Here is a 137,956-nt window from a genome sequence, read left to right as displayed (position 1 = left end):
CAAACTCACTCGGTTGTTGCGCAACCTTTCCATCCAATCTCCCGTTTCTTCCAAATGAACTTCAAAATAGTCTTATTCATCCAGTGCTGTGTTTTTTTTTTTTTTTTATGGGGGACATACTCTCAGGCGGTTTTTGATTTTTTTTTTTTTTTGTAATGGCTTCAAACAAGGACGAGAGTGAAGGTGGCATTTGTTTGCGCCTTCTTGTTCAATGTCTCACGTTGGCCTTATTAAAAATAGCAAATGCAAGGAATTCTGCGCACTGTCCTATGTCGCCAACCAATTAGTTTCCATACCACCATCGATCAGCACTTTCTAAAAATAACTTTCTAGGTGCGTTGTTGTCACGTTGCCGTTTTATTCCCTCGCGGCGTACCTCGCAAAGGTACTTATTGCCTCGGCTGCCGTTGCGTTTACTCATTGAGATTCAGATCTGCGCTTGGCTCGACTTGTAATTAAAAGTAGATCAAGATGAACAAGGTGGTTGGATATGATTAAACTGGGCTCTTGCCTTTCAGACACATACGCCATTTAGTTTCGGCACGCAAAACGTAGCCTGATATTGCTCCAATGGCTAAGCGGCCCACGAGAACCACCTTGAAAAATTCAATTTTTAATGATGTGCTGGACAATAATATGAAATAAACCTTGGGAACAATTTGAACTGCTTAGCAGCATCAAATATCAGAAGTGAAACTTTATAAAAAAAAAATTTAATTAACTTGATACTCCGCATGTCAATTTGTCGGCTTAATCAAAAGAGGACGCGGGGCGAAAACTTTCCGCAAGGTTTGCAATCAACCTTGGCTGCCAGCTTTTCAATTAAACGTGAAGAAAAGTTAGAATGCCGCCGCAGAACGGCGTCGGCCTTGGTTGTTGCTTGACAACCTGGAGATGTTTTCTCTTTTGTTCTAATTGTTTGGCGCACCCTATTCACCGGTGTAGCGCCGGCCAAGGGCGCCTATTGAATTCTGCTGACGAAACAAGATTTTTTTTATTTCTACATCCAGTCATATAAGAGACTTCATTTTTTTTTAACACTCATTTCGCAATGGATCATTCATTCAAAGAAAAAAAAAAGCTGCGGAAATCCAAATTTGTTTTCACTTTTTCAGCATTTCGGTTCATTTGAATTTGTTTGAACACAAATGGTGGAGCAACACACGTAGATAGACCGATAATATAAGAACACTTAAACATATATTCTTTATCCTCTGCAAAGAAGGCACAGCCTTTCTTTGGAAAGAGTGGAATCAATTGAACTCAAGGCATCACCAACATTGTGAAAAATGCTTTACTGCCCTACAAGTGAGACAAGTCAATCTGCCGGTTGCTCTTGGTGATGAACCTCTTGCAAGTACGCTATCGAAGAATGAAGATCTTTTGTACTCCGTCGCTCCTTGGAGGTGGAATCGCCTCTCTCGTTTGCTTGAAAAACATCTTTGAGGTGGCGGGCGGGTTGGTGGGTGGGCGGGTTTGTTTCCATTGCCTGCTCTTGACTCGCCCCTCGTGGTTTTGTTGCCTTGTTGTTTGAGCTCCCCTTTGTACGTCAAATCACTTTTAACTCGTCTCTACTGACTTCACAAGCGAGGCGCGCATGCTCCCCCTTCCAGCAAGAGTTGCAAGAACACATCATAAGTGACAGCAAATGGACCCACTGGCATCCAGTGTGGTAAACAAGTCACTTTTAGCTCTTTTTCCACGCCGCCGTAACATACCTTGTTGTCGAACGTCTCGCCATCTTTCAGCCTGAAACATTGCTCCCATAACGGGATCGGTCATAAAAATGACTCGGTGTGTCGTCACTCGTTTTTGATGTCTTAATAAAACGGCAATGGCGCCTTGACATAAAAGCAGCAGAATTACATCTGAATTTAAAACAACAGATGGTTAGCCTAATGCTAACGTGTCATGGAAAATGCTTTTGACATGGTACAAAGCAATAAAATTCGGTTTCAAGTCATCCAAGAAGCACAAAAACGACAACAAGGGAAACAGAATGCGTATCGTTTTTATTTGGAGCCAGTGACGTAGCTTCACGTCCGCAGTCTTAACATTTTTCATATCACCTTGTAAAAATGTCACAAAGTCATATGTAGTTATGAAAAAGAGTCAAGAAAAATACTTGAGGCCGATTTGCAATTCAAACAGAATCCTTACGCATCATTGCTATCCGGCGGAACCCCGTTGAGAGGCTTCGAAGCGAGCAGCCATTTTGAATCGCTATCATAAAGGAAGAGAAATTCAATTGTAATACGACCACCGTTGTATTCATATTGTTTTATTTTCTGTTGTTCTCACGTCACGCTATAGCCTCGAGGAGACGCACTGGGAATTTGCGGCATGCTTCTGCTTTTCTCCGTCCCCTCGCTCATTTTTTCACGTATGTTTTATTAACGCTTTGCCGTTATTTGTTTCGGTCTCCCGTCTTGTAACCCCCGGCACGCTACACCTCATACACAACAAGCCGTACATGCCAGGACACACGAGGGCACGTGCTAGCTGTGACGAAAGAAACAAGGCGGATCGTTATTATTAATCCCGTACCGGAAATTACACCTTGACTTTTTATTTCAATATTATTATGGGAGAGCGAGCACGCACGGGCTAGTGCGAGCCTTTTCGAAGTTTCTGTTTATGCTAAGCGGTGGTGATATTTGCATCAGGTTTGAATTCCCAGCCATGCCTTGAGGCGTTTAAAATGGAAGCCAAGCTGGCGACGGTGAGAGAGCAGAGGTCAGGTGGGCTCAGATGGAGATAGATATTCACAGGTTGAGCCTCCGAGGGATGAGTCACACACGCATGGAGCCGGCTATCCCCGAGGGGCCTCCGACGCCGCCGGCCACCGCTTCATTACCCAAGCTCCTTACCTGCTTTTTTTTTTTTCTTTTTCTTTTAAGCTCGCCGTCTTTAAACCCGCCGCCAGTTTGAAGTGTTATAAATAGATATGTCCGGTAGAGGTGGAGGTGGCTGGCTGAGAACACAGAGATAATACAGTGGGAAGGAGAACGGAAAGAAGAATCTATTTGCGTACCGGGAAATGAAAGAAAGTGGGCGAGGCGGTCCGAGGCTGCATTTGCATTTGAGTTGGTGTGCGGCTATAAATATGTATTGTATTCAAAATGATTGTTTTATTCAAATTGGGGGGGGTTTACATACAAAACATCTGTCAAGAGATTTGCTTCGGGGAGACTCCAAATGAATAAAAGTACGTAGACGCTGGCAGTTGGAAGGATAAACAACTAAGAAACCTTATTCCCCCCCCCCCCTTATTAAATTTACATTTCATGTTCCAAACTTCAATCCATTTTGTGAGCTGAACCGATTCCAGCTGACTTTAAAAATCTTTTTTATCCCTGCGACGCGTGGCAGAAAACTATTTTTAACCGCCGTCCTCATGGGGATGTATAGCACGCAAGATGTGAAAAAGTGACACTAATAATTTCTTGACCTTTGAGTGCCCTTGCACTCACTCACTCACTCTCTCGTTCTCTCTCTTTTTTTCCCTTTTCTCTCTCTTTTTCTTTCTTTCTCTCTCGCTCTCTCTGTCTCTTTCTCTTTTTCCCGTCTCTGTACATATCTTTTACCTTTTAAATTGTTTAAAACAACAGACGACCTACAAAAACGATGAACTTGACCATTGCTGGACTTCCGCCGTACAGCGCCGATATGCAAATGAGCTCAGTTATATAAAAGTAGCATTGTTTTTCTGCCGCCAAATCCGGATGATGGGAAGGAAGATTCCCACACCCTCTGACCACGCTGGCGTTGATGCTATTTATAGCTTCCGTGTGTGGGCAAATGTGTTCTTTTTTTTTTTTTTTTTTTTCCCCCACACGGGCACATTTGTAGATGCTTTGATGAAATATTACCAGAGTTGGATAGCCCGTCCCAGCGGACCCCGACCGGAGATGTTGAATTATTCCGTGTGTGAGGTTTGCTCAACGACGTGGTGAAAAAGTTAAAAAACTCCGTTTTACACAATCCTCCATAAACGAGCCAAAGTGTGAGGCTGTGATGGTAGTTTACTTTTGGTAGTTGAATAAATAGCCAGTTTTGCAATGATGCAATACTGTAGTGGAAGAAGCAGCCACCATAAAAGCATCATCAAACTCTCGTGCGCAGTTCCTGAAACAGAAAAAAAAAAAAAATCCATCTCCCCCGCCAAGAATGTTCCCACAGCAACCTTATGATATTCAGCAGCCGGGGAGAATATAAGATTCATTTCGGCATTGGCATCCGCTGCATATTAATAGAAAGGAACATAACTGCGAGGCCACTGGCTTAAAAGGAACTCCTGACGCCTTCTTTTTTTTTTTTCTTTTTTCCAGTTGCACAGGAAGGACAAAAGGTGCTCATATAGAACGAAGAGAATAAAAGGACTGATTCCTTTCTGTGAAATTTCACCACTAAGTGATTATCAAATCGAAGCAGGGTGTCCCTTTCGGGGTAAAGTTTAGTTGAACGTGAAATGCTAAGCCTGGCAATAATCCAAATAATGTCAAGGAAAGCCAACAGTGACATAAAAGTAGCGAGAGGAGGAAAGAAGTTTTCCGGAAGGCCTGCCAAGCGGACTGCCGCGACTTGTTCTCATGTCAAAGCTCGTTTCTCAACTCAACTTCAACGCTTCAAACCTGATTTGAAAACCGAACTTTTGTCTCAATTTGCAACCCTGGCTCAAAGCGTTATTGTCACGTTAATTCTTTGCGGCGCTCGCCGCGCTGACGCTTTGAGCTCCATCTTTTGTTTGACAAGATGGCCTCCGGCTAAACAGGAAGTGAGACGCTCGTCGCAAATCTCACGTCGTTTTGCATCAATAGCCGTCGGCTGAGAAGCAAGCGCTCGTCTAATTGTCATTGATCGTCCCGCCTTGAAGAAATAACCTCCCTTGGCAAGTCTCAGTCAAAGAGCGGCGCCGACGCTCATCTCGCCGGGAGTTAGTTCATATGTCGCTCGTTTCAACTTTTTAATGGCGTTAATTCCCAAAGTCAATAACAACTTGCAGAGCCGCCGTCGCATTACTCTCCATTAACTCACCTGGTCGACAGACTGAGCGCCGATATTAGGTTTGTCGCCCTAACGTCATTCCGGCTACCTTGAGGGGATGCCAAATGGGAACCCGGGTGTCAGGAGGCATCAGCGAGAAAATGCATCAAAGCCACGGCGGAATTGTTGCCGTTCAATCGCTTCCTTTGTTCGCACACAGGTGTCGTCGAGGCGTGGGCGAGCGGGCGGGCGGCCCTTTGTTGTCAGCTGTCGCCGTCATTCTTTCCCGGCCGGCTCGTAATTGCGCTGCGGCCGGCTACGAGCTACAGGTAGGGCCTCGACCGTGACCTGCCTCCAAGGATGGACTTCTGAAAATAACTCAGCGATCATGGCAGCCGCGGGTCCGTGATTGAAACGTTGAACCGCCATTCATCACGGCTGATACGTCCCAGAATATATAGCCGCTATCGGTGAAAATCTAAAATTGATTTCTTAGTCCGTGAAAGCAAGATTAATCAGAAAACCATGGTGTGACTAGTGCTGACATCTCTTTTTTTAATTTTGTGGGTTTAATTCCCTTCCAAAGATCTCCACGTCTCCTAGGGCATATTGAAGTAAGCATCTCGGCCAGCGCCGATTTTCATCTCACTTCCTCGACAGAGTTTGTCATCCCAAATAAATCCACGAGCTGGCGCGGGTGCTTGCGCGGGTGCTTGCGCGGGTGCTGGCGCGGATGCTGGCGCGGATGCTGGCGCGGATGCTGGCGCGGATGCTGGCGCGGATGCTGGCGCGGATGCTGGCGCGGATGCCGGTGCATCCACTCCCCCTCCCTCCCTCCCCTCCCGAGATGAAAATGGTCATTATCCGCTACGCAGCGCCTGGGATCCAGACTTTGGTGGTCACCCCATGAGACGGCGCTCTGATGCAAATAACATCAAATTGGCTTCTCATATCGAGACACTGGCACAGTTTGACTTGAATGGAAAAAATTCTTTTGATTTAGGCAAAAAAAGGACGGCCGGAAAAATGACTTGACCGCTGGCCTGACGCATACCGCCACGCTACATTCGCATTTTATGCTTACATGCTCACCATCCGCACATTCGAAGTCCTTTCTAAATACAGATGACAAAGCGGATGTTAATAAGCCATCGCCGTGGTAACGCATATGTCACCGCTATCTTTTGACAGCTGGAGAGATTACCGGGAGGATTTCATTCAGGTAAATATTAGCATGCGGGGTAGAAATGGCAGTTGCCCAGTGACAAACACTCGATTGTCTCTCATGTTAGACTCGAGAATTAACAGCAGATCATATTCGTCTTGTTTTGACAGCACTCACTGGCGATGCTCTTCCTTCGCTGTGTTCCGTGTGAAAGGCACAAGCGGATACATTGCAGATATGTCCCAACGTTGACAAATTTGCTAGCTTGCCTTGTGAAAGAGACATTTATCTTAATCAATTTGGGGTACTATTCCTCGACATCGAAGCAATGACACTACCTTTGCTGGGCTCTGTGTGAAAGAAACAGGTAGATAGAGCGCAACTCTTCAGTTGGCAACAGTTACAGGATATCTGTGTGAAATATCTCAATGATTTTTTCCCCCTCTGGCATTACTTTGACGTCTGGGTTTTGTGTAAAAAAAAAAAAAAAAAAAAATGCAGGTTGATACATTCAGAATTTTCTTTGGTGTTATTATTCCTCTACATTCCAGCTATACTCCGCCGTTGCTGATCTCTGTATAAAATGCACAGCCCTGTTATATTCTGTTTCTTTTCTCATGGCTCTGACCATTTTTATGGATCTTGGCATTAAATTTTCTTAACTTCAAGCAACTTTAGACAGCTTAGCCAATTTAGTTGGCTCTCTAAATGCTAGAAAATATCTAGCCATTATTATTCATAGACATAGTAGTGTTCAAGAAAAAAAATCTGCCCCTTTTGTCTAAGTCAGATATACGTGCCGGGGTTCATATATCATTAAAGACGAATTGCAGTGCACACGCTTGTCACTCCCACACGCTGCAGTAAAGCACAAACAGACGCGCTAAAAATAGCTTTTCCTCCTGCAGGTATTTTTTCCTGTACACCTTTTATACCGCTGGATTTGTGTCAGAAGAAAAGGCAATTAAGGGAAAGTTTGGCAGGCGGTACAAAAAAAGTGCTTGTGTGTGTGTGTGTGTGTGTGTGTGTGTGTGTGTGTGTGTGTGTGTGTGTGTGTGTGTGTGTGTGTGTGTGTGTGTGTGTGTGTGTGTGCGTGCGTGTGCGTGTGCGCGTGCGCGTGCGCGTGTGCGTGTGTGTGTGTGTTTGCGTGTGTGAGAAAAGCATCAGGAAAGTTAACTCAAAGAAAACGTTTATGAAAGCAAGTTTCACACAGACAAAGTAGGAGATCCGAGGTGAAACACTAAGTGATGTCGTGCGCAACCTGAAAATTTAATTTTTTGGGGGGATGAAGATATTCATCTGCATCAAGACTTCATCATGTGAATTATTTCTCAGTAATATCATATAAAATGGCTTCATCGTTAGTCCCTTTCACACAAAGATCCAGCGAAATTGACGCAGAGCTGCCAAAACCCTTTGAAATTTTGCAGAAGCATCCAGAATGTTAACTCCTACGGCACGTTTTGAAAAGCAAGTTTCACACAGAGAGGGAAACCTAAAGTAATGAGCTCCTATTGCCTTTTCGTTTATGAAATATGACATAATTGCAGCTGTGAGGAGAAATGTCATTAGACGCCGCTCCCGCCGATATGGTTACCGTGCTTTTCTTTTACTAAAAATGAGAAAAGGCCCAAATTCGATTGCGGCTGCCATTGAGTTGTTGTGATAGTATTACCGCAGACAAATGTCGGGTATTAAGATGGGGGAGAATATGAAGAGGGGAAAAAAATGAAGGAAAATCTAATTATGGGAGAAGGAGATGACCTATCATAATAATGGCGCTTTCTATACATGGCGCTTTAAGGCGAAATCCATAGCATGTTAAAGATGCGATATTGCAAACATAATTCTGCCTGTGAAAATCATCAAAATAATTTTTTTACAAGGTACCATGTGGAGAATGAGACCTGGGAGATTTTATTAAGCTTCCTCTGGCAGATTTAGATGTGCTAGCGTGGAGCAAAGGCGGCAGGGATTAGTCGCCCAATAGTAAGACAACAAACAAGCAAAACTTTGCATTGTGAAAAGTCTCAACTCGAGTAATCCATTATAATTCCTCAGGCGCTTAAGGTCAGCCCTGCCTTGATGTTTTTACGTGTATGAATAATACCATAAATGGATGCGATCATCTTCTTGTTAGCACTGCTAAAAGTAAGCTTCAAAAAGACAAATGGATGGATAACGAATGAGCTTCATTATCAAGGGATGATTTTTCAGAAGCTCAGGCGGTGGAGTGAGTGGGAGGGGGAGGGGGGGGGTTGATTCATGGGAGTGATAGAAATTGTCCATATTTTAACAGCAACACCCCAGTGTGCTTCCAAAAAAAAAAAATGGCCGTAAGGAAGCAACCAGGGCGTTTCTATCAATGTCACCTGAAAGCTTGGCTGAGCTAATAACCATAAATGCAAAGATTCACTTTCATCTGCAAAAACAGGATTTGTTGATCAGTGAGTCATCATTCTGCAATCCTGCCTCCCCTCCTTGTGCGGGACCACCTTCTCATCTAATTGTTTTGTAACTCGGGGACTGCGCTGGGGATGACTCATAAGTCAGTGTTGGAAAAGGAAAAACATTTTCCCCCATGCCCCAGACACGCACTTTCATCATTAAATGTTATCATGTTCTCGCATGATATAAACATTCACATATAGGCCACTTCTTACAGCGTGTGCCGTTCTCATAAACAAAACATGTGCTAATCAGATAAATTTGGGTCTGGCTAGCTTCCTAGCTGTCTCTCTCTCTTTCATATATCTCTCAATCTCTATCTACTATACCTCTCTCGATACCGTTGTATGAATGTATATATAAACATAGATATATAATAAAATGAAACAACAGCTCAGCTTAAATAGTAACTGCTAATGCTAAGAGTAGTGCCATGTAGCACTTTGAGATTCCTCCGAATGTAAAGAGCGTTACAAATATAATTTATTATTATTATTAAAAAATTAAAATTAATTAATTATTGAAAATTCATGTATTCATTCATTCATCCAAACTGTTTATTGACTTGAACGGTCTCAAATTTTAAGGGCAAAATATGACCATTTAGGGGCAGTCGAGAGCCAGAAATGTATAGTAAATATTGAATGGTATTCCGAGCCATTGGTAATCCGTATTTGTCAGATGTTTTCTTCATTTGGGATTTTTTAAAGCGCATCTACCCTGCAGTTATTGTCCATCTGAGTTAATGCGCAAGCGTCTTCATACAACTTTAAACTGTTTCCTGGCAGAGATGCATTTGTCAAGTTATAAAGCTGTCGCCAAGGTGAAATTGGCCCCTTAGCTCTTTTGGAAACTTGATGACAAAATGCTCCACGCAAGGGAGTAGTCTGGCTAAGGTTGTATATATTCACCAACCAAAAAAAAAAAAAATAGCCTTGTATAAAAAATAAAATAAAATCTCCATTACACATCACTACAAGTGAGAAAGATTTCTTCTGAGAAGCGTCAACATTTGACACTTTTTTTTTCGGCCATCGTGCTAAATCCAAAAACCCACGGGACACAGAGAGATGTGTCATCTCCAAAAAGGCCACAAAGTCATTTGAGGACATCTCAAATGCCAGAAAACAAATCTCAGCTAAATTCTTATTATGTGCAGGTCTCGGAAGCTAATTAACAGCACTAAGCCTTTTAATGAAGAATAACACACTTTTCTCTTACGATGACCTTTAGATTTAATGATAGCCGATACCAACGTGCAATACTTTTCCAGACGACATATCTTGACCCGACCTGCAATGTTTTTCTGCAAACTTTTGAATGTCACCCCGCTCCCAACGAGTTGTGTTTATATACCAGAAGGAAAATAGGGCATGCTAGGGTTACAGTTTCCATCCATTTTTTATACCACTTGTCCTCATTAGGACAAAATAGCATCGCGCTCACCTGAAAGCAAGTTTGTTCACTCCTGATTTAATGAATAACAAAAGCATTCTTACCCTGCACTATTATATGATATTTGTATTACCCGCCCCTCTCACGATTTGGCTAACATTAGCATGCGAGTGACGACATGGCACTCCATCTTCGACAAGCATTCGATTAATTTGATGAAGGTTTTTGCAAGTTTACAATTACAAACGCTCTCGCTAGACATTTATGAAATAACTCGTTCCTTACTGCCAGTGATGCATGAAATAACTTTTACAGCGTTATACCATTCAGGCTTTTATTCGCGACACTCACAGCGTCACCTTTGTGGGGAAGCACTTATCTCTTTCTGGACATCTCATTATGCAAAGGCGTCTCTTTAGCTCCAGAGTGCTTCTTTCATCAGCGTGTGGGCCGGTGGCGGCTGCTTGTTAGCTGAGCCACTCGTTAGTCTTTGCCGTTAACTCATCCCACGTTGAGTTTGCGGCAAGCCTCTGGGAAAAGGAAAATGAATGCTAACGTCTCAGCCGCTATTTGGGTCATAAGGATAAGTTGGTATCTGATGTTGACACACACACACAAAAAAAATAGGAATCTCTTGAATACATTAAAACCAATATAGTCATCAAATTGGATTAAATCCGGCCTGCCTTCCTTCAAATGTGGATGTTCAGGTGCCATGGCTCCTCCCTCCCCCCGCCGCTCGGGTGACAAATGCCAAGGCGCTCACCTGCGTCCTCAAGAGTAGATTCATCTTGCTTACAAGACTGCAGCGCATGACAGGTCAGATTGAGAAAAATGTCTGTTAGCAAGATGGGCGTGATTGCGCCTCCCCCGTCTTACCTTCTAATCCACCACCGTGCAGCACCACCATGCTCAATCGCCTGTGGGCTTGTTCTGCTCATCCACAAGTGTGTAGGATGATGATTTATAGCAACCCCCCCTACTGGCTCGGTGAGATATGTGGGTATTTGTGAGCCTAATTGCACAAGGGGCAATTTGTGTGCAAGGTGAAGCTCGATCATGTGTGCGTGCAGGCTCGGCGCCTCATCAAATTAATCGGAATGAAACGAGTTTATATTACGGGTTACCGTCAAGGCGAATGTAATGAATGGTTGAAACACGGAGGCCTTTTCCGATTGTTTGTCAATCTGTTTTCAAGATACGCCGTCATCCATCACAGCCGTTTGAACCGAGATGGAGCTTCAGGAGCTTTGATCCGCTTGTCTTGGAATAAATGCGCACATGCAAGACAGCTGCAGAACTCGGTGCTCGTGAGCGCCGTCAGACAAATCTCTTCCATCCTTGGTCTCCGTTTATGAATCATGTAAGATGTTCATAGCTTCTTACATGAAACAAGGCTACTGGTCGCAAGCAGCTTAAAATATCTTTGATATGGACATAAGATGTTAAAATTTTAAATGATTGTTCCAGAGTGGTGGAGCTCGAGTGGAAGCCACAGGGGCACTGCCCCCACCCTGGAAATACGCCAGACCAAATAATTGACTTTTTTTTTTCTGGGATTTTTTTTCCACCCATCCTCAGAAGGCAGAACTTAATGAGCATTTTGTCATTTTCTTTTTGCGGACCCTCCAAGGTATTTCGTTTTATTGCCCTATTACCTGGTCGTCAATACGCAAACGTATCTGTGGATGTATTTTGAAACTGAGAAGCGTGAAGTGAAGTGTGATTCCTCCAGTCATTTATGCTGGTTGCTATTCCGCCATGGTGGCTCATCTGCATCCAGTTGGCATTTAACAGCTTGACAACAATTTGGGATTTCTGTACATTGACAACATTCAGCCTCTCAATTTCGTTTGGATGGATGTCTGCTCAAATTCCCATTAGCCTCCATGCTAATTCCTGTGTTGACCGAAAATGCTAAGGCCTGCAGAGACATCGTACTAATATGCTAAATAGCGTAGCCTTTCCTCTCATGGCTAGTTAGGTGGCAATATATTATTGAATGTATTTGGTTTTTTTTCACATCTGGTACTTATTAGCGGGTATGACGTATAATAATATATTTCAATGTTGGTCACGAATTATGGACTTTGCGAAAAACTGCTTTACCTGTTTACTGAGATGAACTCCAACAAAGTTTACTGCCTTCAAACACACAAGGAATTTTTGAAATCCAACTTTTAAAGACCCATTTTTTCCTTCCTTTTCTGAGTTTATATTTGTCCTATAAGTCCTCAGAAAAGTCAATAGTAAGCAAAGTAAAAAAACGAAAACCCAGTCTGGCTTATAAATAAAGCATGACGAGGTCTTTTGTGTTCACTTTGTAGCCGCCTCCCGTTCTTTTGTGGCAGGGAGCTCTCGGCGTGTAGGAGGACGACGCTCGCCTGTAAAACAAAAAGTCTTTGGGATGGACTGAATCGGCATGAAGCGCACTGCCTGTGACCTTTTTGTGTCGACCGCGTCGATACGGTCTAGCTGCTGTTTCCCAGGCTCGTCCCGTGTGACACATGCTGACAAACGGCGCGTGGGGCGGCATTAAGTAGCAGCCATTGATTTGATATGTTGTGAGAAGGGTAGATAGGAGAGAAGGTGCTTTGGGGATGGATGGAGGGAGGAAGGTCGGGGTTCCATCTATTTTATTTATCACCCTGGTTAGCAATGTTGCTAACGGCATTTTCCTTATGTACGCAAGCTTTGAAAACTTTCGAGGTGTTGGATGTCAAATATGAAGGGCTCAAATGATTCATTATATCCATTATATGGTTTCAAACAAACGAATCATGTTTATACTCTATTGTGAAACTCATTAGCATATTGTGTTGTTTTTTTGCCAGAGGCAACGATGCCACTTTGGAGACGTGAATGCACTATTTCAGTGTTTGTCCTTTTTGTTACACTTCTTTGAGGGAGTATTGTGAGAATATATCCCAGTGGGTCATCCACATGATTTCATCGAGGCACCTAAAGTGTCCATACATAGGCTCCGCCCACCCAGGGCATAAACTGACATTCCTGCCCTGTGCAAACGTGATGACAGGATATGTTTGGCGGCAACAAAAAAGAAAAGCAATTTGCCAGCCAACAAGTGTGGGCTGACACCTCACCTCAAAGTGTCTCATCTGTGCGAGTAAGGCGGGTAATCAACGAAGGTTTTCCCGTGGGTGACCCGCTTCCTCGTTTCCACACGGCACGCGCATGAGCCAGCCGAACAGACTCTCGGGAGACCGGCAGGAAAACGCATGACAGCTTTTCAACACGGCCATTGTGACTCATTACCGCTAAGTACCCTTCACCTGTGATCCGGGTGCCCGCCGTCCGTTTTGAACGGCGAGGTTCTTTCGGCACCATTCAGCGAGGAGGTGGCCGCCTAATTTGCTATCAGGTGGTGTGAAGCAAGCGCGAGATTGACGTCTTAGTGGCCAATGTGTTAAAGCGCCGTTTCGGGGGGCCAGTAAATCCCCTTTCCCTAATATGACAGGGAGGGTACTTGGAGCGGGAAATCAACTTTTGGAACACATGATGCTGTTCAATACAGCAAGGGAGCACCGATATTTCTTGCCCTGACAGACATATTCTTTATCCTCTGAAACAAGCGTCTGAAGAAGCTGCCATGTCTATATCTGGCTTGTTGACACAAGGATAACTTGTTTATAGCGGAGAGCAATATTGAAGCAAAACACCGGCAGCAGGACGGGAGGAGGGGGATGATAGTGGAGTGTGGTGACAACCATCAGATAAATACAAGAGACCATTTTGTGACGATGCGGCGAGACAGCGCCACCGATCTGTCTTCATTTTATAGGTTGTCTCGAGCGGTAATTGCGTCTCGGAGGAAAGGCCTCAGCTTGGGCTGGAGAAGAGTTCCCAAAGCTGTTGGAGGCGGGCAGGCACAACAAAAAAGGCCAGAGGGCTTTTCTAGCAACAAGTAATCAGGCTGCACTCCTCACAAAACAACACAAAGTCGGACTGTATTTTTAGGCGCCTCTCCTGCACTCACTAGAAAGGGAAAGGGAGGAGTTGCTAATTTTGACCTGGAAGCAAATTGACCTGTGTTCACACCCACAACGTCGCAAACGATCGTTTCTCCTTGTGCACTATGAAAATACGAAAAAAGCACATAGTTAGACCAATATAGTCTAACTATATTGACTTAAGCTAGACTTAAGCTTGACACAAAAATAGGCTCGTTAGTTAAATTGGGTTTCAAAAGTTCAGTATTTATTTATTTATATATTTATTTATTTATTTATTTATTTATTTATTTATTTATTTATTTATTTATTTATTCGTTTATTTATTGTGGCTAAAACCAGATCGGATGCTGCTGCTCATTTTTTTAAATTAAATCATCATTTTGAAATCTTTTTTAACATACTTGGCAGACTTTTTGATCATTCAAATTGATCAAGGTTGTAAGCTACACTTGTCTCTGTGGTATGTGAATTCCGCAATACATTTATTATTGCTTTACAGCGTCTTGAATGAAATGGTGATCTCGGGTTCACTCTGCCAATATTCTGTTAATTGGGTGCTTGTCAACACAGGTCACCTTAACTATTCAGGTGTGTGTGGTGGCACTTTGCTCATCACCCCCCGTCTGGCAGGAGCAGATGGCAGGAAATCTCCGTAGTAGTGTCCCCTAGCTTTTTACTCGTATACAAAAATATACATCATGAAGTAAAAGGTTTTATATATGCGTAAAGAAAAATGCTAATGTTTGCTACAGCAAAGCCTTTTATTCCATTTTTATTTATTTTGACCTTTTTGCCGGAGATCATGTGTTGCTGGGGCCTTATGTATTTTTCATCAGCACCAGCGTCTCCTTGATTCATCGCACCGTAACCCCCTCCGGCATCAAACGCTTGACATTATCATAGTTCTGAGGGTGCCGGGGGGCATTACAAATTCATGCGGCCTATTGACTTTGCCCACTCCTCCCTTCAAAAAAAAAAAAAAAAAAAAAAGGATCATCTGCAGATGGAAAAGTCACAGAGTTCACCTGTGATGGAACGCTAATGAGATGGCGACAAGTTTGGAATCTTTGTAGGTGACAATAATGCCGATGTTTTGCCCCTGTACGTAATCATTACCTGCAGGAAAGAAAAGGCTGGACCTCCAAGTCCAATTAGTGCGTGTCACTTTTTCCATTTGAAGCCCCGTTTTCAACTCTTACTAATTGCTTTATTGAAGTGTCAGGCGATGGAAACGTTATGCTTTTATATATATATATATATATATATATAACTTTGACTTGCATGCACTTTGTGGCAGCAGTGAACTCAACTTACTTCATGTTAAGTTGCAGTTTGGCAAATCGAGGACTTTTTCTCATACAAGAGCCTTGTCGCTACTCCCAGATTAAGTTTACGGTCAAATTAAACTGAAAAAAAAGACAATTGCACGTTACGTGTAAATCCGTCTATTTAGCTTAATGCTAACACACAATGCAAAACGTCATTGACATGCTTGCGGTTTTAGACGCAAAGGACATTTGAACACAAACAGTGGCGCAACACATGGAGACAGATGATATAACAATGTTGACAGTATTTTTTTACATTTATTTTTTAAATTCTACTTCTATATTCTTTCCCCAGCAGTGCGAGTAAACGCACTTGGTCACGAAACAAATTAAATGCTACGGCAGACCCTTGAGTCAGCGAATTACAAAGTAATCAATACATTGTTTTCCGTTATTTAGGCAGTATGAAGGCTGCTTGATTACGTGAGTGCTTTGGAAATGAATTGTAGCATTCTGTTTGGAAGTCCATATTAGGAGTTGGGTAAATCACTTCAGAGGAACAACAACAACTCATAAGCACCCGACTGTGATTTTGCATTTTCACGCCGCATAATCTTTTGGCACACTTCCTTAAAGTCGCCACGACTTATTGACCTTCCCAAATTTACATTTGATTTCCCATTTAGATCGGTTCTCAAGACAGAAATCCCCCCGCATTTACATTTCAGACACACAAACATTGATTGTTTTCTGATTTAAGTAGGAGCATTTTAATTTATGACCCCCCCCTCGCCATCATCCTCTCAATCATCCATTACAAGGCCTGGCTTGTTACCCTTTGCCATCCGTATCGATTTTGGATCAAAGGACCCGACCCCTTTAATCAATATTGCTACTTGCTATCCATACCCGGTTTAGTTTGAAAGGTTAGCTCCCGTTTTGGGAGGGGATCGATTTACCTAGTTCTGGCTGTTTTAATATTTCACCAGCAACATATTCCCAGGAAATGAGTCTTTTTTTTTATATATATATATATATATATTCCTAATGGCCCACTTAAAGGTTATGGCTCTAGCATGGGGACACTCTGGCATTGTAATCAGCGCACGAGCTTGCTGTCTAATGAATACCAGCGTGATGTCGCTGGATGAAGAAGTTCGTCGATGTTTCCATTCAAAAAGTCTTTTGTCACAAGTAGCCATTTAAGCACTTAGCGGGCGGCTGCCTGATCTTGTTCGTGCGTGTCCACCTGCAAGCGCGCTCATAGCGGGGGATGCAGGCGTGCCGAGATGGCGAGGGAAGAAGGCAACCCAGGTTGGAGCCGTCATGCCTGCTCCAGCACCTCCGGCTTGGAGGAGCGTGAGAGAGGCCGGCGAGAGGCCCGTGGGGGCCCACAGATGGAGCCTGCGGACTGGCAAGGAGGAAGCAGGAAAAGCCCGGTCAAGCATTTCAGATGACTCACACGCCCTCGGCATCTCGTACGCCGACTACTCGTCCTCCGCTGACGCTCGGCCTTGACACGCTGCTCGCGGGCTTATTGACACGCGTGACATCAAGACACGGAAATCGTTAGCTACTCTCACCGTCTTCTTGGAGTCGCTCCTGAGATTCTGCCGTGGCGCGTTCCGATTATAACGGCTAATTGTGGGATGAATTCATCTTTGTGATTGATTGTCTTGCATCACTGCGTTTTCTGATGGAATTTGTTGCGAGGTGTCACATTTAAAAAAAAAAAAAAAGAACTGTCAGCTTGGTGTCAAAATTTTATTCTAGTCTGGCATGTTTGCGTCTCCCTCGGTGCTTACCCACTTATCTGATAATTTGCTAATAGAAAGTAAAAACTAATTCTGTAAGTTACTGATGCATCTTTTCCCGACCATGATGCTAAAATCAATATTCATATCTCCTGCTTGTTTCCAAAACACCGCAGTGTTCTTTTCTCACTCCCTTGGTCGTTATAAATCCCTGCTTTGTGCAATAACTCACACCCACCTACACTGTGTATTTATATTCTTCTCACTCTGTCACATAGCGCACCAACAATACAGACTTGATTCTCCGAAAAACACACACGAGCAGGAATCATTCTGAAATTAATCTCATTCCGACAATGAAGTGCTTGCGCATGGAAGTCGGATTCCATTTGCTCACTTGTTTTTTTTAGTGAAGGCGCCCGTTTATGATATATGTTTAAAAATGTAATTAGCATCATAAACAACTCTTCTGATGGAGGCTACATTTGTTCTTTGCACTAAGTTCTTGCCCACGAATGCATTAATATTTCACGATGTAGTCTTTTAAATACTCACAATCCTCACTTAAGTGGAAACAAATCCATCTTAAAGCCTCGCATGTTACGAAATATGGAAATTGAATTAAAAAAAAATGTTGGAGCCTAGTGGGTGAGTAAAAGCCAACTTGTGACACAAAGACCTCCATCTTGACTTGTTCCATTTTATGTGGCCATTGTGTGCGAGGAAAGTGAGGAAACATCACATTCTTTATAGACACCTCATGCATATTTTAGCACCTGGCATAAATAGGGGCGCAACTTAAATAATTGACAAAGCATTTGCTGAAAATGTATAAATAGACGTGCGTGTTCAGCGCGCCGGCCAGATGCCTTGCGCCCAAATCCATTTAGAGAGCTTTTTCCTTAGCTGGGCCCACTTAGAAATATGACGTAACACAGATTTATTATTACGGGTTAAAAGCATTTGTGCTTTAAATATATATATATATTTTTGCTAACACTTGCTTTTTTTTTTTATTTAAAATAAAAATGATATAATGGAAAATAATTTAATTTGGATTAAAAATCTGACATGATACAACCTGGCCTGTTTATTGCTGTCGAAACACCAATATCACCCTTCTCATTCATACAACAATAACAATAATAAAACAAACTCAATACATGTAATAGAAAATTCATTTAACTTTTATAAAATCGTTCATTTGTATTTAATTCATTATTATTTTAATCTTTAACTATCCCGGTAATGCAATTGACAATAGATTCTCATTTGCAATATCAACCTATTAGCAGACAGCAAAGGATATAGTTCCACTTCCAATCCCTTAGACCTTTGTCCGTTGGGGCACCGCTGAGGATTTGACAGTCAGTTTTCTCCATTCCTCTCTGTTCTCCGCTGTTCTCAATAACTCGTATGTTTTTAGGCCTGTCCAATCCTTTATGTTGTCCTCCCATCTCTTTTTCTGTCTCCTTCTCTTTCTGCCTCCGTTCACTGTGCCTTGCAGGATCTCCTTGGCAAGTCCTGTTGATCTTGTGACATGGCCGTACCGTTCCAGTTTCCGCCTTTTGACTGTCGTTAGTAGGTCGACGTATGGTCCGATTGCACTCTTTACACGTGATTTTACCTCTTCGTTTGTGATGTGGTCTTTGTAAGATATTCCAAAGAGTCTTCTGTAGCATCGCATTTCCAGTGCCTTGATTCGCTTTTCAGTGTCTCCTGTTAGGGTCCAGGATTCACAAGCATATAGAAAGATTGAGATTACTAGGGAGCGCATTAGTCTGATCTTCGAGCTGGTAGAGATATTTTTGTTGTTCCAGATGGTCTTCAGCTTGGTCATTGCATTTGTAGTTTGGGCAATCCTGGCAAGTATTTCGGGTTTAGATCCTTCATCTGAGACCACAGCACCTAGGTATTTAAAGTTGACTACCTCTAGGGTCTGGTTGTTAATCTTGATGTCTCCGGTGAATCCGTTGGGGTTGTTGGTCATTAGTTTTGTTTTTTCTGCACTTATCTCCATGCCATAGTCTGTGGCTGTCTCTTCTAATCGGTGGATCAGGTCGACTAGTTCTTGTTCGTCGCCGGCAAGACCATCAATATCATCCGCAAAGCGGAGATTGGTGATCTTTCTGCCTCCAATGCTTACTGAGCCTTCATGTTGTTCAAGGGCCTCTGACATTATTCTTTCAAGAAAGATGTTGAAGAGCATGGGGGATAGCAAGCAACCTTGAGGCACTCCTATTGTTGTCCTAAACCACTCTCCTATGTTGTTTTGTAGCTGTCTTGTATAAGTTCTCAATGACTGCAATTATATTCTCATTGATGTTATAGAGTTTCATGGTTGCCCAAAGCGCTTCATGCCACACGCGGTCGAATGCCTTCTTAAAGTCGATGAATACGTGGTAGAGATCCTGTTGGTGTTGCTGGTACTTTTCGCACAGTATCCGAAGATTGAATGTTTGTTCTGTGGTGCTGCGACCTGGTCTGAATCCAGCCTGTTCTTCTGCTATTATCTTTTCGGCTTGGGGCATTAGTCTTCTTAATATAACTTTTAGCATTACCTTACTGGGATGGCTGATGAGGCTGATAGTGCGGTAGTTTAGGATATAGTTACATATTTACAAGTTGATTTACAATGGTAATAGTTCGAAGAATGTCAGTCTGAATGGTTGGCAGCCCTGCACTAGACCATTCTCAGGCTCTGTTGAATATATTGTATGTTCACAGCAATGTTAGATAATATTTTATTACGTAAGGCAGATTTTCTCAGCGGCATCTGCTCCTGATGGTACGTATGTCCATACTTTATTCGAACAGCTGCAACTAGGATTTAGTCATGAATGTTTTCCTAAGATTGGAACACAGGTATATTTCTTCTTTCTTGGGAAAACAAAATTGTTGCAAGCTGCGATATACTGCAGTTACTCTCAAATTGTACTGAGCTCCCTCTAGTGATACATAAAGGAATTGTCTGCATACATTCGTTGTATTTAACTTAAATTCAATCATTTTGCATTTCATCTATTAACGTGTTTAGATTTTTTCATATAAATAATTCAACCATTTAAGTACCGTATTTTCCGGACTATAAGTCGCTCCGGAGTATAAGTCGCACCAGCCATAAAATGCCCCAAAAAGTGAAAAAAACATATATAAGTCGCTCCGGAGTATAAGTCGCATTTTGGGGGGCAATTTATTCGACAAAATCCCACACCAAAAACAGTCATGAACGAGCAACAACAGGCTAAACAATAGCAACAACAGGCTAAACGATAGGTATGCTAACGTGACAAACACAAACAAAGAGCTGAGAACGGGCCAAATAATAATAAATAATAATAAATATAAGAGGAGCAAAAATAGAGCAAGTGTACATACAGCAGACAGTGGACTTGGATATGGTGCTTTAAAGTGTTAATTGCTTTATTTGATGTTTTCTCTATTTTTTATGTTTTGAATATGTTCATGATAAAGATATAAAAGCATGTGAAGTGATCAACTATACTAAAAATAACATGGGAAGTGGTCAACTATACTTGTAAGTAAGTGATGTCTTAATGCTCAAGTAAAAATTTGTGAAATAAAACATATATAAGTCGCTCCTGAATATAAGTCGCCCCCCCCCACCCAAACTATGAAAAAAAGCGCAACTTATAGTCCGGAAATTACGGTATATTTTCCATAACAATGCTTGTAACTCAAAAGAGGATGAACTCAAAATACTCAACATCAAATCATCTTGTCCCATTGAAATGAATGGAAATGCAAATAATCCATCGCAGCCTTCCCCAAAAACGTTTGAATGCTTTAATGCAAAATGGCCGCCAGTGGCGCTACATTGGTAGCGCCGCTGTTTTGTCAAAACTGCATATGCATTCTTGGTGAACTTTAGAATCATGCTCGTGCGTGTAAAGTAAGTGTTGCACCATTGGTCAGGTGACTGCAGTTGGGAGGGGTTCCTTGGACAGGGAAAGCAAAAAGGCTTTAGGTGAGCACAGCTCATGCACGTAAAGCAATGCACGTCAGCACTGGCGCTTTTTCATTCTGGTAACAGCTGGAGCTGTCGTGCCTTTCTTCATCTTCCTTTTCCTCTTTGAGACTGCTCACGTCACACGTACGCAAGAGCAAACCCAAGCAGAGGACGTTTGGATGCTGCTGATGTGAAACAAGGAGAGAGACACCAGTTTTACTTTATTCCTCTGATCTTTTTGAATCTTTCTCAAATACTACACTTTTTACTATTTTATTGATATTGAAATATATTGGGTGGAAACCTTTTTTTTTTTTTTTGCGCCTCGTGTGATATTTTGCTTTTTCCTGCATCATCCTAATATCCCAGTGGCAGTTTAGTAACATGAAAGGGACAAAATATTACAAAAACGACATGTTGCCTCTTCCAATAAAAGAAGAAGAAATAATATTGTATTTATCTGCTGCAGCCTGCAGCGGGTGTGCGCGGTGACGCGGTCCTTCCCAGTCTGTGCCAGCTGTTCATGTCAAGTCGCTCTGTCAGACAGGCAACCCCGCACTGCTGCATTATTCATGCCTTGCCATGGAGATAGAGTGTTGGGGAGGCGAGGGGAGGGGAGGAGGAGAGGAAGTCCCAAGCAGCACTTTGACATGCAAAGATGCCAGGCTGCGGTGATGCGGGTTTAAGACTTGCAGTGCCGCCTCCATCTGCTCTCTCGTCTGAGAATTACACGCGATATTTTTCCTTATTTCATGTTTGTGTACAGTATGGAATTCTCCTCTTCGGCCTTGACTCTAAAGCCACGGAAGCTCATCCATCAGCGTCAGTACTTTAAATACGCTTCACACAAACTCATACGGGCCTCAAGACGCCCGAAAGGCTTTGTCCGACTAATTGACCTGCTCCGGTGGCAATATGTCCACATGCAGTGGTAGTTAATGACATCGTCTCAAGACAGCCCTCACGCAAAAATGTCACTCTGATGACTCTTTTGCGATGGACTGAGAACAATGGAAATCTAATACTACAGATGTGCCCAGTGGCGGAGATAGAAAGAGAGGGGGGGGGTGTCTGTGGGGGCACTGCCTCACCCTCTCTGAGGTATGCTTGGATCACGCAGGTGCCAGACCAGATCATTTTGAGTATTTTCTATTTTTTCTGAAAATGTTTCCACATCTCCCATTTTCTGAAGAATTTTTGGGGGTTGTAAGAATTGAAATATATTTGGCCCCTCAAGGAAAAAAAAAAATCCTAGCTCTGCCAGTGCTAATCCCCAAATTTGTCCCTGCTCCACTTTTGTCATTGGAATGCAATAAAAAAAAAAAAAAAAAAAAAAAGGTAACGAGGCCAAAGCGAGTAATCTATATGTAGCCTGACTGGATGGTAGCAAACGGGCATGTGAAGGAATGAGAGCTGCTGTTTGCAAGGTGACGCCGCCGCCGCCGCTGCCGCTCAGGTTTGTCAGGGTGTTGACTCAGTATGATTGAGTCGGAGATGTGAGCGCGCTCCGCCGCCGCTTCTCCATTTGTCACCATCCCGAGCTACGAGATTGGCCGGGCGCAGACCGCCCGTGTTCGTCCGCGCTGCGCCGTAAGCCGCCTCTTAGCATGCGCCGACATGCCTGGCGGCCGCCGAGACCTGACCATCTGCTGAGAACTAATCCATTGAGCCTTTCAGCGTGCGCCAGTGGCGCGCAAGCAGTTAGACCCCGTCGAGTGCAGGCCCTCCAAGCTCGGAAATCAATTGTTGGAAAGTGATACGCCGTGCAAATGGTCAAACGGCGGCCCCGCGTTTCAGCCACTGTCGTGTCCAACAGGCGCGCCTCCTTTCGATTGGAGCCTTCGAATACCTTGGCGGCAATTATTCCATTTTCCTCTTCCCAATAGTTACGTTTCATTCTTTTTGTCACCGATTTGAGTTTCTCCATCAACCCCCCCTGCTTTCGACCGACCTTAGATTGTAACAGCGCCTTTGGCATTCGTCGAGCCAATTGCCGCCATCTTACCGACAATCTTGCCGTGATCAAGGAAAGCCAAACATGATATATACGTAAATGTGAGCAAGCGCATGCAGACTGTCGAGGAATGAGAAGGGGGGTGGGGGGGATATAAAGTGATATAAAATGATTTATGAAAGAGGCTCAGCAGAGAGCGGGGCAATGAAAATGCCATCCTCCTGAAAATCTAATAAGCTTCCTGTGTGTGTGCGTACGAGAGAGAGAGAGAGAGAGAGAGAGAGAGAGAAAGAGAGAGAGAGAGACGTTGACATGTACAGCAAGCCTTTTCATGGAGCATTCATGTATTAAACAGACGCCCCCACCCCTCCGACCCCTCCTCCTCCTCAAATATTCATGGCCAGAGATTTACTCATTAATCTTTCATTGTCTCCTATCTGGCTCTTTTGCATACATCAGGCGTTACTGGTAACACTCACCTCGCATTTCTTTGCTCGTTTGCGACGGCCGACTTGTTGACTTAGCCGCGGGCGCCGTTGCGGTGACCGCGAGCTCCGTTAAAGTGCTTCCAAAGAGCTTTTTCAGTGCACTTTGTGCGGGATGGCATTAGCCAATGTTGATAGTGGCAAGCGAAGAAAGGCAAATGCATCAGGGTGACTTTGGAAACTAAATTTCCTTTGTTCTCTCTTTTCGAGAGGCTAATGTAGCAGTCGATTCTGTTCTTGTCAAACGAATCAAACAGATGGACTCGAATGCACCGCAAAAGTTACAGAGGGTCCAACTCGCCAGCTGAGAGTTCTTTCCAGCTAATGGGAATACGAAAATACAGGAAGCGAATGCAAATAAGAGGAAGCATTCAAATGCATTCATGCCGGCTCTCGCTTTTGTTTTGTTTAATAGTTTTCGTGCCGAAGCGTTTGATCAGGCCCGAGAGGAAGGCCCGCATTTGCATGGCTGTCGTACGTTCCCATTACACTTCGACGCGGCGCTCATGATACAACCGCAGTGCCGCATACAAAAACGACAATTAGCGCAAAGTTTTCTCCCAAATGAGCCTTGAGTGTGTTATTAGCTGAGCTTACTTGCTGACTCGGTCAAACATGCTGATTCCCTCTTAACAGACATGTTTGATGACGACTTTCCAACTTAAATTGTACCTACTAAGCCCAAACTATTATTTCATAGAATGTTCAATTTAAATATATCGGCAATTACCATTTACAGCTGCGTTCCGATTCATCGTGCTACTCCTCCTGTTGTGCTCAACTTCGCCATCAGGGGGCGGTATTGCCGTTCAAGTTGTATGACGCTCCTCGATCTCTTTTCATTAGTAAAATGTGTTTTCTTACCAATATTAATCACAGTTTTTTGCCCAAAAAAATCAACATTGGGAAGTCAGCTTAGTTTCTGCCCTTTGTTTGCCCCCTGGATAAACGTAAAACCAGGCCGGTGACGCTTCCCCGGAAAGCTTCAGCGGGATCAACATGCCGACATCACAGACCTTTCCCCCACCTTTGGATTTCGTGTGAAAATGCCAAAGGTGTGTGTATCCTCCACTTTGCTTTCCCATCAGGTCCACACGAGCCCAACTCACAACCTGATATTTGTTTCCCAACTGATACTATTCCGAGTAACGATCAAATATCTTTAGCTTCTCGACGTTGCGATGCACCGCCGCTATGTTCCTAAGCTCCTCGAGTGTGAAAAGTACAAAGTTGCAGAGGTCGGCGATTTTTCTTTTGCCTTTGCATAGCCGCCTCCGCCGTGATTAAGGCTGTGCTGTGATCCCAACGATTAGCTGGCAACACTATAGGAAACCCAACGCTGGGAGATAATGTGTAGGAAGTCGCTCGGGTGGGCAGGGGCTCATACATCGACCCGTTCCCTTTGGCTCCTCGTTAATAATATTCAGCGGCGTAACGCCCACATGTTTGGACAATGTGCAGACAGGAAGTGTATGAACAAGCGCCCAGGCGAGGCATCAAAAACACACTGTGGATTATAATTATAAACATCACACAGCAAGCATCCGATTAGCAAAGACCAGATCAAATAAAGCAAATCCTGCTCTTAAGATGTTAAAATGAAGTCAACGTTTGCCCTTTTTTTAATGAGTCTTCTTAAAGATGATCATGGTAGAGCCGACCTCGTCATTCTCTGACTCAATGATAACAAAGCAATGAATCACTCTTGTTAGTTTTTTAGTGATTGCCTTTGCGTAGCCTTTTGGCGCTTTACTAACACCTGATGAACAAGCGATGCCATTGGTCAGCAGCTCCGGTTCTTGGGTTCAGGAGTCAGGTTTAAAATTAGCGGTCGGGAGTCAACGTTAGAAGTTCTAGTCGGGCTAAATGTTTAGAATTCGGATACCCGTGATGCATTCGGGGTGATCGTCACCCGTGACCCCGCAGGATAAACACTTGAAGAAAATGGATGGTTGGTCCGTTGTTCTTCCAGCTCACTGACTCATGTGACAGTGAATCAGCGCCGAATCATGCTGTTCCCACCGCTCATCCGGCTTCGAAGGGGTATACGCGCCGCCCATCTGTTGTTATTTGAACACCCACTGGCATCGTCGTGCATCCATTACGGTGATTCGCAATTTAGTGCTGCCAAAGCTCTAATACCCCCGCTTAAATGTTTGCTTTTGCCATTCCCGGGAACAGGTCGGCGTCCCTCTGGGGGGAACTGATCTAATTGGTGTGAAACACAAGTCGAGGTAATGGAACATGTGACTTTGACCTAGCTTGACGAGTGTTCCCGGCGGAGAAACCGCACCGAAGCACAATTGACACGCACCCTAATGAGCCCCTCCTCCTACAACAACCGCCTCTGACAAACAAAGAAGGGCCTGGAAAGAGAGTCTCAAAGTTGGACCCTGAAATAGAGGATAGATTGTAAGGCCACTTTGAGCCCAAGACTTGAAATGACTTGACTAATAGAGTCGTCAGCACGGAACAGATGCGCACATGAAGCGTCTTCATTATTGTGCATAACGAGGCAACAGACAGAGACTTACCTGCTCATGAAAAGCAAGTGATGTCAAAATAAAATTACAAGCCAATCATACAGATCATTTCGGATCTTCCGGAAAAAGAAATTTAGTGATGAAAGTCAAATTTACAAACCTTAGACGACAGAATTTAAGATGTTGCTTGATTGAAGATTTTGAAGTTGTGAGAACGAACAACGGAACCAATGGCTTTGTAAAAGTAGACTTTTAAATCTTTCCTTCTGGAGTTGGGAATAGTTTATGTTGTTGTCACAATCTGTTGCCATTAACATCGACAGAACGTTATTCGGAAATAATTTTCAATTGCTAATTTAGGACGCTGGGAAACCTCGAATTTATGACGCTAACATTGACCAGTGTTAGCGTTTATTGGCTAGCAGCTAAGCTAATAGGCTGTGGACTACTTTTCAAAGGAAGTTTAATAAGTGAAAATGACTCTGCACACTCTTGCTGAAAACCTGACACGGAATAGCAATAAAAGTCGGAATGAAATAATAGTTTGAGGAATGTAATTTGCATCCATTCCAAGTTGATAATATCCTAGTAAGGCAAATAAAGCGCCGCATTACTTCGGAGTTACCAAAGCATGATGAGTGTATGTGCCATCAAGTGAACATTTGCTGTTTTATATTTAGCATTTGTCCCTCTGTTGACTTTGTGCTGGTGCGCCTCCAAGCGCAATGGCCAATCTGCTGTGCATCAATATTGTGGCATCTTCTTTCCTCTTTGCTTGTTTAAAATCTTGCTGACAGAAAACAATCTAAAAAGGGACAATCACAACGGCCGGGTGATTTTATTTTCGTCCTTCCATCCTGTTTGAGGGAATTATACAAAAGACCATTCGTAAATGGAATGTGAATTTCTATTATTTTACTCGGGCATGAGATTGGCTCCTGAGACATTATTTCCGACAAAGCGAGAAAGTCAATAATAGGTGCTGCGGCTCCTTCCAAAAAACACAGGAAAGAAAAAACATTTTCTCTTGTGGCCATTTTACAACTTGTGTTTACTAGATGTCCTTGCCAATTTTAAATGCTGATGCAGACACCCGCGATGCTGTATTCATAAATTAGACACCTTTTAGTCAGCAGTTTGACTATTTGTGACAAGAAAGTGAGCACATGAAACTTATTGTGACCACCCGGTGACATCCCTTGTGTGTGAGTCTGTTTTTCCATCCCAGTCTTGTCTTTGTCTGATCTTCCTTTTCCCCCAAAGTTGCGTTAGCGCTCTTAGATGATGTCCTCCGTTGACAAAAAGCATCTGTTTGTTCCTAGCACACGTTTGAACCTAAAGTTGTGCGTGCGTGCGTGCGTTGTTTTGACACTCTTGTCACGCACGCTTTACTGGGCCGTGGCTTTTTTTTTTTTTTTTTCACGTGGAGTTGCGGCTGTGCGGGAATAGAATGCATCATCAGGTTTGACAATATCACGCCGTCCCCGAAGACAGCGAGCATCCGACGTGCGCTATCGTTGTCGTCTGATGACTTTTAATTAGGACTGAAAGAAGGTTTAATCATTACAACAGGTTGAGTCATATTTGTTTTTGGAAATAAACTTTCTATCGTAGAGGAAACCGCTGAATATAGTTTGGAAAATAAGGTGAATGTTGTGTCGTCCCCGTCCCCCCCCCCCCCCCCCCCCCGCCATCAAAATGTCCTCATTTCCAGCTTGGTTTTAGACTAATGATGTCATGAAGGAGCCAGCAGCCAACAGATGCGATTCACAGCAGTTTAACCTCTCTGTCCTGTCGCAAATAAATCGCCGTATCTGATCAATGCTACACTTTCATCCATCAGCGTGAACACTCCCATGCACGGTCATTAGAGCCATTTCCTGTGTGGCTATTAGCGCCAGCTGACCAAAGACTGGAAATGCTTTAATAAAATCACTTTGCTGCCTGCCTGCCTTGCCTGCCTGCTCACTTGTTTTCGCCGTCTCCGCATGTGGCCCGGCGATACCGAGGTACACATGTAACGCCTTCCTTCTGTGTGATTCATCTGTGTGACTAACTTCTGGAACACATCAAGAGAACTGGGCTATGAGGGGCATGGTCTGATGCCTAATTTTAGATGAAAAGGGGAGCAAGGCATGAGGTGGGGGCGGGGGAACCCCCGAACGCACTTCACCAATGACGACTATCGGCAGCTCTGTTTTTTCTCCATCTTTGGCTGCCTCCTGTGAGGATGTGTTTGCCGAGCCACTAGGGAGAGGCTATACCGGGCTCTGATCTTTCCCCGCCGACTGATGGTACGGCAGCGTCGCGGGAGGCTCGGCTGTTCCCGCTGCAACGTTAGTGACAAATGTACTCTTTGATAAGGACCGCGGCGCTAAAGCGGCAACATCTGGAAGCAGATGCCTGCAACACGTGAAAGGCTCTCTCGGTGGGAGTAGAGTACTTTAATGGGTGCTCCCCCCAAAAAACTGTTTAGGGTTCAGTGGAAGACTGGTTTGAGTACTGATGCTAACTCAGAAACAATATTTGGGGCGACCTGTGAAGACAGAACAAAAGAGGTAGAGTTAGCAAAAGTGTTGTCGTAGTTACTTGAGTTTGAAAGTTACTTAACTAATGACTTGATTTCAAAATGACATCAGGCTACTTGATTTATTTCTAACATAAACGAAAGCCAAATTTTGCTACGCTCACAAGTTGAATCGACTTAGCAGTTAGCAACATTAGCAGTCCACCGATTGCTTGCCTTCAGTGGCACATTGCCACCAATGACACATCGCCCTTGAGTCCCTTTTTTTTTTTTTTAAATCCGTGGAGATCATTTTCGTACTCAAAGCCCACTCAGCGTACCGCTCCGACTTTGGCCGCAATTCCCCGGAAAAATCCTCATATTGATCAACCCGGATAAAACGGAGAAATCGAAACGTCCCGATAAGCATAGATAACATGCTTTTAATAAACCTCCAATTCCCAAATCAATCCGAATTAAAGTATTTGATTACCAGTTTCCTAGCAACGCAAAGACCACGGCCATCTGTTGCTTGTCCAGGCAGACGAAGCGGCACTGGCGTAGTCAGCGGGGAGGAATTCCACCACATTTTCAATCTTTCAAGCTCTGCTTTTTACTTACACCAGGCAAAAAATTGATGGAATTTGTGTCTACAAAGCAAGCCCACTAAAAATGTTTCCCAGAGTGCATTCTCTTCAATAATTCACCGTTGGACCCAAGGAAAAAAAAATTGAATATTCATACAGACAAATGTCCCACTCTATTCCAGCCGGGCCCTGGGAGGGAAGCCGGGAAGATACTCGTCGGGCAAGTCGGCCACGGATACGCGCGGTATCCGAGCGCGGCGACGACACCTGTGGGAAGGCCGGCGAGCGGCTCGTTTATCAATACTGCATGCCCGCAGCGACCGATGATATAGTGCTGCCTTACAAGCCAAATGACGATTCCACATGAGGAAAAACACACTCACCATACAAGTTATGGATTGACCTTCACCTTCCTCCGTGATGACATCACGATTGAGCTGAGTCAAAACGCGCTTCTATTAAGGAATCATTTGAAGGGCTTCTTTTTTTTCTAGAAACGTGTTTGTCGACACGCTCCGACGGCAGCCTCGATGAAGCAAAAGACTTTTAATAAACCCTAAAAAAGATTGGCGGCCAAAGCCAGGAAGCTTTCAGTTTTATTACAATAATTGTCCGCCCCAGGAATATCGGTCTGACGATTGAATTTAAGACGAGCAAACTCCAGCGAATTTCATTTTATGGCAAGATTCATTAAAAATGTGTTCACACACACACAAAGGCTTCCTGGCCAGTCTTTCATTTATATTTCATCGACTTCACTTTTCATCATGCCATAAATCCTCTTGGCTAGTAACAAAGTGCCGCGTTTAAGTATTTAGCCTCATTTGCCCTCGACATTTTCTTAACAACAGTGTAAAATGGCAGGAGGGCCCATAAAGACAGAAAACAGCACGTTTGTTGCCATCAATCAAGCATGTCAATTAATGCGACAGTAGACACCGTTCACCCAATTTCATATTGATCTGCCAAACTGGGGATGAGGGCGTTTGTTTGTTGAACCCTTTTTCATTTCAAGTCCTTAAAATGATCAATTTATTGTCGGCCATGTGGTTCAGATTGGATAAATTTCCCGAGCACTGCTCGGACTTTGTCCAAATACGGGCCTTGAAAAAAATTGCCCACACAATGGCTGCTTGAAACCAAAATGGCATCGTTCTTGTTCAATTTTCTTGAGATTTTTAAAAGCCATGGTTGATCTGTAGGGAGATTTTTGTTTTTCCCCCAAAAAAATATTTTTCATGGAAAATCCTCGCAATGATCAAACCATGTTCCTCTCAAATTTTATTCACCACCCGTGTAGGACAATTCAGGCAGATTAAGTTAGTCTTACTTCAAACCAAATTTATTTTCAACATCAAGCATGTCAGCCTCTAAAAATGTCTGCAAAACCTCCCAATTGCAAATCAGTATTCATATTTTTACACCATACAGCTTGCTCATGTTTCATAACTCCACGCACTGCTTTGAAGTGTGAACTCGAGGTACACCTTCGCTTAATACTTTTTTTTCGGGGGGGGGGGGGGGGGGGGGGGCGATTAGGCAAGGCAAGATGTTCTTGAAATTCTAACTCCTCCTCCGAGTCTCGTCTTCTTTCCTCAAAGGCAAAGTGAGACGCCCAAGCCAAGTGTTTAGCTGTGCACTGCAGCACCATGTGTGTGCGTGTGTGTGTGTGTGTGTGTGTGTGTGTGTGTGTGTGTGTGTGTGTGTGTGTGTGTATATATAGACCTCGTACGCATTACTGTTTTGCTATAATTAGCAGCGAGACTTGCACAGGCCTCTCTTTTAATGAGCTACGCGACATGAATAAAAACAGTGAAATGCACCTGGTTTCAATCTCTCTCTCTCTCTCTCTCTCTCTCTCTCTCTCTCTCTCTCTCTCTCTCTCTCTCTCTCTCTCTCTCTCTCTTTCTCTCTCTCCCCCTCTCTCTCTCTCTCAAAATGATCATCAAACATCAACGTTCAGTTCAATCTTATTCTATATGACTTTTTTCGCATCTCCCTCTACCAGATTGCCTAGTTCGAATCAATCAAAGTCGAATGAGCCCTAGAAATAGCCCAATTTTCTTTAAAATGGCTGACTTCCTGTTCAATATCAAGTTGTTGAATCTTTTTCCTGCATCCTGCCAGACATGTCCACCCAGTCCAAACTGGTGTCATGAGGCTTTTTTTTTTTTTTTTTTGTCTCTCCAACTTTTCTGGGAGCTGTACTGACATACATTTAGCATAACTGTGTTCTCGGCTATACTGCATGAACTTCCTCCAGCAGCACTTGCTTGTTTGCATTGTCTTTTGTCTTTTTTCCCCTTCCACTCTATTGCTCCCCCAAGCCCACCGCTTGCATCATCTCGCCGGTCGGTATTAAAGGGGCAAAGCGACCCCCTTTGGAATCCCTCAATGGGCGTTATTAGTAGTCTGTGGGGAAATAAAGTGACCCATCTGTGGAGGTGCTGATGACGGGGGGTGCGTCCTGGGAGGGATTAACTACTGACACATGGAGCCTGTACTAAGTAGATGTTGGAAAGGCGCCATCTATGCATACAGGATAGGTGCAAGGTTTTTTTTCATCACACACACACACCATATAGTGGCTTCTTTGCATCTTTATTAAATTTGTAGTGGGGCCACATCTGGTGACTGACACCCTCAGAACAAAAGCCGGAGGGAGGAGGGTGGGCGTCGGTGGGCTTGAAACACGGCTCGGAGTATTAATGTGCGTGTGCACGCGTCGAGCATCTGTCACCGTCTAATTGGAGGGTGTCAGGTGCGGGCGCGCGGGGGCCGCAATCCGTCCACCCACCACATGAATCGACAAGACATCTTTATTTATTATCACGCCGACGACCCCGAGGTTTGTGGAACCGTACCGGGTCTGGCGGTGGACTGTTTTGAGTGCACATGCGGCGAGTTCAAGCCAAAGCAATGGTAGCAGTTCCGTTCTGCTGTCAGTCAGGTTTGTGCTCACTCGTGCAAACCTTTACAAAAATCCGCCAGCCCAGTTCGCACGGCCCGTTGACAAACAGCCGACGAAGGGAAGCCTCAGGTTCCTTCCACAGCAGCGAGGTAACAAGGACAAGCGAGGCCGATTAATGAGGCCAACTAAGTGGCTTGGCAGAGCAATACAACTCACCCTTCTCACTCAATCTGGCGTGCCTAAATTACACTTGAATGACTAGATATAGTGTCGGGCTGGAAATAGATCGCCCGTGATGAGAAGCGAGACAAGATAATGTAACGTCACTCAGCGCAAATCGGGTCTCGTTGGCTTCCTGGTCCGCAAATAGAATTCTGCCAACGGAGGAAGATGTTCCGACCAAGGATCGATACACTCTCGCTCGTCCTTGCAGCGTTTGCAGCATTTCCTTGATCGGGTACGCGCCAGGTTAGCGTGGACGACCTAAACTTTCGTCCTGCTCTACTGTCACAATTCAGCAATCAAGTATCCAAACAAATTTCTCAATGATCTTTTTCTGGGTGTTGAATAGACGCTTAAAAGCACAAAGTGGCCGCCTCCCTTCACAATGGAAATTGAATAGTATCCATTATTGTTCACAAACAGGCATTAAAGACTTTGTAGCGCTTAGCAAAAAAAAAAATAGCAGCGACATTCCCTCACATTTTGACTACGCCGACGCTGTTCCAAGCAAATGGCTTAATCAATGAATAAGTAAATAGTGTGCAGCATCTGTCTGTTAAACACATTTGATTCAACCTCCTGCCAGCACGCCTGAGTCAATCTTTCTCCGTATGGCGGCAAACATGCCGGCAAGCTGCTGTCACTCACCGACCGGGCGCCGGCTCCAAATGGACCCGTGATGAATATTCTGTGTCTGCCCAGAGACGTTTTGAGTGGCAGCCGCTGCTCGCTATGTGTCCGATCAAGGGAAAAGACCAACAAGGCAGATTTGGCTGGGGAGAAGAATTCAAATGAATGGGAGAAATTATGGAATCGGCATGCGCTGCAAGGTGTGAGGATTCATCATGAGTCTGAGTGCAAAGCCATGGCACTGTTAAAATTGCATTTTTTATCATAAGGCCAATACTTCAAACACATCATCAAGTTTCACCATTGGCATGTCCCAGTAGACCCACAAAAAAAAAGCCTCGCCCGAAAAGACACAGCAAGTCTGCTGTTTGGCTTCGAATCAGTTCTTTTGCTCATTTTCAGTGATCCTTCAAAGACAAACAAGTCTACTAAATCAAGTCCACAAGATTAGAGCCAATTTTTCATCAGAACATAACTTTTTTAGTGAGAGGTTTATTTGGACGATACCCAGAAATCAAAGGCATAAGAAAACATGCCTGAAAAGGCACATCAAGTCTGCTGTTTGCTTTCAGAGCATTTCTAGAGGTCCTTCGGAGACGGTCTGAAGATTTATCTAGCAAGCGTGAAACAAAAATGTATGATGCTCAATGATGCATCAGATGGAGCTGAGCACAACTTCAAAATTTGATGGCTCACCGCAAAACACAACAGACAGTAAGTCAGCTCCATAAACTCTGCCAGATTTACTTGGGAACATGAAATTTGATAAACAATCCACCAAAAACTAACGTGGTTGTTTTGTCCATATGCAAGGTGTCTACAAAAAATCCGTAAATAGACCACCAAATGTTAAACAGGTCTACTAGACAGATGGGTAGCGCTAACTTGCTAAACAGTTTGTTGCAAAATTTCCTAACTTTCTAATAAAACACAAAATTTGAATAAGTCAACTCCATCGCCAGTTTCGCCGATCTTGACCAAACAACAAATCCCGTTCCAAAGAGCCCCCTACAGGCAGAAATGCACAAATACAATAACAATTTCCAAATGGAGATCTTATTATAGGCGATGTGATGTGAAAACGTGACAATTAATCATCCAACTTTTTCCGTTCGACCCTAAATCCATCATGTTTCCGAGACGTTGCGTAACACGCATATGCAATCCAGCTGTCGAAATATTAAGTGATGGATAAGAGATGCCACTAATTACAAATCACGCCTCCCAAGCATTACGAACCATCTGTCTGATTTAAAACATCGACACGAGTTCTTCAAATCCAAAAACAGCTTTATTAAGTCCCTTTTTTTCCCTGTGTATTTTTGTGTCTCTTTGGTCTCTTGGTGCAGAAAATAGCTTTTTGCCGGAACTTTGATTTTAGTTTGCGTCAATCAAAAAAAAAGTTTGACATATTTGTTGAGTTAAGATGAGCAGGAAGGCAAAGAAATGGAAAAAGTGACTTTAATGACACGGGAAAGGAGATAGACAGCAAATAAGTATAAAAATACCACTTGATTGTGAGTGACTCGATCTTTCTCACTCATGTGGAGCCTGTGAAAACATCGCACTTAAGGTCATTTAAATATATTGCAGAGGATAATTTAATTAGCGCTGTTAAAACACACAATCCAGCCTGTTGACAGATTTTTCTCTTTGCGTTAGTCACTGGAGTGATGCATGCTTTGTTTTTGTCCGCGCCATCTTTTTGCTGCAGAACAGCGTTGTCGTCGTTTTCGTGTGCCAGTATGATGATGTCAAACCTCTAAAAAAATAATAATAATAAAATAAAATCCAATAGCAGCAGGGCCGAAATGAAGTGACAAGAATGTTTGCAATCTTTTTTTGAAACTTTTTGACAGCTCATGGCTGGCAAAAATAATCCAGTTTGTAAGATCTCTTTTACTTCCAAAGTATTCCATTCCACTTATTGTTTGTTTTGTCACGGGAAATCCTTTTCATATCTCCTGAGGAGCCTTCCCATTATACTCATTAAAAAAAAAAGCATCCCCCCCCCCCTCGTCCTGATCTTACACGTCGGCTCCAATTTGAGTCATCACACCCGTCGTGATGAGCATCTCTCACTCTTTTTCTTAATTAACACTCCTCCCATTCAGGAAAGTCTGTGTGATCTGTAAAAAGTAAAGCATGCGGTGGGAAAGGGGGGGAAGGGCTAAAAATAGATGAAATAGAAATAGATTCATATTCGCACCCTGATTTTTGTGTTAGATTATTCAGTGTTTGCACAGTGAATCCTCAATGAGTTCACACCTAAGGTTGATCCACTAGACAGCTATTTGTCCAATCCCAGAAAAAGTATTATCGTGTTTATTTGGGTTGGGGCGGGGGGGGGGGGGGGGTCAACAAGTCACCCACAGCTCCCATTTTTTGAGGAGGAGGCACTTTAGGAAAAGTAGGATGATGTAAGATGAAGTCATCCTGATCCCGAGGGACTTTTTTTGCTAAAGAGCACTTAGCGACATAGCAACACAGGCTAACAACAGACTAGGCTACCGTGTTTCTTTCTGACGTGTTTTTTTTTTTTTTTTTTTTTTAAGATGAGATGAGAGGGCAGCACAAGGTCAAATATTTTTTTTCCTCATATTTGTGTCAGATATTTGTATAGTTCCACTATTTCAGTCTGATATTTATGTAATGTATAGTCTAATATAACATATACGATATATCCGTATATTTTTTATGATATATTTTTGGTCATATTTTGAGCAAGTTTCTTTTATATGCATTGATGAACACATTGAGTCAAAGTAAGAACTTTGTCTTGATTTGTTTTGACAGTTTGCAACCATTTGGAAAATGTGCAAGTTCCTGCGATGTAAAACCAGCAAAACACGGCTGGTCATGTTATTTTTTTTGTGTCCCCAGCCCACCCATGCCACCCCCCCTTGGAGCGAGCACTGGTCCGTGTCTACAAAAGCTTGGCACGTCTCCCTCCACTGCATCTCCCAGTGGGACCACACGCTGTCTCCTGCTTAATGAAACATGTGACACCACCAGCCAGTATATGGGACTTCGGGGAGGCAGGCACCCATCCCATCCCATCCCATCCTCTGCCCCCTTCTAAGAACTCCAGCGGCCCCATTCATTACCTAAAGCATGACCCCCCCTTTCCCCAGTTCATTCATTAGAGTACAATTGAGGAGAAGCAGGGCCAGACGGAAAAGAAAAACACTATTGTATGAATGAAGTCATTAAAATGTTGTTAAAACATACTAAGATAACAAGAGATTATTCATGTTATCTCCTGAGAAAAACATTTCATTTTGCAAAAATTGTTAGTAACTTTGGATCCAACGGGCACACATAACTTTAAGCGATATATATTTTTTTTTTGTCATGGGGAAAAAGGTTATAATCTTTATATATATATATATATATATATATATATATATGTATGTATGTATGTATGTATATATATATATATATATATATATATATATATATATATATATATATATATATATATATGTATGTATGTATGTATGTATGTATGTATGTATGTATGTATGTATGTATGTATGTATGTATGTATATATATATATATATATATATATATATATATATATATATATATATATATATATATATATATATATATTATATATATATATATATTTTTTTTTTTTTTTTTTTTGTCTAGCCAAAGCAGAAAAATAAAACTCATAAAAGAGACTAAATGATCATCTTTGGTTTTGAATCTTTAAATGAAGTCACTTTTTTGCACTTCATGCTAGAATGTGACGACATAGTATTTAAATTTTGGATGATGTTCTACCTCCCGTGTGATTAAGACGTACCCAAACTGGCAAAAACCTCCTCCCCTCCTCCAAAATGCTGACGACCACTTGCGAGACGGCTCGGCCGGTGTTGGCAGAAACGAGGAGGAGCAGGGCAAGTAGGGTATTGATTTGGGCGCCAAACGGGCATCACTTAAAGATTGGCTCAGGGTGGATGAGTGTTTCAATCTCAACTTTGTGTGTAAACCACTGACATGACGTTATTAAGTTTGCATGTTTACTCACTGAAAGTATTTTTGATTTGTTTGTGGGGTTGTTTTTTTCCCCCCACTGCCTTCACAAACCCAATGTGCTGGCATAAACAGACACGGTCCTTTCTGTCAAGTCGAAAAAATTTGTTGCGTGTAAACACCCCCTTTACGATGAATAAAGGATGCCGATGGTCCCATACATCAGACGGCAAGCACAAACCTTGACAAGCGACAATCTGTCACTCTCTCGCACTTCCTCGGGGGGGGGGAGAAACAAAGATGTCCGTGTGTGAGCTAATTCATTTTTCTCCCGATATCTTTCAACCACTCTCTCTCCTCCTGCAGCCGCCGCTGCCGCAGAAGAACCTCCCCCCATAGCACCCCCCGCTGAGGTTAAAGGTAGCACTCTAAAAGCAAGCACGTTTCACTTTCTTCTTTTTGGTGTGTGGAAACATGTCGACACGTGTGTATAGCCTACATAAGCGTGTCCCCTTTGTGTGCTGCGTTGCCATGCAACATGTCTCTGATTGGGTTAGTTGAGCTCTGCTGCTCCACACACACACACACACACACACGGATCAGATCACAAACACGTTGCCACACCCTTTCTCCTCTCCCACAGGACTCGGCTGCACTGCCAAGGCCGAGGAGGGAGGGAGGGGGAGGAGGGAGGGAGGGGGGCGTCTTTGAGTTGCTTGCTCGGGTGCATTCGAGGCGCATTCGAGGATTCCTTTTGAATGACTGAGGCGCCAAAGCCAATCTTTTGTTTCCATTGGCTTTTCAGTATATATTTTATTTTCTGTGATGTGACGTGTGTGTGTGCAAAAGTTTTGGCTTACAATTCACAGATTAGACATGGATTAGATGTTGTTTACAAAAATTTATTCATACAAATCTTACAACACTTTCATTGACATTGAGCAAACGGAAACGCCCCCCCCCCCCCTCACCCCCACCCCACCCCCCAAAAGCGAAGGACTCCTGTGCGTGGTCAACACATTGTTTTCTATTTACGAATAAATTCAACATTGAAGTAAGGCGTTTGGCGCTTTCAGAAAGATAACATCAGGCATTTTGTCACGCAACCACATCATTTCCCCCTTTTTGCTTTTCACTTCTAAATAGTGATGCACATAAAAATGATAATAGAGTAGGGCTTTTTTCTGATTCAATATAGAGCAAAAAAATAAATAACAACACTTTATCATCAACAATAACAAACACTGGTATTTGTGTACAACACTCACAAACGCGGAAACACCCCAAAATCATGCACACACGCACATATAATACACACACACGCACATTGCCCGCTCCATCGACATATACATTCTATTTTTTAAGAAATACTTATATATACATATATATATATATATTTATATTTATATTTGAACTCAATGAATCATTGGTCATGCTTGGGGAAAAAAACAGGAACGGCTAATTCTACGACGCTTGGGCTAAGACCAAGTGATCAAAACAGGAAAACTTTCAATGTAAGCTAATGGACTTGCAGCATTGTAGGGCCACTGAAATTGCCATCTATCATTTGTGGCGATTTTGTATCTATTTTTTTCTTCATTTTTTTTAAAAACATATTTCATTTGAACCTTTTTTTTTTTTCACATCAAAGCGAGGCACCAGAAGCTGTCTGCAACTCTGTCTAACAAATGCTCTCCACGCACTCAAAAACAATCACACCATATAAAGACTGTCAGGTGAAGCCAAATTTGGGAGCGGGCCGAAAGTTCTCAAGCAAATTTGCATCGTCATAAAGAAACGTACGATGGGAAAGATGCCTCCGATGGAGCCCGTTCAACAAATAGGGGTGCGCAAAGGTGGGTCATCTGCTTCAGATTGTTCTCATCTCTTCATTTGATTCCCAAGTTGTGGTGTGGCCCTCACTGGGGATGCGCAAATGTCCGTTAGGGGTGCGCCGAGTGAACATTGACATGCGGAAAAACTCTTTATGGTGCGAGAACCTTGCTCTCCCATTTCAAACTTATTTGGTGTCACACCATCTAAGGATTTTTAGCCTGCCCAAAATCATGTTTATGTTTGAAAATGAAAAAAGTTGGTGCACCCCTTCTTCCCATTCCCGAACACGTGGCCAAATGGGAAAAAGTTGGCCGTGCATGATTTCAAATCATAGAAGATAAATGGTACTTTGGGTATTCCAATTTTAGGAAAGTGGGAGGTACGCCAACATTCTGTTACGTAACAACCGCGAATTATCTCCTGATCTCGGGGATTCCCCACCTCTGCTTTTTTTTTATTCATGCAAACATGTTTTTTTTCTCTTCTTTCTTATTTAACAGCTTCTGAATACCTTTTCCTTGCCCAAATTCCCACACGAAATTCCCGCAAAGCCAAAAATGTTGGTGCACCCCACCCCGACCCAATCAAAACACCTCAACTGATCAAAACAAATGAATGACTGATGACCTTTTTGTATTTTGTGAGCTAATCCCGCCTAGCGCGTCACATAATATGAATGTGACCCGACACTTCTCTTTCAATCTTGCGCACCCCCATCCATCCTGCTACCAAGGAATCCCTGCTATCTACACACACAACACACACCTTTAGCCAACCATACAACAGCATGCAGACTGCAAGCAGTTTTCCACAAAATGATTACAAAGTAAATGCAGATTTCACACTCCTGTTTGCCCCAATCAGAAACAACGCAACCCAAGCGCACCTTTGACAGACACACACACACACACACACACACACACACACACACACACACACACGGATTTTCCACGCAACATGTGCAAGTGTGAGCAGCATTGAGGCATCCTTGCAATAACAACAACAAAATAATAAGAATAATGGAGTGTTTAACGCGGGCACACACACACACAGACACACACACACACACACACTTATGTATATAGATATGTAGCATGCTCACCGCTTCTTTGGGCCTGTATTTGTCCAAAAAACGAACAACACTTAAAAAAATAGCTTACAAAAATAAGTATAACATTCAATACTTTGATTGTCTTTTTTATCTATTTATTTTTCTGCATATATATATTTATATATATGTATAGATGACCCTTTTTTTTTAGATTTTTTTTTTTCCTTGTTCAAGCGCATGAAGGTGCACAATTATGATCTTTTTTCTCTCTTTTTTCTCTCAAACATCTTTAAACATGAAAATAAACAGATATTGGTCCATGGACTGTGCAGTTTAACCCTCCTGCTACAAATGCTAGCATTTTCCTGGGTCAATTTGACCCAGAGTATATTAAATCATCCAATATTTTCAAACAGGAAAAAAATAATCCTAATGAGGAGTGTTTATAGCTCGTTGTTAACTCCGATTTGCAAATATGCGGATTATGTGGTATTCTTTCACTTTTAAATGGGTCAGTTTGACCCGGGTCGTGTTAATTTATTTGTATAGTATTTGTATCTGATTATGAACACAACAAGCAATTTCATGTTTTGTGAGTTCCCTCATTTTAAAATGAGTCCATTTAAATGTTGCAAATGTTTAAAATAAAATCAAGAAAATATTATTTTTCACTCTTAAAGGGGTCATTTTGACCCAGGGCATAAGTGTGTAATCGTTCAAAAGAGTTACCAAAAAAAATCACTCCGTTTTTTGTATTTTATTATTAACTATGTAAACTTTGACTTAAAATCGAGCCAATTTAATCGCAACATAACAGGAGGGTTAATCATCAAGTACCTTTTTTTCCTCATAGCAAAAAAAATGAGGGGGGAAAAACGATATTATTAATAAAATATTCATTTTAATGGCTTAACGTCATACATAAATACATCATGTTGAAAGAGAACACATAGAGGCGCAATCCACTGGTTTGCTCAGCTATATGTGGATGATGGGCTGTGTGTGCGTGTGTGCGGGTTGGGGGGGAGGGGGGGGTGTCATACATATATACTGTATACACGCACAAGGTGTGTGTGGGTGGGTTTGGCGGGGGCTGCACTACAAATAGGCCAGCCGGCGTCCTTTAGTGCGCACTCTCTGTCTGTACCTTCGTCCCAGGACGGCTGCCAGGTACTTTTGCACAGCCATCTGCTTCCTGTAGCGGCTGTAGCTGTCGGTGAAGATGCCGTCCGAATGTCTCTTGGAGAGTGGCTCGCTATCGTCCTCCATACTGTTATCCTCACTGCTGAACGAAATTAATCATCATTTAAATTTTTTTTTAAGAATTCAGGAATAAAATTAAGCGTCATTTTTTCTGGGGGGGGCGGGGCGTTAATAATTCATCCCTGGGCCTTATCAATAATTCATTTACAGGCCGATTTGCTATACTGACGCTTTTATTCGAGTCGGGGGGGGGGGGGGGGGAATCAATTTATGGATTAATCGCATGGATATTTCGCTCCCCTTCGAGACGTTACAAAATAAAAACAATAACAATGAAAACGATGGGATTTTTTTTTTTTTAAATTACAATAAAAAAAAATAATGATAACGAGACAAGACAAGGTGGATGCAGCAAGCCCTTACCCTGCGCGCATTGTCATCAGAGAATGCAGATAATGCCGCGTGGTTAACTGACCCAGGATCTCCCTCAAGGCTCTATCTAATTCCTCCTCAGCATGCCTTTCTGCTCTAAGATGCCAAAACACACATACATCATCAGTGGAGGGCAAAATTAAAATAAATGAAAAAAAGAAATAAATGAAAATAAAGATGCTCGCACTCAGACAAACAGAAAATGACCAAAATGCGCACCGCGGGGTGGCAAAAAGACACAAATTATGCGTGAAGGGATTCACAGAATTTTTTCTAAGATAATGATCATATTAATGATAATACTGTAAATACCTCTTTTCGGTAGGATAGTAGACCGTATAGCCGCCGCCGTCGTCGTTTAAGGACGCCGCGCTGCGTAACGCGAGGTGGTCGCCGTCGAAGCCCAGCTCGCCCAAGGAATTGCCGTCATCGTCGAAAGCGTCGTTGCCCAGCCTGCAAACGAAAAAAAAAAAATAAAAAAAATTAGCGCATTCCCTCTGGAAATTTTCACAAAAGCAATAATAAAATGCAATTAGAACATTTTCTCTCCTCAAGTTAAATTTGAACTATAATAGAAATGCGTCTTTCATAGATGCCTTTATTATTTTTTCGTTTTTATTCACGTTTTTATTCGTTTCTCGCGTAAAAGCCGTCTTTCCATGTTCATGTATTATTTAGAAATCACGATAAAAACGGCCAACGGTGAATAAAAAATATACTATTGATCAAATTCAACCAATAAATAAAAACCACACCCATAAAAAAAAATGCAACAGGAAAGGAGGGATGTAAAACAAGGACAAATCTTTCAGCTTTTCCTATTCGCTTCCTCGTGGTGACGCATCCTCCTCTTCCTCCTCCTCTACCTCCTCCTCCCGAGGGCTATCCATGGCACTCTCATTTTTAATAAGGTTGGGTGGGGGTGGGGGGGTTGGGGGCTTCACAGAAGGGGTCTCACTGGACAGATACCGCCACGCAAATTTCCACACGTATATTCTGTCTCCTTCCACTATTTTGCAAAGCTTTTGTTTTGATTCCTCGCGCGTAATTACGCACGCCCATGCAAGCGCACTTTTATGTTAAATCCACCCGCGGTGCACACTTTAACAAATGCATTTTATTGGCGAGCATATTTAGGATATGCAAAGATAAAAGACCTACCTGATTTTGGGGTAAGTTAGTCCAAGGGGTGTGCAGAAGACGCTATAGTGCATTAAGATTCCATAGATGAGCAAGATTAAAGTGGCTTTGCTCGAGCTGGCCATGCTGTAATGTGACACAAAAGGTGGTTTTGATGTTAGTACAGTTTTTGCTCGCGGGGTGAACAAACTTTGACTTTATTGTGGAGGATCCAGATAAATGGAGGGGGCGGGGGGGGGGTCTTACCTCCAAGCCGGGAAGCGGAGGCTGCTGCTGGGATGCGATCCGGGCGCGGTTTGCCTGGTGCGGTGCACTTGTCTCCTGCTTCGTATGATGTCCCCCCTCTCTCGCACTTCTTTCTTTCTCCAGATAATACAAAAAAACGCCCAATGAAGCGTTCTGCTGTGCAAAAATGTAATGTTCCCCCCTTTAAAAAAAACAAAAGCGATAGCAGCAGCTCCTCTACGTATTTCCTCGAAACTTTTTTTGTTGTCCCGATCGCCTTGGATTTTATCTTTAAGTACCCCCTCCCTTCTGCTCTTCCTCCGTCCCTCCCTCCCTCCCTCCCTCCACCGCTCCTCATCCTCCCTCCCTCCAATAAGTCACGTTAAGGATGCTATGGACGTCATCAAGCCTTCCTCCTGCAGGAATATAATGGTTCAGTTCTTTCCTCGTGCATTGCATTCGTCACACGCATTTCCACCCACCCTGCAAACGCAACCTCGGTCGAGAAGTTTTCCTGCAAACTTTTGTGCTTTATTTATTAAGTATTGGCATTAGTGTTAAAGCACGAGGTGTCCCGAGAGCCAAAGTTTCTCAAGTGTTTTTTCCCCCCAAGATAGCTTGCGTGATATAAAGGAATATTTGTGCTTTCAGCTTTTTATTACTGCAGGAATGCCGGATGAAATCATCTCTATAGTTCTAACACCTTTCCATTTTCCATTCTTGATGAGTATTTCAGATGTATGTTTTTTAGCACACCTTGACATATTTAGTTTTATTATTTTAACGTTTGTATTTTAATTTTATTTTTCTAATTCATTTTTAAATTGGATTTTATATATTTTTAGCAGATTACTCTATTTAATTTCAGTTGTTAAATTGATTTTTAAGAGAATTGATCTACGATACCAAACTCAATTTTTTTTCATTCGTTGGGTACATTTTACGCAGTTTTTAAATTAATTCTTGTATTTTAATCTGTTTCTCTTTAATAATTCTTCATTTGTATCATGCTGAGTTGTTTTTAATCAAAATTTTATAATTTGCACTTTTTTTATAGCTTAAACTCATCCACCGTAATATGATACTGCCTCACGTCATTATCACCACCGTCATCATCATGATCATCTTCACCAGTAAGTCCAATTAAGTATTTTATCTCGGTTGGCGAGAAGTTCATCCTCCTAATTTTGTGTGGGACTAAAAGCCCTGTGCCACTAAATAATCATCATTTCCCATGAGACTCATTTCTCTTCGGTTTCTTGGAATTTAAAACTCACATCCGAATAATACTAATAATGGCCCTGCACTGATGTGGATGAGGCCCGAGGTGCGTGGGTGTCGGGGAACGAGTGATGAAAGGGGGGGCTTGATCGCGGGAGGGGGCTCAGACGTTCACCCATTCGTCCGCCCTGTAATCGGATTGGAGCGGGTGTTTGACGCAAGGTGCTTTTTGAAAGAAACGCTCACTCAAGTTCTGTGAATCATCCGAATGGAGCCATTGGCGCGTCAGATACAACACAAATCGCCTTAGAAAGGCCATTACGCAAGACTAATCATTTACCCAAATGAGTCGAAGTGTACTTGAATTAGAAGTTTCATTGTTATTATGGGCTCCAAGAAATATATTATATAGGAATCCAACTACTGTACTCTGCGGAGCAAGTACGTTATCATTTTCAGTCTGACGCAACGTGACGAAGGAAGACCCCCCCCCCCCCCCCCAAAAAAAAAAAAAAAAAAACACCCCCACCCAATTTGGCTCCGGGTTGCGTTGAGAAGTCGCCACGCACACGCACAACTCTTACAAATATACGAAGTCGAGGAATGAGGACACGGCGCCATCATCAGGACAAGCAGGGGATAGATGGATAGATGGACAGACTCCGAATCCAATGCCAGGTCATGAAATTAATTCAAGATAAATATTTTATATAATATTTGACATGACTTATAATAAATATTTTAGGTAGAAGTAAAACAAACATGATAATTTTGGTGGTCGCACAAGTATGCATACCCTCAAGTGTGGTCAGAACCCATCATGCTTAACGCCTTTGACAATTTATACTGCCTCTGATTAACCACAAATTATAATATTATTCTATGTTGTATGTAAATTGCTTTGTTGCAGCTGTTGTGAAATACTCTATAAATACTTTTCTGTTGTACTAAGGGCCACTGTTGTTTTATTTTAGGATGGTTAAATCAATAAAGAGTTATTATTTTTATTTTTATTATTTTTTTTTTTTTTTTGCATTTTAGGTTAGCGCAGTACGTACATACTATATTTTTGCACAAGACGCACGCTTTTAAAATCCGTAGAGGGCGCCAGATGCTTGGAAATTGAGTATTCGGGCAAGACACCACCCGCCTAAAAAGAAAGAGAAAGGGGCCGCTCTGTGTTCACATTGACTAAGTCAAGTTTTAAATTATTTAATTTTGATACACATTGGGATGCTTGTATTTATCGTATTTCCACTTAAAATTAACTACTTTAGCGTCCACACGTCGGCCATATTTGGCGCAAGGGAGAGTCGATAATGAGACGTTCAAGTTTATCAGTGCTGAGTGGGGGACTGCATTAACAAAATGTAAGATGATGTTTTTTATGGTGTAAAACGTTATTTTATGTACGATAAAGTAAAGTAAGTAGCAGGACAGTGTCTCTTTGACGACGTGTGCGGTCATTTTTGTTTTAGATTGAGGATGAGCTGAATCTCAACACCCGAATGTACGAGTTTGAAAGTGAGTACCCGAACGCCTCGTGATTCCCTCTCTGGCCCTGGTGGCTACTAGCCGGGCTATTGTCGTGCTGGGACAACTCATTGAACCTCGGTCATTTTAAAAGACAATATCACCGGCTTTTCTCGCCTTTTTCGTAAAGTAATCGACCGAAAGTGACGTTTTCCCCGTCCCTTTTAGAAGGACTACCTGAGGGGTCCTTACAAACGACTTGGAGCTGCTGGCGGAGGAGTTAGTACTCAGCATGGGATGTACAACTCAGATTTAATTGTACGTCTCCTCTCATTTGGAGTGTGAAAATAACAAAAAGAAGGACAACAAGACGCATGTAGCTGGAGTACGACGCTGCTTAGGTCGCTTGGAAAGAGGTAAGATACAAGCCCTGGGGGAGCGAAATCTTTGGGAGTGTGGGGCGAGCGAGGCCTGATAGTTTTTTTGTGTTACCCGACAGTCGACACACACAAAAGTTGGGGATTGTGTGTTTGTGGGTTCACACTAGTACTGGTTCTTCTTTTGTCCTCCTTTCATTCTCTAAACCTGATTAGGACAAAGTAATACTTGAAACTGTTCCAGTGTAGTTACTAAACTTCCAAAAGTGATGTTTGAAATGACACTACCAAAAGTTTACTGAAGGCCTTCCTTCAACTGTTGCAAGGCTTTTCCCTGCCCTCTCATAATAAACTTAACCCATTATGTACAGTCGTTTCATTGCATGCAAAGTATGTTTACTGGACTGTATCGCCCACTCTTTTCTGTGTTTGGACACTCCAGTCCCACGTTAATCTTCCTCCATGTTAATCCCTCTGTGTGTGTACTGTACAGTCCCACTTGGCTGGACTGCCATGTTGTACACACTGCAATCCACAGGACTAGCAGGTGCCACTGACCCGGCCGGTGTTGTGTACTTTCAACAGGATGCGTGAAGGATCCAGATCAAACAAACATTACGGTGCTGTGGTTCAATGGATTTAAAAAACTGGATTTACACTGCAGGTCCAAGTGCCCAATTCTGATCTGTCCATTTAGTTCAATGCACTTTTGAAATGACACATATCGGAAAGAGCTATGCTGACCTTCCATGTGATTAAATTCACTAAATGATTAACTCCAAAAATGAATGACTAACCCCCCCCCCAACAGACGTTCCATCCCAAAGGGGCAACAAGGGGGTGCTTTGCTTCATTTACAGCGTGAAGATGCCTCTGCAGGTGGCCTCGGTGATGTGAAAGGAAGTCCCCTCAGCTTGCTTCCCCCCCCCCCCCCCCCCCCAAACCCTTAAAGTAACCACCACCAGTGGCAGCAACTTCCTGCGTGATAGGCAGGCAAAGAGAAGACGCCTCAGAGCGCGTGCCAGGTCGCTTCAGTGATGCTCTTCTTGTCGTCCCGCTCGTGTCATCCCCTCGAGGATGTCATCTTCAATTTCAGACAGCGCTGGTTTATCCTCTGATGAAGAATGACTGCTGACCTCGTCTCATTTTACTCAGGGGGGGGGGTCCAAAAATCACAGTCCTTAGTTTTAAGGCCATTCAGTTTAAATTTAGTAGAGTAAGTAGACAATACTGCTAACTATTTTAGCCTTATGATTAATTTAACCATTGGCTAAACCGCACAAGCAATGTGAATTGCATTGTTCAAAGGTCGACTGGCTGCTCCCAGTTTCCCCGACAGGCATCTTATCTGATTGGTTGTAGGAGCAAAGTGTTAAGGCTGCAGATGAAACGAGTCGTCGAGCAACAACACATATTTTTGCTATGCGAGACGGTAGGGCTGTCACAAAGTATACGCGAGACTGTAAATCCAGAAGAAATTACACAAACTACTGTTTCTTACATACACATTCGTCACTAAGAACTTTTAAGTCTTCCAAAATGTGCTCGCTTGGTGACTTAGAATGGAAACACGCTGATCTCATGTTTTCCCGTGGCCGCTAAATCCAAACCTACCCTCAGGAAGCGGCAGCGTGTCTCTAATCTGACACAGCATTGCGGTCAATCTGCCGAACATCCAGTCACGTGACCTCGGACAAGCGACATTTGTTTGGAACGCATGCTTATATGATTACCTATGCGTGGTCATGGTTACTTCACTGCTCCTCAAGTCCATCTCGTGGAGTTGTACTTTGGTGGGACTTAGAAAGTCTCAAATTTGATCAAAGTGGTCTTATATTTAACTGCCTTGAGCCAGCAGATAGTCTGTTTGAAGAAGGAAGCTTAAATATGTCAAACAGATGTGCAAGACTCTATAGTCTGTCCGCAGAAGCACCCATTGTTTTTTTTTCCCCCTCCTTTCTTTCTTTAGTGAAAAATCCACATACCTACGTATAATTGACCCACTTTGAAATGCTTTGGGATTTTCTTTTTTTAACCTCCTAAATATATTTAGCAAACACGTATGACAACGTAAATAACTAAATAACTAATTAAAATGGAACCTCCTGCCTCACAGTTGGGTAGATGTGACTAAAAGAAGTTATTTTGTTTGGAATTTGCAAAACAAAACAAAAAAAGAACAGGCATTTTGAAGTTTGCCACCAGCGTATTTAATCAGGTGCTTCTTGACATCTGGAATGTGTCGGCAAACTTCTTTGCTACTTCTGTGGCTTCCAATCTTGCGTTCCCGAGGGTCCAGATTTCATCTAGTCTGAAATCCCAAGACTGATTCCATCATTGGGACAGTCAGCAACAAATGTGGAAGCATGTTTTCATGGGTCGTTCAGCCGGCTGCAACATCGCGACCAATCTCATTATCTTCAAGCTCAAGCTATGATGAAGTCGATTTTTTTGAAGAGGAGGCTGTCTGCACTATGCCACACTTGACTCTTTAATACTCGTGGGAAGATTACCTCATTTGCTGGGAATCCTTGAAGTTCAGATAAGACAAATGCCAGGGTCTCCAATATCAATGAGGAAGGGGGGGGGGGCGCCATGCTTTTATTTTTCTGCTTGTCTTTAAATCGGTGAAACGGCCACAGGCTGTAAGGATCTTCTTTCCTGCTCGGGTGGCTGCGCAGCTTTTTGTTTGGGATGTCACGGGAGGTTGTTGGTGGCCTGCGGCGACCCGCTTTTTGTTTTTTTACTCTATGTGGACCTCACTCTGCTTTGTATGACATTTTCGACTGGCTACAGTAGATTGACATGGGTGGGCTTTCCTTTATCATAATTGAATGTTGTAAAATATTTTAATTCTTCTGCAGACATTCTAAGTGAATCCCTTCCCTCGTGTGCCCTTCAGGCTTGACGATGGGTTGTGTCCGGAGCAAAGAGGACAAAGGCCCGGAGCTGAAGTACCGGCCAGATAACGCCAACAATGCTCCGGTCAACGCCCACCTGGGCCACTACGGTCCCGAGCCCTCGCTGATGGGCCAGTCGCCGGCGGCAAAGACGCTCAACAACAGCTACAACAGCCATGCCTCCGCACTCACCCCATTTGGCGGCGCGTCGTCCGCTATGACGCCCTTCGGCGGCGCCTCGACGTCCTTCACGTCGGCGGCTGTGAGCAGTCCCTTCCCGGGTGTCGTCACAGGTTGGTTTACGCAAAAATGGAAATTGGAAATTTCACTCCAGCGCGGAGCGAGTTAAAAGGCATCCACTGCGTATAAATAGCCGACCGACCAGGGTCATAACCGCCCAATGCAGATGCAAAAATAAATACACGACATGGGAAGCGATGCGGCCCCCAAAGAAAACGCTCCGTCCACGCAACGTTGCTTTTTATAGTCTTTGTCGTTGAACTTTGATAGGATCTTCCGGCAGTGTGAACGATAAACACGCACACACTGCTCACTGGCTCTCAAGGAAGATAATGTGAGCTGAGGGACTGCCGCCCATCTAACCCTGCCCGCTCAATTTCCTCTCAAAGATATATCTGAGTGGCGTTGTCGCTTCACATTATCGTTTGTCTGACACTCTGGTTATATTATTACAACAATCACAAAGATCATGTGATTTGACGTGGTAACGAACCATCACAGCTCACCTGGTTTCTGGGTCACGTGACTTTGGCACTGTGATATCAGCGATCGACAGCAAGTGGCAAATGGCCGCCCCGAGGTCGATTTTTGCTGCTTAAGTCATAATCCACAAGCGCAATATTATTCAGAATACGGTGTTTAAAGTAGTGCTAGTTCTTCGAGCATATTCTTGTCGAGAATTTACCCTTTAATGAAAACTAACAATGTTGAGAATCACACTCATCCCTTGCTCTCCATCTTGTCTTCAGGCGGCGTCACATTCTTCGTGGCGCTGTACGACTACGAAGCCAGAACGTCAGACGATTTGTCGTTCAAAAAAGGCGATCGCTTCCAAATTATCAACAACACGTGAGTGCTGTCACTATTTTTTTTATTTTTTTTTTTAGTAATCCGGACATGCTGCCTGTTTAATCAGCTTTTTTTTTTTTTTTTTTAGCTTTGGTCTGCTATTAAGGCCGAAATCTGTCTGGGTTATTGGGCTCCTCTGACCGGGCCATCTGTTCTTGTCACTTTCACCATGTTCAATACAACTGACTGATGGATTGGAAATTGTTCTTATTTCCAGCCGTGCTTGATTGCATTCAATTCCTTGTAGGGAAGGCGACTGGTGGGAGGCTCGTTCCATCAACACGGGACAGAAGGGTTACATCCCCAGCAACTACGTGGCCCCTGCCGACTCCATACAAGCCGAAGAGTGAGGACTCCTTTCCATCTCATCCTCCCTGCCATTTTCAACTCCACCCGCTCGCTCGGTCTGAGAAATTCTTTTGCGCGGTTACGCTGTGACAGCCCATCACGTTCGCACGCACAGGCTCAACAATAGTGCCCTGTGCTGTGATTACACGTTGGTGACCATTCCATGGCTGCTCACAAATTTTGGATATATAAATATGTCAACTCTTGTCCTCAAAAATATTGCAAGAATATTTTTTTTTTCTCCCGACGTGATGATGTCATTAATACCGATGGTGTCACGATACAGCTTTTACAAAATAACCAGCGTCACCATTGTTTTTCTCCACAGATGGTATTTTGGAAAAATGGGCCGCAAAGACGCCGAGCGGCTTTTATTACTTCCGGGCAACCAGCGAGGTACTTTCTTGGCACGAGAGAGTGAAACAACCAAAGGTAAGATTTTGTTTTGTTGCTGAGTCAAACTTGAACGTTTTATGAATTCTAACACACTTGTCTCGAAGGTGCCTACTCTCTATCGATCCGTGACTGGGATGAAGTCAAAGGCGACAATGTGAAACACTACAAAATCCGGAAGCTCGACAGCGGCGGCTATTACATCACCACTCGGGCTCAATTCGATACGCTGCAGAAGCTGGTGATGCACTACACAGGTACAGCATGAGTCATCTGCCGACTTTTGTTTACGACTGTATTTTTACAAGTGGCGGTCTCTTAACATTATCTCTCTTGCTTTATTCCGACATCAATGCGGCCCTCGTCGAGCCAATGAATTATTCAGCTGCAGATCGGCCGCTGGGATATACTTTGTATGAAATCCTTCTTTTCGCAGGATTTCTTTTCTTCCCTCCTGTGACGCTTGAAAGCCCCACTAGAGTTTAAACCCTGTGTGACTACAAAATCGTTTCAACCTCGGCTTCGTTTATATTGCGCCATTCTACTCTATTCTCTAAAGTATCCTATATTCTAACGCAATGATTTTGCACCGTCATTTCATTCCCATCATGTTCGTTGATGGTGGGGAGAAAAGCAACTGCTTAGTCAACTGCTAATAATGCAGCATTTGGAGTTAGCGAGCTACTTGCGTCCTCTTCTATGGGGGAAAAAAAAAACAGTCATCATCAATAGTGCCAATGGCAGTATTGATTTGCAATCAACATCACAGCTCCTCGCATACTACATCTCTCACTAACTGAGCTTCCCATCTTTCATGTCCGGTCCTGTTCAGAGCACGCCGACGGTTTGTGCTACAAGCTGACGACCGTGTGCCCCACGGTCAAGCCGCAGACTCAGGGACTTGCCAAGGACGCATGGGAGATCCCCCGAGACTCCCTGCGACTGGAAGTCAAGCTGGGCCAAGGCTGCTTCGGAGAAGTCTGGACGGGTAAGACAACTCGCGCGGCTGGCGTGATGGAACGACTGCTTCGTCGTAAATTTGACGAACGGCGTTTACAGCGGTGACTTAACCATCCATTTTATAGCTCATGTTTATTTAACGGGGAGGAATGCTTATAGACCTCCCATCGGTTGATTGATAAACCCTTTGAGTTATGGAGCTCAGCAAAGAGCTCGCCTATTTATCGGTGGGAAAGCACTGACAACGTTCACGCTAGAAGGCACACGCGCGTACGCTAATAGCAGGCCGCCCTTCGACTACGCTTCACTTAGCCAGCGTGCATCCTCCTCGCTCACTCCCTCATTAGGCCCGCAGCAAGCCTCGACCTGCAAGTGTGCAATCCCAGGAATTCCACTGCCGACTTCTCGTTTTGTTCCCCCCTCCCTGCAGATTATTCCCTTTTGATTCGGCGTATGTTAATGACTGTGTAACCTTCATTCCTCTCGTTATCGTTGCCCTACTTTGTCCTTGTGCGCGTGCGTTACCGTGTGATTCATTCATGGAGGGTCAGCACTCATGACGGAAGCGCTGGCTCTCCAGACCCGACTCATTGTATGTAAGCAGGGCGTGAGTAAGTGGCTTTTGACCAGGAAGTGCCAGATTATTTTTGGTGACCAACTTTGTCAGCAGATATGATTTATAGATTTCGGCATAGTCTTATCTGCATGTTTGCTAGATTGCGTCAGTTCAAGCCGTCTTTTTACAAGACCAACATTTTGACTCAGGCACGTGGAACGGCACCACCAAGGTGGCTATCAAGACCCTGAAACCAGGCACCATGTCCCCTGAGGCCTTCCTGCAGGAGGCCCAGATCATGAAGAAGCTGCGGCACGACAAGCTGGTGCCGCTCTATGCCGTGGTGTCCGAAGAGCCCATCTACATCGTCACTGAGTTCATGGGCAAAGGTCAGTCCCAGATTGAACTCTCTCCCTCCTGATTGTGTTAGCGTAGCCTTGTTAGCATTATGCTAGGGCTGGACAGTTAATTGAAATGTAATTGTCATTTCAAATCCATTATAACAGTAATAACATAGAAATAACCAGACGTTAATTGTATGACATTATCATTTGACATGATCTCTTCCAGGGAGCCTGCTGGACTTCTTGAAGGAGGGAGATGGCAAACACCTGAAGTTGCCCCAGCTGGTGGACATGGCCGCACAGGTAGATTGCAAAGACTGCTTGCTAGAACTGTGAAAACAAACCAAGTCAGGGTGACTCAAATGGCGCGCACGGCTCTCCGTGCAGGTCGTCATATTTATTTGATATCCAGCTTGACATCTCGCCACCGCTCCGTGCGCCTCTCATCGTCCTCCGACACTTAGTTGCCTGCGGAGCTTAAGCGCTCTTCATCAGAGAGCCACTTAACTCCCACGATGCCGCCGTCGCGTGCTATGATCTGCTTTCACTTTGCCTCGCCACGCTCATCCCTCCCTCGCTCGCTTGGCCAGGTGGAAAATGAAAATGAAGAGGGAGGGAGGGAGGCGTCTCCTCTGGGGGATTTGGCTGACAAAAGATGTGTTGAAATGAAAAAGCCTGCATGAACACGATGAGCACATGGTACAAGCAATCCTCAAATGTGGAACGTAGTGCCGATCACATTTTGAAATCATTTCTCGCATTGGAAATAATATGAGCTGTTGCCATCTTTAAACTTTTATCTGTAATATTTTAACAACAATCATTTTGTGCATAGATTGCAGACGGCATGGCCTTCATCGAGCGGATGAACTACATCCACAGGGACCTGCGCGCCGCCAACATTTTGGTGGCTGACAACCTGGTGTGCAAGATCGCCGACTTCGGTTTGGCTCGTCTCATCGAGGACAACGAGTACACGGCCAGGCAAGGTACGTATGTCTTGCCAACTGCTCAGAGCTGGAAACGTTTAGGACCACCTTCCCAGTTTCTGTCTTCTTTGTCGTCCCAGGCGCCAAATTCCCCATCAAGTGGACGGCACCGGAAGCGGCGCTTTACGGCCGCTTTACTATCAAGTCAGACGTGTGGTCCTTTGGTATACTACTGACTGAACTGGTCACCAAAGGTCGAGTGCCCTATCCAGGTGAGGCTTGACCCACTTTCACCCCCACACACAAACAGAGAAAGTGGCGTTTGTTTGTTTTTAAATATATATAGTATACATGTATATTTAGATGAAAGCAATTGGAATAGACTTTTTTTTTTAAATAAAAATAATGCCAAACTATATCACAGAGAAATAACTTGACAAAAAAATTAACAGACAAATCACAAATAAGTGTCGAATTATACTTTGTTAATATTTTAGTGCTTACTGCACTTATTTTCCCCATCCAGAGTAAAATGATCACTTCAAATCTTACATCACGATTAATATCTGCAATTCCCGTGTGGCTCTCTGATGGCTGCGACGTTGAAAATGAGGCCTGAGCTTGCAGTGATCACAGAGTGGCCATATGGCCGACCTGACCGCCATCTGGCTCCCGTGGCCTTCCCGGAGCCGCAGCGCAAACCCCTTCAATGTAATTAATTCAACTTCATGCGGAGGGACTTCTCTTCCCTTCTATAGTTGTGTTGACACAGCTGCATGAAAACCTATGATTTGTTTTATTTATATAGGAATATGCTGTAGTGTCAGGATATCAAATAGCTGTTGATTCACATTTTAAGACCGCCACCATTTTATTGTCCCCTTTCGGCTTCCCTGGTGTGTGAGATAATGAGGACCCGCCCCCACCCCCACCTAAAGAGTCATGTGCTCTGGCTCTTAACCTCTCAATAACCCCCCCCCTCAAGATATTCTCCCAACGTGACTTTGAGAAGCATTCTTTTTTTTTTCTCAGGTTTCATTTCGTAATTTGCCATGTTAAAGTTTACCCATGTTGTTGCAGATGTGGATAAGATCCCCCCCCTCCCTTGCTTGTTTTTGGCAGTTAATCTTTCTAGACCGCATAGGACAAGCTATGTATTAAATGGTTGTAAAGTAGCCCACTTGATACTCTTTGATGCTAGAAATGTGTTTTATATCCACAACGCCAACACGTCAGCATTTTTGTTAACTGATCCGCATAAGCTGACGTTTCAAGTACATCCAACTTTAAAATGTGAGTAACAAATAAATGTGGAATTGGCTGAACTAAACACTCTTTGATAGTAAACTGTGACATCACTCCGTTTTTTTCTTCAATTGCTCTTAAGTGTTTACACATGTTTTATTTTTTCACGCCGTGACGCGTTCTGCAGGGATGGTGAACCGAGAGGTGCTGGAGCAGGTGGAGCGCGGCTACCGCATGCCTTGTCCCCAGGGCTGCCCCGACTCGCTGCACGAAATGATGCGCCACTGCTGGAAAAAGGAGCCAGACGAGCGGCCCACCTTCGAGTACATCCAGTCCTTCCTGGAGGACTACTTCACGGCCACGGAGCCCCAGTACCAGCCGGGGGACAACCTGTAGACTCGCAAGACCTCGCCTCGGTACAAAACAGACTGGCCACGACACTGTGATCAATACCAGAGTAGTTAGTCCTCATTTCACATTGATGGCTATACTTGCAAGATGCAATGATGACTTTTAACCTTTTTTTTTTTTTTTTTTTACGCAATGATTCTTTTACACATTTTTCCTCTTTTTTCTTTTTTAAATTGTATTTTGCAGAAACAGTCCTTTGATGTTGGGGTGTCGGAATCTGTTCTGTGTGCAGTAGTTTGTTGTGAATGACAAGTTGGGAATCTTTAAAAATCTTTATTCTGAACGGTACAAATAGGGCTTGATGCAAGAATGTGCAGTATGTGCAGGAAAAAAATATTTTAGGGTGGATAAATGACTTATCTTTTCCATTACACTCAAGCTTTTTTGTCTTGCTCACGTTTATTTTAATCATGACCAAGAGCAAAAAGAAATAGAGAGACCATATTGACAGTTGTTTTTGTTTGATTTCTGTCGAATAATCAACATTTCTATTTTTTATGTTTATAATTTAATACCAGCACAAAGAAAAGTTTTTTCAATTATTTTATTTTGTGAATTTCTCAACATTTCAGTAATTTTTTTTATGTACTTTCATTAAGTGATTTTTAATTATGACCAAATGTAAAAAAAAGTAACATTTCCAATATGTAAGACATGTCCTCTGACCACGGAGTTCACACTTTTGTCCGCCAGATATTCAATGTCATTTTTTTTTATCAGTGTTATTTCATCTCTGCCCAAATAAGAAAAACAGTAACATTTTGCTTTAAATGTTCAAGTTTTTCTTAAGTTGAGGTAGACATTTTCTGTGACTTCAATTTATATTTGTCAATCACTTACACATCAGACTTAAAATTCCATTGTGCTCGTGATTTTGTTCATGCTAACTTCACCATTAACAATGTTGCCCCCCCACCCAACTTTGATTTTCTTGTCGCTAACCTATAACTGCCAGACCAGCGGTGCATGATGGGAAAGTTGCGTACGAAAGTAAGCGGTTCAGACAAAGATGTGAACTTTTTTTATTGTTTTAAATTGAATGTCTTTGTATGTTTGGCTGTGGAGAACCTGATATGTGATTGCTCCTAAAGGTAGGACTTGAATTAGAGATGGAGAGAGGAAAAAAAGGTAACTAATAGAATTTTTTGTACAGAAAAAAATAAAAGTTTTACTTGAAAAGTTCAATTTCACTTTTCTGTGCTGAAGTTTCTACTGCAAATATTAAAATGTAACATTTGGATATAATTAAATGGCATATTGTCTTTTAACTGTCTGCCAACAGATACGCTGTTTAAATCCTGCAACTCGATGGAGCGCTGTGATTGGCCATCTACTCATCCTCGTGGTACCTGTGAAGCATCAACACAAATGTAAATACTGCACAACTTCAAATATTCCTATTTGTTTTCTAAAATGTCACACCTGAACATCTCCTTGTACTTGTCCAGGGCCTCCTGGGCCACGTACTGGATGAAGCCCGGGTCCTGCGGGTTCAGCTTCCCGGGTACGGAGAAGATGAAAGAGGGAGAGTTGAGGACATTCACCTCCACTTGGGTCTCCCTTACTGACAGGTTCTTGTCGTGGCTCTTTGGCGCCACCTGCAGAGCAAAACGGAACACGAGAGGTACTGCAAACGCTTCACGTCATTAGCTACACCAATAACATTCATAAATTTGCCAACGTGGTGATTCATCTCACCCTGGTGATGCGAAAGATGTTTTGAGTGTCCGCCCTTGCCACCCAGCCAAACTCAGTGGCCATGTCGCCCAGCCAACCCAGCGTCTCGTCAGCGTGGCGCCGCACGATAGACAGGACCTCGTCGTATTGCTCCCTGGACACGCCGAGCAGCTGTGAAACCTGTTCAAGCTCCACATGCAGCTCCCTCACGCTGGGACATTCTGCAGGGATGGATGAGAGCAGACGTCTTTGGCAGCCAGTAGATGTGGAGCTGGATGGGTGAGTGGTTAGTTGGCGCTTTACCTGCCAGCAAAGTTCCCTGGCAGGCCTCGCACTGGTTCTGCAGTTGCCAGCACTCTGACGACTGCTTACGCAGGTCTCTGCACAACTTCCTGTTCCGCAGGAAGCGTGGGAATGTTCTCTCTGCAACCCAACACAAGGATGGACTGCGAACTTTGGAAAATTGGAAGCAGGTAATCTAAAATTGTGACGCTTTTTCTCTATATGCCATCTCTGGTTCTGACCTCTCTTGTTTTGCTCTTCTTGCGCCCCGCGGAGGCCGTCAAATGCCTGCGTCACTACCGCTCCAAACTCCTCCACCACGCTACGTCCAAAGTCAAAGAAGGAGTCCAGCACCTCATCCAGACCCACACCCTGCAGGAAGCCCGAGTCGCGGGCCGGGTCGTCGGGGGCATCCGTGACACCCGCCACCGGGAGCCCGCTTAAGAGAGCCCTGCGGACCGCCCGGTCCAGCCCGTCGCTCATCCTGGAGGCCAGCGCCGCGCTGTTGTTCACCAACGATCCCACCTTGCGGCTCAGGCGGGTGAAGGCGTCTTGGATGCGGACCACTTCGGCGTCGGGGCTTTCCGGGTCCTGGTTCACCAGGATGTCGTCTGCTTCCACGGCCGGTTCGCTGAAGCTGCTGAAACGTCTCGACACCAGACGGAAGAAGTTCTCAACCTGGCAGTGGAGATGAAGACAAGGTTGTGGAGTGAGAATACTATTGCTCTCTAACAATGTATCTTGACTTCACGTCCCAATGAGCAGTGACCGATTCTGAACACCTACTTTGGTCTGGAATGTTCCGAAGCCTCTGCGGCAGGTTTTGGTGAAGAATGTTTTGCACGCGTCCTCCAAACACGGTCTGCACTCGTCCCAATGGGACTGCAAGGAGGCCTTGCACTGCTCCTCGGCCTCCTGCAGCTTCTCTGTCACATCCTGCGCCAGTTGCGCTGCGCCCTGGTGGACGAAAGAAACAACGTTTTGGTTTGTAGTTTTCAAACTGGGCTCGCCACAATTCCAGGGTATATATGTTAAATACATTCTTGTTTATTATTTAAATGAGTTCTTTTTTATGACAGAAGGTACAATAAGTGTGTATCTACCTTTTTCTTGTCACCGCTGCGATTCAGAGACTTCATGAGGTGCTCGTGCTTGCGCTCGTTCCTCCACATCACCTCCCTCATTTGCCCCACGCCGTACAAGGCGCGCTTCACTTCCTCGCCCACCACCTTCTCGCCAGCTTTGGACAATTCTGACAAGAGAAAATAGAACCTTCATCAACCTGCGTTTGGGGGTAAGTGCAGTGTCCCCTTTGTTCCGGCAAATGCTGTTTTTTTTTTTTTTTTAATCATCTTAGGTGGGTGAAGATCCAAGGCCACTTTCAAGCAGCGGCTGGAAAAATGATCACGCCAAAGCACTGGTGCCAAAACAAGCAGATGAATGCCAAATGGTAAGCAGAGCTGCATCAAAGTTTTGTCACATTTGCTAATTTAGCGTCTGATGTGCGGCACATAACTTGAATGGGTTTTGAAACATCACCTGCTAAAGTGTCTCCTGAGGCGCTTCCATCCTCGGAGGCATTGCTGACAAGCAGCCCCAATGATGCTAGCATAACCAGACTGAGCACAACCTTCATTTTGTGATCTGAAAAGACACACACAGTCTCACGTCAATATCGTTCAGAGATAATAGGATTTGCGCTTGTGACCAAATTCTAACACTTGAGGGCGCTCCAGTATGAGGATTTAAAAAAAAAAAAGAGAGAGAGAGCGACCCATCAACAGGTAAAAACAAATATATATTTGTGATTTTGAATTAATTGCATATAATGTGCATTTGTTAGCATAGATTTTAGTATGTTAGTCATATTCAATCATTATTTTAAGAAAATAATTTTATGAATTATATTTTCTTATTAAAATAGAATGATTTTTGGCAGGTCAATTTTACAATGAATATGTTTTTATTTGGATTTTATTTTATTCAAGTTGAGATAATGCAAGATTGGATGTATTTTTCCATTATAGGAAATATGGATATATTTTTAGTTTAACTACAGTTACATTGATTCATAAGCTAAATACCTTATGAAGAAACACTTAAATTACAAATATTGTACATTTATCCCTATTTGTATTCATTGAAATTGTCTGTAGACAATTTAGTATTTATATCCCATATGCAATCGGTTAATTTAGTGTAAACTTTATTTTGTTAAGAAGCAGTGGTACACATTGCAATTGATATGAGCAAAGATGACTAACAAGTTGATGGAAAGATGACTTACCGTCCTGAAGATCCACTGACAGAGTTAAGAAAAACAAAACGCTTTGTGTGGCTGCTTTGGAGCTTGCCAGGTCTATTTGTACCCTTTCCACTCGGAGCGTGATACGTGATCCTATTAGCGTCTTTGCTTTTGCCGTCCGTCCATGCTCGTTAATCCTACAGCCAAGCTTTGTTTACAACACTTTTGCACACAAAAAAATGAAACGTTCAGAAACTATGATATGTTAAAGGAGGGTGTCGTGGAGTGAGTTCTTTCACACCAAACTCATCCCAGAATACTCACAGGCCTTCGTCACAACCGCCAATTGAAATTTAAATCTGAACGGGATCCAGTCTAGATTGATAGGTGTGTCCCAATACTTTTGTCTATGTCATGGTTTCTCAACATGACACTTGTTGGTTCTCAAAGCTGATGACACGATGTAAACAATCTGTTGGGTTCTTTTGCATCTGGATTGTAGTGATAAGGGTTCTTCCCTATGGGCTCAAGAATGTGCCCTTTTTGCACGCCGTGACCCGCAAAACCAAGGGGCATGGTAATCAGAACCACATCGGGGTCTGTGGCACCTGGTTCCTATCACTGTGACTGCAGGAGTCTTGTGCTCATGTTATTGCTGGAGGATACGCATGGAAAATTTATAAAGAGCTCAGGGAATCATTTCTTGTCATACCGATAACAGCCAATCTGTGTTGATCTTGATGAGCATGCACGATAAAAAAATCAAACGAATCAAATGAAACTTGTAAGGTATTTTGTACCAATTAAGGTGTCAATCCAATTAACTGCAAAAATATGGAATCCACGGGGTTGCTGGGTACTGGTTAATTGGCCTTGTTTGTGGTGTCCCGCAGGGCTCCACACTGGGGCCACTTTTGAATGTGTATCCTAATTACCAAAAGGATTCTCTTTGCAGATGACTACTTTGAGATACAGGTTGGATTTTTTCTGTGACCATAACTCAAATCAATCATCTCTCAATCTTTTCCCATTGAAATTAATAAAAATTCCTTAAAACATACATTTTATCTTCATTCTTTTATTTTAATATTTCATTTATTTTTTCTTCATTCTTATATTGCCAGATTTTATTAACATTTTCGCATTTCCTAACTAGTGTGTAAAAGTGATGTCCAACATTTCACTAATTTTACTTGAACATGATTAAAAGTGAAACTAACTTTTCTTTGTTTTGCGACACAAACACACACACACGCACGCACACAAGGGGGGTGGGTGCTCACGCAAGACGGTGCAGCCAGATGTGAGAACACGTGGTTTCTTTCTCCAAACAGCCTCGCAGGCTTTTCCAGCACTTCCTCTCTTGTCGCAGCTCTCCTACTCTCCTCACTTTTCTTGCTAAGCCTTCCTTCCCTCGCACACTTTACAAAAAAAACAACTTTTTAACTTTTTTGTATTTGGAAAAAAAAAAGCGGCCTTTTCCTTGAACTTGTCCTGCACTTTTGCAGCATCAAGTTGATCGTGACGGATGGAACTGTGCATGTGATGGAGTAATTCCTGTACCAAGAGAGCCAAAGCAATGCAGTGAGTCGATGAGACACAACAAAGAGGTACAATGAAAGGTAAGATTGTTTATTGGATAGATAGATAAATACTGTACTGTGTGTGTGAGGTGCCACTTTTGTTTGGCCACACCGTGCGACCTGTGGAATGCGTGGGCAACAAGTCGCGTCTTACATCTGCTTTCACTTAGTGCACCGCACATAGTATGTGTGTAACACAAAAGACAAAGTGAGACATGCTTGCTATTATGTTATATCATACCAATATTAAGTGACACTTAAAATTATATAATTGGTTTAATGTAATCCAATAAAATCCAAATTTGGGTTCTTGGTCGCTGGAGGGGCAGTTATGATTGTGCCCTGTGAATTCCCCCTGGCAACAAGCGTAACATTTATATATGACTTGGGCAGCAATGCTATCAGGCTAACGATTTATTTCCAAGGCCATGAAAAGAAAAAAGCATGACGAATGACTTTATTGTTCCACCCGCATATTTCTTTCACTTGGCAGTAAACTTTGACATGTAATATTACCAGAAGTTGCAAAATAATTTTGAATCTGTTTGACACCAACACATACTTAAACTGGGCCTGAAAAACAGAAAGTAACACAGAGTGCCAGAAAAGCGTCTCGGAGAAGTCAAGGAACGCACCACAGCTGTGCAACTGTAGATTTTTCTCCAAACATCACATTTATTTCTCATGTTTTCCCCTTCAGACGACTTTGGGGAAGAGGAGGAGGTGCAGTCTTTTGGCTACAAGAGATTCGGTGAGTATTGTGCGACGCTCACGACACTACACTTCAAACATTTCGCTTGTCTGGACAGAAATCTTATTTTGGCAGCAGCTGTATTTTGTATTATAGTTCTTATGACAAAACACAGCATCCTGTGTGCTCCTGACATTACAACTTGGTCACGCCCAAGAGCACTTTAAGGGGAAAAAACTTGAAGCCAAAAACAACCTATTTAGTCAAAAGCTTTGCTATGTAAGTTAGGCAGCACGAATAGTTCCCAGAATGCAACGCAACAGGCGCTGCTGATGTTTTATGGTCTTGTTGCAGCTCAAACAAAAGCATCAATCACATGCAGGTGCAACACCAGCAGCTCTTCCAGTTGGACCCTTTTACTTTTCAATGGTTTTCTCTTAGTGGGAAAACCCAAGCATAACAGAATGCATCAGTACCAAACCACACTGAGCACTGCTGCCATTTAGGTCGGATTGCTTCCAAACCACCATGAACAAGAAGTATAGTTGTTTCAAACACGTTTTTTTTCTTTTCTTCTTTAAAGGGGACATATTACGGATGAATTACTTTTTAATTTTTTGCTCTTAACTCTTATCCCATTTGATTAATGGACTGAACAAAAATGGTGCCGCAACAATGTGTAGACAAACAATATAACAGCGCAGTTATGTGGTCTTCTTCTGCGTGGAATGACTAATAGGATTTGACTAACAATGTATATTTGTTTGTATTTTACTGCCCCCAGGTGGCCAAAAGCATGCACGCATGAAGGAGCAGCATTCAATTGGCCGGGGAAAAATGTCTAATTTGGGGTTGCCGAAACGGTTTCTTCGACATTTACTGTAATTGGCTTGGTTTTATTTCGAAAGCATACAGTTGCTGCCTTGTTCATGTTATGGCTTCTGTCACCTGCGTCTGGTTTAGTCAAAATCCACGCACGCAGCTATTTATAACTACGTCTGGTCCCAATTTAGTCTGCTGGATTATTACGAGACTTGTTGTTTAACAGCATGCCTTTGTAGATTCTTTGCGTGTTTTTGGGAATTTGGACTTTCTGCCTCATTGGATTGCATATCAGGTCTTACTGGACCGTAACTTGAGCTATTATCAAAAGGATTTATCTTGCCGAGTCGTGATTCACTTTGTTTTATGTTTAGTTTGACAGTCAATTTCAGGCAAGGAATACCTCAAATATTTTCAAATGTATTCAATTTGATTTATTCTGATATTACAAGAAGTTTGTTGAAATTAAGAACATTTTTTTCCTGTTTTTTTTAATGGTTGAAAAGAAAAATTTAAATTCCATGTTATATGAGTCTTAAGTGTTCCGCCAGGGATTCTTGCCTATGTGTGCAGAATTCTTGTTGCTTTTTCTTTGGTGTGTGCGAAAGAGAACAAAGGGAGTTTTCACAAGAGGTTCGGTACCGCGGTAAAATTAAGTCCAAAACCTGAGAACTTGCTGAGCCACTTCCTGTATTAGAAGTTGATTCAGTGCAAATGTATATACACTGAGAGGAGGAGCGGGGGTTGCTTCCAAGTGGGTGTTGCGGCTTTCGTTCGGGTCCGTGTCGAGGCTTTGCTGTGTCAGCAATGTGCCACCGGCTTGGAAAAATGTAACTCAACCTTCAGAGGGTCTGTTTATATTATATTTTATATATAGGTTCTTCATTTCCGTATGTACGTGAGGCAGGGCACGGTGAAGGGGTGTCAAGGGACACGGTGGGGGGGGCTGCTTTTGTCAGGTTTCCAGCCGAGGAGTCACATTCCTTGCCCGACTTAGTTTTAGTTTTGAGAGAGCCACAGTGAGTGGTTCTAATTTACGGCGACTTTATTAGCAGAAAAGAATGCTTTCAGTCTGTTACTTATGACCCCCCCCCCCCACTCCCTCCTACATGCACATGTTGAGTTTGTACAGTGCGGCCTTACAAATTTAATTCATTCTGTGATTACACACGTATCTCAAATCATGTTTTTGTATTGAAATGAATGAGAATGACATTAATCCGTTCCAGCCACCGACTGGCCGGAGTCACTGGGAATTGTCCCTGAGGATCATTTAAAATGGGTCCGGGAAAAGCGCTGGAAATCAGCAGTAGGTCACTACCAGAGAGGACCCCTACAGCAGTGTTTCCCAACCACTGTGCCGCGGCACTGGAGAGACCTTCAGCTGTGCCGTGGGATTGTCCAATATTAATTACGGAGCGCATTGTAAACAGGATCGCCAAACCACTGGTCAGTTCGCGCAAGGCCTGGTCAGCCACATGTGTGGAGAATCGGAGAATCTTGAGATTTCATATTGTGTCGATATGATTGTATTGCATCGGCACATATTCAGTTTGTGTGTTGCTGTGTGCTTTTGCTAACAGTGACAGACACTATGAGGTTGTGGTGAGTTTGTGGTCCGATGGAAATCAGAGAATGCAGTTCAACCGGAGAACCTGGATTGGTTATTTTTCACATACGTAAAATAAGCAGTCAAGTCGAGACTCCTCGACTGTGATAGCCACTCAGCTGCTGTCAGAACAGAAGTGACTTTGTTCTTATTGTTGCAATATTTATAGACCTAGTCTAAAACAGTAAACAAAATCACGTTGATTCTTTTATTTTAATCACAATCACGTTTCTTACACCGTCTAAAACCTTTTTAAAAAACTCTCACTTTTATTTAAAAAAAGGAATACAATTTAAAGAATATTTAGTATTTATTTCTATTAAATTATTCGACTCTCCATACATATATAGGAACAGGACTCTACGTGTTTCGTTGTAATATAACTGATTTTAATATAGGAGCTTAACAGATTTTTGTTGGCGGTGTGCCGCGAGATTTTTTCCAATGAAAAGGTGTGCCGTGATTGAAAAAAGGTTGGGAAACACTGCCCTACAGTGTCAGTCCTGGAAAGTGCTCATCCAATTTTAAGATCTTGCCCGCATTTGGAAAAAAAAAAGCTTACCAATCTAGAGTCGCTGGAGCCAATTTTGGGAAAATTGCAATCTTGCAGTAAGAAAAGAGCGTAGAGTCACATTGCTAAGATGCTTTGTGAGGCGTGAAATGTTGTGGGAACAGAGTGGTTGTCAAATCGACATCTGGTAGGGTGTAGGTTTTCATATAATGTCTTTTTTTAATTTATTTTAAGCTGCTTTCTGGGCTGGATCACAAGAAAAACACAAGAACTGGAGGTGTCTAACTCAATTTGATTTGAAGTGACATCACAGCAAAAAGACATTGGCTTCCACAGATGCCAACATCTATAACGGCCTTTTCAAATGTAACAAAAAGTAAAATAGAAAGACGAGTGGCTGCTCAAGGGTGGCAAGAGTGTCGACATTTTTTTTTTTTTTTACTCTTGATGAGATTATTGTGTTGTACCGGGACTGGCTCACCTCGTAAGAAATCTCCCGAGTCAGCTCCACTGAGTCATCTCTCAAGTATTTTGGGACTTGAAGAAAGAAACATGCATGAGAAAAAAAGAAACATATTTTCGTTTATCCTCGGTTTGGGAAGCTTAGCGCCGCTCGTGTTTGTATGCTTGTAACAGGAGTGCGTTGACGTGAGAGTGAACACACAGGCCAATGCTGATTTAGCACCCTTACACCGTGGACCACCCGGAACGTGTGACCACTCGAAAATAAAAGTCCACACCATGATTTGAGGGGCAATTCCACATTTGGTTGTGAGAAAATATTTAAAACTTGCTTTACAAAACATGTCACACCTTGTGTATTTAAAACACCCAATCAACAAGAATGGCCCACCATCTTAAGGCTAACATAGAAGAGGAATTTGACATGCTAACAGTTAGCACTTCAGAAATCTTTAAATGGTGCATATTGGAACACAATTGGTGGAGCAACACAAGTAGACAGTAGTAGTCCATGAAGTTTTCTTCACTTGTCTGCATGGCTGTATTCTACTGCCACCTGCTGGTCATGAGCACTCCAGGAGGAGTGAATTGAAGCATTAAATCATGACCCACGGGTGTTTCAATCTTAGCGTTTCATTTAAATATTTGTGTTATTTTTCTTTAACATGTTTATGGTAGTTGTAGTACATTCTCACACCAATACAATGTTTGAATATGTTTTTCAAAAAGCACTTGACAATCAGCGCCTGCTGCTCATCATAGCATAACTTTCACGTGGGAGTCTTCCAGTTATCGTTTCGCTTCCTGGTAACTCGTCATTTCACATCATGTGGGGGAAAAAACCAACTTCAAGCAAGGTTGCGCAATCTACAGACTACTTTGGAAAGTTGTACGACATCTATTTGGACAAGGCGGAAAGATAATTGCATCCATCCGTGGAGCTTTTGCACTTGTTAGCCTGCCGCTTGTGTGTTTTTTGAAAAAAAGCCACAAACAATCGGCGACGCGCTTGTAAAAATGCAGTGAACAGGAGTGAACGCGTTTATTGTGTTTGAGAGCCGTTCAGACTAGTTTACTTTCCTCAGTTGACTTGCAAACACAGAAGCCGCAAACTTGTCTCCTTGCTTGCTTACTTGCTTGCTTGCCGTGACGGAATGAGGTCATTGTGTTTCAAATGAGCCTCATGTGGATACACATTTTGTCAGTAATCCACATGCGAGTCAGAGTCCTATTGTTTGGATCAGAACCACAAAGATCTATATCAGCGCTAGTCCAACTCAGCTACGCGAAATCACAAGTCCGTATTATGTGCTTCCTTGCTCCCCTGGAGGAGACGCGTAATATGACCACCAAATAAAAAAAAAGGTGTGGCGAGGGGAATTGAGGTCATTCGGGCCTTCTCCCTGGGTTTGTCCGAGACTGACTACCAAATGTAAATCTTCCAGATGCTAAATTGTCATTTGATTTTTTTATCATGGCATGTGTGTGCAACATGGCGTCAAAGTTGAATGACTGACTAAAAACAAAAGCAAAAGGTCTTGACCTAATGTCTTGTATGTGGTCCATAGACGCTTTCGGTTCTTAAGATATGTTTGTATATCTTTGTTCGAACGGTACAGTCTGGTCCAAACACACCGACCCCCCCCCTCCAAAAAAGCTGCAGGCACTCATCTTGTTTACATGGTATGTTGATGTCGTGCTTTAAGTGAAGACAACAAAGCACTTGAGGGGCTCTGATGTCGTGCCCCCTCAAGGAGGTTCTACGTAAACGACTTCCCCATGTTACCTCTGCAGCTGGGCCCCCTTAGATGGGATGTTTGGACAGATGGAAGGGCCCAGAATGCCTGCACCCCCCCAACCTGGTTCTCCGAGCCCACTCACTGAGTGGGAAGGATGGAATTTCAGTTAGCTGCTCCATTGGACCAGCGATTTGGACAAAAGTACTTTTTGTGACTTGACTTTTCATTTTGTTTTGTGTTTTAACTCGACTCTCCTTCTCTTGTAGGAATCCAGGAAGGTTCCGAGTGCACAAAGTGTAAAAATGACTGGGCTCTGCGCGCCGCCATCGCGCTGCTCTACGTGCTCTGCACCCTGCTCACGATCGCCGTGGCCATCCTCGGTTACAAAGGTCAGTGACGGTGACTGCGGTGATCGTTATACATCCATTAATTTTTTTTTATAGCACTTGTCCTCATTGGGTTACGAAGCCTAACAGAGAGGCGAGGTGCAGTTTGGGCCAACTGGCAGATTATAGAGAAGCAAAATAAAGATTAAGGTGTAACGATATCGCTTAAGTGCCAATTGCTATGTGTGTGTGTGAGCTTGTAATGCTTTGGCTCCATAATATCGACCAGATGAGCCCACAGCGACTTGATTGGTTTAACGAGGCCTGACCAGAGTTTATGGCTGGGTGGTAATTTGTTGTCTGGTGAAGCACTCGTGGGTGTCGGGGATGGTTTGCGAGAATTTTTTATGTCTTCTGTGTTGTCTTTTTGCTCATCCACGTGCTGTATTTCCTCAAAGAAGGGCATCCCAGCATGTACTTTGGTGCCCTCTAGGGTTGAACAGCTTCTAAATGCAATTTTGGATTGGCATCTGCTTTTGTGCACATCTGTAGTCAATTCACAACGCAGCCTACGCTTCTTTTCATTTCTGTCAGTGGTCCAGAGAATGGACAACGTCGCCGAAGGAATGCAGAAATATGGCGGTAAAATCAACGCTGTGGAGACCGACTTGAAGAAACTTGGTGAGTTTGGCCATCACATACTTGTTGGAATTACAAAAATCCAGAAAGAGGCACGCAAATGACATTTATCCATGGAACATATGGTACAATCCTTGTCTGCTCACAAACAAATCCTAAGAAAATAGTTAAATTGTTGATGCTGGCTGACCCAAGGTCTTGCGAAGTTGGCTGAAGTCTTGCGCAAAGTTACGCAACTTTGGAGAGGCTCCATTTTATTTTCACCTTTTTACGTTTCCCCTTCAGACTATCACACGGGTGAGAAGTCTGTCAACGCCACCAGTGACATTAAGACATTTAAATCGGATCTCGAGACCCTGCAGAGCCAGCTGAACGATATCGACATCAGGTCCAGCCAGAACAGGGACGTGCTGAGTGAACTTCAGCTGACGGGCGACAACACGCAGGACAGCCAAGTCTCCTTGCAGAGTTTGCTAAAGGGCAACGCCGCCTCGCTGCGCAGCGTCAACCAGACTTTGACGTCCTACGGCGGCGTGATCGGTGACCTGCAGACTGACACGGCCAGACTCCAGTCCGAGATCCAGGGTCAGTTCAAAGAGCAGGGTCAGTCTCAGGTCAGTATCAGCGCGCTGAACATCACGCAAGCCCAGCAGCGCAATGCGCTAAGCTCGCTGCAGAAGACGGTGGAGGACGCTGGGCAGGCGGTGCAAAAACTCAAGAATGACTATCAGACGCTACAGCAGACAGCCAGACAAACCCGTGCAGACACAGTCTGGCTCAAAGAGAAAGTCCAGAATCTTCAGATTATGGCAGCAAACAACTCGGCGTCGACACGGTCCAACGGCGAAGCCTTGGATGATTTGGGGGCTCAGCTTAGCACGCTAGCGAGCCAGATCCAGAACACCTCCATCCTCACCGAAGGACATGATCAGAACTTGCGGGAACTCATGGACCATCAGAGAGACCACGATAACGCCACTTCGTCCAAGTTTGATGTGATGGAAGCGCGCCTTGACAAGCACGAGAGCAACATCGATCGCGTGACGGGCAACGTGAGCTTCGCCGCGCAGCTGCTCGGCACCATCAGCACAGATCTCAACAGCCTGAGGTCGTGCGCCGAGACGGTGATGCGCCACTCTGACGTCCTTGTGGACTTGAACAACAGCGTCGGCGAGGCCAAGGACGAGAGCAGAAACCTGCGCGCCCAGCAGGATGAGTTGGTGGCTCGACTGGACAAAGAAGTCAACAGCTTGTCTTTGGTGATGGAAGAGATGAAACTGGTGGATAGCAAGCACTCACAACTCATCACCAACTTCACCATCCTCCAGGGTAAGACGGGGTCCTGCAAGGGTGGAATCGGGAAAAAGAGGTATCTTCAGCGGTAGCCATACAACTGAACACATTGCTTATAATTGTTTTTTTCAGGTCCACCAGGTCCAAGAGGCCCCAAGGGAGACAAAGGGCCCCAGGGCCCAGTAGGCCAGTCAGGCCAGAAAGGTGATAAGGGTGACAAGGGGGTACCAGGTATGGTAGGAGTGAAAGGAGAGAAAGGTGCTCTTGGCCCACAAGGTGCAATAGGTCCAAAGGGTCCACCTGGCTCGCGAGGCCTTCCTGGGGCTAAAGGATCAAGAGGACCCGGGGGTCGACCTGGAACCCCCGGAGACAAAGGCGACCCTGGATCTCAAGGTCTTCCAGGCAGAGATGGACTACCGGGTTTGCAAGGGCCGCAAGGACCACAGGGTCTCAGGGGTGCTGCGGGACCTGCTGGCTTAGAGGGGCCACGTGGGCCTGTTGGACACATCGGTCCTCCTGGTCCTCCAGGATTACCTGCACCGGTGCCTCCGACTGTTGTGAAGTTAGCGAAGCCCACTGCAGCTCCTGAACCAACTGCTAAACTACCAAGCGCGGCAACAGAGCAGGCTCAAATGCCACAGCTTGCCCCCACTTCAGATCCTGGTTGGTCTCACGTTAGCATACCTGAACACTACATATACTGAGAATGTTCATTGTCAAGTAGTCGATCAACCGTAATGATTTGCTTTTAGGTTGTCCAGCAGAGTTTAATCGGTTTGGCGACAGCTGCTATTTCGTCTCTGCTGCCACTCTGAAGTTCAACTACGACGAAGCCAGCACTTTTTGTTCCAACAAGGCAGCACATTTGGTCATTATTAACAACAATGAGGAACAGGTAGGAGTTATTATTTGGGAGGAATAAAATGAAACATTTCGTAAACAACGTGCTCCTCCTCAGGTGTTTGTGAAGAAGATGGTCACAGGCAAGGGCTTCTTCTGGCTGGGTCTGACTGACAGGGAAGAAGAAAATGTGTGGAAGTGGGTGGATGGAAGCATACCGGTTTTCAAGTGAGTCTTCATTGATGTCCCCCTCATTTTGAGGGAAAAAAAACCCAAACTAAACCATGTTGTCCATGCGCTTGGTCTCAAAGGAAATGGAATCCGGGCCAGCCTGATAACTGGACGCATGGTCACGCACACGGTGAGGACTGTGCCGGTCTCATCCAAAACGGCAACTGGAATGATTTCTACTGCACCGAGCGCTTGGGCGTCATCTGTGAACGGACCGCCAGTGGTCAGTATTGTCTTTATCGACACGGCTGAGAGGGTTACTTTAAAAATCGAAATGTTACCTCTTGCCTTATTTCCTCCAGTATCAACTCCGGTTTCGTAGCATCATTGTGGACTGTGTGTGGAACAGTCAAGTTTGTGGGGGACAAAGATGAAGAAGAGAGGACTTTGTTGCAAAAATTGAGTTTCACTTGGAGAGACTAAAAAGCCCTTTTTGTGGTGCAAAAGACACACCTACACAGCCCATCTTGGTCTGTATTGATGAGCGAAGACCTCGAGGATGTGTATCATCTAATTCATTCGTCAATGCAACCTCCTTAGTTGCTAATCATGTTGTTAATCTTTTTTTTTTAATCCGAAGATATACAGCAGACACTATAACAGGAACCAGCCATTTAAAAGGAAAGCTCAACGTGAACTGTGCTGCTGTTTTAATAGAAGATTATTTCCTCCCTTAACGTGCCAGTACGTGAGGCACAAAGACACAATATGCATTGTTATACGGTATATAGTATATTTTTACAAGATGATTCATTTACCAAATACCAAATATAGCATGTCGGGCGCTTATTAAATACATAATTAGTTTTATATATATATATATATATATATATATATATATATATATATATATAATTGATATTTGCCAATTTGTGTATTATTCAGGGAATACTGTAGTTAAATTAGCGCCCTTGAAAATAACAATTCACAAGATTCACTGCAATAAAATGTTTTTATGGTTCATCAACTTGATGAGACTGTGGTTGCAACAACTGCACAGATTCACAAAAAATAGACACTAAAAGGTTTTTTTTTCTTGTGCATTTTCACATTCTTGAAAAAACAAAAAGAAGCATATCATTAGTAGTTGGCAATACTCTATTTGAAAGTTTGTAAAGAATAAATAAATCAACACACAAATTCAACCACCAAGGGTTGCCTGGCTGACTGAGCATAGACAAACACATTTTATTTTTATTCTGAATGAATAAATGACTTAACAGTTGTTAAGCAATTAAGATATTAACAAAGTCAAGAAAATATAATTATATTACGTTTTTAATTGAAACTGAAACGTCTGAATTTACAGTTTAATATGCAAAGTGCATTACATACCTAGAGTGACTCGGTACAGGTCGGAAGTTGACCTTCTGACCACGTGGTGCAGGGACAACAACCTCCTGCTGAACGTAAACAAGACCAAGGAAATCGTTGTTGACTTGCGGAAGGGTCACACAAAACACCTGCCGCTGATCATCGACGGTGTTGTGGTGGAGAGGGTGAGCTGCACCAAGTTCCTGGGGGTGCACATCAGTGAGGACCTCTCCTGGTCCGCAAACACCGCGTCACTGGCAAAGAAAGCTCAGCGCCGCCTGTACTTCCTGCGGAAGCTCAGGCGTGCATGTGCTCCTCAGGCAGTCCTGTCTACATTCTACCGTGGCACCATTGAGATCATCCTCACCAGTTGCATCGCTGTCTGGGGTGGTAACTGCACTGAACAGAACTTGAAGGCCCTGCAGCGCATAGTGAATATGGCTGGTAAGATTATTGGTGCTTCGCTCCCCTCCCTGAAGGACATTTACACCTCCCATCTCGCCCGCAAGGCAACCTCGATTGCGAGTGATGTGAGTCACCCGGCTCACTCTTTGGTTGACCTTCTGCCCTCTGGGAAGAGGTACAGGAGCCTGCGCTCCCGCACCACCAGACTCGCTAACAGCTTCTTTCTCCAGGCTGTTAGGACCCTGAACTCGCTACCCCCTTCTGCGTAGCGTGCGGCACTGTTGCGCTATTTTCTGGAATGTCTGCTGTACGCTCACTTGCTCCTTTTTGCTTCTCTTATTTATTTATTTGTTGTGTTATTTATTCATTATTTATTCAGCACGCTGTTGTTTACTTGTTTACTTGATTGTCTATTGTGGGCCATGTCTTATCACCGTGGGATAGGGGGGAACGAAATTTCGGTTTCTTTGTGTGTCTTTGGCATGTGGAGAAATTGACAATAAAGCTGACTTTGACTTTAACAAATTAAAAAAATTACAAATGTCATGAATATAGAAATACCTGTATATTAACTAATCACAAATAACATTATTTTGACTGGTAATTAATTTGGAATTTTTAAGATTGAAATTGACGTTTCTCACATTAGGTTGCCCGACAAGACATCGTCACGTGATCACAATCGTCATGTGACAATGACATCATTTTTTTATGACAAGGACGGGGCACAAGCTGTATGGTTACGTCATCTCTCGCATACTTCTACTTACATAAAAGTTTAGACAAATTAGTAGAGTTGAAAGTGTGATTATCGTGTGTGTGTGTGTGGTTTTTTTTTGGTTGCAATTTACCCCCGGGGTGGACTTTGACTCGCTTTCCCAGCATGCCTTGCGTGTTGCTGGCGAGAAGGAGTGACTGTGTAGAAAAATCGGCCGGCCGACGCTTTTCGACATTCAACCGAGTGCTCGCTCGCTACTATGCATTTGAATAGTTCCAAATAAGGATAAACGACAACAAGCGCGGAAGGTGACGTTTGTTGCTCCAGCGATGCCGCTCTTCGCCACTAACCCATTCGACCAAGATGTTGGTAAGGAGTATGCTAAATGCTAACATTGTTTGGCTAGTGTCTCGACTGGCTGGGCGGCTTTTGTTGAAGGTGTCTCAAACGAAATTGTCGCTACTTGTTAAATTCAAATTTATGTACTAAAGCGTAGTTTGACTTGGCGAAGGTATCCACGTCAGGCACTCCTTGAGTATGTGTTGTTAGCCTGTTAGCTCGGCTAGCGTATCAACCCTGACACATCAATTCACCTACGTGATGATGAACTGCCCTGGAAAAGTTTTTACTAACAGGAACTCAAATAACAAATGACGCATTTTGCACACACTTCTGGTGGGTAACTCAGAATTTAGTCGGCTTGTGAAAGCACTTAAAAGTTTGACTTGTTTGTATTCACAAAGTCGTGCTGTACCTCCGGGTGATTAGAGCAGGTGTACAGGACGTCATCACGATGATTTGTTTTTGTCAGCAAAGATTTTTTATTAAAAATAATTCATCTTCATTCGATGGTTTAATTTTTAAATCTACTGCCTTGTTCATATGTTTTTCCCCTCCATAGAGAAAGCAACCAGTGAGATGAACACAGCAGAAGACTGGGGCCTCATCTTGGACATTTGTGATAAGATAGGACAGTCACGTAATGGGTCAGTTACACTTTTTGCTATACGCTCTTATAAAGTTATATGTAGAGGTGCAGCCATTAATCAATAACTTATCAATCACCAAAATGATATTATTATTTTGTTTAGAGATCTTTGATCTTAAATTGTCCACATATTTAATATTTCAGCCCCTTAAAAATATTCTCATGTTTCTTAAGCCCTTCATGGAAATAGACTCGTGTTTCATCAAAATAACACATTTGCAAATAAAATTTATCAATGATGTTATGGACCAAAGCAGTAATTGAATCCTAATTAACATTTGTGCATTTTCTGCACTGTCAATTTAAAGCAATGTCCTGTTTTGGAATGTAGGGATGCATTAAAAACTTAATTAATCGATCAAATAATTGACTGACTAATCGATTGCTAAGCCGTAGCCCGTGTTAATTTGTATCTTTGTTGCTTGGCAGGCCCAAAGAATGTCTCCGCTCTATAATGAGACGTGTGAATCACAAGGACCCCCATGTGGCCATGCAGGCACTCACTGTAAGCACACAGAACTCAAGTCAAAACTGTCTTTCTCAGGAAAAAGAACATTCCTGAGCAACCACAATACTGTCCCCCATAAAGAATTACGGCTTTGAAAAAAAATGAGATGTAATTATTATTACTATACTTAATGAAGTGTATTTTTGACAATAAGTCATTGTGCGTGTGCTGGCAGCTTCTTGGTGCATGCGTGTCCAACTGTGGCAAGATCTTTCACCTTGAAGTGTGCTCCAGAGAGTTTGCCAGTGAAGTCAGCAACGTCTTAAATAAGGTTTGCAATCGTCTCCATGCGCATTGTTCTGACTACATAGTATTGTGCTGCCTCTAGTTTGGTTATTCTTATTCCTAGGGTCACCCTAAAGTGTGCGAGAAGCTGAAGGCGCTGATGGTGGAGTGGGCCGAGGACTTCCGCAACGACCCCCAACTCAGCCTGATCTCGGCCATGATCAAGAATCTGCGCGAGCAGGGCGTCACGTTTCCCATGGTGGGCTCTCAGGTCAGACTGCGTCCAGCAATTGGTTGCCTTTAGATTGAGGACGATGTGTGACCCCGCTTTCGATCTCAGGCGGCAGAGCAAGCAAAAGCGAGTCCCGCCCTGGTGGCAAAGGATCCCGCCACCTCCTCAAGCAAGAAAGAAGACGACGACTTGGCCAAAGGTAAAGGCAAGAGGCTCTTCAATCCAATTATTTTTCAAGTTGAAGCACACTCTAAATTTGCCGAGACGCAAAACATCCTCCCCTCTTTGTTGAAACTGCAGCTATCGAGCTATCCTTGAAGGAGCAGCGGCAGCAGGGCCAGACGTCCTTCTCCGGCCTCTACCCCAGCACCTCGGCACTGATGCCCGCGCACAAGTCTGACGGGCGCAAGGTGCGCGCCATCTACGACTTCGAGGCGGCCGAGGACAACGAGCTCACCTTCAAGTCGGGAGAGATCATCACCGTCCTGGATGACAGGTCAACACGTATACGTACCCTATCTCCACGTCAACAACGCGTGTGTGGGTCATGTGACTAAATACATGTTTTTAACTTCATTTTAGCGACCCCAACTGGTGGAAGGGGGAGACATATCAGGGGGTGGGCCTCTTCCCCTCCAATTTTGTCACAGCTGATCTCACAGCAGAACCCGAAATGAGTACGTACACAGCCACACACGCATAAACACACAACTAGACATGTATCATCATATCATAATGACATCATGAAATATAATGCGAAGAACTTGTACATCATGAGTTTCCTGCTTTGATTCAATAGATTGTGCAGCTCCTTGTCAGGTGTGCATGTAGGCTACCAGGGGGCAGTATATTACGTACAAATAGACCACAATAGGAGATAGTATTGTACAAATAGCCCACAACAGGTGACCCGCCAAACAGTCTGCCTTCATTTATGTAACAAGGAGCATTTTTTCCATCAGTTTCTGCTCTTCTCACAGTGAAGACGGAGAAAAAGACGGTGCAGTTTAGCGAAGACGTTCAGGTGGAGACCATTGAGCCGGAACAGGAGCCCGTTTTCATTGATGAGGTAAAAATGGCACTACTTTACTCAATTGGCACCATACTTCGATAAACTCGGGTTGTGTTAAAAATGTATTTTCAGGACAAAATGGACCAATTACTGCAGATGATTCAGAGCGCAGACCCCACGGACAACCAGTCAGACAGTGTTGAGTTGCTACAGCTGGAAGGTAAACTCGTCATTCAAATACTAAATGCCACACATACTGTCAATACTTGATTTAGCAACCAAAGGAAATTTAAGTATGCAACAGCGTTAATGATGTAGCTTGTGTTCGTTTTGTTGTATGTCAGGAGCGTGCAATCAAATGGGGCCCCTCATTGACCAGAAACTGGAGGACATAGATCGGTACTTCCCATCATCAAACCCTTGCCAAGTGTCATCATTCATGTTGACCCGTGTATCATCCGTGTGACCAGGAAGCACTCTGAGCTGTCGGATCTCAACGTGAAGGTGATGGAAGCCCTGTCGCTCTACGCCAAACTCATGAACGAAGACCCCGTGTATGCCATGTACGCCAAGCTGCAGAGTCAGCAGTACTACATGCAGCAGCCCCCCGCCGCCACGCAACAGCAGGTACAATGCACACCGACGGCTCCGCCTATGGTGCCAACATCCTAATGGCTGTTTGTGACACCCACCGCAAGGTGTACCCCGCCGCGAGTTCGTACGGGATGAGTGGCGGCGGCGTGCCCGGTTACAACGTGCCCGTGGAGCAGCTTCAAGGCCAGCAGCCCGTACCCGGACACAGGTCAGATAAGACCGCCGAACGTCATGACGTACACTCGGGTTACCTGCAGAGGAGATGACAGAAAGAGAGAAAAGCTGTCAGAAAACCACAAAGAAATTTTTGGGACAATATGATCAAGAAAGCGAAGAGTGGCACAAAAGAAATATATGACGAGTCAGCCGAAGGGACGACGCTGGTCAGCGGCAAAATGAAGAGTTGCGTAAATTAAGGCAGGTGAGATGAGACTGCCATGGACTCGGAGACAAAGACGTATTGTTTCATTTGTACTTATGTAATAATATTTCATTTGTATATTTTATTTTCAAATCTGTGGAGAAAAAAAGGAATTGAATCTGACAAGGAAGATTAGCGATAGAGCGCCAATCAAGTTTTTCACATTTTAATCTTCGAAAAAAATGTCCCCTTTGAAGTATTTTTCGAATAAAATAGCAAGGTTGTTGTTCACTTTTATTTCACTTTCAGTTTATTTCATGAAAATAGTCCATTTTCACCCAGCTCTGACACAGTAAGTACATTTAGCCCTCTTGGTATTCATGTGGTAGTAACTCCAGCGTGACATTGTGTTTGTTTGACCAGCGAGGCCCACCTGTACATGGCTCAGCCTGCCGTCTACGCCGCGCCGGGTGCCATGCCGCCGGCCGACGCGCAGGCCTACTCGGTTCCCGGGACCGGCCCCACCGCCATGCAGACGCTGCCTAACTATGGCACCCCCTCTGGCCAGATGCTGCCACCCTCCACAGAGCATCCTCACGCCCCCTACTCAGAGAAGGCCTTACTATAGGCCCCCCCCCCCCTGAACAAACACTCATTGACACCAAAAGTCAGCATAGTTGTGCCAGATCAAACATCTCCAATGTTTAATTTGACAATGCTGAAATCCAAGGTATAGTTGCCGACCTCCCAATTCTCCAACATCGTGAAAATGAGCACAACGACCCATGTATTTTCTGCAGAATATTAAACCAATGGCTTACGTATATGAGATGTTATTCTGAATTTAAAAAGTTCAATCCATTGTAATATGTCCTTCAACAGAAACAGCAATAACAGTCCCAGGTCAATTTGTCCCAAAGCATCAGAGGTAAGAAAGAAAATCTTAAATTATTTCTTACATCACATAAATTTAGCTAAATCATTTCAAGTCGTTTTTTTTTTAAATTATCAATTATAATCTCGTATTCATTGTCTGTGTGGCAAGAGAACACATGGTGATGCACGCTCATTACAAAAAGTAAACACCACATTGTTATTCCAGAAATCAAAATAATCCCCTCATTAGAAGTCCATAACAGTTTGACTTGTGCTTTTTTCCCGATGCCTGGGAGAATTGGAAGAGTTGTGCAGCACTGTTATATTTAGTTGCACTTTTTTGTGTGTTTTGTTGTCCGGTCAAAACTCTCCAAAAACTAACAGCCTTTGTACTCACTACTGTGCTAACCGTGTCGTACAGAAGTGGCATCGACTGTCTACATTTTGTATGTTTTTTTTTCCAAGTACGGAAAACTGGCACCACTTTTATTTTTTCGTCTTTTCTGGGGTGAGGTGAGCAAAGCATGCACATGGCTCTTGTAAATATTGTTAGCACAGTTAGCGCTCAGCCTCAGAGTACTAAGTGGAAGAAAAAAAAAAACTATCCATACGTTTCTTTTTCTTTTGTAGAGTATTTTTAATTTATGTGTTGATTGTTATGCTATTTACAAAATGGCGAGAAACGGGGGCAAGAGGATGTACGTATTCCGGGAAGAGCGGGACCACAGGTGATGTTCCGATTCTGTAAGTTGTACATTATGGAAGGAAGAAAATGTCTTCACGTCGCCGTATGTGATCGTCATATTGTCGGATGAGAACACAAACAAACCTCCTTTTGCGCATTTCAAAGTGAAACTAAGTCATGAGTTTAATTCCCTCCCCAGGCCATGGACCCGACTTTCTTCCACACAAGGCTTACTGGTGTAGATGTTAGCAATGACTGGAAATGAAGTCATTAACTTGAACTGGAGTTTCATTTTGCCTTGTTAATTTGTATGAAATTTGATTGAGGTGTCATAACAAATTAGGGTGTTGGACTGAAAGCCAAGTGGAACATGCTGCCTTTTTTTTTTGTAATACAACATGCATCAGTATAATTTTTTTTTTTTAAACAACTCATACCCTGTTCTTTGTAATGCATTCTTTAAAACATACTTCTCAATTGGTATTCACAATAAAACAACAAACAGGCAAAATGTATAGAACAATCTCTGTGGTGGTGGTGTTTTATGCAATTCAAATTTTTAATAGTAGCTGTCCTTAAAATGTCAATTTCAGTTACTATGTACATTGTCATCATTTTCAAAACTATTTAAATTTCCAATTTGTTTTTAATTTAATTCAAATATAATTTCTAAAAATTTTAATCAGTATTTTAGCTTCAAAAATTCAAATTTAATTATTGCAATTAGTATGCAGGGATGGCGCTATGGTAGGGGTAGTGCAGGGGGTGCTATGGCCCTGTCAGAAAGCTTAGCCCAGGGACTGAATAAAATCCTAGAGCTGTCCCTGGTTTTATCCTGGCCTGATGAAAACTTTTGAATGTGAATTCAACTCTGTAATGTCCCTGTTGGTTCATGATGGGATGTACGGTGAGTGTCTCGTAAAAAAGTCAACCATAAAGCAATCTCACTCCTATTGTGCAGCGTAAGCTCGCTTCTTTCCCAAAGTGTGCAGAGTCCAAATCGTTGCTCCGTCGTCGTCAACATCATCATCGCCTCTCGACATGGCCTCAGCCAAGAAGCTAAAGTTGGCCGTCTACGAGCTGCTGCAGTTTGCCGCACTGGCCGTCCCCGCGTTAGTGCTCTCCGAGCGCTTCGCCCGCCTGCTGAGCAACGTGAGGGGACGTGACGACACTACCTACTGGCTAGTGGTGGCCTCCTCTGTGGCCTACGTGACCTCCTGTGCCCTGCTGGTGTGGCTGCCCCTCAAGTATTACGTCCTGAGGGGGCGGAGACTCAGGACCACACGATGGTGAGTGTGTTACCGTAATAAAATAATGTCTAAGGATAACCTTAGACCTAAAATTTACCATGACATAGAAAATGTCTTTTTGCATGCCCCCCCCCCCTCAAGGAGACCAACAGTGCTGGCTTATCTCCTCTTGTGCACGCTGCCTTGCTTTTCTATTGTAATAGCAAGCTCCCAGGTAAGAAGGAAAAATATTTTCACGAAATAAAAATTACAAATTGACACTGCCACATGACCATGTGAGTTATTCAGTAACATAAGCAGTAATGTGACAGGTTTCCCATTAACTTCACTGACATTTATTTTTAAACTACTCTCCAGCACTTACCAGCACATAAGCCGTTTATTTATTTTTTGTTGCTATTCCTTTAAAAAAATCTTTATCTCTTCAACAATCTATCTAATAGGTGCAAGTCAACGCGGGCATGCGCCTGGACCACTTTGCTGAGTTGCCCGTCTCTTTGGTGATGTTTTCGCTCATTTGCGTGGACCTGGTGGAGAGGCTGCGGCCCTTCAGGCTCCTCGGACAATGTAACGTATATTTCATAAACCACAACAGGTTTTATTTCTACAATTGTGACCTCACGTTTTATTTTATTGTGACCTGAGTTTGATTTATTAAGCTTCAAAATGTGCCAACTGGTTTTGTTCCCAACAGTTGTTATGTTTTGCAGCAGACAACGTGGACCTTACCTTTGAACTACCTGCCCTGGTCCAGATCCACCTGGAAACAGTCAGCTCCAACTCCAACGACGGCCAAAATGACGCCACGTCCAACCACCAATCAGAGTCCCCCAACAAGTCTTACGCACCCCACTGGCGCTCTGACCGCCACGTGGGCCGCTCCACACCGATCCCTTCCAGATCTTCAGGTGCCGCCTACCTGTACTCGTCCTCGCGAGCCTTCCCAGGTTGCCTGGGCTTCCTAATGAAGAATGATGCCAGGTTGGAGGCGTTTGTGGATTGTTTCCTGTTCTGGTTGGACACAGTGGAGATGGTGCGGATGGCCGGCGAACCGACCACCTTCTACTCGGCCTGGGTCTACCCAGTCTTCATTCTGGCTTTCCTGTCCAGCCTGCGAGCCACTCTCATCCCTCATGGCCCATTTTCATGCATTGCTGGGGTGGCTCTCCAGGACCTTCCCTTCTTGGTCACGCGGGTGACCCTGCTGGCCATCTTCGGACTCATCACACCCGTTTTGTTCCCACTAAAAAACGCTTTGGTCAGCCTGGCCTTCTTCTACGTCACCTGTGTGACCAAGATATTCAAGAGGCACAGTATGTTCTGACACACACACACCATAATCATCATAAATATTCTCATTTACATTTTTGTACAACACACGTTAATCATGGGAACACTTGGTTCTCAAAAATTTGAGACTCCCCCCAGCAAAATGTCAAATTCAAAATTAACAGATACCCTAAAATAATATTTTAGTTATATGTGAAATGTCCTAAATATATTTTTGATTAATTTGATAAACCAAACTGTTTAACTTTTAAAAATATATTTAATTACTGTATGTTTTTTTTTAAGCACAATATTATGGAGTGCAATGTATCCTAATTAAAATATAAATCTACAATTCCGCCTACTTGGGGAAGGTAACGGAACTTCACACAGCACATTATCTGTGTCTGGAGGAGGAGGAAGGAGATTGCTGTTGTTGTGAGGAGTGGTGAAGGTCTTGCTAATTTGAATTCAGGCTGTGTGCCTCCTGCGCTAGCATTAATGTTACTTACTGCGCCATGGCAACAGAGGCAGGGAGGTGAGGGCTTCGGCTGCAGCGCGCACACAAACACACACATACACATGAGGAGGAGCACAAACAGGTGAAAGAGGACCCTTGAAGGGAGGAATCTCCCTGCCAACATCTCATCAGTGACGAAGAAATGAAGTGAGACGACACCTTTTTGGACCTGCTGACTCCCCTATACACAACTTGAACCAGTGGGCGACACGAGCGGAACTCCCCGGCGCCACTACACATCAAGACGTCTCCCGACCTGAGACAACAAAGTTCCTCCCCCATAGGCATCTTCAGCCTCCTCTTCCTCCCGAGACTTGATGTCTTGATGTATTGCTGTGGGCTGGGCAACTGGCGGCGAGTGCAGTCCACTTATGTAAGTGACGGCGTTCATGCACCTGCAACATTAGAGCAGGATAGCAAGGAAGGATTGTATTTATTTTTTTAAGATGGACAAATGAGAGAATGGGGTGGGTCATCCAGCCAATTACTGTGCCACAATTCACTTCCTACTAACCAGCACTTTGGTAAATTTTGAGTTCATCAAAGAAGGCTTCAAGCTGGTTAATGCCAGTCCCAACTACTTTACTGTCAAACTAAACATTAAAAAAAGAGAATTTACCCTTTGTGTATTAAAATAAACACATAGTTTTGACTGTAATGCAAACAATCAACATATGCTAACTGTTATGCACTCAAGACCGTTTTAGAAGTTCAAACAGAAATGCTGCAGCATTACATGTAGACTGACAAGAAAAAAAGGAGGGGCGCAATTTATTGAATTGCAGGATTAAATCACGATGCACAGTTTAACTATTTACATTTTAGTTCTATTTTTCCTTATTCCATTTTTTATTTATTTAAAAATAAGTCATGTACAGTATATTAATCAACAATCCTTACGAAAGGTAAATGTACCTGAATTAGCAAAAAGCTCATTTTCAATCATTTCATAAACTAATGAATATCTTTCTGACAATGTAAAGACAGAATTGTTCTAATGAAGTGTCCGTGCGCGACTTGGCCGCTCGTTTGGTGATTCTTATCGGAAGTTAGTGGAGCGCTTGCACGCTTCACCGCATCCAGCCTAAGCGTTCCAATTGCCACTTCAGCATATCATAGGTCCTATCATCTCTATTATGTAAGAATCCTTCCAAATATCCAACAGAAAGAAAGAAGACACTCCAAGATCTGAATGAACTTTTGAGGGAACTGTCATGTAGTTTGCTCGCACGGGAATTAAATGCTTTTGTCGCTTCACTGGTTCACGTTTGAGTGCAGACGCGCACGCGCTTGAAGCAACGCGCATGCACTGGCGGGCTCATTTAACCGGCGTGCACCGCGCGTCCGACTGCTCCTCCGCGTTGCAGGACGTGCGCAACAGATGAGCGCAGGGGAATAAGCCGTTAATACCCGAAGGACTCTCAGGAGGAACCCACCCATCTTCACGCCACTCCTCAATTCCACGCGTGCTGTCGTCACCTTGGTGGTAGCAGAAGAATCGGTTTTTGGGTTTTTTTTTTTTTTATGTTTTGGGAAGGTTTTTACGCGTGTGGTTGGAGAGCGTGCGCCCCGGTGTACGTTTCAACCAAAAGGCTTCGCAGGTGAGCCCCAAATTCGGACACGCGTGGAATGACGGCGGTGCTCGTTGTTAGGGAGGATGCCACCCAAGAAAAAGGTAAAAAACACAACATTTGTCTTGTGTTTACGCGCGTGCGTGGAACAGGAAGTGTCACAGAACGCGCCATCTGTTTCACCGGGCACTAATCCCTGTGTGAAGCCTTTCCTTTCCACTCCACTAAACCAGCCTGGAATGCGTGCGTGTGCTGTTGGCCTATCACTGCGGTGTGCATGTAGAAGAAGTTATATAATCTCTTGGTCTGGAACCACTAGTTGATGGAGCCCATGTTGATTTGACTCTAGATTGAATCGTTTGACTATTTCACTCACTTAAATGCAGGTGGACAGTTGTTTTTCTGGGAAGTTAAAATTGAAACTTGGTTCACATTATGGTGTATGGACAGTTTCTCGGGTTGATATGAAGAAGTTCGCAAAACAATCAAATCAATCAATCAATCAATCAAAAACTAGTGGTACAATAGAGATTTCATTATATGCATGCTTTATCTACACACCCTCGATCAACTCAATTTACTTGGTTGGAAAATCCATGCAGTTTATTTGTTAATTGTTTTCCTTAGGCAGGCTGGTTTGCTCAACATTTTTTTCAGCATACATCTGTCCATCTCATCTGGATGTGTTTGCCTTCACATGTTCATGTCTGCGCTGGTATCACAAAATACGTCACGCAAAAACCAAATGAATCATCTTTATAAAAAGTGAAGAGCTGGCCAGGCTTCAATTTAAAGATAAAAATAATAATACTTGTATATGTCTTATTTAACGACTGACATGGAGTCATTCCTATCTTTCCCCCGTCCCTCTTTTTTTAAATCCCGGATTGGCGCGTGCTGTCTTAATCTCCTTACTGCGACACAATCATGACCCAGAGATCAAGCGAGGTTCTTGATTTGTGGAGCATGCAGATTTTTTTTAACCTATCAAATACAGAATGAGATATAAAAAGTCTCAGAGACAATAGATCATGCAAATGAGCCAAGCCAGCTAATGTTAATACACTTGTGGCTTCTTTCAGGGAGAGCGCCACGACTCGGACGCCGCTGAGGAAAGAAACGCCCAGGTTCAGTTGGAGAAAGCAAAGGTATTTCAGACTTTACTCTCCAAATTGTCCTGCCTGAGATGAAGAATAACCATTTATTGCAAAAATACTTTTGATGAAGTCGTCGATTAGGGTGTTTGTGTGTCCTCAGTACCGGCCTGTGGCTTTCGCCGTACGCTGCAACTTCTCCTACACGCCAGCAGATGACGACAACGTGCCGGTACCCGGTCAGGCCATCACCTTTGAGGCTCGAGATTTTCTCCACGTCAAAGAGGTCGTAACCCCAAAATCATCCGATGAATAACTTGCCTCGTATCTCAAGACATCTTTGTATGAACAGAAATTTAGCAACGAATGGTGGCTCGGCCGGCCTGTGAAGGAGGACGGCGTGGTAGGTTTTATCCCCAGTCCGGTCAATCTGGAAACCATCCTAATCAGGAGGGAAGTCCAGGCCAGAAAGGCGGCCAAGGCCTTAGCCAGGCAAGTCATAGCACTTTCAAAGTGCTCCTAAATCAACTCAAACCAAATCTATTGTTTCAGCAAAGCAGCATCGCAAATAGCTCAAGATATGAACACAAAGAAATACACACCTCCTTCGCAAGGTGAGAATGCTCAGTATGTTGCCAGTGTGACTCCATGTGATTGGACACTTACTGTCTCCTTCAACAGCCAATCAGCAGGTGAAAAAAAAGCCGGTAAGTCCATTTTTTTGAAACTACAGCTACAAAGTCATACATATATGGATGGATGTTTTTTTTTCCAGCATATACTGTAAATGGTAGAAATTTGGCATACCGTTGAGTTGGACTCAACATGGGAATGAATTGTTTGTTGCTGGGTGCAGGGCGAGCAGGTGTCCATGTACGACGTGGTGCCGACCATGCGTCCTGTGGTTCTTATGGGACCTTCGCTGAAGGGTTTAGAGGTGACCTCTTAAATCCCCCCCCTTTTATTGGATATTTTCATGATGACCTTTCCTGTTTTTCCAGGTGACAGACATGATGCAAAAAGCCCTTTTTGACTTTTTGAAACATCGATTCGAAGGCAGGTCAGTTCAATGCTAAATCCAAATTTGTATGTAAATTGGAATGCAAAACATTCGACGACAAAAAAAATGTGTTGCTAAAGTCCTATTGACAGCAAACAGAATGGCGAGGAACCCCGTATAAATAAATAATGAAATATAATTTCTTTTTTGTAGAATCACAATCACACGGGTGACAGCGGATATCTCGCTGGCTAAGCGCTCCATACTGAACAACCCGGGAAAAAAAGCTTTAATTGACCGCACCAACACGCGTTCTAATTTAGGTACGTTGTTAGCTTTATGCTAGTATGCGCTACCGCTCATTGTGACAGTACTCGACTCCGTTTGTTTACATTTTGTCTTTTTTTTTGTTGCTCTTTTGACACAGATGCTGCTGGTATGTAAACGAACGCATTTGAATGCTCCTTGCTCCTCTTCCCTGTCGTCAATATCTATAAAATGGAGTCAATAGGGCAGGTCTAAAATTTACTTCTGCCATTGCAGCCCAGATCCAGGGGGAGGTGGAACGCATATTTGAACTGGCCCGCAGCTTACAGCTGGTGGTCCTGGACGCGGACACTGTCAACCATCCTTTACAGGTGTCCAAGACCTCCCTGGCGCCCATCCTCGTCTACGTCAAGATTTCCTCTCCAAAGGTAAACAGTGAGAAGATAGTGGGGAAATTTGGGGCCTATTTTGGACATGAGTGGAGTTATTATTATATTTTAGGTCAGCTAATTCTGTTTTTACAGAAATGCGCTTACCTTTCTCCAGGTGTTGACCAGGCTGATCAAGACCAGGGGAAAGTCTCAGACCAAACACCTCAACGTTCAGCTGGTGGCTGCAGACAAGTTGGCCCAGTGTCCGCCGGTGAGCGCCATATTGTGGCTATTTGACATGTGTCGTCGAATCCGGAAGAAATAAAGAGGAATGGAGAATTCTAATCTTCCATTGGACCTCATGGTGTCTCGGATGAAGTGTCTTTTGCTGGTTATCCTGCTGCAATGACTTCATGTGTAAATATTTATTTATTTTCCCTCACAGGAAATGTTTGACGTCATTTTGGACGAGAACCAGTTGACGGACGCCTGCGAGCACATTGCCGACTATCTGGAGTCGTATTGGAGGGCCACGCATCCGCCTGAAATGGAACCCACCAACGATCTGGTGGCCCGACTGGCCGAGAACACGCTGCCTACCTGTCCCACCGTCATGCCGGTCTGTAACACCGAGAGCATGTGACGTGTCATAACAGCACGTGTGATATCATATCATTTGAAAACATACCCCATCCATATATTTATTGAATTTTGCATCCATTTATTCATCTTTCATTTCTCCCTATCATCCTCCACTGGATAGATTCACAAGTGACATTTTCTGGTGAGTGACGAATCATCCGAGTCCACTGCATTGTTTTGCCTCCTCTTGACCCCATTCATCACTTTTTCAAATGTTCTTATACCCCAAACGAAATGAATACAGAGAATTACGCCTACAACGGGGAAAAGAGGCGACAAAATCAAAATGTTACATAAAGCGTCTGCGTGTTGCCGTTCACTTTGACAGGACGAGCAAAAGAGCAAGAAGTCGGCCGCGTCCAAGAGGAAAGGTCCCCATGACAACCCCTCCGGCCAGGATCCCCCCTCGGCTCAGCAGAAACCCGACGAGGAGGAAGAGCCTCTCCTGTGTAGCGAAACCAAGCGGGCCCAGCACTCTCGCCGCCATCATCACCACCACCACCGCAAACCTGAAGCCGGTCACACCCAAAGACCAGAAGACGAGGAGGAGGACGGCGGCGGATGCTATACCAACCGTGACCATCGCCATCATCACCATCATCGTCGCGACGACGACTACAACCACCGCAGGCCGCACCAGCATTTCATGGTGGACCCCAAAGACCACCATGGCAGAGAGCGAGAGAGGCCTCGGACCAGGGAGAGGGACAAGGACCACCGAGGCAGAGATGCTAGATTGAGCCACAGAGACTCGCATTTGCAGTAGTTTCTTCTGCTCTGACGTCGCACTTAATGTGTGGGAAAAAAAAGATTGACTAACATGTATTATTAGTATTGTATATTTGGAGCATTTAAAAAAAAAAAAAAAAAAAACGGAGCAGTTCGTGGCTGTTAGCTTGCAGCCCCCCCCCCCCTTTTTTTTTTATTTATTTTATTTTTTTAAATACAGTGACCCCCACACATGTATGTGCTCAGGTCAAAGCAATAAAAGTGCTGCTCGGCACCATTTCGAAGCATCTTGGTACAAAAGAGCCACATTGTGCTTATGCAAACTTATCATTCTTTTAGGAACACAGAGAGGGAGGTATAGTGCCAAGAGACATTGAAAGCCACCTTTAATTGTCATTTAAAGCTGTGCTATTTATACACAATTCACCAGCTCAAGCAATGAACAGCATGTACATTCATTTGCAGAATAACAAAACAATAACAATCAGATACCAATCAATTCCAGCGAGATGTCCCAGAGCCTAAAAAGTTTAGTTCTGTGGGGTCAGACATGGCCACCATCACTGAAACTCACACTTATTATTAAATAACTGAATACATACCATATACAGTAGAACAACAAATACTGAATAGATTTGCCTGGATCACAGGGCGATAATCGGCTCGGGGATCTCCTCCTCTGCCTTCTCCATCAGTTTGTTGGTGTCCACCACGTCGGGCTGCGTCCGCTCGCGACCGAAGTACAGCGGGTTGTCGAAGGTGGGCAGCGAGCGCGGCGACTTCTTGTACAGGAAGAAGGCGAGGACGGCCAGTGCGGACATGATGGTGATGATCAGCACCACGATCAGGCTGGTGTGCCCACGTGAGTTGCCGTCTGAACCTTGGTGTGGCTCTGCACACAATTAGTCAAATCGTGGGGTTATTTTTTTGTTTTCAATTTTTTCTTTCAGCTATTGCATCGGGTTGAGCCAAAAATCCCAACGATAATGACGAGGAGTTACTTACGATATTCGGGGTCCGTGTCTCCGGGGATCACTGTGGGGCAATAAGAAAACAAAAGTCATTTACAGTAGTGCATTCCAACACTTTTGAGATGGGCAGTTGCTACCTTTGGCCGTTTCGCAGATGTAAGCTCGGTCATTCCACTTCATGCCGGATGACCATTGCCCATCTGAGGTTTGTAGCTCGCCATACTCCCTCTCTGAAGCCTCTGTACCCCAATTAGTGTAGTCCAATACGGTTTTATCCAACCACTGCCACGTGCCTGACACCAACAAAGGATTTAGATGAGATGTTTTAATGTTACTTTATGAAGTGACCCACAAATGCATGCAAAATGTACCTTTGTGCGTTTTGTACAGGCCTATCCAAAAGGAGCTGTGGCTGTCCTGGAACACCTCCACATTGCTTTGAATAAACGTTTGTTCCTCGGGATCTTCGATGCTGGCCAAATATCCACCTTAAGAACAAGAAACGATCACATTTGAATCTGTCTGTCAAATGGGTTTCCAATTTGGTAACAGGGTTGAGCAAACTTATGTGCTCAAGGGTCACCAGGAGGGGATGGAGATGAAGTTGAAAGTAAGTGAAGTAAGTGAAATAAGACGTGAATCTTAAATAAGATATAAATAATAATATAAATAATTTATTTGTTTGTGTATCTTGTATTTACTTGCAATTGAATTAACTGTGCTGCTCCATGCCGTGCGCCCGCCACCAAGGGGCGGTATAAAGCAGTCATGCAGACACAAACGAAGAAAACATTGTCTTCTTTAATTACTGCTGTAACTCGGTAAGACGCTGTAATATTATTACAACATTCTTTTTTTTTTTTTTTTTTTTTTTAGTATCAATGTCACCTTCATTGTCTGTGTAAATTGTTCTCTTTACACACAACTTTTGGGCACTTTTAAGGAAGGCGGTCTTTTGTCGTAAGTTTATGACACACCCACCTGCTAACTGGGCTGACAGCGATGTTTTACGCACACGCTCGAAACAAACATTTTAATTTTATTTCTTACCGTGTCTCGCGCAGCTCGTGGCTGCATCCGGCCACTCCATTTCGTCAGTGACAAACATGTAACAGTGACTCTTAAATGGCAGCCACGTGTAACCCTGGGTGTAGTCAGCCATGACTTCGTCGGGGCAAACTCCGGGGTAGTTGGCTGACTGTGTTGGCGGCACATCTGCGAGAGACAATCGTCATTGACGATGAGCATTCCAAAATGTAACCTATGATACATTACTCTTATTTTTAACGTCATTGGTAGTGTTATCACATTACTGTTTCGGAATTTTAATATGTATTTTTCTCAAATTATATCGCCTAGCCCAGACGTCGGGTACTTATGACTCGCGGGCCAGATATGGCTCTTTTGGTGACGTTATTGAAAAGAATACATTAGTACACTCGAAAAACTCGTTGGTCTTAATTAAAATACATGCATTTAATTGTATCTAGCCTATCGTTGTTGTTTTTTTTAATGGAATGGCTCTCATGGGAAATTATTTGTAAAAAAAATGGGCATGTATGGCTCTGTCCGCCAAAAATACAGTAGCGCAGTAGTCCAAAGTGTTGATAAAAAAAATTAGGCAAGGCCTGACAAAAATCTTAGTGTGTGTGCGCACACATGCATGCAATTGGCTCTCACCTGTCGACTGCATGCAAACGCCGTACATGGTGCGATTGCAGGAGGCTGTTTTGAATTTTCCATCTACGTCCAAGTATGCACAAGGCCGGTATTGGCTGGGCTCTCCTTCACCCCAGCTGGCGAAATTCATGTGCCAGCCATCAATGTAGCGAAAATAACCCCTGGTCTGAAAGCCAGATGCTCATTATTTACCAACGTGAAATGTCTTTTGACCACTGTGACATTTTATGCCCGGCGCACCTGCTCTTTGTTCAGTCCGATCCACAAAGGAGAGTTGAGATTTAAAGCCAACAGCTCCACGTAGGCCAGCGTCCACTCGTTCCTCAAACTGGCCAGGTTGGCTTTGTTGCCCTCGCAGTGGCTCTTGGCACCATACCACGTCATATTGAAAGGCACGGCCAAGACGCTGTCGTTTCCCAGGGATACAAAGATGTTGGAAACGGCCGGTTCGGATTGGGATGGGAGACCCGGGTCTGTTGAGTGCAAGGAAAACTGAAGCATTCTCAACCCCTTGACAGGGGGATATGTATTTCAAGGACAATTTTGTAATCTTAAAAAAAATCCTAATAAAGCAAATACTTGTTGTCAACTTTAAAAAAAATTATGTAAAATAACATCCCATTTTGTAGAGATAAATAAGTGGACTAACCAAGACTTCTGGTACAAATGAATCCATTGGTGTCATTGCAGGACTTGATCAACCATTTGCCAATTCCGTTAGTGGGGTTGTTAGTCATGATGACGCAACTTTCCTAGTAGAGACAGAAATGCAAATATATACAGTATGTGTGAAACACTGCAGCTGCCTATATCGTATTTCACAGACAATGGCATCATTGCCTTGAAAGTTTACCTCATTCCATCTTTGGTAAAAAGTCCCCGGGCGACGTCGTTGTACCTGAATATTGAGTTGAAATTTTTAGATATAAATCAGCCAAATTACATTTCATTGATGCACATTGTAAATGGAGTATTTACACTTACGGAGTAGCCCCAGTTGGTGTATCGCCTGGGTTTACCATCGCTCCAAAAAAACGCATCTTGTTTTAAACTGTTCAGACCGATCCACAGGTCCGCTGCCACTTCTGCCATTTTGGTGACTAAATAAGCTGCAGATTTTCAAAGAAAAGCATTTCTTGACCATTCATGAACTATGGCACTTGCTATATGTAATGTGAAATACCAGCGCACCTTGCTCCCTCCTTGTTGGAATGGAGACTAAATTGCCACCCATGGAGTAGCACTGTTTCCTCGCCTCTTCCCAGGTGGTCTTGCGATTACTGTTGATGCTGTAGCACTGGTAACGTAAAAGCCAGGACTACTTTTAGACACGCCTTTAGTGATGCAATCATTTGTGTCAAGATGTGCTTAATAAATAAAAATCAATTATTTCAAGTGGAAGTCCAAACGGTTCAACCCTCCAACTTTAAGAAGTTCCACCATATTGAAGGACAGCGATGTCCTTACCCTGGAGTCAAACTTGGTCCACTTGAGTGGACAGCCGCCTTTTGGTGCAACTGTGGGAGCTGCGGTGGTGTTGACAGGCGCCGTCGCCCTGCGTTTACAAATGAACTGATGCTCCTCACCGCAGTTGAAGCCGCGCCACAAGCCTGCAAACACGGATAGAAAGAAAATCAGGTCAGTTTTTGATTATTATTTTTTTTTTATCTTCTCTTTCTTCTTCCTAGCAGGTGGTACTAATCTTGTTGTACTGAATACTTTTGTCTCTATACACTAGTCAACTTCCCATGAGTTACTCACCCATGAAATAGGACATAGCGACACAGTTCTCATCGTAGGTATTCTGATTCGGTTGGTTCTCGTCCCATCTTTGGTAGCCCACTGAAGTCCCATCCATCCACCTTGAGTGAGACCCCAAAAAAAGGAGCATTACGCTTCACCACTTTTTATTTTCTTGCTTTTGCACATTTCTCACTAACCAAAATGAGCCATCCAAGTCTACTGACAAACCAATGTAGTAGGTCCCATAGCTTCTGGAAACCTGCCCAAAAAAAAAATAAAGAAGTCAGCTTTTCTAGTTTAGAATTCACTCGGCCACTGTAAGGATCCTCACCTGTTTCCATATGAAAATGTTTTCCGCTTCGCTGTTGATTGTCACCAAGTCGCCGTGGTGCTGCTTGCAGTAATGGCGAGCGTCTTCCATGGCCATTGAGACTCGGTTGATGTAGTACTGACTCCCTCGCCACTCGAGCCAACCGTCCGAGGTTGTGTTAAATTCTGCTGAAACAGACAAATTGAGAACACGACCCGACCGCGACGTGTGTATTCCGATGTCTACTGAGTGTCTAGTTACCGGCGGCAGTGTCATTCGGAGGTGCCTTGGGAGTCACTCCTGTGATTCAAAGACAAATGACTCATTTGTAGCTGAACAACAGTGTACCCGCTTGGGTAAAACAATCATTCTGGCGCGTTCATTACCCGTGCGGATCTCACAAAGCCAGTCGTTGTAGCTCTCACAGTGCACGTCGTTCCACGAGCCCGTGTCATCAGCTCGATAGATGCGGAACTCGGCACAAGATTCAGAATTTTGAAAATTATTTGGCTCGCCTTCCTGCCAATGTAGGAAGTTTACCTGTACAAAAAAATAAAAGCGATATATCTATTAGGGGTGTAACAAAAAACAACTGTAATTGGAAAATTGTATTATTTATAATTATATATATTTTATCATTTTATATATACATATGTATATCCTCTAATATAATAAATACAGGTGTCAAAAGTAATTGATTTGATTGAGCCTCTTAACAGTAATTATTCTCCAATTTTTGAAGTCCATACCGGGGATCCATCACTCCAGACATAACCTGCAGTCGGGTCAGCAATATGAAGTCCAATCCAGGCCTTTCCGTGGCTGCGGCAAATAAAAATCACAAAATGTAACCCAAATACGTTCCACATTCCATACGTGTTTGATTATCAATGAATTTGGCATGTGACTCCTGCTGTAGTATGCCATACCGTCCCACAAACAGCTCAGAGGCACTGTGGATGCTGAGGAGATCTCCTCCGATGGCCCGACAGAAATCTCTGGCCTCATACCAGGTCTTCTCGAATGAACGAGGACCTGTGAAGAACTGGAGAACGAGCCATTTTTGATGAATAGCTTGAACAACTTGGAGTGTTACAAATTCTCCATTTTGGCGACAAACCTTTGAGCAGATGTTTCTCGTTCCTACTCGTATCCAGCCCTCTGCACACTGAGGGGGGCTGAGGGTAGGCGGGGGCGGCGTCAAGATGGCCCCCTCGGCCAGATGCTTGCAAATGTACTTCTCCTTGTTGTCGCAGGGCAGCAGATCCCACAGGCCAGCAAGAATACCAGTTGTCATGGCCACACAGCCTTGTCCACCACCTTTAGTGACGGCATAGAGAGTAATGGAACAGAAACAAATGCTCCATGAAACGTAGGTTCCACTGTAAACAGAAATCTCCACTCGTGATAAAAGACCTACCTGGCATCTCGTTATTCCAGTGAGTAAACCTGACGGCGTTGTCATTGGTCCACACAAACTCATCCTTGTTCTTCTGGTTTGAGAGGCCCAGCCAAAAGTACTTCTCAGGCCGTGCCCCCACCAAGCTGATCAAGAAGGCGTTGTCCACCCTGGAGACATATACAGTACATTCATACAGTATTACACATTGTACTGCACATTGCTCGTTCAAGGATGAACTCAAAACACTACTCAACATCAAATCATTCTTCCCCATTGAAATGAATGGAAATGCCATTAATTTGTTCCAGCCTTTTCACCCAAAAAACAAAACATTTTTTAAATGAGCAAAATACCACTTCTTATTGTAACCACTCACCCATTGGACACATCCGCCAAGTAGGAGTCTGTTGCCTTGCAGTCACTCTTGGCTTCGTCAAATGTTTTGGTCTCCGTTCCCACAAAGTAGCAGTAGGAGCCATGTCGTTTCCAACCCTGGAGAACATTGACGCCAGTCAAAATGTTTTCGTGAAAGACACTTTTACCCTAGTTGGATTAAAACCCCAAAGATCACGGAAACGTAACTCACAGTTTTGCAGCCGATATCCATATGGATTTCATCTGGCTGGTGGTGTGTGCTGCTCTGCTTCATACAGATGAAGCCGTGTTTCTCCTCACAGGAGCGGTCGGCCCAGTTGCCATTCTGTGGGATGCAAATTAGATGAAAAAAAAAAACGGATTTAAAAAAAATAATAATTTTGCTGCTCACCTCTCCCCGAATGAGAACGCAGTCTTCGCTGTCCGTCAAGAGTGTCGGTTCTCCGTACTCCCAGCTGGTGAAGAAGACAGAGGTCTGGTCGCTCCACTCGAACAGGCCCTCGGTCCTCCTGTCGTTTAGGCCGATCCAGAGCTCGTCGGTGGAGGCTGCGTACAATGAGTGCAAATCCCCCTTTTATTCCCAACACATATTTTGTAAAATTTGGAACACAACAATTAAGAAAGGTCATTTGTATATAGTAACTGCTGCTAGCAAGTATAGCCTTCACCCACCGTATCCCAGTTGAGAGACAATGAAGCCGTGGTCTTCTATGTTGCGCATGCTCACCAGCTCCCCCTCCTCCTTGCGACAGTCCTTCTGGGCATCAGACCACGTTTTGGGGGTCCGAAGTAGGTGGAAGCAATGGCCGTTGTATGGAATCCAGGGACTTGAACAGAATCCTTGCTCAACTGAAAACAGAGAAGGAAAATATGTCGATATGAAATCAGTCACGCTTCACAGGTAAAGGCAATTGACGGCGTACCCTGTGGCGGAAGAGGCGGGGCTCCAGATTTGTAGCAGATATAGCCAATCTTCTTTGAGCAGGGGAAAGTTTCCCAACTATGCTGCCCAGCCGAGTCCAAAAGTGCGCAGTTGTGACCCGGATGGGGAAGCGGGAACCCTAAAATGAGAGCAACAGCCTAACCCAATGTCCCAAAGCCTTGTTTTGCCTGAGCCGCTTACTTACCACTCGCCCATCTCAGGAATCGCATGGGCTTGTTATCCGTCCACTGCCAACCATGTTCCGGGTTCAGGACCAGCCCGATCCAAAGCTTATTCTTCGTATTTCCTAATAGTGCTGTGAGAAAAGGACAGGGTGAAGAGGTTGTTCCTCTTTTTTTTTCCCTCCTCCTTTCCCTCGAGCTGTTCCTCATTTGTATTGCTTAATCGCAACCATCACAAGAGCGTCTCAGGAAGAATGATATCCAACTAATGGAGAGCTGGTAGCGCTTACCTGAGATAAAAGCTTGCTCATTGGTATCTGTGACGCTGACCAGGGTGGCCCCCTGCTGTTTACAGCTTTCGTCAGCCTCTGCCCAAGTCAAAACCGCCTGAGCGTTGAGCTGGTAGTAAGATCCTGTGATGTGATTCTTCTTCCAGTATTCTGTAGCTGGGCATTTGAAATGAGACTTTTATTCAAATATTTCAAATCATCCTTTCCCATTGAAATGAATGGAAATGCCATTAATCTGTTCCACTCTTATCACAATATTCAATTGGACTCACATGTGGACGGGCAGTATCCCCACTGCTCATGTTCGTATTTGGTCTGGATGGCACACCAGGGGCGCTTAATGGAGGAGTCGTACGCCGTACAATCTCCAAACCAGCGATCTTTATACAGGAAGGGGAACATGCACGGCTTTCCGTACGCGTTGCCGTCAATGGAGTACAATACTGCAAAGGTGAAGAAAAGATTGGCACATTATGAACACTGTGTCACTTGTGCATATTTTGTTCATTTCTGCAGGAGTCAAAAACGTGCATGGTCAGCAGAAGAGACCGGACAGACATCCATCTAAAGCAGACGGAGGTAACCTAAAATTTGCACAGACTAAGGAAGGTCATTCCGCTCTTTGAGAATTGTAGTTTACTTCATTGCACAATACTTAGTGAACTTTGACTTTGAATCTTGCTTTTGATAAATAAGCAATATATATACTATGTAAAATAAAAAATAAGATGAAAACTAAACTAAAATGAAATGGAAAAAAAAACAATACACCTGCTCTAAAAATGAAATTAATTAACCGAATTTAAAAAAAATAAAATAAACTTTGACGGAAGTCAAATGAAATAATATAAATAAAAGCAAAAATTGTTTATTTAAAAATATAATATTTTTCTAAATTGCAAAATTTTAAAGGGGGTTAAATTAAAAAATGTAACCAAACCAATGTAATAAAAAGGAAGAAAATAAGAGGGGGAAAAGTCTTTTTTTTTTTACTTTTATATACATTTTAAAAGAATTCCAGTATTTTAAACTTTGAAATAGGTGACAGTATTAAAAAAAAAAAATGTAAACCAAAAATAAGTGCAAGCTCAGCGTACCTCTGTGCGTTCTGGAGCAGGCGCCGTTGCCCGTCCCGGTGATGGTGAAGCTGTTGCCGGGTCCCGTGGTCCTGGAAAGCGCGATGCCTCCATAAGACTTGAGCTCGATGAAGAGCTCCGGCTTTTGGTTTTTTAGTGCCAGCAGTGTCCCATTAATGCACTCCCACTTCTGCAGGTCGCTCTTGTCGTCGCAGTCGTACGTGTTGACCTCGCTGCCTACGCTCTTGCCCTGCGACCCCAGGCACTTTTTGGTGGAGGTGACAAAAATGCGGTTGCCGCTCGTCCAGCGCATGTCCTGGCAGCGGGAGGACCTTTTGAGTAGGCATGAGCTCAAAGCTTTATTAAACAGCGTGAAAGAAGAATCTGCATTGGGAAAGCCAAACAGTGCAACATCATCACATGCCTGTAAAATTGTCAACATTTGATTTTAATGACACAATCGAAGAAGAGCATAGCAATACTTTACCATCCAATCTCAAGCAGAAAGACATCGGTACAAGAATCGCGACGGCAGCGAGCGCTATTCCACCCTTCGACATTGTTCCGATGAGCGGACGTGGCCCGTGCGTTGCGAGCAGCGGACTTCTGAGCGTGATCATGGAAAGGAAGAATTCTTAACAAGAACTGACCCCCTTTTTTTTTTTTTTTTTTTCTTAGACTGGTTTCATTGAGAAAGTGGCCCCGTTCACTTCCTGTCCTGTAGCGAGGGAAAAAAAATGATGTGTAAGACGTTTATGCTAAACGTGACACATCAGTCACAATCGAGTAGAGCGCTCTGCTACGTGCCGCTCATCATCGACTCAAACAATGTGGATAAAAGTCACTTTGATTGTGTAATAACGCAATTCAGTTATAAACATGGCGCAACTCCATTTTTTTTTTTTTTTTTTGCAGTTGTGCTTGGTTCTTAGTCACTTTGCTTCACGAAAAGTCAAGTGAAACATTTTCTTTGCAGTGAGGACAAGTGCTTCGAAAGATGAATGAATGAGTGAATGTGTTCTAGGCGCTCTCATTCGAAAAAAAAAAAACCTTTTCTGAATAATAATGCGAATTAAGGTTTTCGATCTTTTCTAAGATGCATACCTTGAGTTTTGTTTTTTTATTTATCAGTTATTTCCAGGCAAGCTTTTGTGGACTTTTTTTTTTTTTTTTCTCTTCGAATTGAAACTTCCTCTGGACAGATTCAGCTGACTTCCTGCTGGATATCCCCTCTTCTTATTTACCAACGCAGCACAGTCATTTTTAGGGTGCTAGAAAAACAGAAAAAATGACAGAAAAAATGACAGAAATGTATTTTGCATTTACTTTTCCTAAATTGCTACATCAAATTGAAAATTTGTCTGCCTTTTATATAGAAATTAGCAAAGCAGGATACTGCTGCAGATCATCTCGCAATCAGATGACCAGATTAGTTAATTAAAAAAAACAAAACGTGTATGGCTTCTACAAGCGGGAGAAGAGTGTAAGGTGCTCCACTTCCCACCTTATTCTGAGAAGCTCACCATTCATTTTTATTGAAGCGGCCATCCCGCCTCATGTCGTGTTGACTGTGTCGATTGTCGCTGATAAAGAGAACATGTGTGTAGCAACATAAGATCCTGTTTTGGGTCATTCACAAGTTAACGCTCTCAAACATCTATCATAGCATTTTGCATTTTCACTTCCTCCCTGGTGCTGAAATGTGATGGCTCCACTTGTTTGTTTGTGGAAATTGTTTGTAATCAGCACTTTTCCCTTTCAAGTTCTTATCACCGATCCCTTTTGCGATACGTGACCTGAGGGAACACATGCAGACCTTTGATCGGGATTGTCAACAGGAAAGGTTCAGACGTGACACCAATTGCTTTTTAATAGGAGCACATTTTTTCACAGATGTTGACAATCGTTCAGGTTTGCGTTTTAATTGATTTGGCTATTTAAAAGTCATCTATCATCTTTAAATCCCTTTCAATATTTATTTCCAGCGAATACAACTTATGATCTAAATCTCTTACTTGAGGGCCATAAAGTGAATGATAGAAGCGTAACACCGCTCATTCAGTCATCTCGGTTCTGGACTTTACATTATGGACTCATAGCTCGCGCGGCGTAATAAAAAGTTGCACTTGTGCAAACGCCGGCACAAACTGTTCTTCGGCGTCTAAGCTTTGAGCAACTTTGGGTACAATAAATGACTTTGGATAAAATCCCGTGTCGCCTTTCCTGACACAATGTGGAGATTGCTTGCTCTACTTGCAGGTGAGGTGTCCTCGTCCGTGTTAATCTATAACGGTTGGTTTTTAAGACCTCCAGGGGCAATTTGTGGGACTTTTTACAACTATTCCTTTAAGTTTGCATTTTCTAAGTTTAAGACTTGTTGACCGTCAGTTGAATCATTCACTTGATAGGTGGAAAAATGACCAATAAAAATAGACATAAAACAGACACCTTAACTTTATTTTTAGTCAAACAATTTAATTCAAAAAATATTTTAGAATTTAATTAAAAAAGATAATAACTAAATAAAAAAAATTCTGGCAAATTTATTTTAGAAACACTGCTCAAATCCTCTCTTTTTTTTGGCAAATGTAAAGTCTATCTTACGGCCGCCTCATCGTGCCCTGATGGAATGTTCAAGTGTGTAAACGAAGAATGCCTTCCCGCTGGACTTGTGTGCGACTTCAAGAAAGACTGCAAGGATGGCTCGGACGAGTCCTTTTGCGGTAAGCCTTGCACCCTCGTCTCATTTGAAATGGCAAATTCTTTACTTGAACTTCCCTCCTTCAAGGCTCATGCAATTTTGAGGCTCACTCATGTGGTTGGAACAGCTCCACCAAGTACGCTTGGACCAGGCAGTGGGCCAACGTCACCTTGGTACCAGGACAAGACCATACCTCGGGCAGCCCTTGGGGTAAAGTCTGTTTCCATCAGCCAATCGTTTTACGTTTGTCTTTACGAGCTTGTCGTTTGTTTTCTACAGGCCACGTCATGTATATTGATGGCGAGCAAAAATGTAGTTTTTTAACCTCGAAGGCAATTTTGGAATATTCCGTTGCTAAAAGGGCAGCCGTGGGCTGCCAACTCAGGTACTCCTGCAACTTGACAATGACAAACTTGAATCACTGATGATGCCAGGCAATTTGTCGAATGTGATTTCAGCTTTTGGTACCATATTCGTGATGAAACCTCATCCATCCATGTCGTCATGGTTCGAGGGACAGCTAAACAGGAACTGCTGAAGACTGCGAGTCCGACGGACGGCTGGCAGAATGCCCGGACTCTCATTGGCAATCGGCCCGGAGGGTACAAGGTATTGACGGGCATCATTAAATTGTGTACAGAATAAGGCCCAAAAAAAATCTCACAGCTACCATCTGACTCGAACAGCTCCAGTTTTCCTTCGATTGTCCTTTCTTTGGATCCACGGATGTGATGCTGGATGACGTCAGCTTCGACCAGTGCGCAGAGGGAGACGTCCCTCCAGGGTCTGAGAAGCTCTCCTGCCATTTTGAAAAAGACACCTGTTCCTGGTACCATGACTACAGCGCCAGCATCCTGTGGCAACGAGTACGCGGGGGACATCAATACCACCAAGGCAACGATTGGTATGATTAGCTTCCACATTGCCGCATAGACTTGAACTTGCTGCCTTTCACTCGCAGGTTCTTACATGCTCGTCTCCAGCCGACCTGGCCTTAACATCTCATCTGCGGCGAGATTGGTTGGCTTCGCCGCCGGCCGAGTTATTTGCGTGAACTTTCGCTACCACATTTTTGGCAACAGCATTGGTAGGCATCCCTTCCGAAATCCTTGATTTTGGAATCTCCATGAGGCTACAAATCAACGGGGCTGCAACTGTCTTCATCAACAGGTTCACTCAAGTTCATCGTGAGGCGACCTGGTCAAGCTGAGGACATTGTGTGGATAAGAAGTGGCACTCAGGGAAACAAATGGAGATTTGCTGATCTTACCTTCTCCAGTGACGAACACATACAGGTTCCTTCTTTTGTATTTAGGCCCTTGCGATCTCTAATCCACAGCGTGGAGGCTTCTATAGTTGTAACAGCATCAATGAAAACGAAGCATTCATTTTTGTCCAATGATGAGGTTTCTCGCGGTTCTCCAGTTCATCATTGAAGCAGTGGTGGGTGGTGAGCAAGGCACCATTTCCATAGATGACATCATGGTGTCCACTAAGGAGACTGGCTCGTGTCCGGCCGAGCGAGAGTGCACCTTCCAGGGCTCCCTCTGCGGTCTGCAGCTCGTTCCGACGGCCGACTTTGGCTGGGGTCGAATCAACGGGACATCCCAGCCTGCCAACTCTTCGGGCCCCCACACGGACCACACCCTGGGAACAGAGCACGGTTAGAACCCCGGCACTACATGGGATGATGCATATTCACTCATAAGAACCGGCTACTCCGTCACACCTGCAGGGTGTTACCTCAGTGCTCAGTTATGGAGACAGCTGCCGGGTTCCAGAGGTCAAATAGCGACCGCGCCGATGGAGGCCACTCCGCCTGACGGCGAATGCTTAATGTTCTGGTACTACATGGAGGGTGAAGCTGTGGGCCAACTCAACGTTTATCTTTGGACCGCTGAGACTTCCGTCAAGCTTTGGAGCAGAAGTGGCAATCAGGGGAGTCGCTGGAGGCATGGACGAGTCTCTCTGCTTAACCCCGATGCTCCTTATAAGGTAGGCGTCGTCAACTGGAGATGGAAAGAAACATTTTTATTTGAAATCATTTTGTAATAAGTTAGTCAAGTGAAAGGCGATTAAAAAATGTTGGGGAAAATATGTGTTGCCGTGGCAGGTGATGTTTGAAGCAGTGACAGGTGATGGGCAGAGGCGAGACATCGCCATTGATGACATGACGCTTCAGAATGGGGCTTGTCCTCCAGAAGGTTAGTGACGACAAGCAAAATAACAATTTACACAAATACAACAATAATGCGTTTTTATTTTTTTCCTTTAGGTTTTTGTGACTTTGAGATGGACTTGTGCGGTTGGGTGAATAACGCTCCGGCAAACTCCAGTGTCAACTGGGACTGGCTCTCCGGAAGCAGTGGAGGCCTGTTTGTCCCAACAAAGGACCACACCACAATGTCTGCTCTTGGTAAGAGAGGAAGGTGCCCTAAAAGAGAGAAGACCATAAAGTCTCCAACACAATATTGGATGCTTGAATCTAAATGGATGTTGTTGTTTTGTTTTTTTTGGAGGTTTAAAAAGATTTTCCTTGTTCCCTTGTGGCTTGAGGCCACTTTGTCTATTACAGGCCCTTCAGGTCCGACAGGGAGGAAGTGGCTCGACTGGAGAGCGAGTGGATGGAGTCTGTAGAGCAAGCCTGTCTTGAGTTCTGGCACCACGCTGAAGGCTGGACAACTAACAGTAAGCCCAACCTCTGTAGTGATGTCCACCTTAGTTTGAGGATGAATACAAATATGGATTTCAGAGCCGTCAGATGTTACGCTGACTATATTTGTGAACGAGACCGATGGCCTACGGCAGATTTGGGCCACACGTGGTTTCATGAATTCCAGTTGGATCCAAGATAAGGTTGATTACAGTGCATTGGGACCTCACCAGGTAAGCCACTTCAGGCCTAAATAATTCAGGTGAACTTTGTGCATGAATCATATCCATCCCACAGATTATCCTGCAAGCCAGCAGTCCACCCTCCGAGGAGTCAAGCTTTTCCCTCGATGATCTCCACATCGTAAGAAACAAATCTTGTCATGATAGCATCCCCAGCACCACCCCGAATCCAGTTACCACCACGGCTACGCCGGACTACGGCGTGCACTGCACTTTTGAACAAGGTGACTGGAGATCTGCTTTCGGCATCGAGCGTAACCTTGCCATGATTGAATTTGATTGTGAGCATACTAGTCCACGTGAATCCAAACACATCTTTTGCACATAGGTCTGTGTAACTGGCTCCAAGAGGTTGATGATGATTTCGACTGGACTCTCAGTAGAGGACTGCTAGTGAACCAGCCTTGGGACGGACCTCTGTATGACCACAGTGTCGGAAATAATCAAGGTACACACTGCAAATGTATACATAACGTGCTTTCCTTAATGAATGGGAAAGATACAACGTAACATTTTGTTCGAATAAGAGCGAGCGATATCAACAAGTGGAAATAATCAAGCTTTTGCCCTTGTTTTTCATTTCCAAGGATTTTATCTAATTATTAATGGGTCTGGATTCAGTGACAGTAAGCGAGCAAGCCTCACTGCTGCCGTCAGCCATTTGACATCCAAAATCTGCGTTGGATTCTGGTATTACATGTTTGGGCCTTCGGTAGCCATCATTGAGCTGCTGGTTAAGAGAGTAAGTTACCTCATGCAGCCTTCGCCACGCTTGTGACGTGTGAGTCAATATTTTTCTTCTTGAATAGAAAACCTCCAACGCTTTGGTTTGGACTCGCAGAGGGACGCAGAACCCAGAATGGATCAATGCTCAAGTAACCATCGACATGGACCAAATGATGCAGGTAAGGATTTAGCTGAAGTGCGGCGGCCATCACAAACGTGACTATCCTGGTTTTCCTTTTTACAGGTGATGTTCACCGGCTACAGAAACGACAGCAGCGAGGGATTTATTGCTCTCGATGACGTCACCGTGAGGAACGGGGCCTGCCAGATTCAGAGTATGTGCATACTGCGTTTTCTCAACAAATTTGAAGTTCCCAGCATTAATTTTCTTCTACACGACTTTCAGATGTTTGCGGATTTGATTCCGACCAGTGCGGCTTTGAGAACGATGTCGGTCACTTGGGTCGTTGGGGCCGCAAAAGAGGCCATGTAGATCATACCTATGGAACTGTCAATGGTGAGTGGAATCAATAAAACCATAAAGGAGCAGGCAAAGGCCATCATTGCAATAAACAATCATCATATAATCCGATAACGGTCAAATTTTCACTCACAGGCAGTTCAGGAAAAGATAACAGGCTCTTTCTTTTAGGTTACTATATGACCGTGCTCATGTCCAATTCTTCCCAACCTGAGGTCGCTCAGCTTTTGTCACCTGTCATCATTTCACCTGTGGAAATGTGTGCACGATTCTGGTGAGTCCGCAGGTCAACCTTTAAGAGTTTTACACACCGCATGTCGCACGATGAATAGAATTAAACGCTTGTCACATGTTCCACCAGGTACTGGCTACCCGCCGGGGCATCTAACACACTGTCTGTCCACGTGCGGAGCGGGGATCTGGGTGATGCCCTTTGGCGGCGTTCTGGAGCGCCCTCTTCCGACTGGGAGGTGGCAGAGGTCACGGTGTTCGGACCGACTAAGTTCAACGTAAGACCTTGAGACTGATCTGCTTCCATTTTGGTACGATGCTGGTGTAGTGGTTCTGTTCTACTCTCCCAAGGTGGTGTTTAGGGCAACCCGCGAAGCAGGCGTATTTTCCACTGTCCAACTCGATGATTTTTCCGTGACGACGGGGGCTTGCTCTCCGATTGTCAACTGTGACTTTGAGTCGGGGCCGTGCAACTGGCTCAACGGGCTCGCTGACGACGGACACGGCTGGGTGCTAGCAAATGGCGGCTATCGGGGTCCATCTGCAGACCACACCCACGAATCCCCTGAAGGTAAAGTCTGGCTTTGTTTACTCGTGTCTTCAAACCGCGAGACTGTTTTCGTAAATGCCGTTCCAAAAATATACAATACCCTTCGCGTTGATATTGAATGTTGAGTCTCGTATCGTGGGACCAAAATGTGCAACAGATGATTAATTGTTGTCACGCTATGTATTGCAATGATCTACTCCCGATTTACTGTACGTCCCGTGGTCACGTCCTCCCTGTAACAAATAAAAGGATTACGTGGGAGTGTGTGACGATCCACTCAAATGGTGTAAGAATGGAATCATTTGCTTTCAGGTCGGTTCTTGTTGAGCTTATCACCACACACCAGCCCCATAGCGTCAGAATGGATCAAAGATGGGCCATCCTGCTTCACGCTGTGGTATAACAAGAACAGGTCAGCAGAAAAGCAAAAGCAACCTCCGAGCTGCGTTTGACATTTGCGAGGACTTCCTCAAATTTTGCACACAATCACGGGCTTCGCTTTGTACAAAGCAACAGAACCTCTGGGTCAGAGTTCAGTGCTCGAACACACTCATATGCACACACATATATTAAAAAAATGAAATGGAAAAATATTCATGTTTCCTAGACTGACAAAAAATTATGAATTTCAGCGATTCCGGGACTTTACGCGTGGTGGTTCACTCGGGCCCGTCGGAGGACAAAGTGATTTTCCAGAGAAACCACACCACTGAACACCGTTGGATAAATTTTTCTCAAAGTTTAGAGCAAAGCAAACCTTTCCAGGTAGCCTGAACTGGACATTGAAGTGCTGACCTAATTTCGTTTTGGTCAAAATGCTGCAGATGAACTCTCGCATTATGTTTAGTTGCTGATCGAAGCACAGACAAACGACGGAGGATTCGTCGCCATCGATGACATCAGTCTAACGCTTGGTCCTTGTCCAGGTACTCACTTACTTGTGTTTATCTTCGTCTCAATATATTTTATTGGAAAGCCACTTTATTGTCGCAGTGAATGAAACAATTTCGACCTTTGTGGGCTGCACGTTTGAAAACCACACGTGTGGCTGGGAGGACGTCAGCGTCGGCCAGGCTCAGTGGAAAAGAGGAAACAAGGGAACTGGGAACGCTGGACCATCTGTTGATCACACACTGGGAACGGCGCTTGGTGAGGCCGTATGCTCAAACTCTTCTTTCGTTGCCTTTACCAATCTTGTATATTTAAGGTGGTGCTTCAGAGTCCAGTTATGTAAAAATATTCTATACTCAGAATTGAGTAGATCTTTTTTTGAAATTGTGAAAATGTAACAAAAGTGTGTCAGACCTGATTTTTAAATGCATTTTGACATCCAATCCTTTTTCTTTCAGGCTGGTACGTGGCGTTGACCCCCAACAACGGGGCTCACGTGAGCCCCGCCGCCTTGCAGAGTCCCGTCACGAAACAGGCCAGCGCTGCCTGCACGCTCCACTTCTACTACAACATGTATGGAGAAGGTGCGTTACAATCTCGTGTGCTTCAAATTGCCTACTTTTCTCTTAACTTCTCAATTTTTTTTTTCTTCTGTATTGATTTATTTGAGAAGAACTGCAAACCTTCACCCTTGGCTTGTTTTAGAACAAAATCCTTCAAACATATATATGTTGTTGCAGACATGGAGGAGTTGAAAGTGCTGCTCGGTGAGAGCTCTCGCACCACCGTCCTGTGGTGGCAGTCGGGTGGCGGTGCCGATTCGTGGCAATGCGGCGAGGTGTCGCTCGGTAGAAGACGTCAGGATTTCACAGTCTTCTTCGAAGCCACCCGCGCTTTCGACAAGCCGGGCCACGTTGCCGTTGATGACATTAGCTTCACCAACTGCCAACTGCCAGGTAGTACTGGCACTCTGTGTACTTTTGAAGACAACATGATCTGTTTTTTTTTCTTTTTTTTTTCTTCCAGAGCCCCAACCTACGTGCCCTGAACATATGTTTACGTGCGGTAATAAAGCGTGTGTGGAGAAGAACCAAGTGTGTGACTTCACAGATAACTGTGGCGATTGGACTGATGAGAGCAATTGTGGTCAGAAATTACATATAGTAAACACTATTTTATTTATTAATTTATTCATTTATTTATTTTTTATTTTACTATCAAATTGTGCCATGCCCAGAAACAAACAAACACAAAAGGGGGGTTTGCGCGATTGTGGACGTGAACACAGCCAATTGAAGCGGTTGACTTTTCTGTCCATATCTAACATTCGCATGCACTTTTCTCATTTGACTCTTAAGCAGGTGAGACAGAGCGCTGCAGCTTTGAACAAGGCCTGTGTTCTTGGGCTGAAAGCCACTTGAACTCACCCGGAGCCAGATGGACCCGACGAAAAGGACAAGACGCCTGGCCCGCTGACGGACCCCCCCGGGATCATACTCGCAACAGTGCTGCGGGTGAATGAAAAAGTTGCCACATAATAAGCCTGTTTTGAAGGTCATGAAATGGGGGTTGCTGCCACGGCAACCTGCATTCATGTTTATTCTCATTTTATTTCCTCAGGTCACTATATAACTCCAGGGACTCATCTCACGGGGATGGGACACATATCGGAGATTCTTTCCAGAACGTTACTTCCTAGCTCAAATTGTACGGTGAGTGTCGTTGCGATTCATGTTTCATTTTGTGACCCCAAAAAATTAATTAATTAGGATGACAAATCATTTACACTTTGCATGACGTCCTATGCAGCAAAACGTATTGGCAGCTATGCATGAGACACATTTTACAACTTCTTGTGTTCTTTTTTTCAATGTTTGCAACTTGATGTTAAAGAGTAATAACGTGAATTGTGCATGACTATGTGTCGGTGCAGATCCAATTCTTCTACTACAGCCTGCAGGACACCGCAGGAAAACTTTTTGCGCGTTCCAGGACATTCGGCTCCGGTACCGACGACACCGAGCTGTGGCTCAGGACGCAGTCGCATAATTACGACTGGCAGAGGGCACACTTCACCTTCTCCTCTCCTGTCAAGTGCAAGGTGAGTGCATGAGAAGCCAGCTCATATGATCTAAATGTACACATCTGCTCATGTGATAATAGAAGTGACCTTTCATTTTTTTTGTCTTGCGAGAACTTACCGTAGAAAAAATGCAGTGTTTGGTGAAGGATAAAACAAATGTGATATTCTTCCCTAAGATTGTTTTCAGGTATGAGCGAGGCGCTTGTGACAGAAGACACGTGGCACTGGACGACGTGTCCTTCTCCAAGGAGTGTGCCTTGGACCCAGACAACAGCCCACTGCCTGACACGTCACCCACTTCGGCCTCTCCCACCACACCTGTAACCTCCTCTGCCCCCGTCGGTCCGTGTCAGGTAGGCTACATCTGGCGCCCAAGTACGCAGTGTGTGTGTGTGAGCGTATTTGTGCTTCTGTTGCATTGCAGGATAATGAGTTCTATTGTTGGCGTTCAGCGGAGAGAATCTGCATTCTTTCCACTTTAAAGTGCGATTATCGTCCGGACTGCCCCCAGGGGGAGGATGAGGATGGCTGCGGTAGGCTGCATTCAGACTTCTTTTTTTTCTTATTGTGAAATACGTCACAACATGACATCTGGATCGAACACCTGACTTTAAATATCGGTGTGTTGTAATCAGACGTCAACAATGTGAATCACAATCGCCTGCTGCGTCTCGTCAAACGGGAAACGGCAGCTACGTTGTTGTCATTCCTGGCTTTGATATTTCTGAGCACATGACTGGTGGTGTTCCTGGCATCCTTGCTCACAATCGGCCCTCGCGCGTTGTAGGTCCTTGCACATTTGAGAGGGACAGCTGCGGCTGGACGGCCTCCGGCCAAGGACCGAGAAGCTGGCGTAGGCAGAAGGCCGGCAGCGGCGCTTGGCCGCCCACCGATCACACCAATCGCACAGGTGGAGGCCGATTAGGAGACAACTTGTGAGCTCTCGTGCTCTGAGTCAGAGTTGACACTGTTTTTCCGGTTTCTCAGGTTTCTTCATGAGCGTCAACTCCAGTCAAGTGTCGGCGCCAAGCGAGGCCCGACTCCAGAGCCCCCGTCTCCCGCCCTCGTCGCCCTACTGTCAGATTCTGTATGTTCACTGTCATCCATGTTGTTAAATGTTTGTCTGACACCCAGATGGACATGTCAGACCCCCCCAACCCCCCAGGGCGAGTTGCTCAACCCCTCCCTCCCCACACAAATTCAACACTTCTTCCTTCCTTCGTTCCTCCACGCAGGTTTCACTTCCACATCAGCGCCGAGTGTGCTGGCTCACTCAGAGTGCTGACGTGGCAAGCTGATGGAAGTGAAGCAATCTTGTGGTCACGCAGCCGCAACACCGTCAACCACTGGACGGCCGAATCTCTGCCCCTGGGGCCTCACCTGGAACCTTATAAGGTGCCCAACTCACGAACGTGACGACTTCTTCTCCCAACTTGTCTTGCATTCAAATATTGTGAATCATTGACACACATTTAACGAGCTAAATGACAGCACACTTATTTTTAAAAGAATCAGCCTTAACATAAAAGTTCCACCTGCACAATCAAACAATGAATGAATGAAAAAAAATCCAATTGTGGCTTTCCTATCTTTCACAGTTTAATATGCAACCCTCAAATCAAGTAGTGTATGAATCATCACTTTTTTCTCAGCTTATATTTAGTAGCTGGAAAAATGGCACTCAGGCGGACGCTGCCTTTGCCACTGAAACGTGCATTGTCGCCGTGGATGACATCTCCTTTCTGAACTGCGACCAATCTTTCCATCCCCCAGGTAAACGACACTGAGTCCTTATCTTAAAACATGCAGGTGGAGTCTTGAGTTGTTGTTTTTTTGCCACCTACCCCTTAGCCCTCTCCGCTTTCGATTGCACTTTTGAAGACGGCCTTTGCCTTTGGACGCAGGCGGCCAATGAGCAGCTGGACTGGCTCAGTGGCTCGGGTCCAACAGAGACACCCAACACCGGTCCTGTGGGGGACCACACTACAGGAAAAGGTTTTTTTGACACTATAAAAAGGGTTAGGCAAACATTTGTGCTCATGGGCCACATTTGTTTATTTGAAGTTATCAATAAAAAGCCTTCGGTGTCATGAAAGAAGCGCTATCTGCATAAAATGGAATACCGCCCTGATCTCATCTCATACGCACTTTATCGTTGTTATTGTTGTGCCACAGGGAAGTACATCTACATCGAAAGCTCCTTTCCAAGCGCCAAGAGTCATGTCGCCCAGCTCAAGTCTGCACTGCTACCACCTGCAGTTCAACAGGGATACTGCTTCAAGTTCTGGTACCACATGTTTGGAGCCACTGTCGGTTCTTTGCGAGTGTTCCTACTGACGTCCGAGTCAACGGAGAAAACACTGGTAAAAACCACACAGGTTCATTGTATTTTGCTTTTCTTGACTTTTTACACAACTTCATTGGAACTGGGGTTTGTACATCAATATAACAAATCTCAGCTATTTATTTGTTGTTACATGACTTCCCTGTCCTGCGGTGCGGATTGAGAAATATTCAGAACCCTCCCATTTACTCTCACCGCGTTATGCTTTTATCACGGTTGCGAAACAGCCGCGTTACAAAAGAGCTGGCTGCAATTTGTGCTCTGTGCAGTTTCGTTGCAAACTATGGTGTTGCACAAATCGCTCCTCACATCCTCATTGCAAGGAGTGACTCAGCCCTCTGCCTTTCCTGTAGGTGTGGCAAAAATCAGGAAACCAAGGGGACGAGTGGTGGCTGGCGCAAAGTCACGTGACCCTCAAGCGGGTCCACCAGGTGATCGTGGAGGCGAGCGCGGGAGGCGAGGCAGGCGACATCGCCGTTGATGACATCTCGCTTGTCCCCGGGGCATGCCCCGCCTCTGGTGATGGTTTTGCCAACTCCTTTGATATTTTAATTACAGACACCACAAAGTGCAGAATGCATCAATTAAGTCATAAAATAAATTGAGTGAAGGAACTTTGAAGGAGATATACAACTTACCTATTGTTGCAGTTATGCAGTGGTTTAAAACTAAGTACTAAATAAAAATAACTCAAAACTAAAAAACAACAACACTGAAATATTCAAAACGATGATAACCAAATAGTGTCTGTAAAAATGTACGTAAATGTCTTTTGTAGATGTGTGTGATTTTGAGGAGGGAAGCTGCAACTGGCAACAGCAGAGCGCCGATGACGCCGACTGGATCCGACATTCAGGCACCAGCCTGAACCCCAACACGGGCCCCGACAGCGACCACACCACCAACACGCCCGTGGGCCACTACTACTACCTGCCCTCTTCCAGCCAGGACATCCTTGGTCAAACGGCCGCCATGTTGTCACCTGTGTATCCGCCGGGTAAGTCCCTCCTCAGTCTTGGCTCCAAACGGAGGAGCTTAAATTCCAGTTTTCTTCCACTTTTGTAGGAAAAGGAGCTTGTGTCCAGCTGTGGTACCACATGTACGGCAGAGGTGTTGGAACGCTCAACGTTTATCAGCAGAGTGAAGACGGGGTACGAGCTCTGATTTTCTCCCAGGCCGGAGACCAGCGCAACCTGTGGAGGTTCGCCCAGGCTGCGCTTCTGCCTCGGGTTCAGTCGTATAGGGTGAGTCGCCTCATAGATCCAACATACAGGCATATTGTTTTCTTTTCACCAAATTTGTGTTAAGTCCATTTATTGACTTTTTTTGCCAAACTGCAGATGATTCAGAGTTAGCCGACTCGGGTCATTGAGCTTAAGGTCCTCCTTTATTTTTCAGCTTGTTGTGGAGGGCGTAAAGGCTGGTCCCACCCAGGAGGGCGACATGGCCTTTGATGACGTCCACGTGTCGGACGCCAAGTGCCCCCCTCACGACACCTGCGACTTTGAGCTCAACATGTGCAGCTGGAGCAATGTTGGCGGAGGAGTGGACCAAGATGACTGGCTCCGCGGCAGTGGAGCTTCCCCGAACCCCAATACGGGACCCGCCGTGGATCACACCACCAACATGCCTCATGGTTGGTCACCCAAAGATTTTCCAGGTGTGTTGGACATAGCAGGCTTAATAATGTCACCATTTTCCTTCAGGCTATTATCTGTTCGTGGACAGCTCGGTGGGACAGTGGGGCCACGCCTCCTTCCTCATTAGTGACGTGCTCCAACCGGCCACCAGAGGGCACTGTCTTACATTTTGGTACCACATGTTTGGTCCTGATGTAGGGACCCTTCGAGTCTATGTTAATGACAGGTAGGTGGACCCATTCAGGAGAGCAGCAGGTCTACCTCTTATGGATTTATTTTTTTTCTAGAAAAACGCACGACAGTGGTAACGAGGAGGGCAATCAGAAGTGGGTCGAGATTGGAAACAAGGGAGACAAGTGGCTGAAAGCCAGTGTGTTCGTTGAGCACGACGATGCATTCTGGGTAACAATTTGACCTGTTATTTATGAGCGCCAGCCGTCACTTGCACAAATGTCGCTAATGTGACCATTGCGTGTGTTTTCACATAAAGGGTTGTCTGTTCTACTAAAATAATTGTGATGTCTTGTGCCCCAGTTTGTGTTTGTACATCAGAGGGGGGAGATTGCTGGTGGGGATGTTGCCCTTGATGATATCACCATTATCCGTGGACCCTGCTACTCCGAGCCCACCGTTGACCCTGTTGATGATAAACAAAGTAACACGGACACACAATAGGATAAATGTACACACGCATGCATTTTGAATTTTTATGGTGCTGTCTTTGTGCAGATATGTTGTCTGTGGGCCTTGTCGTGGGTCTGACTCTCCTTGCTGGAGTCGTCATCTTCATTTTCCTTTTTAGACTGAAGAGGAAGCACTGTGCAAAGTATACCTCATATAAACATGTATACATGGAAAAATATATATATACTGTCTATTTTGATAATGTTTATTTTTTTCAGGACATCTGAAAATGACACCAACGTCCTCATTCAGAACTCTGTGTTTGACCTCTTTTGCTGCAGAAGAGATGTAAGTGATTTGCTAAGAATCTTTGGGATTCTAAACCGTAATAATAATAAAATGTGTTACCTTACAGGTCACAGAGCACGGAAATGTATCTGACATGTCCTTCTTTAACAATGTGTACGATGGCTCTCCAAGTACAACCAACACTGATTCGTCAAGTGCCTAGCATCATCATCCCATCATTTTTTTTTTTTTTTGTTTAGCAGCAAGAAATAAGTTTCAGGATAAAAGATAGACCTGTTTTGGTTGTTATCTTTAACATATGATCCATCTGTTAGTTGTTAAGGTGGACTGATTTTAAATCTGTTAAAAGGCATGTAAGTAAGATTTGCTTTTTCTCCTGTATTGGAACATTTTTGTCCCTTTTTTAATATATAAGATGTAATCAAAGAAATCCCTGGTGTGTTTTAAATTACTGACAACCATTCTTTTTCTATAAATACTGAGCCATAGAGCAGCTGTGTGCCACGCGCTACTTGAGTGATGACAACTGAAAACATGAATCGGGCAAATGATTTGAAAATGTAGGTGCAATTCATACTCCGGATTCCAGATGGCGCTAACGCGTCCATGGAGGCACTATTAATGCGGAAAGAAGCAGGCCCACCGGAAACGTCTGCCCACACGGCCACCGCCCCGGCGAAGCGTCTTAGACAAGGCCCCAGTCACTCTCGCGAACAATGGGTGTTACCGTTGAGAAGATAAAGGAAGGAAACGGTAAAATATGATGTTTGGTTGTCTTGTTTTCCTCCATCAGGTACGAAGATAACATTAACGCCCGTTTTTATCTTTTTAGGCGGGAACTGTCCCCAGAAAGGCCAGAACGTAACCGTGCATTACGTCGGTGAGCTCCTATTGTTTTCGCCACCTCCGCTTCTCGGAAAGATTTTCTTTTACGCTTCATCTGCTCTAGTTCATCATTGCGTGGCAGTGTCTGGCTTAAATAAGAATTAGTCAATTATTTGTATATTTTTCTTGAAAATTATTAGTGCTTGGTTTTGAATGGCAAGCGAGCGGTGTGTCATACTACTGGCAATAACTTAAAAAGCACGCTGCGTTTTCATTTGATTTAATGTTCAGCACTTGGATGTAGTCATTGAGTATTGTATTTCTCTATAATGTCAGTCTAAATATTGTACGAATGACTTGCTAACCTATCTAGTAACCTAGATCTAGTAACCTAATCTGCGCATGTGTGTCTGTCGTGCCGCCATTTTGGTATAATCACAGACACGCCCCTTTGAATTGGGTGGGAGGCTAAGCTAGTGGGGGCAAAGGTTTAGACCATGGACGGCATGTAAACAGAAATACGGGAAACAGACTAAAATGTATCTGTAGAAAACCGTGTACGACTATTTTAATCGAAGTGGTAATAATGATTATTATTAACAATTATTCATTGTCACGTGAGACGGTTTTTTTTAATCAACAAATATCTTGAGCTTCCAGTGCAAAATACAACTTTACATCAGAATAAATTATACCTGATACAAATACCGACCATTTTAATATGCCTATAGCTTCGGTTAACTGAATTAATATGCTGTTACAGATTACATGCACAAATTCACAGATGTTGATCCCTTTCATCTTCAACGTTTGCTGTACTTTGTTAATACCTGGTGGTTGGCGATTGCTGGTTGAGAAAGTGCTTGAGATGTGCAGCACAGTCCATATTTTCAATGGCCTTGAGTTTTGACTGTGTAGTAAATCTAAGTGCTGTTGCTGTAGAAGTTGCAATTCGGTGAGACGTTGGATGCCGACTGCAACCACGTCTCTCTTTAAAGGTGAACCTTGAATTTTGTTGTCATTGTGATTCAGGCACACTGACAAACGGCACAAAGTTTGACTCCTCCCGGGACAGAGGAAAGCCCTTTCATTTTAGGATCGGCCAAGGTGATGTCATTCGTGGCTGGGATGAAGGTGTAGCTCAGGTAAGAAAAAAAAATGTTGCGTTAGATGTTATCTGATTGCATTGTGGAAGTTCTTTTTATGTTTACTTTCACTGGATCAATAATGTGTGTTAGAATATATGCTGTTATCAATTATATTTTCTATAGTGCTTATTGAACTGTAAATCACTGTAATGACTAATATCCTGAAGATGGCAGCGTTGCATCGTTTGAGTTTAGTGCCACTCAGTTAACATGTACTGTCAAACTAAGCATAAAGCAATGACAATTACAGTTCATGGATTTGAAGCAACAACATGGCTGTTGCTTTTCCTCACGAAAGTCCACTTAGCATAGTGCAAAATGACATGCTAATGATTAGCATAAGAACACAAATGGTAGGTAACGCATGTAGAACATACTATTGAGAACATCGTTTAGGTGATTTAGTACGTTCATTTAATCTACAAGGGTAAATTCCTGTTATGTTAAAGCTAGTCCGTTTTATATTCCAGATGAGAAAGGGGGAAGTGGCACGCTTGACCTGCACACCGGACTATGCTTACGGCAGCGACGGTTATCCTCCCGTCATCCCGGCCAATGCCACTCTGATATTTGAAGTGGAACTCATCGATTTCCGCAGTTGAGTGTTTGTGGCTTCATTTTATCCCCTCCCCTCACTTTGACCTCATCGCAAATGAAGATGCTGTCAGGGGTATTTAGAATCATCTTCTCATTTTTCTCCCACAACTTTTTAATCCGACGCCAATGATTATTCTGTTTGTTAGCTGGATAATGTAGTGGAGCTGGGCTTGTATTTAAATTTGACTCAACACTCAGGTGCCCATCCAAGCAGTGTGCTGTACCAAGAGCAGCTCTTGTCATTCCACAGTGCCATCAATTAGTGGTAGATTAACGCCAAATGCATTTTGACAGCTTTGGCACACATGCAAAAACAAATCTGAAAATGCTTTAAAACTATGTAGGCCTCTGACTGAAGCACCGCTCGTGTCCTACCTGGAGCTCAAGTGTCCTTGTGTTCACGTTGCGCTTTTAGTTCCTCTGCAGGCGACCAGGAGTACTCCCACACTTGTGTTCTTGCATTAAAAATGAGTTCACCTTAAGGATGCCTCCGATGTTGTCATTCAAGGAGAAGGGGCTATAATAACCATTTGATGATAAAAAATTGCAACTTTATCAATATTCTATTAAAACAATCTTCGGTATACTTTATTTAATATCTGACTTTCCACATAAGTGTAAACTGCAAACCTGGACAGGCTAAGTAATGGGGATGATGGATGAATTCTTGTGAAATATGACATCTTTCGTCAGAAATGTAAACTTTTTTTTTCTGAACACGATCCACAAAATATGACTCAAATACATAAACTTCCTATATACTATACCAGTGTTTCCCAACCTTTTTTCATTCATGGCACACCTTTTCATTGGAAAAAATCTCGCGGCACACTGCCAACAAAAATCTGTTAAGCTCCTATATTAAAATCAGTTATATTACAACGAAACACGTAGAGTCCTGTTCCTATATATGTATGGAGAGTCGAATAATTTAATAGAAATAAATACTAAATATTCTTTAAATTGTATTCCTTTTTTAAATAAAAGTGACAGTTTTTTTAAAAAGGTTTTAGACGGTGTAAGAAACGTGATAGTGATTAAAATAAAAGAATCAACGTGATTTTGTTTACTGTTTTAGACTAGGTCTATAAATATTGCAACAATAAGAACAAAGTCACTTTTAAAGACGCTCTGCTGTTCTGACAGCAGCTGAGTGGCTATCACAGTCGAGGAGTCTCGACTTGACTGCTTATTTTACGTATGTGAAAAATAACCAATCCAGGTTCTCCGGTTGAACTGAATTCTCTGATTTCCATCGGACCACAAACGCACCACAACCGTCATAGTGTCTGTCACTGTTAGCAAAAGCACACAGCAACACACAAACTGAATATGTGCCGATGCAATACAATCATATCGACAGAATATGAAATCTCAAGATTCTCCGATTCTCCACACGTGGCTGACCAGGCCTTGCGCGAACTGACCAGTGGTTTGGCGATCCTGTTTACAATGCGCTCCGTAATTAATATTGGACAGTCCCACGGCACAGCTGAACGTCTCTCACGGCACACCAGTGTGCCGCGGCACAGTGGTTGGGAAACACTGTACTATACTACGCGACAATATACAGTTTTGTTATATTGCTATCTAGTGGCTAAAAGCATGATTACAATTGACGCTAAACACTTGTTACCTTTAGAACGGCTGGGAAATTTCATACTTTTATAAAAGTACGCCAGCATGGGTTTTCCTGCGTTAAATTGCTGCTTGTTAATCAATTTTTTTAAACAATATAGTATAAAAAAAATAAAGTAAAATGTAGCAGGGTTTTGTAATGTGACAAGACAAATTTCTACTTTTGGGCGACAAAAACTTTTTACTTTTCCAACGGTCCGTGAAGACGTGGACCTCACGTTGCCGTTGTCGTCACTGGGCTTGATTAAAGTGGCGGCCAGCTGGTTCGTCGCCAGTTTGCAAGTCTTGACAGTTTAAACGACACGCAGCGAAATTGTCTTCCTCGTCTGGAACTTAAATTTGACCTTGAAATATAGTTTGATAAATAAGTAGCACCTTTAGTTAGAATAAATTAATGAAGACGCTTCGTGTTATTACGGGACTGCTGGTTGTTTTCCAGCTTGCAATCACTCACGCAAGGTTTACTAATGGTAAGTCAAACTTTTTTATTTATTTGTCTATGTGTGTGTGTGTGTGTGTATATATATATATATATATATATATATATATATATATATATATATATGTGTATATGTATATATATATATGTGTATATGTATATATATATATGTGTATATGTATATATATATATATATATATATGTATATGTGTATATGTATATATATATATATATATGTGTATATGTATATATATATATATATATATGTGTATATGTGTATATATATATATATATACATATATATATATATATGTGTATATGTATATATATATATGTGTATATGTATATATATATATATATATATATGTGTATATGTATATATATATATATATATGTGTATATGTATATATGTATATATATATATATGTATATATATATATATATATGTATATATATATGTATATACATGTAATATTTTAAAATTAATGTAAAATGTGCAGAGTCTAAATGTAAATTTATTTGAAAGTATAGTCAAACGATTAAAAAAATACGAAATAGTTAAATGTAAAGTCAATATAATTGTTTTTATATAAAATACACAACTATTTGTTTGATCAAAATTCTGTAAATTTAGGGACCCTCCATCCTCTATTTGTCAATTCATCTTGGTGTTTTTTGGTCAATTTTAATATATATATATATATATATATATATATATATATATACTAAAATCAACCATTATATGCGGATAATATAAAAAAGGCTACAAATGATGAAATGCAACATTTTTGTTGTTCTGTATCCTGTTTTCCTCCAAGCGTCCATGTCACAGTGCAATGCAAGTATGTCCATAAACAGTAGCTCATTGATTTTAGCTTGTGACAAACCCACAACCCAAGTCGCAGCTCCTGCAGCGGCAGTAGCACCCATGGGTGCCCCGCTTTGCTGGTGTGAAGAATGTGCGGAGGCTGCCTTCTTCACCCTGGCCTGTGAAGAGCAAAGTGAGTCACCAGCAGCGGCCATGAGTGAAACATGTTGGCCTCTGCGTGGACGATGCCTTCATGGACCACGTGCAGTACAGTACGGTGGTGCTTTGGGATCCGAGTGAATTGACTGTGACATTTCTTAATAGATCTGTTTTGCTTGGGCTTGAGAACATTGGAACACAAAGGGTGTGACAACACGTTGAAAGAAAATCATATTTTTGTCCTTTGTGAAAAAACAAAATGAATACTATATCGATGAGTTGAGTGTGTGACTGTTGTTGAGTGTTTTGAGGTTTAGTTCTGGCTGCATTTGTAAAACACACACAAATCACAATAATGTCTTGTGTTTGCTTTCTCAGGTTTGAGCCACATACAATCAACTGTCATGGAAAACTCCCCGGAGAGTGAAAACAAGGCAAAAAGGTGGCCGACGTTGGAGGCCCCCGGCTGGGCGGCGGATCCCAGGGGCCTCTACGGGGACCGCCATCGCCCGGATGAGTCGGACGCCGACTTGTTGGAGGAAGGGCACGACAACTCCGCGCAGATTGTGGTTAGACCCCCTTGCAACACTTAAGCCACTGCACAAAAGTACAATGACAACAATAGATCAGAAAGTCAAGCTGGAATGTTGTACGCAATTCGATATTTGGCATTTATTTCAATAATAATAATAATAATTAAAAAAATGGTTTGACATTTGGGCCAGAACATGGATCACGTCTACTACACATCCAAAATTGTCTGTCCTGGGGACGCGGGAGGTGCAGATGCCTGGGTGGACACGGAGCGGGCCAACAAAAACGAGTGGAAGACTCGCGGCTTCTTGTCGAGCACGCACCGCCAAGCTGAGGTATCACATCACCATCATCATCGTCATCATCTTCCACATAACATAGTGTCAATATTTTTGACACTTGAATCTCTTCCAGAGAGTCAATCTTTCCTTTGCTTTTCCCTTCTACGGGCACATGCTGAAGGAAGTCACCGTGGCAACCGGAGGTGAGTACATTCACACTCCCTGGCTGATTCTTGGCTACACCGTGTGTTCAGAGTACAATCAAGTGTATATTTTCCCTGGGCAGGCTTTATTTACACGGGAGATATCATCCACCGCTTGCTCACGGCCACTCAGTACATCGCGCCGCTCATGGCCGACTTTGACCCCAGCCTCTCCGGCAACTCCTCCGTCTTTTACTTTGATAATGGTGAGATCATTATTATCATATTAATCTAATATTTGACAATAATGTGTTTTATTTGGAAAGAAATATTCTTTTTGTTTTGATTTGATATAGAAAAATATTTTTGAAATATTTCATTTTAATTTACATTTCACTGACTTTTTTTGATGTAAAACAATAAAAAAAATGCATATTAGATTTTAGCATTCATATTTCATTTAAAAATTGAATAAATCTTTAAATGTTTATATTATTTACCTGAAAAAGCCTATAAAACACAGCATATTAGTGTAATGTAGTGTTTAAAATGGAAGTACAGTACGTATATATTTTTTAAATTATTTACTGTAATTTGTATTCTCATTTTAAGGACAACCATATATTCTGTATGGAACATTATTTCACATGATTGAGTTTTAATATGGCAAATACGTAATTACATTTATGTATTTTTTTATGTGTTTATTTTATTTTTTCCCTACACACCTTTTGGGAGGGGTATTCTAGTTGAAACCCTGCATCTTCTGTATTAGCTATAAAATCAGTGCAAGGTGCTTTGCTGTGCCAGGTTCTGCTCTGGTGGTGCAGTGGAGCCGCCTTCACCTACAAGACAACATCCGCTCAGGCACGTTCACCTTCCAAGCTGCTCTGCACAGTGACGGACGCATCGTCTTTGCCTACAAAGAGGTGAGCGCTGTCTTTGTCATGCCCTTCTATTTCTTTTGTTTTCTTAAGATCCGTGTTCTCAATAGATTCCTGTTGACATCAGAGACATCAGCAGTGAGAATCATCCGGTTAAAGTCGGCCTGTCGGATGCTTTCATGGTGCTTCACAAGATTGAGCAGATCCCGAGTGAGTACGTCTTCATGCAGCCTGTCAATCGATTTGTTTGTGAGTTTGCTAAATCGTCATATGTTTGTCCGCAATCTATTTGGCTTGACAAAGCACAAGTCAAGGGAAGATATGCTGCTTCATTTTTTTTTTCTTTTCTCTGTCTGGCAGATGTGCGGCGGAGGACCATCTATGAGTACCACAAGGTGGACATTCTCAAGTCCAAAATCTCCAACGCAACCACTATAGAGATGCTCCCTCTACCAAGTAAGTCCACTCCAAGTTAATTGAATTTAGAAAAATAGAATAAAAGGTTATTAGCGAAAACAGTGATGAAGGAAAAATATTGACTTAAAGAAAAAAAGAAAAGTACTGTGAATGAAATGACCTTCCCTCGTGTCTGTGAAGGTGCTAGGCCTCGGTGGCCTGGAAAAGCCTTCCTGATTGTGTGTGTTGGTCCTCAGCGTGTCTGCAGTTCTCCAGCTGTGCTCCGTGTGTCACTTCTCAGATTGGCTTCAACTGCAGCTGGTGCTCTCGCTTGCAGAGGTCAAACGGAAAAGCACACACATCACATCGCCTCCAGAATGTGGACCATTCTTCACCATCCGCATCACCGCGTCAACCTGTTTGGGGATTTTGCTTTATTCCAGATGCTCCAGCGGCTTTGACCGGAATCGCCAGTATTGGGTGGACCATGGATGCCAGGAAGAGGTTGGCATTCAGTTTTTCACTATTTAAAATCGGGATTGGGTCATCCGCGGCCCAGCTGACTCTGTCAGCGAGAGGCCGGGATGCAACTGCTGCCAATCGTGGGGCAAATGCTAGAAAGTAGACATACAAGTTCAACTCAATTTTATTTTTAAAGCCCTTTAAAACGGATCACAAGTGAAACAAAATGCTGACAATAAAATAAGGGTTAGAGTTTTATGCTACACCGATTAATTAAAATTAAGGCCAGTTAAAAAAAAAACAGCAGGTTGTCTAATTTGCACTAGAAAGTTATTCCAAAGACTTAAGTACTTAAGTACAGCAAGTGACCCTCCCCCACCTTAAAAAAGAAAACCTGATGAAGCCTCAAAAGAGGCAGTACACAAAGCCCACTTAAGCCTCAAATGTGCTTCTTCCAGAGACGAGACCTCCGTTGTCTGAGAGTACCCGAAGTGACGGACAAGTCGTCCGGCCACCTCACGTTGGAGCCCACTGCTGGGGCGGCATCGGCAGCAACCTCCATCCCGGCCGCTGACCCTCTTGGCAGGACGGCTGCTTCCGAAAACCAGCTGACAGGGAGCGGCAGGAGGGCCACGTCCAGTCCTTGTTTCTCTACTGCCCAACCTCCAGGTCTGTTTCACTTTTATTTATTTTAAATTCAGAAGAAACACATTCAAGGAAACGGTACAACAGAAAATCCATCACAACCGTAGATACGTGGAAATCAAAATATGGGGCGAGAATATCACTGTGTATCATCATCATCATCATCATCATCATCATCATCATCATCATCCCAGTCATCACATGCCATTGGTTGTTGTGATATTTCAATGTGCGTGCGCGCGTGCGTGCGTGTGTGTGTGTGTGTGTGTGTGTGTGTGTGTGTGTGTGTGTGTGTGTGTGTGTGTGTGTGTGTGTTTGCAGAAAGGAAAATGGGGCCATTCAGAACGACTGTAACCAGTGAGGGAAGATGTTTTACAAAGACTTCTTCTCCAAGCAGTAATAAGACCAATGCCAGAATCTGCTGCTTGCTCCAATAGATTTCATTTAGATAACATTTTTTAAAAAAAATTGATTTTTATGTTTTGTTTTGGGTCATCCGCGGCCCTCATCTAATTAGTGACGCGCATGAATGGATGAACGAGATTCCCACTGTCCCTACCAACCATCTAGCGAATTCACTAGCTAGAAATCGGGGAGTGTAGAGCTATTTGCCAGTGCTCTGTTAGCACATAGCTGAGTGTATACAGCGCCATGTTAAATACTGCATAGTGTCCTCAATGTATGTGCGGCTATGTGGCTGGCCGCCTTGTGGTTGGCTCACAACACGCAAGACAGTTATTTATGGGCCTCCGCAGATCCTATTGTTGACAACCACGTCGATGTTGTTGCCAAATAAAACTTGTTGTGTGTAGTGGTTGGCACCTACATTGTGAAGCACCTACAAAAATATATCATTATTCCATGCATAATAAAGTATCCTCTTAGCTGTGATTGTAATTTTTGTTTTATCTCATAACAATACATTTGCGCCTGCAGCGAACGGCAAAGACAACGACACAGGCCAACAGGAGCAGGCGGGTCTCCTTGTTGGTGTGGTTATGGTGATGGTCGTCATGGTGATGGGCATCTTGTTGTCCATCTATGTGTACTATCACCCCACGTCTACAGCCAGCCTGTTCTTCATGGAGGTCAGTGACAACCGACATGTAAAGCTCAACACTTCATTTTAATATCACTATGTATAATCTTCCCACCTTAAGTGTGGTGTTGAATGTTTCAAGATAGACCTTTTGTCCTTATTTAAATAGTCAAAATAGTCCTGGTAGGGCTGTGAGACTCAGATTTTTTTTTTTTTTATATATACATCAAAATTTGGTGCCATGTAATGGCAAAAAGTAATATGTTTTCGCAGCGGCGTCTGTCCCGTTGGCCCACCATGAAGTTCCGCCGCGGTTCGGGCCACCCTTCCTACGCTGAGGTGGAGACTCCAGGCATGGACAGAGACGGCATAGCTGTCATCGACCCCAAGCAGTCGTTCGTCATGGCCATCAGACGAGAGAGCGAACAGAAGGAGGGTTTCATCGTCCCTGACCCAAGGGAGCGCTTCCTCTGCTCGGAGAGCTTCTGACCTGGACTCCGACTCCCAGAATGCTTTGGGATGCAGGACTGGCTCACATTCATAGCGCTATGAACAAGTATTTATATGCAGGCTTGGCCATTGCCAATGGACCGCTTTATTTGCGTAGACAAACGTCGAGCGATTTTCTGGCCAAGATCGCTGTTATGTGTCAGTGTTCCCCCAGGAGAAACTTTTTCCTGATGGCGGAATGTCTTCACCCGGTGTCATTTCCTCTTTTCCAAAATCCAAACAAAATTCTTCACGTTGTCCGCCAGGTTCAAAAGTTCTGCGCTGCCATTCATCTTCAAGCATAACTTTATTTTCTACTGATTATTCTGCTGTACAAATACTGAACATGGTAGCCATCAAATTATACATTTGTTTTACGCTCATTCAGGTTTTCATTACACGACTGCAATGGGGGGGGGGGGGGGGGGCGTGTGTGACACCAGGGAACATGCTTTTCTTTTGGCTGTACTAGATTAAAGGGTAATTAGACATCCACTGCAGTAGGTGGCGGTATCACTGTAATATTATCAATATAATATATTATAGCTGTTCAATATTTTTCCATGGTGTCCCACTGCACTTTTTATCGCCTGCTCTGTCTGTGCTGTGTGTGCGCTAGTGTTGGCTCGTTCAAAAGACCGAATCTTTTCAGTAAACGAGTGAACGAATTCTTTTTTCAGTTCATATGGCTTCCACCAGTAAGTGTCGGGAATGCGCATTGAAGCTGGTGCCACCTCGCCGTGAAACAAAACGAAGAGGAAAATGACGTAACTTCCTGTTCACGACTGAGTCGTGAATTGTTTTATTTAGGATCCCCATTAGCTATGGCAATACCAGCGCTACTCTTCCTGGGGTCCTTGTATTTCCCGTTCACCAACTGATCTAGTCAGAGAGTGATTTGCATTTGTAGTTCATCGCGAGAACGGATCAGCGAGGGACCGAATCGTGACATTCCCGTTCGCGAACGAGTTAATGGTTGAAGTGCCTTCCTTCCTTCCCATGCGTGCATCAACGGATCAGTCAGTGAACGTCCTGGCGTGAACTATGGAAGCCTGAATGTCGATTTACGATTTGCCAAAGAAAGAAAGAAGCAGCCACTGAGACACCACTTCTTTTATCCATGTTTTCTCCAAGCAATATTCAATATACAATATTCATTGTATGTGCCTTCTTTTTGTATTGTTTACGTGAATGTGTAATATGTCTTGTCACCGTGGGATAGTAGGAAACGCAATTTGGATCTCTTTGTATGTCTTGACGTGAAGAAATTGACAATAAAGCAAACTTTGACTAACGGCTAACTTTATTACATGAGGGGATGCGCCGTTATGCAACAACGGGGAGATTATGCTTCTCTTTGGGTAATCTTGATTTTATAACACTTATAGTAGTTTTTAAATAATGTGTATACATATATCCGCCTAAATATTATCCAATATATCTACTGCAATTTCACATGAGATTGCTGGTTTGAAATTTACTATTATTGTTAATTATTATTATTATTATAAACATTAAAACCTGTTAAAACTTGTCTGGTGTTTTATTCCTCTTTATTTTTTTGGGCATTAAAACAAAAATCTGACATTTGGTTTATATGACAATCTGTATATGTGTTTTACGTTGTGTAATATGTGTTGGTGTCCCCCAAAATAAAGACCAAGTAGTCAAATACATATTCTTGACACGTATAAAAAATGCATAAAGTTCTTAGGTACATCTGAAAATGGTGGTGTACCTAATGGAGTGTCCGTGTGACGTCACGGACCAACCAGCCAATCAGAACCACTCGACCCAAGGCTGCTCGGAAACAATAGATTTGGTCATATTGATAGGGTATCCATCCAAACATGTTCAGTGTTCAAAGTTTCAACGGATAGTCCGAAGCAACCCTTTCCGCAGTAGTCACCATGACAGGCGACCACCTGGTGGCGTCAGTGTGCCGAGCGCCGTTAGACGATCAGGAGAAGAAGATTTGAATTGACGGATGTGACGTCAGGGCTTTAGGTAAATTGAAGACAGGTGTGCTCAAGGGGAGTTATCATATGCAGGTGCCACCGAGCGCGTGGCGGCGGACGGTTTCTCAGGTAAGCTAGCATGCTAGCAAATGTTTGTCGTCTCCTGCCGTTTTCAACGACGGACGCCGTGTTTGTTGCACGATTTTCGCGCTCAAGGGGAGTTCTCAAATGCAGGTGCCACCGAGCACGTGGCATTTTCTCAGGTAAGAGAGCAAATGTTTGTCGTTTCTTGCCGTCTCTCACGATGGACGCCATGTTTGTTTGTAGGAGGATTTTCACACGGCGACTGTAGGCGTCGAAGTTAACTGGAGACCGCAAGGAGAGTTTTCAAATAGACCCCAAAATGTGTGGTTTGTTGCCTTTTCTCACAAGCCTTTTTTTAAAAATTTTATTTTGTTTGTCGCAGGATTGTCATACTCTGGTGACTCGGCAACGTTACGTCCACCGCGACGGTGGGCCTGGAGGTAAATTGTAGGCCGCAGGCAATTTAGCCCGTGAGCAAACGTTTGCAGTTTCTTACGATGCCATTTCTTATTTCTTGCAGGATTTTCGCTGTCTAGGGAGTGCTTAAGGTTTGGGCACGGCACGCCACAATCGACTTTGTGTCGCGTCGTTGCGCGTTTTGGTGGTATTTTAAATGTCTTTCGCGTTTTTTTTTTTTTTTTTTTAATGCTGGCCAGCATTTGTTCGTTTGTTTGTAGAAGGTTCGTAAATGACGCCGCCGATAAGCGATATAGGAAATGTAAGTTTGACTCTAGTCAACTAAACCATTTTTTGATTATTTTATATTAAAAGGGGGGTGGGCGGTCACCAAAAGCAGCTAGTCGCTGTGATCAAGTAAGCAAGTGACCGACGACAACTTGGGCTGCTCTTTGAGTTTCTAACATTTATTATGTTTCTGCAGATGGCGACCGGGACGTGACACAATCTGATCAGAGGCGGACTGCCTGCTGTGGCATCGATCTGAAGTCGCCGAGTTCTGAGGGAGAGTTCTGGAGGCGCCGACCTGTGTGAAATGTTTTTTTTAAATTTCTTTTTATTAAATTACACCGGCGGTGTCCCAATGTCTGCTTGAGGGCTGCATACTGAAACAAATTCAGAATTCTTTGACACAAATTCATGAAACCAATCACGAAATGTTGGTATTGATATTTTGTGCTACAAAGCAATGTTGCGTTTATTCGTGTGGTGTGTTGCTCAAGTTGCCCCGAGGCTTCCATTTGGACACCAATGGTGACGTGTGTAGGGCTGCACGTGTATTGGAAAACTGCCATATGGTGGTCTAGGTTATTGACATGCACTTTAAGACAGCAAAGATTTTTTTTTCCATGTCTCAAATGAAACATGTTTTCTTGCCTAACTCTTTGTAATGAGTTAAGACGATAAGTCACTGATGTAAGTTAAAGTTAACTAATCTGATCTCATTGCGATCAAATAGTTAACCTCCATCCAAGAATTTTGCACAACTTGCCTCAATGCAGTGGTCTGGCCCAGTACTGCCATATCATTGAGTTTCCAAAACGTTGTGCAGCCCTCATTGTGTGCCAAACGCGCAGCGACGGCAATCGACCGCGCAGCGACGGCAAGCGCAAGCGACGGCAAGCGCAAGCGACGGCAAGCGCAAGCGACGCCGCAGCGAGACTTTTGTGCTTGTCTTGCAAGGTGGAAGAGACCATGTATGAAGCGAAGAACCGGTGGATGGAGGCCACCAGGCCCGTGGTTGGTGAGCGGGGTGCAAAGAAAGGAATCACCCAAAGAAAACAGTCGCCAAGTGTTGAAGAGGAGCCTGATGCATGACTGGCCAAGGCTGGCCAGAGGTGGTGACATGGCAATCCAATATGGAAGGGTAGTGTCCACACTTGTTGGTTTTAATTTGATTTTCTTATTTGTCTGCCGTTCAGGGTTGCCGGGGCGGCGGATGGGACGAGCGCCAGCCTGCACCCAGAGGGACTGGGCTGCACCCGCAAGACCAGGGAGGACGCAGGTAATGAGTACGTTGACAGAAGTGAACCGCATGCAACTGAGTACCGTTTGTCTTTTTGCACTTGTGCGAGGCGGAAGACGAGTCCAACACCGGCCGGAGCAGACCCGGACCTTGGACCGTGACGAGCGGCCCACACGAGACTGATGGGTGCAGATGCAGCCAGCGTTTCGGGGGAGTATGACTTTGTTTTTTCTTTTGTGCTTTCCCTACCCCTGTCTGTTTGAATAGGGTAACTAGTAGCACGCACGGGCATTTGGGTTGCTGTAACCCTCTAGATACGAATCGGCAAAGTAGACACCCCCTCCCTCCCTTCCTCCCCCCCCCTCTCTCTCTCTCTCTCTCTCTCTCTATCTCTCTCGCTCTCGCTCTCGCTCTCTCTCCAACGCGCTCGGCCGTACCTCTCCTCTTCTGATCTCCCCTCCCTCCCTCCCTCTCTCGCTCTCTTTCTCCAATGCGCCCGACAATACCTGCATGGCCTGGTGCACTCAGGGTGGAACGTGGCTATACCTTGCCCTTTGTGGAATATCAGGGTATGTCTGCCAGACTGGGTCCCAGTGTTGTCGACGGTGTCGAGGACAAGGAGATTCTCCATGACGCTCTCCGTGACGTCACGTTTTCCTCTTTTTTTTCCTCTCGGGGCCAAGCCAGCTCTACTCGGGGGGAACTGGCCGGTTGCGCTTAAGTGCGCATCAAAGCCTCTTCTCATCTCCCCTCGCTCTCTCCCTCTCTCCCTCCCTCGCTCTCTTTCTTCAATGCACCCGGCAGTACCTGCATGGCCTGGTGCATTCAGGGTGGAACGTGGCTATACCTTGCCCTTTGTGGAATACCAGGGTATAATGTCTGCCAGACTGGGTCCCAGTGTCGTCGACGGTGTCGAGGACGAGGAGATTCTCCGTGACGCCCTCCGTGACGTCACGTTTTCCTTTTTTTTTTTTTTCTTTCCCCTCTCGGGGCCAAGCCAGCCCTCCTCAGGGGGAACTGGCCGGTTGTGCTTTAGTGCGCACAAAGCCTCATCTCCTCTCGCTCCCTCGCTCCCTCGCTCCCTCGCTCCCTCGCTCCCTCGCTCCCTCCCTCCCTCCCTCCCTCCCTTTTTGTAAGGGGTTAAACATTTCATAACCCGGATCGCTCCAATGCAGGAGGGCTGTATGAGACATGCCCGTGCGTGCTGCTAGTTACCTGATTCAAACTTACCTTAGTCAAGGTTGGGGGGGGGATGCTAGTGGAAATTTTCCTCTTGCCAAAACCACCACGATATGTCTGCCTTTCAGGATTGCCGAGGTAGCGGATGGGACGAGTGCCTGCACAGAGACGGACCGGAGCCCAAGACCGGAGAGTAATAATAAACTTTATTTGTATAGCACCTTTCATACAAGAAATGCAGCTCAAAGCGCTTTACAACAAAGAAGGAAGGCGGATGAGGATGAGTCCAAACGTCAAATACTGGCCGGGAGGGGAACCCAACCATCGGCCGACGCGAGGCGGACGGGTGCAGATGCGGCGAGGGCAAAGCGCCCAGCCAGCATTTAAGGAAAGTATGACTTTGTTTTTCCTTTTATGCTTTCTTTCCCTCCCTCCCTCCCTCCCTCTTTTTCACTGGGTGTGCACACTGGCCGTCTGCATGAGGCCTCTTTCTTTCTCAGCGCTGCATCATTTTGCAATGTTGTTTTATTGTTTTTTTTTTAAATACATGAAGTGAACTGTTTGTACTGTAATTGTGTGTGCGTGTACCTCTGAACCTGAATTAAACTGTGAACTGAATTCAAGTGGTCCATTTTAAACATTGGCATGGGCAGTCTATCGTGCATACAAACTGGAATCATTTGAGACACTCAATGACAAGACATTTGTAAAGTTAGTCTCAAACCAAATTGTCTTGTTAAATATGCAGTGTCAGGCTTTTTATTTTTTTTAACTACACAAAGAAAAGCTCCATGCATTCTAAATTGTTGACAAAAGACAAGTAGCCAGACACCCATAGATGCAAACGACAAGCGTACAAACGGTGTCTGTTGCGATCAATAAGTCATCTTTGGCAACCCTGCTTTAAAATGGCCACCGAAATCAGAATCTTGCAGAATGTTGGTACATTTTTCTGTGCGAGTAAAAGCTGGTATTTTAATCTAGTCAGAGCCATTTTTTGGTTTGTTTTGAATCGTCATGCATCATGTGGGCGTTCTGGTGAATAAAATCAACAGTGTGTTTTCTTCCTGTTGGTGGTCTTGTAAATAAAGTCAACTTTAGTGTCAGTCATCATTCGCGATGAGCTTTAATTGAAGCTGCATCTCTTGAATGTGAAACTTCTTGCATGTTTTGTTGCAGGGCTTGACGTCTCCATTGGCTGTCTGACTACAAAGAAGGCTGTTTCTGTACAATCCAGGTTGTTGCTGAGGTCAATTGAATTTATAAACATAGCATGTAACTTTTAGGACCTTGGCTTTCAATTCAAAGCACAGTTGCTTAACTACACGGCCAGCCTCGGTACATGTACTGGGTGGTACCACCCAGTTCAGAGTAAAGTAAAGGCCAGAGTGGTCGTCTTAATACCAGCATCCTCATGAAATTGACCATATCAGACATGCTAGATGAATTCCAAGTGCTACCACCGGGTGGCAGCATATTTGCCTCAAGCTGTCTGGTGCTGGGTCAATGCGATGCATCTTTCGTTGTTTTGCCCAAAGCAACCTAATACACAATATTTGCCTCAACCTGTCTGACGCTCCATTGAACTGTATGCAAATAAATTTTAACTTGAAACAACTACATTACAAATGATAGGTGCCCTAATTAGACAGCTGGGTCAATGTGACCCGTCTTTTGCGGTTTGTTTTGCCCAAAGCAACCTAACAAATACACATAGGTACTGCCGCTATCTCGCCAATGTGCATGTCTCTAAAATGTACAAAGCAATCAAATTCATTTGCATAATAAACTTCCACACCACATGCTAAAAAATATTCATGTGATGCAGAAAGTCGTCTTCTGTAGCTTGCTATCAGAACCCGAGGCTGGGGGTTGCCCGTCCATGTGCCTAATCACTCGGCCATTGATACATCAGCAATGCTTCTTTCTAGTTCTCCTCATGTCCTCAGCACTGCAAACCTTTGTGCAGTGCTTTACTTCACACCATATGAAGTAAATGATGGAATGTTTTTTTTTTTACACCTCTAATGTGTATCAAGCATACCAGATCGTGTTTTAGAACAGCCTAGAATATTAAATTACAAAAAGTAAAAAAAAAAAACTTGTAAAGTCCTAAAAAGTTATTAATTCACTTATTAATTGCTGCAAGTGGGAAGTACAGGTAAATGTCTGCCTATTCATAGCCATCGCAATGTAGCGAATATCGCAGCGCGGCGTATGCAGTAGGGGGCGCAGGCGGCATGGGTCGCAGGCGGCATGGGGCGCAGGGAGCGCAGGCGGCATGGGGGGCAGGGAGGGAGCGCAGGCGGCATGGGGGGCAGGGAGCGCAGGCGGCATGGGGGGCAGGGAGCGCAGGCGGCGCAGGCAGTATGGGGCGCAGGCAGTATGGGGCGCAAGCAGTATGGGGCGCAAGCAGCAAAGGTGGGGGGGGGGCGATCCCAGGGCTGGGAACATTCCCCGCCCCGCTTTTGTAAGTGTCTGAATACATGCATATAGATTGCATGTCTACGCATTTATTTATGTGTAAACACCTAGCGTGGCCCCGCCCGCAAGTGGGCGGAGCGATGCAGCTGGGTCCGCCCCCATCAAAATGGCCCCGCCCCCTGCCCAAGCCCCGCCCCTGCCCTACAAGATGACGGTAGGGCAGGGGGCGGGGCGAAGCTGCATCGCTCCGCCCACTTGCGCAACCGGCCACTTCCCCCTGAGTAGAGCTGGCTCGGCCCCGAGAGGGAAAAAAAGAGGAAAACGTGACGTCACGGAGAGCGTCACGGAGAATCTCCTTGTCCTCGACACCGTCGAAGACACTGGGACCCAGTCTGGCAGACATTATCCCCTGGTTATTCCACAAAGGGCAAGGTATAGCCACGTTCCACCCTGAGTGCACCAGGCCTCAGGTACTGCCGGGCGCGTTGGAGAAAGAGAGGGAGAGAGAGAGGGAGAGAGGGAGGGGAGATGAGAAGAGGAGAGGTACTGCCGGGCGCGTTGGAGAAAGAGAGCGAGAGAGGGGGGGGGGAAGGAAGGGAGGCAGGGGGTGTCTACAAAATCATACTCCCCAGAAACGCTGGCTGCATCTGCACCCATCAGTCTCATGTGGGCCGCTCGTCACGGTCCAAGGTCCGGGTCTACTCCGGCCGGTGTTGGACTCGTCTTCCGCCTCGCACAAGTGCAAAAAGACAATCGGCACTCAGTTGCATGCAGTTCACTTCTATCAACGTACTCATTACCTGCCCCCTCCCTGGTCTTGCAGGTGCAGCCCAGTCCCTCTGGGTGCAGGCTGGCGCTCGTCCCATCCGCCGCCCCGGCAACCCTGAACGGCAGACAAATAAGAAAATCAAATTAAAACCAACAAGTGTGGACACTACCCTTGCATATTGGATTGCCATGTCACCACCTCTGGCCAGCCTTGGCCAGTCATGCATCAGGCTCCTCTTCAACACTTGGCGACTGCTTTCTTTGGGTCATTCCTTTCTTTGCACCCCGCTCTCCAACCACGGGCCTGGTGGCCTCCATCCACCGCCTCTTCGTTTCGTACATGGTCTCTTCCATCTTGCAAGACAAGCACAAAAGTCTCGCCTGCGCCCGCCGTCGCTTGCGCCCGCCGTCGCCTGCGCCCGCCGTCGCCTGCGCCCGCCGTCGCCTGCGCCCGCCATCGCCTGCCTGCGCCTGCCTGCAGTGGCCGTCGCCTGCTGTCGCCTGCCGTCTCCTGCCGTCGCCTGCCGTCGCCTGCCGTCGCCTGCCGTCGCCTGCGCCCGCCATCGCCTGCGCCCGCCGTCGCCTGCGCCCGCCGTCGCCTGCGCCCGCCTTCGCCTGCGCACGCCGTCGCCTGCGCACGCCGTCGCCTGCGCACGCCGTCGCCTGCCCACGCCATCGCCTGCCTGCTACTGCCTGCGCCCGCCTGCCTGCGCCCGCCTGCGCCCGCCTGCCTGCGCCCGCCTGCCTGCACCTGCGCCTATTTGAGACATGGAAAAAAAAAATCTTTGCTGTCTTAAAGTGCATGTCAATAACCTAGATGGCAGTTTTCCAATACACGTGCAGCCCTACACACGTCACCATTGGTGTCCAAATGGAAGCCTCGGGGCAACTTGAGCAACACACCACACGAATGAACGCAACACTGCTTGTAGCACAAAATATCAACGGCAACATTTCGTGATTTATTTCATGAATTTGTGTCAAAGAATTCTGAATTTGTTTCAGTGTGCAGCCCTCAAGCAGACATTTGGACACCGCCGGTGTAATTTAATTAAAAAAAAATTAAAAAACCATTTCACACATTGAAGCTGCGCAGGTCGACGCCTCCAGGGAAGCGGGTCTCCCTCAGAACTCGGCGACTTCAGATCGATGCCACAGCAGTCAGTCCGCCTCTGATCAGATTGTGTCACGTCCCGGTCGCCATCTGCAGAAACAGAAACAAATGTTAGAAACTCAAAGAGCAGCCCAAGTTGTCGTCGGTCACTTGCTTACTTGATCACAGTGACTAGCTGCTTTTGGTGACCGTCGCCGGGTCGGATTGAGCCTGATTTAGGACTACTCTTCCTCAGTGTCCTTGACATCACTGAAAGGGCTCCTCAAGAGCCTCCTGCTTGGTTTGTATATGTTGGAATAATTTTAAGTGAAGCTTTGGCCTGCCAGACCTGGAGGCCTCGCCTTTACGAGTTTATCTTTTCCTTTTATCTCTTTGTTCCTTTTATGTGATAGGGATGTCTTTTGATCCCTGTCAGCCATTTGTACCTTTCCTGTCCTTATGTTGTCTGTGTGTTTTGGTTCCCGTAAGATGCCTTCACTAACAATGAGCAGGGCTTATTTGCATAGGTGAAATGTTCTTTGTTTGATTCACAGGAACTTCATTCCTTCTATTTAGATATAGGTTTGGTTCATAGATTGTAGTTTATCAGACCTGTTTTTCTTTGTTAAGGGATACATACAGTTAGAAGTAGTTGCATTAAAGTTATCCCATATTTACTCAATGTTTGTTTAAGGAACTGCATACCGGTTACTTCACGTTTGCTTAATGTGTGTTGAAATGTTTAGGACAAGTTACTTATTACTATTGTGTGTTAATTACCAAGTAGATAAAGTTAGCAAAGGTCTAGTTGCATTTGTTCCACAGCAAAGCGGCAATCAACGTGCGTCAGGACATTTGTTGACCTCAAGGACAGGTCAGCCAACTGTGAAGGAAGACAGCTGCGGACGGCCTCTGCGGGGGGTCAAGAGCCAACAGCGAAGTGCTAATTCACACCACACTACATTCTTTTGCTAATCAGCGTTGCTACAGACACAATCCCCCCTCCCTTTAGTGTAGCAACGCCTCTGTAACCAGGGCAACCATAACATTAAAAAGAGGGGCACGTGGAGTAAAGACTCAGAACTGATGGAGGTTGTAACTGAGATTGCTTGCTCTATCGTTCTCCTCGCGAGTAAACCTGTTCTGGTTGTCTTCTCCTCTTCATTCCAGCGAGTGATTTAATGTCTAATCGTATTTAGACCCAACATTTAATTGGTCCTTCGAGCCGGATGCCAACACACCTGAGGATTCCAGCGGACGGCAGCAGAGATCCAGAAAGACTGCGCGCGGCAGGACCTTCCTAGGTGGGGTCCTAAATCCTTTTCAAAGGCTGGCTGTCTGCTCGTCAGCTGGGATCTAAGGGTTGAAGGCAGTCCGAGGTGCAGAGGTGAAGAGAACCAGAGGGTGAGTTTGTTTTTTTATATAAAAGGAATGAGCGGCCGAGGGCTCGGTGCCCTATAAAAGTCCTAGGACAGAACGGAAAGGTTCGTTCTAAAGGTACCAAAACGGAAAGGTCCGTTTAAATAAAAGTTACACAACGCCAGTGTAACAAACCGGTTAAAGGACAGAGGTGTCCGACGGAGAGGCCCGTCAAAAGTAAAAGGTCAGCGGAAGACCACGTGATGCCGAAAATTCCGTAATACTGAGTGATTGAGAGTGTGAATGGGAGTACGTATCACTAGATACAGTATTCCATATTAAAGCAGTGGGGAGCACATAACGTGGTTCTGTGGACGCAATAGGCAAGGATTCTCCACCAGAACGCTGGTAGAAGTGAGAATCACCACAGGATCTTTTCGTTATCCCACTGGAAACACCCGACTTTAGAAACCCCTATGGTTTTACAGTTGGGACCAAATTGATTAAAATGGGGAACGGGAAGAGTAAAAATAATATCCGAGATAATCTTAAATGTAAAGATTGGAAAATAATTGAAAGGCAGGATCCCGACCAACTTAAAAAACTCGATAAATGGGTTAAGAAATATAAATTTGAGGGACAACTAAAAACAACCAAATTGATAGAACTTAGAGGCACCATGAAAGAGGAAACAAAGAGAGACCCTAGAAAGATGAAAAAAGAAGGAGATGAGGATGTGGTGTTTTGGCTCAAAGTAGCAGCAGAGAGAGAGAGGGGAGAAAAAGAGAGAGTGGAAAAGGCACTGTATTGTAGGAAGGAAGATGATGAGACTGGGCCTAATGGTAGGCAGGCAAGAGATAATCAAAATTTACAGAGAGCTAGAGAAGAAGGGGGAGGTGTAGAGGAAGTAGAGAAGCGCGTAGGGAAAGCACATGCTACAACTTCAAAATATAAGGTCATAGAGAAGTTGTATCCACAAATACCCGACACTGGTGCACAAGAGGGGTCAAACCCCCCTTATGGGTTAACAGACAGAGCCACCAGACAGAAAAACCCAATAGAAATGGATTGGTCAAAGGAAATGAGAGCAAATTATACAGAAATAGGGAGAACAAAGCAAAATGATAATGAAACCTTTGATGAATATCGAGTGCGCATGACAAAAGTGTTTAAAACACACAGTGGGCTGGTGGAAGATATTGCGCCTCAAGGTGCTTATCAACAGCAATTAAAAAATGCCATCCACGCAGGGTCCAGGCCAGCAATACAAGGCTGGGTGATCAAACATTATATAGGCATGAACACCGGAACTTTGGAGGAATACATAAATCACGCCCTCCATGCAGAAAAAGTCAAAGAAAAACAGAAACAAGTGAAAGCGACAAAAGACATTTTTTTGGTAGATGAGAACAGTGAACCTTTCTACCAAGATACAGGCAGAGGGTGGAAAGGTCAGAGGGGGCGAGGAGCCACTAATAGAGGAGGCTCCAAGGGCCACGGGAGAGGATTTGTACCTTATAGTGAACGTGAATGCTGGAGTTGCGGAGAAAAAGGTCACATGGCACGTGACTGCACATATAAACAAAAACAATAATGACTAGTACAAGATCAAAATAAATCAGATTCTCATGTAATAAAGTGGGGACCTAGCAGCCAAAATTAAAGAGAAATTAGCTTAAATATACAGGAGATATTTGTGTTAAAAGGATAAAGTAAGATAAAGAAACACTGAAGTTAAAATGTGCAAAATAAATGGAACTGAATTACAAATAGCTCCTGAAACTAAAATGGAGAATAAATCTGACATGTAAGATGAGCAAAAAGGGTGTTCTTAGTACGCTCTATGTGGTCTTATATGTTGTGCGTCAACCTTTTGTGCTGGTGTTTGTGTGTGCGTGTGCGCAGAGGATCCTCATGAATGTTGTGTATATGTGTGAGCGTGTGAGTGAGATGTGTGTCCTATGTGTGTTCAGGAGGCTGTTGAGCAATAATAGGGTAATTGAGAAGTAGATGATGGTGTGCTTAAGTTGGTTGGAGAACCTAAGATGAGCAGTGTGTGGCAGTAGAGAAAATAAGACGTGTGTGGCAGAAAGTGACGAGAACGGTGGCTTGATAGGAAGCGTGCCTGCGCTCGCGCGTAGTCGCGGGTCGGGGCTGTGCGCGTAGGCCTGTGCTATGCTCGTGTGGGCGGTGGGCCGGCATCATGATTGTTGCAGGAAATGGCCAGCCTGTGACCAATCAACATTGATGCCGCGTCCCCCCCTCGCACGGGGGGTGCTGTGGCTGTGAGCGAGGCAGGGAAAGTGTGAGTTTCTCAGAGAATGTTTGAAGCATGGTGATGCTTAAGGAAGATGTGACAGCATTAGCATGAAGGATAAAAGGCACTGATGATAAAAAAAAAAGGTATAACCAAAACGTCAAAATAGAGGATGACGTTTGCGCAGCGTTGTTTGTTGGTATTGTTTGTGATCTGTGTCTCTGCTGTTTTTGTGTTGTTTGTGTGCTGTCAGTGTTATGTGTTAAAAGGATGAAATTGGCTAATATACGTAGGTGCACAAAATAATTTATTAGACTGTAGTCTATCTGATTTGCACCGCAAAACAAAATCAATTTTGAAAAAATAGAAAGTAAAGAAAAGCAAGCAATTTGTTTATGAGCAGAAACTGGTCCACACTGCATTAATGCCTAGCCTTGATGAAACAAAATTTGAGAGACGGAAAGAACTTGCTTTCTGGAATTGGATGAAGAAAAATTATGTAATAACGACATTTCAAAGCTAAATTTAAAATTTGAGAATAAGAGAGCGGCCACTAGAGAGCTAATTAAAGTTAAGAAACAACAATAATTAACTATTATATTAATTCACTGGCAGTTATTTTGTTGATTTTTTCCCGATTGGTGGATTGGTTTGTCACTTTAAGAAAGAAAAACTTCCGATGCAAATGGGCAGCAATATTAACTGCCCGTACAAATGAACCGATACATATGGGCAGCAATATTGAGCCATGAAGTTGTCACGTGATGTTGACTTGACACATGGCTCAACAGGGGGGATGGAAGGGCAGTTCAGTCGGCTTTATACGACATATGGATTTGATTCATATACAAAACATTTATAAAAAAAAAAAATATTGTAAAGCTTGTTTACCATGTGCTAAACTCAATCCACAGGGTTATAATGCCTGATCATAATAGATGCATTCTCAAAATGGATTGAATTGGCTTCAAAGTAAACACTGAATGCCTTAACAGTGGCAAAAATGTTATGTAACGAAATAATACTTTGGCAACAACAGCTGTAGAAGTTAAAGAATGAAATTAATATCTCTAAAATGAATGTTTGATAATTGGTTTCAGGTAATTACCTATAAGAGTAACTGGTAAAAGAAACGATTGATTGCTGATGGCAAAACAAGCTGCAAACCAGAGAGAAAAAGAAAAAAAAAAAAAAAAAAAAAAAAGAAAAGAACAAATTGAATATGTCATGTGTATGCGTTTGCGACCGATTCTTTATGTTGTACCATTACCATTGACCAAAGATTGTGTGAAATCTGTCACGTCTACTGATTGTGAAATGTGCAACAGAGCGTTCTATATAATATCCGTTGAGGAAAAGAAAAGAAACCACTGCTTCTAGAGAATGTAGTCAAGCAGCTCAGTGGCCCAGTAGTAGAGTGTCCGCCCTGAGACTGGAAGGTTGTGGGTTCAAACCCCGGCCGGGTCATACCAAAGACTATAAAAATGGGACCCATTGCCTCCCTGCTTGGCACTCAGCATTAAGGGTTGGAATTGGGGGGTTAGATCACCAAATGATTCCCGAGCGCGGCACCGCTGCTGCTCACTGCTCCCCTCTCCCCCAGGGGATGGATCAAAATCACATGGGGATGGGTTAAATGCAGAGGACAAATTTCACCACACCCAGATGTGTGTGTGACGATGATCATTGGGACTTTAAAATTGTATATGTATCGACACGCCAAGATCTGGGGAAAAGCTGGTAAAAACCAAAATGTCTTTAAATTTGTGAGGCGACGATGATCTGACTTTAATTGATGCAATTAGAGTCCCCAGAGGAGATCCTGATTAATAAGAATTAATTGACCAAATTGCAGCAAGATGGGAGTCTTCCATTTGTTGGTGGTGTACGATAAACAAAAACGTAGACAGGATGAATTACATCCATTACAACGTGCAAAAATTGGGCAATTGGACACAAGCGGGGCTTGAGGCAGTGCATGAACAGCTAGCCACGACTTCCCTAATGGCCTTCCAGAATCGCCCAGAATCGCATTGCTCTTGATATGTTGTTGTCTGAGAAAGGAGGGGTCTGTGCAATGTTCGGAGAACAGTGCTGTACCTTTATCCCCAACAACACCGCCCCTGATGGGAGCCTGACAAAGGCCATTGAAGGCCTGCGATCCCTCAACACGAGGATGAAAGAGCACTCTGGCGTGGACACATCAATGTGGGACAACTGGATGCATGCCTTTGGGAAGTATAAAGCACTTGTGTCCTCAATTATAATATTAGTTGCAGTATTTACTGCTATACTCACCTTGTGTGGATGTTGTTGTATTCCATGTCTGCGTGCTCTGTTTAACCGTCTCATCACTACAGCAATATCGCCCATGGAAGACAAGATGGCCCGGGTATGCCTAATGTCTGAACGCCAACATGTTGATGATAACGATGAAGATGAAATTTTTGCACTTGAGTTTACAGACTTTTTTCCAGATCTGGGTGTTTCCGAATGATGATGATGCACCAATTAACCTTTTGGGTGTAAACATATTTGTGCTCATACCTGTGATCCGACAACTGAAAATCGAGTGAAGTGGGTGTTTTTGGTGATGTAAAATTTGAGCAAATATGTGATAAACAGGGGGAAATGTTGGAATAATTTTAAGTGAAGCTTTGGCCTGCCAGACCTGGAGGCCTCGCCTTTACGAGTTTATCTTTTCCTTTTATCTCTTTGTTCCTTTTATGTGATAGGGATGTCTTTTGATCCCTGTCAGCCATTTGTACCTTTCCTGTCCTTATGTTGTCTGTGTGTTTTGGTTCCCGTAAGATGCCTTCACTAACAATGAGCAGGGCTTATTTGCATAGGTGAAATGTTCTTTGTTTGATTCACAGGAACTTCATTCCTTCTATTTAGATATAGGTTTGGTTCATAGATTGTAGTTTATCAGACCTGTTTTTCTTTGTTAAGGGATACATACAGTTAGAAGTAGTTGCATTAAAGTTATCCCATATTTACTCAATGTTTGTTTAAGGAACTGCATACCGGTTACTTCACGTTTGCTTAATGTGTGTTGAAATGTTTAGGACAAGTTACTTATTACTATTGTGTGTTAATTACCAAGTAGATAAAGTTAGCAAAGGTCTAGTTGCATTTGTTCCACAGCAAAGCGGCAATCAACGTGCGTCAGGACATTTGTTGACCTCAAGGACAGGTCAGCCAACTGTGAAGGAAGACAGCTGCGGACGGCCTCTGCGGGGGGTCAAGAGCCAACAGCGAAGTGCTAATTCACACCACACTACATTCTTTTGCTAATCAGCGTTGCTACAGACACAATCCCCCCTCCCTTTAGTGTAGCAACGCCTCTGTAACCAGGGCAACCATAACATTAAAAAGAGGGGCACGTGGAGTAAAGACTCAGAACTGATGGAGGTTGTAACTGAGATTGCTTGCTCTATCGTTCTCCTCGCGAGTAAACCTGTTCTGGTTGTCTTCTCCTCTTCATTCCAGCGAGTGATTTAATGTCTAATCGTATTTAGACCCAACAGTATAAAAGGATGCTTGCTGGGCGGCCTTTTTTA

At 44.0% G+C, this 137,956-nt stretch overlaps 11 protein-coding genes and 1 long non-coding RNA gene across 24 annotated transcripts; 9 read left to right on the top strand and 3 right to left on the bottom strand.

Moving 5' to 3' along the window:
* Positions 1 to 37,728: 37,728 nt before the first annotated feature.
* Positions 37,729 to 42,775, bottom strand: adcyap1b (adenylate cyclase activating polypeptide 1b). 4 transcript variants are annotated; one of them, XM_049747246.2, is made up of 5 exons: positions 42,632 to 42,775; positions 42,407 to 42,511; positions 41,558 to 41,698; positions 41,237 to 41,341; positions 37,729 to 40,895 (listed from the first exon to the last, which is right to left on the bottom strand). In XM_049747246.2, exons 2-5 carry the CDS (start codon positions 42,508 to 42,510, stop codon positions 40,709 to 40,711), a joined length of 537 nt encoding a protein of 178 aa, XP_049603203.1. In that variant the 5' UTR covers position 42,511; positions 42,632 to 42,775; the 3' UTR covers positions 37,729 to 40,708. The 4 variants fall into 4 exon arrangements, with proteins under 4 accessions (XP_049603203.1, XP_049603200.1, XP_049603201.1 ...); XM_049747243.2 differs by having other exon boundaries at positions 37,729 to 40,892; XM_049747244.2 differs by lacking the exon at positions 41,237 to 41,341.
* A 2,591-nt stretch (positions 42,776 to 45,366) lies between these two features.
* Positions 45,367 to 56,041, top strand: yes1 (YES proto-oncogene 1, Src family tyrosine kinase). 2 transcript variants are annotated; one of them, XM_049746552.2, is made up of 12 exons: positions 45,367 to 45,720; positions 48,584 to 48,874; positions 49,571 to 49,670; positions 49,918 to 50,016; positions 50,347 to 50,450; positions 50,519 to 50,668; positions 51,244 to 51,399; positions 52,137 to 52,316; positions 52,498 to 52,574; positions 53,107 to 53,260; positions 53,341 to 53,472; positions 54,633 to 56,041. In XM_049746552.2, the coding sequence occupies exons 2-12, from the start codon at positions 48,592 to 48,594 to the stop codon at positions 54,839 to 54,841; spliced, it is 1,644 nt and encodes a 547-aa protein (XP_049602509.1). In that variant the 5' UTR covers positions 45,367 to 45,720; positions 48,584 to 48,591; the 3' UTR covers positions 54,842 to 56,041. The 2 variants fall into 2 exon arrangements, with proteins under 2 accessions (XP_049602509.1, XP_049602508.1); XM_049746551.2 differs by lacking the exon at positions 45,367 to 45,720 and adding an exon at positions 48,331 to 48,490.
* On the bottom strand, positions 55,863 to 59,172 carry clul1 (clusterin-like 1 (retinal)). The gene is made up of 9 exons (XM_049746553.1): positions 59,103 to 59,172; positions 58,355 to 58,459; positions 57,919 to 58,067; positions 57,602 to 57,772; positions 57,058 to 57,493; positions 56,837 to 56,956; positions 56,555 to 56,754; positions 56,279 to 56,454; positions 55,863 to 56,205 (listed from the first exon to the last, which is right to left on the bottom strand). Exons 2-9 carry the CDS (start codon positions 58,449 to 58,451, stop codon positions 56,187 to 56,189), a joined length of 1,368 nt encoding a protein of 455 aa, XP_049602510.1. The 5' UTR covers positions 58,452 to 58,459; positions 59,103 to 59,172; the 3' UTR covers positions 55,863 to 56,186.
* LOC125984576 (collectin-12) lies at positions 58,064 to 78,247 on the top strand. Its single transcript, XM_068648698.1, has 25 exons — positions 58,064 to 58,265; positions 60,569 to 60,682; positions 61,344 to 61,394; positions 66,744 to 66,866; positions 67,398 to 67,484; positions 67,728 to 68,771; positions 68,868 to 69,398; positions 69,488 to 69,630; positions 69,694 to 69,803; positions 69,887 to 70,004; positions 70,109 to 70,142; positions 72,571 to 72,612; positions 73,145 to 73,229; positions 73,661 to 73,736; positions 73,915 to 74,010; positions 74,089 to 74,235; positions 74,305 to 74,401; positions 74,497 to 74,692; positions 74,779 to 74,873; positions 75,177 to 75,265; positions 75,341 to 75,428; positions 75,553 to 75,607; positions 75,679 to 75,835; positions 75,907 to 76,010; positions 76,587 to 78,247. Exons 2-25 carry the CDS (start codon positions 60,676 to 60,678, stop codon positions 76,789 to 76,791), a joined length of 3,780 nt encoding a protein of 1,259 aa, XP_068504799.1. The 5' UTR covers positions 58,064 to 58,265; positions 60,569 to 60,675; the 3' UTR covers positions 76,792 to 78,247.
* Positions 78,248 to 78,400: 153 nt separating this feature from the next.
* Positions 78,401 to 81,092, top strand: tmem236 (transmembrane protein 236). The gene is made up of 4 exons (XM_049746555.2): positions 78,401 to 79,013; positions 79,116 to 79,188; positions 79,418 to 79,541; positions 79,685 to 81,092. The coding sequence occupies exons 1-4, from the start codon at positions 78,766 to 78,768 to the stop codon at positions 80,296 to 80,298; spliced, it is 1,059 nt and encodes a 352-aa protein (XP_049602512.1). The 5' UTR covers positions 78,401 to 78,765; the 3' UTR covers positions 80,299 to 81,092.
* A 915-nt stretch (positions 81,093 to 82,007) lies between these two features.
* Positions 82,008 to 86,722, top strand: cacnb2b (calcium channel, voltage-dependent, beta 2b). The gene is made up of 14 exons (XM_068648699.1): positions 82,008 to 82,438; positions 83,417 to 83,482; positions 83,592 to 83,714; positions 83,781 to 83,920; positions 83,981 to 84,042; positions 84,110 to 84,135; positions 84,285 to 84,365; positions 84,430 to 84,488; positions 84,642 to 84,751; positions 84,856 to 84,864; positions 84,972 to 85,123; positions 85,242 to 85,337; positions 85,512 to 85,685; positions 86,037 to 86,722. The coding sequence occupies exons 1-14, from the start codon at positions 82,421 to 82,423 to the stop codon at positions 86,472 to 86,474; spliced, it is 1,554 nt and encodes a 517-aa protein (XP_068504800.1). The 5' UTR covers positions 82,008 to 82,420; the 3' UTR covers positions 86,475 to 86,722.
* An 84-nt stretch (positions 86,723 to 86,806) lies between these two features.
* On the bottom strand, positions 86,807 to 96,172 carry mrc1b (mannose receptor, C type 1b). Of its 2 annotated transcripts, none has more exons than XM_049746541.2 (31): positions 95,876 to 96,172; positions 95,410 to 95,772; positions 94,585 to 94,755; positions 94,313 to 94,468; positions 94,046 to 94,156; positions 93,842 to 93,979; positions 93,591 to 93,767; positions 93,310 to 93,464; positions 93,130 to 93,243; positions 92,920 to 93,035; positions 92,562 to 92,710; positions 92,262 to 92,461; positions 92,071 to 92,186; positions 91,891 to 91,963; positions 91,528 to 91,681; positions 91,403 to 91,441; positions 91,163 to 91,329; positions 91,029 to 91,090; positions 90,850 to 90,950; positions 90,556 to 90,698; positions 90,280 to 90,385; positions 90,073 to 90,197; positions 89,942 to 89,986; positions 89,738 to 89,840; positions 89,329 to 89,561; positions 89,089 to 89,254; positions 88,459 to 88,623; positions 87,780 to 87,896; positions 87,546 to 87,701; positions 87,443 to 87,472; positions 86,807 to 87,329 (listed from the first exon to the last, which is right to left on the bottom strand). In XM_049746541.2, the coding sequence occupies exons 1-31, from the start codon at positions 96,006 to 96,008 to the stop codon at positions 87,082 to 87,084; spliced, it is 4,332 nt and encodes a 1,443-aa protein (XP_049602498.1). In that variant the 5' UTR covers positions 96,009 to 96,172; the 3' UTR covers positions 86,807 to 87,081. The 2 variants fall into 2 exon arrangements, with proteins under 2 accessions (XP_049602498.1, XP_049602499.1); XM_049746542.2 differs by having other exon boundaries at positions 91,163 to 91,326.
* Positions 94,751 to 99,043, top strand: LOC125985494 (apical endosomal glycoprotein-like). Of its 2 annotated transcripts, none has more exons than XM_068648697.1 (6): positions 94,751 to 94,891; positions 97,983 to 98,111; positions 98,177 to 98,299; positions 98,369 to 98,474; positions 98,548 to 98,698; positions 98,776 to 99,043. In XM_068648697.1, exons 1-6 carry the CDS (start codon positions 94,786 to 94,788, stop codon positions 99,001 to 99,003), a joined length of 843 nt encoding a protein of 280 aa, XP_068504798.1. In that variant the 5' UTR covers positions 94,751 to 94,785; the 3' UTR covers positions 99,004 to 99,043. The 2 variants fall into 2 exon arrangements, with proteins under 2 accessions (XP_068504798.1, XP_049604359.1); XM_049748402.2 differs by lacking the exon at positions 94,751 to 94,891 and adding an exon at positions 96,260 to 97,647 and having other exon boundaries at positions 98,776 to 99,040.
* si:ch211-106h4.4 (apical endosomal glycoprotein) lies at positions 99,031 to 111,293 on the top strand. 2 transcript variants are annotated; one of them, XM_049746540.2, is made up of 45 exons: positions 99,031 to 99,176; positions 99,260 to 99,384; positions 99,515 to 99,752; positions 99,825 to 100,084; positions 100,203 to 100,293; positions 100,365 to 100,505; positions 100,646 to 100,777; positions 100,842 to 100,975; positions 101,040 to 101,208; positions 101,313 to 101,432; positions 101,572 to 101,726; positions 101,794 to 101,889; positions 101,955 to 102,045; positions 102,117 to 102,227; positions 102,363 to 102,465; positions 102,553 to 102,700; positions 102,774 to 102,993; positions 103,285 to 103,384; positions 103,605 to 103,737; positions 103,820 to 103,898; positions 103,966 to 104,121; positions 104,322 to 104,447; positions 104,604 to 104,819; positions 104,890 to 105,009; positions 105,225 to 105,377; positions 105,484 to 105,575; positions 105,797 to 105,964; positions 106,123 to 106,299; positions 106,371 to 106,479; positions 106,734 to 106,856; positions 106,934 to 107,033; positions 107,182 to 107,341; positions 107,599 to 107,719; positions 107,798 to 107,941; positions 108,122 to 108,309; positions 108,644 to 108,809; positions 109,069 to 109,287; positions 109,356 to 109,534; positions 109,689 to 109,926; positions 109,997 to 110,156; positions 110,218 to 110,332; positions 110,465 to 110,585; positions 110,660 to 110,756; positions 110,833 to 110,902; positions 110,970 to 111,293. In XM_049746540.2, the coding sequence occupies exons 1-45, from the start codon at positions 99,059 to 99,061 to the stop codon at positions 111,063 to 111,065; spliced, it is 6,378 nt and encodes a 2,125-aa protein (XP_049602497.1). In that variant the 5' UTR covers positions 99,031 to 99,058; the 3' UTR covers positions 111,066 to 111,293. The 2 variants fall into 2 exon arrangements, with proteins under 2 accessions (XP_049602497.1, XP_049602496.1); XM_049746539.2 differs by having other exon boundaries at positions 105,222 to 105,377.
* A 160-nt stretch (positions 111,294 to 111,453) lies between these two features.
* On the top strand, positions 111,454 to 113,915 carry LOC125984581 (uncharacterized). The gene is made up of 4 exons (XM_049746556.1): positions 111,454 to 111,616; positions 111,696 to 111,743; positions 112,721 to 112,833; positions 113,307 to 113,915. The coding sequence occupies exons 1-4, from the start codon at positions 111,580 to 111,582 to the stop codon at positions 113,436 to 113,438; spliced, it is 330 nt and encodes a 109-aa protein (XP_049602513.1). The 5' UTR covers positions 111,454 to 111,579; the 3' UTR covers positions 113,439 to 113,915.
* Positions 113,916 to 114,065: 150 nt separating this feature from the next.
* On the top strand, positions 114,066 to 122,644 carry LOC125984577 (plexin domain-containing protein 2). 5 transcript variants are annotated; one of them, XM_068648696.1, is made up of 14 exons: positions 114,066 to 115,541; positions 116,856 to 117,046; positions 117,203 to 117,346; positions 117,426 to 117,495; positions 117,579 to 117,701; positions 118,246 to 118,364; positions 118,430 to 118,529; positions 118,680 to 118,775; positions 118,973 to 119,054; positions 119,159 to 119,219; positions 119,636 to 119,846; positions 120,144 to 120,218; positions 120,759 to 120,910; positions 121,135 to 122,644. In XM_068648696.1, the coding sequence occupies exons 1-14, from the start codon at positions 115,466 to 115,468 to the stop codon at positions 121,348 to 121,350; spliced, it is 1,716 nt and encodes a 571-aa protein (XP_068504797.1). In that variant the 5' UTR covers positions 114,066 to 115,465; the 3' UTR covers positions 121,351 to 122,644. The 5 variants fall into 5 exon arrangements, with proteins under 5 accessions (XP_068504797.1, XP_068504796.1, XP_068504795.1 ...); XM_068648695.1 differs by having other exon boundaries at positions 117,474 to 117,495; positions 119,017 to 119,219; XM_068648694.1 differs by having other exon boundaries at positions 119,017 to 119,219.
* Positions 122,645 to 123,192: 548 nt separating this feature from the next.
* On the top strand, positions 123,193 to 125,030 carry LOC125984573 (uncharacterized). Of its 2 annotated transcripts, XR_007487000.2 has the most exons (4): positions 123,193 to 123,571; positions 123,636 to 123,832; positions 123,913 to 123,940; positions 124,273 to 125,030. It is a non-coding gene; the product is annotated as an uncharacterized lncRNA (long non-coding RNA). The 2 variants fall into 2 exon arrangements; XR_011085642.1 differs by lacking the exon at positions 124,273 to 125,030 and having other exon boundaries at positions 123,913 to 124,021.
* The last annotated feature ends 12,926 nt before the right edge of the window (positions 125,031 to 137,956 follow it).

The sequence above is a fragment of the Syngnathus scovelli genome, chromosome 17 (assembly GCF_024217435.2).
Source record: "Syngnathus scovelli strain Florida chromosome 17, RoL_Ssco_1.2, whole genome shotgun sequence".
NCBI classification, from domain to species: Eukaryota; Metazoa; Chordata; class Actinopteri; order Syngnathiformes; family Syngnathidae; genus Syngnathus; species Syngnathus scovelli.
This window is presented reverse-complemented; position numbering and strand designations above follow the sequence as displayed.

What these genes read in the sequence shown, in the direction of transcription:
- si:ch211-106h4.4 (XM_049746539.2), top strand. Translation starts at nt 99,059, where the DNA reads ATGCTCGTCTCCAGCCGACCTGGCCTTAACATCTCATCTGCGGCGAGA. An exon ending in CAGTGTCGGAAATAATCAAG is followed by an intron (nt 101,433 to 101,571) that starts GTACACACTGCA and finishes TTCATTTCCAAG; the next exon opens with GATTTTATCTAATTATTAAT. An exon ending in CTACAACATGTATGGAGAAG is followed by an intron (nt 104,448 to 104,603) that starts GTGCGTTACAAT and finishes ATGTTGTTGCAG; the next exon opens with ACATGGAGGAGTTGAAAGTG.
- LOC125984581 (XM_049746556.1), top strand. Translation starts at nt 111,580, where the DNA reads ATGGGTGTTACCGTTGAGAAGATAAAGGAAGGAAACG. An exon ending in GAAGATAAAGGAAGGAAACG is followed by an intron (nt 111,617 to 111,695) that starts GTAAAATATGAT and finishes TTATCTTTTTAG; the next exon opens with GCGGGAACTGTCCCCAGAAA. An exon ending in CGTAACCGTGCATTACGTCG is followed by an intron (nt 111,744 to 112,720) that starts GTGAGCTCCTAT and finishes ATTGTGATTCAG; the next exon opens with GCACACTGACAAACGGCACA.
- LOC125984577 (XM_068648694.1), top strand. Translation starts at nt 115,466, where the DNA reads ATGAAGACGCTTCGTGTTATTACGGGACTGCTGGTTGTTTTCCAGCTT. An exon ending in ACAACTCCGCGCAGATTGTG is followed by an intron (nt 117,047 to 117,202) that starts GTTAGACCCCCT and finishes CATTTGGGCCAG; the next exon opens with AACATGGATCACGTCTACTA. An exon ending in AGTCACCGTGGCAACCGGAG is followed by an intron (nt 117,496 to 117,578) that starts GTGAGTACATTC and finishes TTCCCTGGGCAG; the next exon opens with GCTTTATTTACACGGGAGAT.
- mrc1b (XM_049746541.2), bottom strand. Translation starts at nt 96,008, where the DNA reads ATGATCACGCTCAGAAGTCCGCTGCTCGCAACGCACGGGCCACGTCCG. An exon ending in TCCGAATGACACTGCCGCCG is followed by an intron (nt 91,330 to 91,402) that starts GTAACTAGACAC and finishes TGTCTGTTTCAG; the next exon opens with CAGAATTTAACACAACCTCG. An exon ending in ACACCAACTGGGGCTACTCC is followed by an intron (nt 89,987 to 90,072) that starts GTAAGTGTAAAT and finishes CTCAATATTCAG; the next exon opens with GTACAACGACGTCGCCCGGG.
- yes1 (XM_049746551.2), top strand. An exon ending in CTTCGGAGAAGTCTGGACGG is followed by an intron (nt 51,400 to 52,136) that starts GTAAGACAACTC and finishes ATTTTGACTCAG; the next exon opens with GCACGTGGAACGGCACCACC. An exon ending in AGGTCGAGTGCCCTATCCAG is followed by an intron (nt 53,473 to 54,632) that starts GTGAGGCTTGAC and finishes CGCGTTCTGCAG; the next exon opens with GGATGGTGAACCGAGAGGTG.
- cacnb2b (XM_068648699.1), top strand. An exon ending in AGCAGGTGAAAAAAAAGCCG is followed by an intron (nt 84,136 to 84,284) that starts GTAAGTCCATTT and finishes TGCTGGGTGCAG; the next exon opens with GGCGAGCAGGTGTCCATGTA. An exon ending in CTTCGCTGAAGGGTTTAGAG is followed by an intron (nt 84,366 to 84,429) that starts GTGACCTCTTAA and finishes CTGTTTTTCCAG; the next exon opens with GTGACAGACATGATGCAAAA.
- LOC125984576 (XM_068648698.1), top strand. An exon ending in GACCGACTTGAAGAAACTTG is followed by an intron (nt 67,485 to 67,727) that starts GTGAGTTTGGCC and finishes TTTCCCCTTCAG; the next exon opens with ACTATCACACGGGTGAGAAG. An exon ending in CGACTTGGCCAAAGGTAAAG is followed by an intron (nt 74,402 to 74,496) that starts GCAAGAGGCTCT and finishes TTGAAACTGCAG; the next exon opens with CTATCGAGCTATCCTTGAAG.
- adcyap1b (XM_049747246.2), bottom strand. Translation starts at nt 42,510, where the DNA reads ATGGCCAGCTCGAGCAAAGCCACTTTAATCTTGCTCATCTATGGAATC. An exon ending in CTAACTTACCCCAAAATCAG is followed by an intron (nt 41,699 to 42,406) that starts GTAGGTCTTTTA and finishes TTTCGTTTGCAG; the next exon opens with GCTGGGCAACGACGCTTTCG. An exon ending in TACTATCCTACCGAAAAGAG is followed by an intron (nt 41,342 to 41,557) that starts GTATTTACAGTA and finishes TTGGCATCTTAG; the next exon opens with AGCAGAAAGGCATGCTGAGG.
- LOC125985494 (XM_068648697.1), top strand. Translation starts at nt 94,786, where the DNA reads ATGAACACTGTGTCACTTGTGCATATTTTGTTCATTTCTGCAGGAGTC. An exon ending in TCCATCTAAAGCAGACGGAG is followed by an intron (nt 94,892 to 97,982) that starts GTAACCTAAAAT and finishes GCAAATGTAAAG; the next exon opens with TCTATCTTACGGCCGCCTCA. An exon ending in GCCGTGGGCTGCCAACTCAG is followed by an intron (nt 98,475 to 98,547) that starts GTACTCCTGCAA and finishes ATGTGATTTCAG; the next exon opens with CTTTTGGTACCATATTCGTG.
- clul1 (XM_049746553.1), bottom strand. Translation starts at nt 58,451, where the DNA reads ATGAAGGTTGTGCTCAGTCTGGTTATGCTAGCATCATTGGGGCTGCTT. An exon ending in CTCAGGAGACACTTTAGCAG is followed by an intron (nt 58,068 to 58,354) that starts GTGATGTTTCAA and finishes TTCTCTTGTCAG; the next exon opens with AATTGTCCAAAGCTGGCGAG. An exon ending in AGAAGAGCAAAACAAGAGAG is followed by an intron (nt 56,957 to 57,057) that starts GTCAGAACCAGA and finishes GTTGGGTTGCAG; the next exon opens with AGAGAACATTCCCACGCTTC.
- tmem236 (XM_049746555.2), top strand. Translation starts at nt 78,766, where the DNA reads ATGGCCTCAGCCAAGAAGCTAAAGTTGGCCGTCTACGAGCTGCTGCAG. An exon ending in TTGTAATAGCAAGCTCCCAG is followed by an intron (nt 79,189 to 79,417) that starts GTAAGAAGGAAA and finishes TCTATCTAATAG; the next exon opens with GTGCAAGTCAACGCGGGCAT. An exon ending in CTTCAGGCTCCTCGGACAAT is followed by an intron (nt 79,542 to 79,684) that starts GTAACGTATATT and finishes TATGTTTTGCAG; the next exon opens with CAGACAACGTGGACCTTACC.